The sequence below is a fragment of the Sinohyriopsis cumingii genome, chromosome 4, assembly GCF_028554795.1.
Source record: "Sinohyriopsis cumingii isolate HCF-2022 chromosome 4, ASM2855479v2, whole genome shotgun sequence".
Classification (NCBI taxonomy): domain Eukaryota; kingdom Metazoa; phylum Mollusca; class Bivalvia; order Unionida; family Unionidae; genus Sinohyriopsis; species Sinohyriopsis cumingii.
In genome coordinates this window covers 104,294,619-104,438,797 of record NC_142964.1, presented here as the reverse complement: position 1 = coordinate 104,438,797, position 144,179 = coordinate 104,294,619, and the positions used below count along the sequence as shown (strand labels likewise).

At 37.2% G+C, this 144,179-nt stretch overlaps 1 protein-coding gene across 8 annotated transcripts; it reads left to right on the top strand.

Moving 5' to 3' along the window:
• The first annotated feature begins 58,967 nt into the window (after positions 1-58,967).
• Positions 58,968-131,996, top strand: LOC149801823 (alpha-2B adrenergic receptor-like). 8 transcript variants are annotated; one of them, XM_089956189.1, is made up of 4 exons: positions 69,884-69,990; positions 123,293-123,399; positions 124,351-125,136; positions 131,807-131,996. In XM_089956189.1, the coding sequence occupies exons 3-4, from the start codon at positions 124,351-124,353 to the stop codon at positions 131,807-131,809; spliced, it is 789 nt and encodes a 262-aa protein (XP_089812315.1). In that variant the 5' UTR covers positions 69,884-69,990; positions 123,293-123,399; the 3' UTR covers positions 131,810-131,996. The 8 variants fall into 8 exon arrangements, with proteins under 8 accessions (XP_089812312.1, XP_089812315.1, XP_089812314.1 ...); XM_089956188.1 differs by having other exon boundaries at positions 124,351-125,158; XM_089956184.1 differs by lacking the exon at positions 131,807-131,996 and adding an exon at positions 75,270-75,504 and having other exon boundaries at positions 69,907-69,990; positions 124,351-127,114.
• The last annotated feature ends 12,183 nt before the right edge of the window (positions 131,997-144,179 follow it).

Below are 144,179 nucleotides of genomic sequence, written 5' to 3'. Positions count from 1 at the left end.
TTTCTGTTGAAGGCATATTGTACAATACATTGCTAACTTTCCTTCTTACGGTGCTCTGGACGCCATTTGCGTTGTGTCCAGATTTACGACAATTTCTTATCATCATTCACAACGTTGTTTCTAAACCTGACTTTAGGATCATCTTATTCAATGTTTAAGATGGAGCCTAAGGTAATTTCATGAAGCTATTGTATGAATTGTTTAGCAAAGATTCATCAAACAACCAAACCTTACATATTCACTGTGATAATTTACGCTGGGCAATCCATCCAAAGCTCAGACGTTTCATGACCATAGTGAGTTCAGGTTTTTAACGAAAAGTGATTCGGATAATTGGGAAAATGTGAATATCAAATCAATTACGAGTTAAACATTTCATTCATATCGCTATGATGTCTGCAGTGTGGTAGCGTATCAAAAGCGTATGTCTATCAAAAGAGCATCATGCCACAGACATGTAGCATCATGTCCCACGCAACCACATTATCCTAACTCCAGGCCGACCAGTCCTAACACTAACCTCTTAATGCTGAGCGCATAGCGAGGCAGCTGTTAGTACAATGTTTTAAAAGTCTTTAGTATGATTCGTTCGGGGTTCGAACTTACAACTTTTCCGCATCCGAGGAGGACGCTCTAACCACTAGGCAATAGAAGCTGTCATATAGGTTTTGCTTGACTGGTAACAACATAACTACAAATGAAAACAAACATGTATTATTATAATTTGAAGTGTATAATCTGAAGTAAAAAGAATAAAGTGGGACTTAATATATGCAGATAAATCCTGTTACTGTAAACCACTGATTGATAGAGGCAGACGGAGAGAGAGAGAGAGAGAGGCAGAGACAGAGAGTTACAGAGACAAAGAGATAGAGAGACAGAAAGATGACGATGTTGATGATGCTGCAGCTGCTGCTGATGATGATGATAGCAAACTTGTTTTATTCTTGGTTGCCTTTTAGCGATACTGGAAATCCCAGTCAAAAAGGTTGTGGGGCTATTTAGCGACAAGACTGTTTATCTACAAGAGTTTTACTAACTCCTCGAGAGCTGCCTGTGACGTCACATTCCCTATATAAATGCGCTAGCGTCTGTGCGCAGTGAATCCATACGATATAATTAGATCATGACGGAAACTACTAAGACGATGAATTTGAAAAGAGAAGCGATGGCATAGCAGGTGCTACCAAAATCAACGCAGTCCTACTTCCAGAAGAGACTGATTTTATTTGGGATTTAGTGGATTTTATCTCTTCTTGGCAAGAATTTTTTCCGGTACCAGCACCTTCGCCATTTTGTTCTTCTTACCAAACGTCGATGATTTTAGACAGAGACTGAAAGAAGAATTGGAGAAATTTCTACGGCAGCAGAAAGATGCGGCACAATAATTTTTCTGTCAACAGCAACAGCGAGAAAAAGAAGAGGCAATAAGAAGGAAACGACAGGAGGAAGAAACAGAGAAGAAATAAGGTTTAAGAGAGAAGGAGGACAGTGAAAGTCAACCGGTGACGGTACTCTTAGACATCTTGGCAGATTTAAGGAGTCTGAAACAAATGTATCATACTTTTATATTACGGTCCAAGGGAAACAGACCTTTCCGAGCCAAAAAGCCCAACCATGTTACTATTCCGTTCCTGAGTTCGTTTTCTTTTTAATAAAACAACCAACAGTCCTTTCCAGGGAAACTCATCACTCGAAAAGAGATAGCAATCAATTTGACAAACTCAATTAAAACCCAAAATCCCTTTTAACCCATAATGTAGGTACGTGAGTGAAAGCGTGAGTATAGGTCCATATTCTAAAAAATTAAAACCAACAGACACCTATTTTTTTTTGCCTGGTCTACTCTGCTACAAATTTTACAATCCAATTCACAACACAACACTTTAAAATGTTCATTGACTTCTTCTGTGTCCTTGTTCACTCTCTCTGTTTCTCTTTTAAATTTTTCACTTTCACAATCTTTTCCTCCTGTTCTTCCTCACTTTCACTTCGCCTTCTTTTCGTCTTCTTTTTCTCTTTCTGGACATGTCTGGGTTCTTCCTTTTGGGAGAGTACCATTTCTTTCTGTTTTTAAGCCCTCTCTTCCTGCTGCTCCTGTTGTTTTTTAGGGCCTTCTGAAGACTAATGTCATATCTCTTGACAATGATAACATATATCTTGACTTTTGTCTCTTCTGACACAAGTCTTGCTTTCTTGATGGTCTGGACACTCTGTACCCCAAAGTCCTTCCTTCTTACATATATAGCAAACATCGTGACTTTTTTCTCGAAATGAGGGGAAGTAGTCCGTCGGCTTAAAGAAAACTTTCGTATGAAACCTCGCAAAACTCAGAAGTTCAATCTGTATACGCTCTTCCATCGTTCTGTTCAGTTTGAGAGTGAAAAGAACACTGGGAGGGAAGAAACTGACCCTTTATGTAGGGAAGACACCGGTCTGATATGGATCTGGTGACCCATGGTGTTTTAAATGTAGTAAGTTGATTTTTTGCAGCCAAGATGAAATGATCGCATCATTTCATGAAGAAAGGAGAAGTACGTTAAAGACAGAAACGTGATTTATCTCCTCGCACAGTAGCTGAAGTCTTGGCTCAAATTCATGCCAGTGATTTTGAAGATGACAAGTACACGGTGAAGTTTAAAGATTTGAAGCCCGACGTACCGTTGGAGAATGCAATAGGGTTCATCACCGAGGTATGGGATTTTTTGTTAACCACACTGAAACGACAATGTGAAGCCAAAGAAGACGATCGCTTGAGACTTTGCATTCATTACGACAGTTTAAGTCCCCCGTTTGAATCGAGTTTAGCAATCCATCGGAATTGACACCTTCCTACGTCATTGACATGATTCAACACGTGCAACCATTCAACGACACATTTCACCTCACCCATCGAAAAGCAACACTGAAGAACACGAATTCCAATTGTTGATGGATCGCAACGATTTGTCTTAAACAGAAAACAACGCAAAGGTACGATCAACTGTTGTAACGATTGCAACTCTTTCACCAGAAAGCTTTAGACAAAGGATCTCTTCCAACTCTGAAAGATGTTAATACCTTGATGAAAATTTCATCACCACTACCACCACCACCGCTAGCGGTCAAGACAGACACAGTACCACGAATGCCTGATGAAGAAGAGATACGAGAAGTCTTCCAATCACCGTCAGAACTCTCATTCTTAGCAAAAATTCAGCGTCGTTGTTGACCCCTTCCACAACTTTCCAACGAGAAGAAATGAAACCTTGGGTTAAAATGATAATATCCACCCCTCCTTCGACAGAAGTCAGAAAGAAAGGGAAACCAGAAGTGGAAAAAGAAAAGAAGACCAAGGGCATAACATTACTACCACCACCGCCACCACTACCTCGACTTCAACAACCGTGGCACATCGGCCACGTAAAGCCTTTTCCAAACCACCATTTCGTCCCATCCAAAGCAGCATTAGTTAACAGTGGGTGACTTATTAAAAAACGGAGCAGGTGTTAACGAGCATTTACTACCACGCAGTCAATCCTGGTGGTTATGGAGGAGATCAGAAATGGTATCGTGGTGCCCAAACCCGTCTGAAAAGTCTCCGTTTGCCTCATTTGCAACGATGGTTACACGAATAAGTCATGTACACTTTACATAAATCCATTCGACGAAACTTTTCCAGAACTTGACTCGAGTGGAGGGCATAGATCATCAATGGCAAGCCGATTTAGCAGGTGTCTCTCATTTGGCGACATACAATCGTGGCTACAAATATTTGTTTTGTGTCATCGACGTCTTTTCCAAATTTAACTTTGCCGCGCCATTGACTTTCAAATCAAGTATTGAGTTAGTGAGAGCCCTCAAACTGGTCTTGAAACAAGCTGATCGTCACCCTTTTCGATGGCAAACCGACAACGGCACCGAATTTTTGAAACAAGCTTTCTAGAAATAATACAGGAAACGTGACATTTATTTGTTTACCACCGTGAATCCCGAAACAAAATCCAGCATCGTGGAACGTTCTCAACGTACCTTGAAAGCATGCATGTGGACTATTTTACGTATCAACACACCCTCAAGTGCATCGACGTCTTTCCGCAACCAATCGAAACATCGGATGTGCCCCCTCCCCCCCAAGAAGTGACTCTCGACAAAACCTGACTTTTTGAGCGCCTGCTTGCTACGTCTCCGACGGTGGCTGTCCCCAAGAAAGTTGCAGTGTTTTCAGCAGGTTGGGTGCGCACTGGGAAAACGAAACGCACTTTCGACAAAGGTTACTTACCCAAGTGAACCACCGAATAGTTCCGTGTCAGTGTACCAGTGCATGGCCGTCATCCTACCATCTATAAATTGATTGATATGAACGGGGAAATGTTAAAAGGAAAGTTTTACTTGCCCAAGTTGCAATGCGTAACCATCGCATAACCAAAAAAGAAGACGAAGCGTACGACATCGTACGACACCGAAAGTATTCTCTAACGACGAACCCGTAAAGCGGGAAAAGGCCGTATCAAAGAAGTCAAAGTATGTTGGAAAGGATATCCTCCCAGTTTTGATTCTTGGATCGACGCTTCAGAATTCATCGACTATAAAACGAAGTGACCATCATACCCTTTAACACATCCTCAGCTACACTACCACCGTGATGACTCCTTTAGTGCAAGATCTACAAAAGCAATCATTGAGGGTGTGATGTGGAGAACGTGTGAATGAAACGCAAATCGCCTTTTTCTGCCAAATCTTTTGTGATGTATTGTGTCATCGGTGCTGCCATTGCCAATCTGAGTTTCTTACAAGGAGACAACCAATTGTGGACCACTTTACTGGGCACTTGCGTCGGTTACCTTCTTCCCAATCCTTCCCTGAAACACTCCTCTAATGGGAACAACGGGTCTTGTGTCCTAAGTCAGTCACCCTCAACAACAACCATGCTCATTAAGGCAATCCTACCACTTCCAAATATCCCTTGAACACCAGAACTCTGGACTTATGAACAACGACAACCAATTTTACTTAACGTTACCCAGTGACAGTTCCATGGAGGTGTTTCCCAACAACACGTTGTGCTATTACACAGCCAAATTACCACAGGCTATTCGAATAGATCAATAAGCTAATTGGGAAGTCGCTTTGGCGGAAATTATTCACCCTAAACAAATTCAAAACATAACTGAAACGCACGCCAATTTCCGTGTCGAAATCCTGAACGTCCAATTGCAACAAAAGATGACTAAGATCGGGCTTTTTAGGTCACTCAGAACCAGTAAATATACAATCCCTCATTGAGCATCTACACTGTGAAAATTACGCCCCGCTATCATTTTAGCGATCAAAGTTTTGTGGACACGATTGAGGACAGGTTCGAAGAAGCTTTCGGAAAAGCCCTGTTCAGAGCCAAAAAAGTGTTAAGATTGAGAAACATAAAGTGGCTCGTCGCCTAATAATGAAATATTATGATACCGAAACGTTGGCCATTACTTGGTACTTTGATATTTCAGGTTGACATGCACATATGGCAACACAGAATTTGAGCCCAGAGATCAACATCAATATGGATTTGTACAGACCGTTTGTATCCCCGGTAGAACTAAACCATGTACACAATTTGATGATTCTGTATTCCGATGTGGTGCATGACCCACCTCCATACCGTTACTGCGTGTCATTCGTTTCAAAGTGAATTCTACCACGGCCACTGACGAGGAAGTTGGAAACACCTATCATGTTCACCGCGAATTTGTACATCCTCACTATCTTGTCCCCAGTAAGTCGTATCTTGACACTTTCAACATTGCTATAAACGGAGATCTGGGACAAAATAGTCCTTTCTCCAAAGGAAAAGTAATGGTGAAACTCAATTTCTGAAAACGATTGCCTAAAGACTCGTAAGTCATGTGTTTTGTGTACCAATGAGTCGCTCGACAGCGAGGACATGGTTTAGGAGATATGTTGAAACCGGCCTTTCGTTCGGTGGCTCCCGTCTTGAAAGCAAACAAAAACGGGTAAAGAGATTTTGGATCGTCGAGAAACTCCTATAAATGTCCTGAAAGCTGCTGAGTCAGGCATTCCACCACAGCAAGGACATGGCAGAAAGAGACGGCGAAGACACCCTTCTTGAGGACTTCACACCTATAGAGCTAGAAAGACTAAGAAAAGAAGAACCGTCCGATACTTTGCCGTTTTAGAGTATTAAAGAAACACACAGAGACGAAGCAAGAAACACATGTTGCACCGAGCATTGCGCCTGTTCCAAGTCGGAATTGGATCTGTTTGCCTGGCCGCCCACTATGACGAAGATGCGAAAATCCTAATGGGTAGTATTTAATTCCGTCTCCTCTTTGACAGCCTCAGATCCCATCGAATTTGAAATCAAAGGACATCCCAAAGATTACGTCTATCTGAATAACAGTTACTTGTACCTGAACGTCCAAGTGTCAGAAACGGACAACGATCCTCTAGGAGCCAATGACTGAGTAGCTCCCGTTAATAATTTCGTGCATTTCTTGTTCATCGAAGTGGATTTGTACTTGAATAAAAAATAAAAACTGGTCAACAGCAGCATGGATGCGTACCCTTACCGGGCTTACATGATAAAACTTTCGACGTTCGAACAAGAGGCCAAGAGCACCCATCTGGATTCCTGCGTGCTTTATGGAAACCTGACTAAGCGACCAAGTTCAACATCACTACGATTGCTGTGGACGATCAAACTTTAACGGGATGTTCGAGCGTCGAAAGAAAATTGCTAAAAGCAGAAGTTTAGAATTGATGGATCGTTTGCATTTGAACATGTAGTTGAAAGATAAGTATTTGCTGAACGGTGTGGATGTCCACCTCAGACTGAATCGTAGCAGTGCTGCATTCCATTTGATAGCTTAAACTGATCAGGCTAACACTTACAAAACCAAAATCTAAGAAACCAGACCCTACGTGCGACGCCTTATATGTGTTGCCTAAAGTAGGAAACAACATCAGTCACACTTTCGGCAGATAAGAATCGGATACGACTAGTAGAAGTGAAGTTTTGCACCATTTCTGCTGGACTGCAATCCATGATAAAATATCATCTGTTCCAATGACAGTTACCCAAGTGTTTGATTATTGGTATCGTCGAGAATTCAACCTTCAAAGAAACCTACAAGGGAAATCCTTTCGAGTATAAACAGTACAGCGTGTCCAAGATCGATGTCAGTCACGATGGCAAAATTTTGTGTGCCAGACCCTTCGAACCTAAGTTTGGTAACGAGAAGAATTACATGTGGTCGTACTTGTCCCGGACAGTTAGGAACCAACACCTGTGGCAGCATATCGTACGACAATTATGCAGGAGGTTACGCTTTGTGTGAATTTTTATTTCGCTCCAGACCAAGGCAGCGACGAGGGATAATCGCCTTAACAATAACAACATTTATTCTCCTTTTCAGTCAAACACCTGGCATAAAAAGTACGGAATTAATCATAAAAGACTGCTATGGATGTCGAAACGATCATCCCTGTCAACTTCAAAAAAAAAAATTTAAAAAAATTGGACGAGTATCTGGAGGACGCTTGGAGTCTCATCCCAGAAGATGCCGTGTTGCATCAGTGGTACAAAGAGTTGCGTGATTTGTATCAATTACCACCCTTGAAAGATATCGACTTTATGAGAAGAAATGCCCAGACGAGACGATTCAATAATGTGAAATAAAAAGGCACAGATTCTATGGAGTGGGGACAATATTATGTGCATTTTCTTCATCAACGCAGTCTTGTTTATTCTTTAGAACATTTAGTGACTTATTTTGATCTTGACAAAGTAGATCGAATGCTTTGTAACCATTATGGCTATGTTTTGTCTTTAGCTAGGAAACGTAGTGTTCATCAATGGCCCAATGACTTCCATCAAAGGATGTCTCACTTCACTTCACAACGTTGTCAACCTTGTAAACATTGTTTGTTTTATTGTTAATTGTTGTTTTTTAGTTGTTTTATTAAAAAATATTGTGTTTTGAAGAAAGAATAAATGTTTCTGTCTTTTATTTTCAATTTTTATCATTATACATGCTCGTTGACTTCGCTCTATCCTTCACCATAAAATTGTAGAGATGTTTTCTATCGCGTTCGCCCCTGAACCATATCAAACAAGGCAGTGTCCAGTCTGACCATCTATTGTTTATTCATCATCCTATGAAAATTTGTTCAAGACTAGCCAAGCTGAACGACACTTACATCAATTTCCATCGTGTCAGGCAAAGCCTGATACCGAAGCCGGAAGAGATAGAGAATGTCAGAATGTTGATAGTAACCGAATACCTGATAGAAGAGCTCTTTATGCGCAAACTCGGACCAACCATAAGGGTTAATCAAGCTGCTTCTCCAAACGCCCTAAATGTGTTTTAAAAATATTTTCTACACTTACTATACCACTTCCTTTATATTATTCTCTTCAACCCCTGACCCATTTTCTTCCTAAACCTAGCCAACAGCCATGCATGTACACTAAGACCAGAGATAATCAGGCCCAGAGGCACAAGGCTGAAAACAAAATTAAAATCACTCAAACATATAAGGTGGTCTACAAAGTCCAAGACCATTAGGACTAGCCACAGAAGATGGCAAACTAGACTAAAAAAGCTGTCACGCAATGTACCTCTCTTCAGCATAACTCTAAATAAAACACAGCACAGAGGTATTTTTCAGAATTGAGTAAGAAGACAAATTTAGACTATATACACTGGAGCCTAGGAGCACCGAATTGTGAACTGGGATCGTCCCTTGCCTCAGCCGGACATCACAATCAATCAGCGTGAGTGCACTCCTCCAGTGCTACTGAAATTTCAGTACAATTATATCATAAATATGAGTGTGTGATGGGTCTCTTCCCACTCATACACTTTGCGCTGCTCGGTGGACACAGACTGAAAAAGTGAGTGTGCGCTGGGTTTATTCCCATTTGCCATCCAGCCCTCCATTCGGGCAGCTAGGGACATCTATTAGTCTCACTGCCTGACGGCTTCAATTAAACAGTGCTCTGTGAGCACATAAACGCCTGGGGAAAGTGACTCGAATTCCTTTCCCTAGGAGTAATTAAACAAACTGCTGTGCAAGCATACAACAGTGGTACATGCACTGCTGTGCGAAAACCACTTTAATTCAACATATTTAAGTAAGTAGTTAGTGGTTGTAGGTAAACAGTGAGTTTTTCTTTCAGGTCCGCGTATTCCATGTCTTTTATGATAATATAGGTATTGTATGCTTTGGTGACAAGAGATGTTTGCCTTCACGTCCGCGCTTCACAAATATAAAGGGAAGTGCTCGTCAGTCTGGCTACAGCGGTGAACAGAGCAGCAAGAAAGTACTGTAAACATCAATGAAACTAGGGACGGAGATCATTCCCGCCAAAGCGCTGAGTGCACTAAGAGGCCTTGGCATTTTAGTAGCCACCGATTGGAGCTTAAGAGCACAGGAAAGTGAAATCAACGTTGCTCTTAATATATGACAAACAAGTTGAAATAAGGAAAAGACCCAGGAGTCGAAGAGGTGGAAGAAAGTAGCAACGACAGTTGGAGCAACATATGCCGACCCAGTCAGTGAGGCAGCCGGCCATTAACGACCCAACATGAAAACAAACCCCAGCAGTCGACAGAGCCACATAGAACAACCTCCCCAATTAAAGGAGTAGAAGTTCATTTAGAGGCCAGGCCAAATGTCTTGACTGCCCAGGAAAAGCCGGACAACGTTCCAGGAAAACAACTAGCATCATTACTACCAGCACCAATACTACAACAGCAACACCAATCAGTGGAGACGTTTGCGAGTATAGTAGCCAACCTCCAAAAAGCAAAACACCACCAAAAAGACAGAATACCGACCGTGAGGTTCAAACGGACATTATTATGGTTACCATCAGAGGACATAAACACCAACAAAGAACCGCAACAACAACTGAATCAACGGTTGAATCAGACTTTGAAATCTCGTCTTCCTCAAATGAAGAATATATTGAAGAGCAAAAGGACTAGGAGACAGAAGGCGCAAAGGAGAAAGAAATAGATCCGGAGATGTTAGAAGAGGAATTTGACCCAATGGCTCTAAGTCATGGAGTGTACAAAGAAGGTAGGCACATTCATCAAAGCTATCAAATACCTGGCATGGAGGACTCTAAAAACCAGGAAGCCAAGACCCCAGCAATGGCAGTATGGAGTCAGAATCATCGCCCAGTTCTATCATCAGGCGTGGCAACAACATCCCTTTTCCAGCCTGGTGGAGGCTGCTGACATTTATTTTTCAGAATTACACCGATACGAGGCGTTCCCTGTACAGACCAGCAAAGAAACACGAAGCGCGGCAGAATGCAGAAAAGAAGACCGCCGTTGAACCTTCAACTGCCTTTATAAAAACAGCCCTATTAAGGGTTATCAAAATGCCTCATTATTTCAGGAATTTTGGCTTTAAATCCCAATTCGATTAAATCACAAATACTTGTAAAATCCTTTATTCACCGTTCAAAATTAAAACTGATACCTGATATTGACGAAACTTTAATTTTGTCGCTAAGACAAATTATGTACGTAAGAGTAGGGTACTACATTTTGTACACTATGTACTAGTTAAGTCGGTTAGTTAGGCGATAGGTAAATTGTATTCTACTTAAGATTGCGTGATTCTAATTACAATTGTGGCTTACACAGAATTAGTTATAGGTGATCTCAACAATTATAAAACTGAAAAGAATTTGACATAAAGTAGGCCATGGCGTTTCAGGTACGTTCCGGCGACGTTTGTTCTTCCCTTCCAAGTTCCTCCCCTCCTTGCCTGCTTGAACATTTAAAGACGAGTGTGTGGACCGATTCCCACTCGTCCATAAATCAGATGCCCAAATGAGCATGTCTGCACGGAACCGGGGTGAGTCTTAATATCAGTGGCCAATCCTGCGAGACGTATTATCCTATAGTAATAGAGACATGCAGACATTTATTTACCTTGAGTGTGTTTTGGGTCCAATCCCACTCGAGATAGCCCTTCATACGAGTCGAAAGGGACATATTGTCCCACGAGATGTCGTCTAATCAAACAGCACTCAATGAGTGTTTTAATGCGTGGCACCATTCCTTCCCCCTCAAACAAAATCATTCAGCCCCAAATGGGGCATTAACCAGTCGTACATACCTGTTACCCGTATGGGCGAAAACGACTTAAATTTAAACGAGCGACCAACAGTCTGGCTACACCTCATTGATTCATCAATTGCAACAACATGAGCAGATTAACCAAGCCTCAGGAACTATAGATACACCTGCATTTGGAGTTCGACACAAAAAAAAACAACCTTTCTCACAACTATCCGGATCTCTAGAAAAGAGACTCTTCATGTTGTCAACTTGTATGAGTGTGGATTAGTGTGACTATAAACACTCACTCCTTTCCTGACGTGATTGTGTGTGTGTGTGTGTGTGTGTGTGTTTGTGAGTTTGTATGCGTTAGCGTACGTTTGTATATATGTGTGTGTATGTGTGTTTGTATGGGTGTGCGTACGTTTGTGTTGGTTGTAGATACTGTGTTTGTCTGCGTTCGCTTACGTTTGTATGGATAATAGATACTGTGTTTGTATGAGTTCGCGTGCTTTTGTGTTGATCGTATATTTAGGGTTTTTTTCTTCTCCTTTCTGTGTGTGGATAGTAGCTTTTGTTTTCTTCTTTCCGTTTGTGACTAGTAGATAATATGTGAAGTTAATGTAAGGGATTTTTTCCTTCACGTCCGTGCTTGAAATATATAAATCATAGTGGTCGTCGGTCTGGCTATCCAACTGCAAAATAATAAACTAGTGTGGGGAACACTTGTTCTTAATTATGCTCACTTAAACACAGCATTCCGCAAGGGAGCGAACTCAGCCCTACACTCTTCAACATCATGATCAATGACCTCAATCTAAATCTAAATTCTAACCGATGAAATCAAAAATAGTCTAGATAAAATAGGAAAAAGGGCAGACAAATGCTGGTTCAAGCCATCTCAGGAAGAAACCATTACATTCCTATTTCCTCCCAAACGTCAAATCAAATTAAAATACCCTAAACTTACGATACAAAATAAGACCATTAAATTTGTTAAAGTTGCTAGATTTCTGGGTTTGTACTATGACGAACATCTAAACTGGGGACATCAGATAGACCAACTAGTTAACAAGCTGTAATAAGGATCTAAACTTACTTAAAAACCTTAAAGGGATCACGTGGGGGTCCAACCAGGAAACTCTATTAGTAAGATCTAAATTAGACTACGGGTATCAAATATATACCTCGGCACCACATAAACAGCTTAAGAAATTAGACTCGATTCAAAGAAAAGCACTAATTATATGAACCGGCACTCTGCCGTTTGTATCCCTAAATGAGCTCCAAATTCTAACTAGTGAATTACCACTGTACTTAAGAAGGCAGGAGTTAACCTTAACATACGCAGCTAGATTATCAACCCATTCCCAATTCAAACCTCATTCGGGTAACCACCAATAAATGCAATTAACCATTCAGCAAAAAATTAGTACCCAACGTACCTGCAGGGAAAACCGTACATCAACTAATTGGAACATTACCAATAGCCAACTTCCAGGCTGAAATCACTAAAGACTATGACACAATGCCATGGACGAACAGCAAACAATCAATCAACATACAAGTAACGAAACCTGGCAACAAAAATGAACTGGAGTTTAAGATAAAATCAATATCCACAATATAAACAATGACTAAATATTCTAATAGAGTAAAAAATTACACTGATGGATCTAAAATAGCAGAACTCCCCAGAAGAGCAGCAGCAGTAGTAATCCCTGAATTGAACATTAAAATAGAAAATAGACTACCAGATCATTGCTCCATATACACAGCTGAATTCTGGGCTATCATGGCAGCCCTAAGATGGATTAAAGAAAATAATATAAAAAAGCAGCAATATTAAGTGACTCGCTAAGCGTCATTTCACCTATCCTCAACAATAACACCGACTCAATAGAAAATTTCCGTAAACAAACTTATCTGTCAATTAAAGAGCTTAAAAATAGCCATCAAATAGTTGACTTCATGTGGATACAATCCCACAGTGACATCAAAGGAAATGAATTAGCAGACCAAGTAGCGAAGCAAAAACTTCATGACCCAACTTATATTATCCTCCACTACAGTGTCAGTGAATTAACAAGTATAACCAAATATTGTATCAATAGGACATGGCAAGAGAACTGGAACTGAAATACTGCAGGCAGAAAACTATACTCCGTCATGAAAAACGTCACCAGATCTAGGAAACCACCAGAAATGAACAATAGCGATCGAAGGATCATAAACAGAATTTACACAGGAAAAACTAAATTGGCCAGCAGCTTTGGGCAATATATAGGACCCCAATACAACAACCCAAACTGCTACCACTGCCTGGTTCCAGAATACCTAACACGTATATTCAACACCTGCCACAAACTAAGGAAAGAGAAAGAACTAAACTAAAAATAGAGCTAAATAAGACTGGATCCCCTGAAGTATGCCTAGCATTTTTAATGAATAACAACTCTAACCTCAATCTCTCATATTAAATATAGTTAACTGTATACATGAATCTGAGTTACACAACAAAATATAAAACCAAAATTACATGATTCAATTGTTATCAACTAAGAAAAAGCTAACAACCAAATGTAAGCACCAATAAGATCTGATGCCTTTGACGTGTCTTAGTGACCCGAGTATTCGGCAAAGAAATCTGTTTTATCCAAATAGTTTTAGCCAGAAAATAACACCAGACAACTAATACAGGCTAACAAACTTAAACATAGGGAACAAATAAGATTAGATGTCTTTGACACGTTTTAGCGAACCGATTATTCGGCAAAGATACCTGTCTTATCCAAACAGATTTAGCCTGAAAATAAACCTCACATAGCTAGTAATCAGGCTAAGAAACTCAAATTAGAGGGGGAAAATAAGATCAGATGTCTTTGACATGTCTTAGCGACTCGAGTAATCGGCAAAGATATATGTCTTAATCAAATAGACATAGCCTGGAAATAAACCTCACATAACTAATATTCAGGCTAAGAAACTCAAATTTAGGGGGAAAATAAGATCAGATGTCTTTGACACGTCTTAGCGACCCGAGTAATCGGCAAAGATATATGTCTTAATCAAATAGACTTAGCCTGAAAATAAAAATAGCACCAAGCAAATATAACCACATAAAATAACACCTGACAATAAGGTAACTAGGAATAGAAATAGGAAGGGGGGAAAAGGGAAGAAAAATTACAAATAAAAAGGGAAATATTTTGTTTTCCACCCTTTTTCATCAGAGAAAGGGAGAAAAATGGAAGTTTTATATACAATAAATCTAACCTGTCCTTTTCCCCATTCTCTAAACAATATTTGACTAACCTAGTCTGCATGTAACACCACTAATACCTCTGAGAATACTCTAGCCGAAGGTGACAATAATATCTATACCACGAGAAATTATAGGCCCCCAAAATTAAAGCATATAAGGTGGTCAAACACCCAACACTTAGGACAGAAGGACCCCAAATTAACATCTATAAGGTGGTCTAAACACCAACGTCTATCAAGCCCAGCAGCACAAAGCTGCAAATAAAACAACGATAGTTTAGACAAGTAAGATCCTAAAAGCAGAATCCTTCATATAAGGTGGTCTCAAAAGTCCAAGAACATTAGGACCAGCCACACAAGGTGGCAAACTTTACTAAAAAAATGTCACCTAAGATACCTCTCCTAAGCTAAATTCTAAACTCAAAACAGGACAACTTTTTTTCAAAATTGTGTAGGACGACAATTTAGACCCGATACCCTGAAGTCTAGGAGCATCGACCTGTGATCTTGGAGCCACCGTTCCACCGTCTCCTCCCTTGCCTCGGCCAGACACCAAATAAATAGCATCCAGTGCACGCTCTTATTACTACTGAAAATTTAGTACCAACATATGAGTGTGTGATGGGTCCATTCCCGCTCATACATACCTAAATGCAGCTAAGTAGTAGCGACTGAATAGGTCGAGTGTGTGTTGGGTCTATTCCCACTCGCCATCAAGCCCTCCATTCAGACAGGTAGGGACTAATCTTAGTCCCACTGCCCGACGGCTTCAATCAAACAGTGCTCCATGAGCACGTAAAAGCCTGGGGGAAGTTGCTCGAATTTCTTCCCCTAGGAGTTATCAAACAGCCTACCGTGTAGGCATAAAACAGTGGTATATGCACGACTGTGCGAAAACCACTTAAATCTAAATTAACTAACTAAGGTCTGGCTACCTAGTGTTGACTAGTCAACACATAGGAAGATGAATTTGTTCATCGGTTTAAAATACAGCTGGTACTGGATGGTGAATGCAGCCTATGTAGTAGAAAGGCTTGCATTTGAATGGCAGCATCCAGGTAGCCTACACTTTGTGACAAGTCTGAACAGTCTAAACAGCCTCATTAACTACTAATGACCGTAAATAGTTCATGCTATCAACAAGTTTTTGCATGTTTAACTTATCGTTAAAGCAAGACACTAACTTTAATGTTCGCGTACGCAATCCAATAACATATAATAAAATTCTTGTATGCCACGAAGGTCTTAGTTTTAAACCTTTGCCTCTAGATCATTAATAGCGAAAATCATCTTGTTATTGTATCTTGTCCCAAAAAACCTTTCCTTTGCAGACGTATGACTATCAGAACAATGTAGGCGGCAAGGGACTGTTTCATCAATTGGCTCTTGTCACATTTATAAACTTTAAGGTTATGATGTAACTTTTTCAGCGATTACTGTTTAATGATAAAATATATAGATATATTTATGAATTAGGGTTGGTGTTGTTCTCGAAATTGATGTATGGCATGTACAACTCCCATGGTAACTTCACTGTATATAGAAAGTGAAATAGCATTAGTTGGCTAGGAAGCAGAGCCAGCCATCCTTAGCAGTTGACATAGAGGTTCAAAGATCAGACCAAAACCGAACTGCTAAATATTGCGAAATAGCAAACCCATATTGCAATAAGTATTGCAACCCCATATTGTAATAAGTAGTGCAAACCGATATTGCAATATGTATGGCAATACTGTAACACTTAATGCAAACAATACATTAATCTCCATAATATTTACTACTTGCAAAATACAACATTCCTAAGTAACATTATAAGACTTTAATTTGTAGTAAAATGAACATATATAATTATTATAAAAATAAAACATGTCTACAAACACCTGAAAGCAATAAAAAAGACCAGGAAATGAAAATCTCACTGCCATTTCTAGTCTGTGTTTTAAAATTCAGAACACTGCAATTTTTTGCCTTTTATGTTGGGAATAATTTCAAAATCCAGGATTTGAAGAAGAAAAATTTTTTAAAAAATTACATTTCAGGTCTACATAACGGTCAACTAATTTTAAAAATAGGTAGATATTAATCGATAATTGAAACAATAAAACGAAATTAACGCGACGTAAGCACTTTGATCTGACAGACCATGTATTTTACACGGAAAACATCAGATGCGGCTGTTTTTTGTTTAAACGTTTTGTTTATTTATTCTTTGAAGCGAAAATATCAGTCATAAAGGCAGATGTTGTATGCTTTGTTGTATGCACATTCCGGGCATTGGATACAAAAATAAAACTTTTCAGAGGATTTAATACAGTTAAAAACACGGATTCTTGAGTACTGTTCATCTAGTGTCATTACGAACATATCTGAAGCAACGTTTGGATTCTAAATTATTATTTATAACTGGAACATATCCCTTGGTCTTGACATGCTCCTCTCCCCAGTTAAACTTTTCCCCGAATGATGGCAAAGGGCATCTCGTTTTACATTCTCTAGCAAACTCGTGCTAAGTGTGCATCAAGGAAATAAGAAAATATTGTTCTCGAATTAAACTGAAAGAAATTGTGCGGTATAGAGATATTTGTTGTAAGAAAGCAAGACCACGAGAAGTTTGCGATTAAAAACCGTATTGCGCTATGTATTGCCAGAACAGCAAACCGCAATACTGGTATACCGGTAAATCGTTGCACCCCTAACGATAATTGTGAATTCAAGGCATGTATAATCTAAAACACAAAGAGTTTGAATGAAAACTATTTTGAAATGCATCAAGCGGCTTAGTACGCACTGTTTTTCAACATTATCACATAGGAAAAGGGCTCGCATTTGTACCATGAGCATCACCTTGTGTCAAAATGACCTTCGTACATAAAAATATGCATGTACCAATTTGTGCTAGGTGCATAAATGTATTTTCTATGAGCTTCCAATAAGTTGTCAGGTCAGGATGAACGATATTCTTAAGTTTTGTTAATTAGAGCTATTCAGATATGTAGAACCTTTTGATCTGGCAGGTGTATTTGTTTAATAATATTTATATTGGGCAGGATAATGTGCCATCAGATTTTACATGCAATCTGTTCCTTGTGCCCTGTAAAATACGGGGTTGGGAGGTAATATATATATACGATCACTGCCATCACAACCTCTGTCTACATGGATTTAAGCATCGGGCTCAGCCAATGTGGGTATGTTAAAAAGCTTGATGTTAGCTTCCCGAAGTCAGTAGTTCTTCTCAGGGCCATCCCCGGTTTTTTCTCCATCGGACACACTGACGTATTGCTTATCATGTACTGTAAAATGGCGTTAATCACTGACTTCAGACGACAAAAGTATGCTTTTCATTTCACTTCAAAGTTTACTTCAAAGTTTACTTTGATAATTCTCTGAGCATAATCAACCCAAATGTAACCATAATTCATGATTAATGGACACACGATATAAGACTATGAATATTAGTAATATTATTGAAGATACAAAACACATCCTTGAACATTGTTCACCATTTAAAACATATGTCTTAAAAGAACGAATTATATAACATATTAAGTATGGTTGTTTTTGGACATATATACTATTTAGCTACGATGTTCTATCGACAATATATAGATGACATATAGTATGATTTAAAAAAAAAAAAACATTGTTTAATGAGAAAGAAGTCGTTGCAAAGGGCTATTTTAATCTAGACAACTGCCAGGAAGATATTCAAACGGAGACAGTACTGCTGCTACCTTTAACATGGATATGAAGAATTGTAAGATGTTACTATGTTGTAGAAAAAGACTATTCTGAACCTACTAGCTATGAAATCGACCATTATTCCCCTCGATTAGGAGAGAATCAGTTTACCGTGCCGCATAACTTCCATTAAATAAGGGTCGAACCGGGCTTATAATCAATTGCTTGATCTTAATGGTTTCGCAAAAAAGTTTCCACGTAACGTCCTATTGTATTTTCCATCATTGTCTTGTTGCTCATCAACAAAAGCTACTATCAGTTCCATGATTCTTATTCGGTAAGTCAGTACATTGCAATTTATGTTCGATTGTTTAATGAAATTTGGACTGCAAACTACCAAAATATGTTACACATAATTCCTTCAGAAAGACGTTTTTGAACAGTAGTGGGAGAAATGCGACGGAATCATATAGTGTGTTAAGATCGTATTTTACGATTGAAAGTTCAGTTAAAAAGCAAATCGAGTGACTAATTGAAACAAACATTTTTAATGCAAGAATCAATGAGGCAATTATGTGTGTACTTTATGACAAATGATATGTGGAAATCCTCTAGCCCTACTAAGCAGTTGATGTATAACTAAGGCACACCGACAGCAAACCGAGTGAAATCTTGTACGCACAGACGAATAATATCTTCAATCATAACATATAGCTACATTTACCATTAATCAGGCTGTGCTTTGAGAATCAGGCTGTGCTTTGAGAATAACATGTAAAGACTAGTGAAAAAGCGATATGACCAGTATTTCTTTTCCCGATTACTTCCGAAGAAGAAAAAAATGAAGAAAAACATTCAAAAACTGCACATGTGTGAGCTAACGTGATAGCCTTCAGAAGAAGGTTTACAGCGTGTTTTGTTGACACCGTAATAAATAGTGATGATCTAAGTAGTTGAGGGAAGTGAAAAGGGATGAGCAATTACTACGTTTGCCCTGAAGACTGTGTATTTCATACAAGATTTGATATAATCCTGATTCTACCTGCGCCCTATCTGTCTTTTAAAGAACAACGATTACGAAACACTCGAATGCATTTGCCGTCACAGCACGCCAAATTTTGTAAGACAAAATCGGATAGGGTGATCAAATGACTGAAATATATTGACTTATTTGCACACAATAAGCACTTTTTATTTTTACGCCCTGTGTCAATAGACACCGTAGCTTCGCTTCAGCTTTTGTCCCCGTGAATTCTCTTGATACTAATTTCTTTTTAATATCTTCAGGAAATTTAAATGGAGAGAGTCTGGATCTATGGTTACCAAGCACAATTTATATATAGCCTCTGTTGATATGGCTTTCAATCACTATATATATATATATGTGTGAGAGAAGCTATCAATCATAATCTGAATATAACCTCGGGAGTTATGGCCATCAATCGCACATACATCTGGCAAGACGTTTCGAGATTATCTATCGTTCAGGAAATGTTTTAATGGAGTAAAGAACTGAATTGTTCAAAATGCTTGTATCGACCCGTTTCGTCCCCGTTTAAACCAGTGAGAATTAAAGAAGTATTTATATTGCAATACATATGACTCATTACAGGAGAGTATTGCCAATAGCATCACTCAGCGTGAAGTTCATTGCATAGCCAATTATTTGATTGAGGCGCTCGCTTAAGGTAGTTCATAGATCTATGGAGCTTATTCGGTGTAAAATAGTTCAATGACTTTAATTTTTCATCTTAGATTTTAAGTAATTACAAGAAAAGAAGTATTGATTTGAAAAGATCTATCCAGTTTTCAATGTTGTTATTGTTTTTATAATCCCTGAGCACGCAGTGTATTTATGTCTTTACACGAAATGATTTATCTTTTGATGCAATTATTTTTTAAGTTTGTAAGGCTTGAAACCAGACAGCTTTTTAGATGTGTAGTGTACTCTACTCTGTTGTTTATATTACGATGCCAACATCTAAGAATCGAAACGATTGAATGCTACTACTGGAGTGAAAAGAATAAAATAATTAAAACAAAAACTTATGAAGTTTCTATCAAAAAACAATTACTTTAATATGTTACTTCTATGTCATCAAATAAGAAAGAAAATAAACCAGTGTGTGCTCAGGCTTCTGTGTTTCAGAACTTCTCTTGATGTTTACACAGAGTAATTAAGGAAGTTATTTATTCCAAAAATCAACCTTCAAGTTCATTATATATTAACAAAATTGTCAAGATCCTTCTTCTAATTCTTGATTTTCGTATAAGCCGACTTGGTGCATGTTAAAGTGATCATGAATTGTGTTATCAAAACGTAATTTATCACATATTGGAAATATATTTTCAAAAATCCAGTTTCTATGCTATTCAATTCTTCCTCGAGTTTCTCATTTTCAGAAAAGCATAAAACGTGCTTCCTTCTAATAGTATGGACACATATGTTGACGAAATATTATATGTTAATAATGATTTATTATATTTAAATAGATGTCTCCTCAGAAGACAGGCAAATAAAACCATATAATACAGATATGAAAATATATTATGTAAGACCGCTCCGATGGCTTTGTAGCTAGAGCCTCCGGGTCGCGGGTTCGAACCCCGACCGAGTCATATATAGAAAATTATACTAACAGCTACCTTGCTCTGCGCTCAGCATTAAGAGGTTAGTGTTAGGACCGGTAAACTTGATGTCTAAATAACGTGGCCGGGTGGGAAATCATGCTACATGTCTGCGGCACGATACCAATTGCAGACATCATTATCATTGCAGACATCGTAGCGATATGACTGCAAAATTGTTAAAGCTACGTTAAAAATCCAAACCACCCAAACAAACACACACATACACAAACACACACACAGATTTTATGTAATTCTTTGAGAAATCCTGAAGAATAAGTGTGTTGGGATCGGAATATCGGCACCGTAAGGACGGACTATGTTTCAGCGTTTCTCACCGGCATTAGTGCCGATAATAAAGAGTTGCTAAGTTTGTTACTGTTGTTTTTCACTTAAGAAATTCTGTGAAGGTGAAATTGGAAATTTATCTAAGGCATTCCTCATTTCTTTCTTTGATAAAGTTATTTACGTCAAAGAATCTACCGAAAGCAAGGAAACATCAAATACACCTGTTCTTGATTAATCACAACTGGTAACGTTAAAATATAGTTTGTTAGTGATAATTACGCGAGGCTTAGTATTATATTCCAGTAGTGCGCATTAAATGTTGTCCTATCAAAACAATAATCAAAACATATATTCCATTATCATGTTTTCCTATCGCTGATAATCTTTGATCTGATGCAGAAAATGCAAGATCAACATAAATATCGGTATTAATCTATGTCTGATGCAAACTTGATAATGAGGGCACGTTAATGAAAGACGAAGTGATGCTGGAATGCTTTGAATTCATGCGATCTTTGCGTCAAATTTTAAATGTTCAGATGGTATTTGTTTTTGCAAGAACAAATTGTTAATGACTCTCAGTTTATCTGCATATTATTAAATTTAAAAACATCTATCTTGCGATGAAAAAACCACGATGCATCTGACAATAATATTATTACAACTGCTTTGTCTATTTGACTAACCAATGCAAAATGAATTAAGATATTCATTGATCACACGCGGTCAGACATTTGCGACTCAATGCTGGGGCTCACTCACCACTGAAATTGATCGTCGTAAACTTCTACAGACGTAAACTCTGCATCCTGGCCAATAACAGCATTGCCAAGCAAATATTCCTCCTTTGGCTTCATTTTAGTAGCACCCGATCTGTACAATATGGTTCTATTATAGATATATGGAATTTTCTTCAGAAGATCGAGTTTTTAGATGTCCATTAAAATGCCGCTAATCATCAATTTTCCCTAACAAAACTCAGTGGAAATAATTGGTCACAGTGACTATACTAGAAATGAAGAGACAGACTGGTGCAATATAAACAAGAGGCATCATGGTTTCTGTAGAGTTTGACACTTACCAGACCAAATTCGCCCCGCCACTCTGTAATACATTGCAAAGAATAATTATTAACGCAAATATCCAGGTTAAACAAAGTCATTATCTTTAATTGATCCGTCCTGCAATAATAAACTTTCTTCCTCTTTTTTCTTGCTTATTAAAATTATGTACAATGGTCAACATTTAAGTGTCTTCTTGAAAACACGTATGTATGTCATAATTATTGACATTCCATTTGTTCGTTCCTTATCTATATTAGTTTCATATGTGTCATTGGCTTTTTGAAAAGTTATAAAAGTGGGACATAATGCTACATGTGTGCGGCGTGATGCCGCAGTAACTGACACCACTATTAACCGCAATACCGCAGACATCGAAACAATATGACTCAAATTGTTAAAGCTACGTTAAAATTCCAAATCACACTCACACAAAATCGTCACTAAAAAAATTCAATTTCTGTTTTTCTGTCCTGTTCTCTGTGTTAATAATAAACTCTCCTTGTCGAGGAAAAAAAACAACAGATTGATTGATTGATCGATCGATCGATTGATTGATTAAATGATTCATTCATTCATTCATTCATTCATTCATTGATGTTCGTATGTATATTTATTTTATATTGTGTGCTTGATTTCTGTCCGTGATCGATTGTTGTCGAAAGAGTTTATGCATACCTGATCTTTGTCATATTGTGATTGAGGGTTATAAATAGAAGTTTTGCTTGCTTGACTTCTGCCACATTTTAAGTAGCAAACAGGATGTGTACTACAAACTAAGTTTAAGAGTTAGTTGATTTTCCATAGGAAAGTTTGGTTTTTCGGAACCATTTATTATGTCGTAGATCAAATGGGTATTTGGCTATATTGTCCTTGAGAATCCAAGATTAGTGTTTACAAGTATGTTTTGATACAATTGGAAAGGAATTATTTATTTAAATTATTCACTGGAATTATTCATTGGAATTTCAAAACTCTCACTAACGTTATGGAGTAAAGCACTACATTGGGATTTTCTCATTATGCTACATCGGGACATTCAAGACTATTTGAATTCATTTGGAACATGTTACACTTCTGTATTTGTGATAAGATATTTCAGTTTGGAATTTGATTAACAATATTGTAAGTGTTTCTGCAATTTTCACTTTGCAACAGAGAGAAATAAAGTATCGGTTGACTAAAAACATCGGAATCATACGGAATCTGCGCAACATAACGATTAATTGATATCTTTTGTACGGTCTTGTATGACAAAGAAGCCAGAAATACAAGGCTACGTTGCTATACGATAGTACTTTACTGAACCAAAAATATTTGTTAACACATTTTGTTACACAACATCTTAAACAGAATTCTTTAAAAATAAACTTGTTTAATGGCATTTTGTTGCCGCTGCACAGAATTCGCTTTCTAACCCCTTTGCAGAAAAGGGTTATCAGCAGCAATATTCACTCTCATCTACAAATTGTAAAAGAAAATCGTTTATGAACAACATTATTTTCATTTTTACTGAATAAATCATTCCTTCTCATTGGCGATTCTAGTCTATGGAAACACAAAGCATGAATTTTATACCTCATAAAATGCTAGTAGTAATAATTCGTTCCTTTGAAGTATTCAATTATATTTTCCTGGTTCTGACAGCGAAAGATTCATTATGTTTCGTGCCACGACGGATGCGAATAATTAGTACTCATACACAGACATTCCTTCCTATAAACGTATGATGCGTCTTAAGAAACACCAACACTCAACCATATGACGCCGTGAATTTTAAGTCAGATCGAAAATAGAAACATCTAGATACGTTGAAAAAACATTAAAACTTCTTAAGCCAGATAAAAAGCTACATCGGTTATGTCTTTTACATCAAAGAATTCATTTTTCGGTTCATGTGCTCATCTTACGCGTGTATTTCTTGCAAGTATGCATCGGGCGATATAAAGATTTTGCTTGGCGTTTGATGTTTTAAGGCAAATACTCAGAACGTTCCTTCGTCTCGAATAAGTTGTGTGTTAAGATATTAGCCAAATATTAAAGATCCTGTCTTCCGTATCGTAAACGGCTGGTAATTACCACTATGCATCTCTGCCATCATGGCACGTGTGTTTGACAGACATCCCCTTTGAACAAGGGGTCTTATTTTATGCTAGGCCATGAAATACAGGATTTTCTGAGAGAAAATATCTTGATGATATGATAAATAAAAGTTGACTGCTCGTCAAAAGGCAGTGATAAAATTGTGAGAAAGGAATTAAGAAATACTAAAAAGACGCTTTTGTTGCCTATATATGACCAATGTTCGAACTCAACCATTTCCAAATACATTTTTTAATTCCTTTTTAGGTGGTTTACCATGAATAGGGAATGTTAATTGTGTTACTGCTTATATTTTCTGTGCAAATGTAAACAAAACAGGGGACAATATAATCTTCTTCCTCAGTCTGTTAAACATTTTGTTATGTTTGAGCATAATATATATACATACATATACATATATATATATATATATATATATATATATATATATATATATATATATATATATATATATATATATATATATATATATGTATGTATGTATGTATATATATATATATATATATATATATATATATATATATATATATATATATATATATATATATATATATATATATGTATATGTATGTATGTATGTATGTATGTATGTATAAGACAAACTTTTAACTCGATACTTTGCCACTCTTTAAAAATACTGAACTTTCACCCACTGGATCCAATGTATCAGTTAATCACTCAGAGCAAGCAAATATCATTCGTGTATTTATTAATCTATTGTGAAATAATGAAAAAATGGATGTGATTATAACAATACTGATGATGATGGTTTCTGCAGCAACTGAATCCATACTTAATGAAAATGTGGAATTCTTAAATCGTGAATAGAACAACATTTCGAAAAGTATCTTTAAGGAACCAATACTGTAACAAAATCAACCAACCTTTTCTGGGATTTGGTGGAGGTCGGTGGTTTGGAGTTCTTTAGGGTCACGTCGTTTAGCAATTATGCACGTGATTCTACTCTGCGTGAAGATTACACTAAAGCTTTTAGGAGAAACACTTGGCTGGTGAAGACATGTAATATGTTATCTCGTCTTCTCTGGCGCGTTTGGGGAAATAAATAAACTTGATGTCATTTCATCTCTTGAAAGATTGGAAGGATTTAACGGACACTTTGTCAACCAAATTACTGATCATTGTAGATGAATATTGAGCTGGGGTTGTTTGTTCTTTTTTTTTTTTGGCCTTCTTTTTCTTAGATTGTCAACAATGAATATCTTGAGATCTTTAAATTTAGGACGAAACTTTCATTTCTTCTCCTAAATGGTTGGAAGTGTATGATTAACTTTATAATGGATAAGAAATGAAAAAAGTGTCTCTTATAGCGTTTTGTGGGACTGGTAGATCTTCTGAAACATTGGTCAAAAGGAATATTTTTCCAATATAAAATCACATGGAATATAGTCATAACGTCTACTGTACTTTATAAGGGTCTGAAGTCTAAGTTGTTGAAGTATGGGATATTAAACAGGCCTTAAATACATATAGTTGGCACTCTCCGGAATCTTAAGTAAAAATAGGCCTTAAAGTGATACATATAGCACATGTAGGAACATTAAATAAGCCTTATATGCATATGTGTGACTTAGTAAGGGATATTACATGGATATATGGGACTGAATTGCCATTTAACATTCATCTGTAGTATCAAGCCAGAACAATCATGCTGTGTCAGAATAGATACTGATCATTATTCAGAAATGAAAATGATTTTTGTTTTGCAATCTAGCTCTACTCCTATAAATTTACTATTTCAGCACAAAATGAGCGCCATCAACAGAATTAACTTTGCCGGTACATGCTATTATTATGTTAATGTGGTGGTAAAATAAGTAGAAGAAAAGAGTGAGACTCAACAAGCATTTGAAAATTCAACATATTATTTCTTTTCCTGGAACGCAAAGTGAAAAATATAAAACGAATGTACTAATTATTAAAGGTCTGAACAAACTTTAGTATTATTTTAAAATAAAGCCAACGCTGGAAGTGTTGATGTGCCTGTAATGGCCTGCGTCGTAGTGATGTACCAACAGTCATTTCTTGAATCACGATAATACAATGCAAGAATACATCCTTTTTTGCATTTCACTTGTTATGTATATTTGATTAATTTATATTTGATTTAATTTAATTGTTTGTAAGTTTTAAAATATTTTTATTTTAATTTTATCACAATTCATAGTAATGAAATTTTGTTTATCCTGAGTTGACATTTTTTTAGAAAATTCAGTTTGACCTGACTCTTTTCATAAACACAGAATAATAGAAACACTGTTTGTATTTTTGACTTAGTACCCAACCTTCATTCAGAAATTACTGAGACAAGTAATCAACTTTCTATTTTTATTTTATTCTCGGAGAAAAATGATAGGTTGTTATCATGGTCATACTAGGAGTACGTGATTTTAGATGTAAACAGCCTCTATTTCGCTATTCTGGGTTTTCCAAAATTGCGCAGTAGTTAGATTTAATAGTGATGTTTAGAGAGATATTTCTGTTTTAGGCTTTTACCTTATATGCTAGAAAGTGTTTTGTTGGGACCAGTTTGGAGTTACATTTCAATTTTTATTCAAATTATTTGGATTCTAAAAGATAAATTCTTTTTCCTGGAAATATTTGAGTGCTCATACGTAATTCTTTAACAAAGACATTTCTTTAAATTTGAATCGGAATTCAAACACCGGAATATTACTTTCTGTGGTTCACAAAAACTATAAACAGATCAGCGCTATACTGACAACAGCATAGGTCATCGAATTCCATTTTGGAATTTTCGTCTGGACTCAAACTTAAATTCATTAGAACATATCATTTCTAGGACTTCTAAAATTGAATTCGTGGAGTATTATAGATTATTTCTGGATTTGATTTCTTAACACCGTATGTTCTTATTTTTTTCACGTTTACAGTTATTTACCAGGAAAAGAATTATTTGTTAAATTTTTCAAAACTTGTTGTTTTCAATCTTTCTTTTGTTACTGTTTATTAGAGCCTAAAACATCAAAGACTCTATTTCCAGGAATTTTTTGGGAGCACTTTGAATTTCCAGAAATAACAACTTGGTTTAAATAATTTGAAGAAATAAATTACGGTTCAAATGAAATACTGGACACAACAGTAATATAACTGATTCTGCTCAGATGTTGTACCACGAGTGAATAATTTATAGAAAAAGAGGAGTAAATAGTCCTCTACCTGATTTCAGGTTACATTTAGCATTTTCTAACAAGAAAAAATGCCTAATGGAAAAAATTCATTCTCGAAAGTTCCAAATGTTTACAAGATAAAATCTTAATTATAAATAGAAGGTGTGTTTATTAAACTTATAATATAAAATGTGGTATACAGCAGGTCGACACTGCACTTCATGTGGAATTTCCAACGTTTTGAACTTAGATTTTGATAAGCATGTTTACAAAACCAAAATAAATGATTCTGGTCAGGCAGAAGAAGAGCTTGGTTTTGGACAAGGTCAAGTCCAAAATAAAATTATCCATAGTATATAATGAAAAAAAAATATGAAACCATGCAAATTATATATACATATCACCGTATAGCAGGTTAATTATGCAGACATAAAACTGCAATTGTTTACGCAAAAAGTGGTGTTTTACATTTTGGCAACTTATATCATCGCGACTGTAGATTGGGGAAGGTTTTGTTAGCCAGGAAAACTTGCAGAATGTTCTACCCTTGCAACGAGTTTCTTTTATGAGCAAGATGATTTACTCTTGACAACAGGAATGATATAACGAAAACACGGACATGTCTGTAACAATGATAAACATAATTATGAAATAGTAATTTAGAAAGAAAAGTATCGGTTACTTGCATAAAGTATGCCAATACATATGCTAATTGTATACTAATTGTACACTATTTGGAGTACGCTTTACAAGATTCATTCTTATATATTTTATTATGCGAGAGCCTGGAACATTATCGCATTCAAGTTATTTTGTTGATGGGATTCGATTTCTGGTGGAACTCTCAAGAAAAAGATGGGGAAAAAATAATAGTGCTGTACATATCGTTTCTACCTAACGAACCCATGAATGACGATCTCCTCTCAGCGAATAAAATACGAGTTTTTACCTTCTTTATAATCAGACTTTCAACGCGTTTAAAATGAATGGGAATTTGCAGCCGTGACAGTTGTGGATAAATGCAAAGCAGATGTTTGATAGATAATCACTAAATGCCACCAGCTGCGTTAATCACTCGGTCTGAGAACCAACAAAAACAAATATTATGATCAAATACTGCTTTTGACTACAGATGCTCGTGTGTTTTCCGCTAAAACATGATTTTTTTATGTGGATAGGTACTTAGTTTGATTCTGAATGGTAACTTATTGCTACTCGATTTTATAAATCAACTTGGCGACGTTACCGTTTAAGAAAGTATGTAAAGATCTCTGATTGGTATGAAAGCATGTACGGTGAAAGAGAATAGAGCCTTCGGTTTTTCAGCCTTTTTTATTACTTATATTTATAGAAAAGTGTAGTCTTGACAAAGATCAGCACAACTCTACAACTAAAATGACATTAATATTTGAAGAATTTAATCATTACAAAATTTTAGTTTAAACAATCATGTCATGATAGGATTGTATCAATATGTAAATTAAGTATTTATTATGACACATTTGCTCACACTTTATTTCTTTTTCTAGCTTTCCTTTATATTATTTATTATCAGTTGAAAATTATATCCATTCTCTCATTCCTCTGACGAAGGTACAGTTATTATCATTGAATCTGGATGGCAGTCAAATACAAATTGAGCCGTGTGGATTGGTAACACTGCAATAATATATATCTGGCGGAAACATAAACATATGTTGCAGACGTTTTACGATTTCATGTCCATCCTCTAAGTGATGGGCCTAATCGCTACGACTTTTCGAATACACCGTGCAGCACCCTAGATGTCGACTAGAGTGTTCGCAAGGTTCCGAAAAATGTATCACAACATATTTGCGCTGCTAAAGTATGTTAAGAATGTGACAAATGAAAACAAAATCATTTTCCTTCAACGTCACAGTGTTTGTTTTTATTTTAATGGAATTCATGTTATGAAAATGAGCAATTACAATAATGGACGTCATCTTTCTTACAAATGTTAACCAACAGTTATTTGATTTGTTTTAAGCAAACATGATTTAATTATTCAATTAAGGCTGATGTTAGTTATTTTCGTCGTATTCAGGCCAACATATTATCAATAAATCGACAAACATCGGCAGTGATCGACACTTTCTAATGTCATGTTCAAGGTGTGATTAATTCTTTCATATTCTTTAGTAACTAGTGACTTCGACACAAGGGTGTGGAAAATGAGCGTAAGTTTAGAATAGCATAATGCTACTAACATTGTTGAGATGTGCTTAGAATAGCATAATGCTACTAACATTGTTGAGATGTGCCATTCGAGGTTTTGAGACAAAAAGAAGATTTATAGTACTAGACCTCGGGCTTCAGTAGAAAGTTTTGTTGTGCTGGTATGTGTTTGTGGTGTTCTGAAGTTGCACTTGATTTTACAATGTTAAGCTGTAATACAGATTATGCCACATTGATGAGTGTCATGCGAAGATATTGGAGTGCGAGAATGCATTCTTCAGATCTGTTCATGTTTGAATTTATGTGCTGTCCAACTAATCCCATGTAACGTAATAGTTATATATGGTTACTTATTTAAACGACTGCCGTTCATCCTTAAGAAACATTTTCTGGGCAGGAAATATATCAATCCTCTGGCAGCGTCTTTATATCTTGTATCTATTTGTAAAAAATAATTAAATACAATTATTTCAGTAATTTAATATATTACCAAGACCATCTCTTTCATTTTAATAAAAAAAGAAAACAAGAAAAAATATCATTTTACAATATAACATAACTTAGCTTGCCAGCTCACTTTGCACCTCTGCGTTACAGGTTTGATGTCCAGCTCCGCCATGTGCGAGGGTAGGTGACTGCAAATATGTTACCTGTAATTTGGGTAGTTTCCTACACTTTGTTTACATTTTTAGCGCGGTCAAGCAGTTCTTCTTCAGATATATTTTTAAATATCATTACAAGATACACTATTATCTATCGAATCATATAAATATCACCAACTGTTTAAACAGAGAAGAATTGTACACATCCAGAACCAAACAAGTACCATTACTGCTGATTTTCTTTAATTTGTTTTTGTTAATTGGGACTTTTGAACACTCGTTTGAAAGATTGATCATCGATAGGACGTGCCGTTTGATATGGTTAAGCTTTCACGTCAGACGTCATTCACAGCACGCAAATTTTTAATCAACAGTTATTAACAAATTTTATCTAATTAATGATGCCGACGACCATAAAAAATAATGATCATCAGCATCATTAATTAGATAAAATTTGTTAATAACTGTTGATAAATCTCTTCTACATTTTGGTAGTTTTATCAAACCACCTATCCGATACGTGAAATGCAGCTAGTTCATTATGATTGAAATTGCAACTGTGGTCTCTCTCATACACACAATAAACACACACACACGATTTGGGCGAGTGCAGTGGATTTGACAGCGCTTACAGGGCAGTAGCAAGAAGTGCTGCTTATACGTCACAAATGCTGTGCCACCTACAAGAACATGTTAACCTCGATTGTCTGGAATTTACAAAAATTAACGGCTGATATATTCAAACTCATGTGCCAAACTTTTCAAAAGTAATAAATAAATTGAATTTGATTGAGCATATAGTATACCTTGACCCAGACCAGTGATAACAGACTGATTTGTTTCACTGAATGTAATATGCATATGGATATATGGGAACCATTTAATAGTTCACTGTAGGGGTCATTCACACATAAAGACTAAGTAGGTATTAATTTCGCGTTTGGTTGTTAGTAATAGGTATGTACTCATTTGAATTTATTCAAGAAGTGTAAACTTGTAGATGGTATCCTAATATATATATCAAGGATACAGCATCATAACTTAATTATCCATTTATCCGATGATTCACAATGATTATAGTAACACTAATAGTGTTGATAAAGTCTAAAATAATGCATTTTAGGGAGAAAAAAGAAATTAACCAGTCACGACGATAAAACAATTTATTTATTCATTGGTTGGTTAAGTTTATAATCTTTTGGGCTGATTATACGGTCTGAATCAAATTGTGTTTTTATTTAAAATTGTATTGTATTGAGACTTGAGCAAATCTCAACTCGGCAACAGAGCATTTATTCATTACACTCAAATTCAATGTAAGCGAAATGGAGGACACGAAATTTAATGACACTGAAACGAGCGGTGACGTGGGTGGGTGGGGGTAATGATAACATAATGAACAGACTGATTATCTGCTAGCGAATGAAATCTATCTATTACTAACAACCAAACGCGAACCTGTAATTAAAGGGTCCGTACTCTCCTTGTCAATCAGGTTGAAATCAACGACAAAAGTAATACAATCCTGAATGCTGTGATTTGTTTTAAGATAGGCGCCCTGCTTCTTATTCGGAAGTTTCATGCACTTTTGTGCATTTTAATAGTCGACTTTAAGCACACTGATATTATATTTGTTGTTGTTGTTGTTGTAGGGTTTAACGCCATTTGTCAGCATATTATAGGCTATACGTGGCGACCAGTATTAATGGTGGAGGAAGAACCCGGGAAATCCCCGGAAACAACCACCGACCCTCGAGAAGCTACTGGCAAGCTTTCTCACATACCCATATTGGCCGAATCCGAGACTCGAACCCACGCAGACAGAGGTGAGAAGGCAGTGATCCGTAACGGAGAGCGCTTTAGACCACTCGGCCACTCGGGGCCCCGATATTATATTTGAGGTTCTAATTAAACATACAGGAAACTGTGACAGACTAATACACATCCTTTACATTCCAAAAGATTTATGTATCATAAACAAGTTTGTCAGTAACTGTCAGTTTGACTGCAAACAAAGTTTTGTAACATGTTTTCTTATTTTAAAGAAAATCGAAACTATCTTGTGAAAACCAAATAAATATTTGATAACGAAATGTTGTTTTAAAGATCATAGTAAATATTTGGCCTCTCAAAGTCTTTTATTTCAGAACCCAATAGGCGTCCTTAATGTTAAACGATTGTAAATCTTGCCCCATGTTCTAAATCAGTTTTTAATGCCTCGATATCTTTATATTTGCGTCTGAAATTAAACGAAATTAAACTGATGGAAATGCAGAGTCTTATGATATATGACTCAATTTAATCTAACGAATTTATAGTTTCTGCAGCTGTTTAAAATATTGTAAATTACTCCAAAAGTATATGAAGCATTTGGAAGTGAAAGCTTAATACAAGTTGTGCACGCGTTACACCTGTCTTTCAGTATAGTGCTGTTTTGAAATAATTACCCGTAAGTAAAGTGTACAATATATATCCTAAACTAAAGACAAATATGAACAACAATAAGGACGAAAATTAGTTTTCATTCTTCGAATTATATACAGATTTATGAATGTAATGTTTTGCAAATGCAAAAACCATTGCAGCCATTACTGAACATGTCAGTAAGAAATGTACCACATGACTTGTTTGTACGCTGCATATCTTTAAGCACGTGACACATTCTCTAGTTCGTAAGGTACATACTTTTCTTTTTTAGGATCTAAATACATCAACTTTATAAAAAGTGTGTAAAATGCCCCTCAAAAGTAGCAATAAGACCAAACATATTATAGTGAAAGAAGCGTACAGCGTCAATGTACCAATGCTCTTGTTCTTCAATACAAGCTCTAAACTTATAATTTGTTCTCCAAACTATGTCTACGAAAATATGGCGACACCAGCATCATTCCATACACCTGCATGTCGACGACTTTCTTTGGCTGTTAACTGGATTGTATTTAATATCAAGTCTAGCATTTTTCATTATTCCAATTTCAGTTGCCAATCCTCAGAGTGTCAAAAACTGTCACGCTGGCGTGATCAATGTCGTTATTAAATGGTTTATAAAACATTTTTCTCTCTCTCTGGTATCGCTGCATTAACTCGATATTGCTCGTCCTATAAAAAGTCCTATAGCCATGAATTGATAATTTCAAGCGCGAGGCGATCTCACACATACAGCATGTAATTGCTGGAGACTGGCAAATAGCATAAAAGTGGGCTTTAAGTTGCCAGTGCAACATCTACAAGATTTTCGGTTGAAACGTGCATATGCCTATTCTAATGGGTAGAATTGTTTGAATGATTTTGAAACCATATTAGATAGAAATGGTTATATTAGATTGCCCTCGTCTATATGGCATTAGTTACAGGACGAAAGAATCAGTATGTCGTAAATAATTTGTAAAACTGAAACACATACTCAAACACACTCGGTAATGATATATATAATTACGAAGGTATGGTCTTAAAATAGGTAGTAGAAAAAAGTGAGAAGCAGAAATCTTTATAAAATATCGGAAATTATTTTTTCCAGAATACAAAATGAAAAAGTAAAGCAAGAGCTAACTGTATTAAGAATTAATTCCCAAATAATCCGAGAATTACAGACGCAAGTACCAATAAAAGTTCTGAATAAACTTTAGTGGAAATTAAATTCAACGTTGAATGTGTTGATGTGCCTGTAGTGGCCCGCACAATGATGATGTGCCAACGGTCTTTTGTTGAATCACAATAATACAATCCAAGAATAAAATTTTATTTGAAATGACATTTAAATTCAAGTCTCTATTTCCCAGAATGTACGTTTTGAAGAGTTATTTGTACTTCCAGAGAAGGGTCATTTGAATTAGATAATTTGAATTAATGAACTTCCATCCCAAATGAATATCTGGACACAGTAATAGTACAATTGATTCCACTAAGATCTTAGAACATGAATGAATAATTGCTCATTAATACGGAAACGATACAAAGATATTTCGAATGAAGGTTCTAATGTTTTTGTATGTTAACTTGCTGGCACCACTGAAGAATCACAGTTCTAAGTCCAAAAGGTTTTACATGAAGGTAAATTCTACGAAAGTAAAACATGAAAAACCCTTGAATGTTTCACGTGTTCAAGTCCTTGAAAGAGTGTTTTAGAGCCTTGGTGATAAAGTTTCGGTTATCTTTCCCTTACCTCAAAATCCTTTCACGCTAAGTATTATGGTCCTTGTACACATGAAAAGAAGGTATGTGACTTAACTTATATCATGAACACTCCTGGAAGGCGAAAACATAAATAATTTTGCCGTATAAATATGTTAAGGAAATATATTGATAGATATTTTTCCGTTAATTAGTCAGTCATTTTAGTGGTACTTGTCCCACATGGTGGGGATTTAAGCGATGATGTGCAATCGAGCATGTGAAGACTTTGGTTTAACCAGTCTTACGAATTCTGAAATATTTATCAATCTGAATCAGACCCATGCGCATTTTCAGCCACAAGAACAGTCAATGTGTGAACATGAACACTTGTTTGTGGATATTCCAACGCGAACAAATACAATCTACCATGATATCGAAATTGTATGGCCTACACCTAAAATGAAGACTCATCACAAGATGAACACTCTCAAGCAGGAATGTGTTAAAATGGAAATTCAGTATGTGTTGGAGAATGTTTTCATTGAACTAAATAAATGTAACTGAAGTTAACTATGTATTCTTGTGCCAAAAGCCAACAATACTTTCTGCATGTGTACTGACTTCGAAAAGTCAACAGAATTCCAATACTAAGAATCGAAAACAAATGAAAATGCAAGAGGTGTCAGCATATTTGATCTTTTAAAAAGATTTTGACAAATTCGGCGCTCGGAAAGAGCAATAGAACTTTCGGCATTTACAATATCAAATGAACCGTACAAATACAAAGTGATGCTAGTTAGTATGAAAATTCACCCTCAACATTGTAAAGTGTAATGGACATGTTAAGATCTAATATAGATAGCTGTGATGCGTACACAGATGAAGTCATGATATACAACGACACTTGGAAAGATCACCTTGAGACCATTCGGATGTTTTGATTGACTTGGTGTGTCAAATACGATAATTAAAGTAAAAAATAGTTTTGCCTGAGTAACATTTTTTTAGACATATAGTGGGACATGGTCAAGTTAAACCCGTTGAAGTTATGGTTATGGAAATGTATAAATTCCGAGTGCCTATTTGTACAAAGATGATGCGATGTTTGGGTTATTCTGGATATCATCAACACTTTCGCTCAGATGTTTCCATGATTACTAAACCCCTGACCAATTTATTGAGAATGAAAGCCAAGTTGTATTGATTTTACAAATGGCAAGAGGCTTTCGAGACATTAAAGACCATACTGAGGAGTAAACCACGTTATCGCGTCACAAAACAACGTACGACCAAGATTTTCATACGATTTTACAGACGACATCCGTACTAATAAGAAATTGTTTTCCTAAGTTTACCTTTAAATTTTACGTAACTTTCTGGCAAGTACTATTGTAGCCTAAGTGGCAGGCTTTTTCGTAAGTATCTTTGTGGAGAGCGAGAATCACTGAGAGAGGGTAATTTGAATATGCGCCCTAGTATTTGCCGTGTAGTGGCTCTTTCTCTAACAACGGTATTTGCCGTGTAGTGGGTCTTTCTCTAACAACGGTATTTGCCGTGTAGTGGGTCTTTCTCTAACAACGGTATTTTAAAACACAGTTTAAACGTTCTCTGTAAAAACAATGTAAACATTAATTTGTTTATGTTACACTTTACCTTGTTAATCAGCCAGAGATATACAAACGAGAGAGACATTAACTCATCATTTTATTGAAATTCTGTTAAATGTACCCTTGTATATATGGACTGCCAGGGTCAGGTAATGATGGTACTGGGAGCGGTGTTCCATCCAGTGTGATACAGATTATAATGATGTTAGCACGTGAATAAATTAAGATGCGGAAAGACCTAAACCAGTAGCCTAAGTTCTTTTCCAAAACATCTATTCATTAGGTATACAATGTTCTCTTCTGCGTTTGTACCCGTGACAATGTTAACAATTCCACTCCGAATGGTAATATCAGCTGTCTTTTCATGTCTTTGCTGTTTTGGGTTTAACGACAGAATAACTGGTAAAAGAAGAAAATCGGGTAAGAATCACCGACCCACGGGAAGCTATAATATGATCTTCGCATCCTTAAGAAACTGGAGTAACTAAATGTTTAATAAGGCTAATAATATGAATTCTTTCATACAAATTATGTGGTCCTTAGAAGAAATAATTACGTGTGAATTAAAACCAGAAGCTAACATTTACAAAGGGGACATCTGCTTTATCGAAGAATATTTAAAATGGTAGGTTTAATTTTTTTATCTTGTTCGGTGTTAACCACAACATTCATATAGTATTTAGATCCAGATGGATATTACACTAAATTTAATTTCGAGACAACGATTATATAGAGAGACTAATATACTTTTTACACTGGTTTGTTATGATTGGACGGTGAGATTAATATGCTACTCACAGTTTTATGTTCCGATTGACATTGCAATTTGAAATTTTGGTCCACTCAAAGCTAACAAACTGATTAAGAAACAATACTGCATCTACGTAAACTTGAGGAAACTATTACTATAGCAAATTATAAGCTATCCATATATGAATCAGTTAAATGTTGACCAGAGGACGCATAGTGTCTGATATCAAAGTTCGATTGAATGATTTAAATGGGATGGCTGCTGACTCGAGTATACAGAATTCAGTTAATACTGATTATCAAACAGTCGGTGTATTCACTGACACGGAGAATTATTGTACCAAATCAAAATAATTAAGATGTTAAAAAAAGAAAACTCTAATTATATTGGTAGCTTACTAACATTCACTTCAGGCTTCAGACTCATTTTTCGAGTTTGCAGTATTATGTCAGTTGTTTAGGCTCGAATAAACAGTAACACAAGAAAGAGTGAAAACAACGAGCTTTGAAAAAATACAATAATTTATTTCCCTGGAAATATGCTGTAAAAATGAAAAAAAAACATGAACTTACTATTTTATAGAATCAAATCCAAAAATTATCCAAGAATAATACACGAATACAATTTTTGAAGTCCTAAAAACAAAATGTTCTACTGATTTCAAGTTCGAATCCCGACGAAGAATCCAAGATGGAAGACAATGCCATTATGCTGTAACCTGTAGTTTTGAAGTCTACAGTTCTTTGTAGAAACAAGGATTATCACTCCGGTTTTGGAAATCAAAATAAATTTCCTATATGACTGAAACCCAGTCCTTACATAATTTTATAATTATATAGTACTTAGATACAGTTTACTCTCTCTCTCTCTCTCTCTCTCTCTCTCTCTCTCTCTCTCTCCAACAAACACACGCATATACAGTTATTGGTTATTGTTTTCCCATTAGTCAGACAAGACAACTGTCTGGGGTGGATGAAATTCAGCCGGAGGCGGAATTTAGAGTAGAAAAATCTGGTTTTGTTAAAAACAATGTAAAAAACATTGTTGAAATTTGCATGTTAATTAAAGGCTTAAACGACCATTAAGAATCCAGTTTTAAGGGGTTTATTTGGGCAGAGGGAGGGATCCTACGCCTTTGACAGTGCCTAGGTACGTAGAAATCGTTAATCCGACACTCTCTCTCTCTCTCTCTCTCTCTCTCTCTCTCTCTCTCACACACACACACACACACACACACACACACACACACACACACACACACACACACTCAAAAGATGTTGAACCCTATCATTAATAGAAAACAATACTTATATTTATTTCATTAGAGCCAATAGAGCAAGGCATGTTTTGCCTGATATATGTGGCGGTCATTGTTTTGTTATTGTAGTTCTTGTCTTATTCGTCGCAATCCTTTAAGTATCTTGCAGGTGCCCTATTATATTTTATCGATTTATTATCTACCTCCCATACAAAAGTGTATGTTACGCAATATTATTTTTTTAGACCAAATAGCATAATATTATCTTACGTGTAATACTTAGAAAGATTGCATGAATATATTTACGTAGTGAAATGGGACCCAGTTCTTTCAGCTCCTGATTTCAACCAATAATGTAAGTAGTTAAGTGGGGCACATTAGGGACAATGGGACTTAGCATTAAAAAGACCCCTGCGTCAGATTAGGGACAATGGAAATTTAACATGGAGAGAAATCGTGGGTCACTTTAGGGACAATGGGAATTTAACATAGAGTTTGGGTCTGTCTAGGGACAAGGGAAATTAACATGGGGAATAGAGTTTGGGCTTTTGGGATTTTTTTTTTTTTAAATTTTTTAAAATTTAAATTTAAATTTAAATTTAAATTTTAAAAAAGGGGTAGGCAATGGAAAGGCTATCTCTTTTCGAGAAATATGGCTGGCCCTGAAAAGGGCCTTTGGGTTTTCTTCTTCTTCTGCTTCTAATTTCTTCTTTTTCTCCACCAAGTTCTTATTTTATCTCCAACACTCTTTCTCTTCTTCTCTTTCTTTTTCTCCTGCTCTTCTTTCTTCTTCTTCTCTTCCTCCTCTTCTTTCTTCCTCTTCTCATTTTCTTCTTCTTTTTCAATCTTTTCGTTCCATTTGCTTATTCTTATTCTTTCCTCTTCATCCTCCTTCTCCTCCTTTATCTCTTTCATGACACCACTAATCTTGTCCTTTACCTTTTTTAAGTTATTAATTTCCATCTTTACACGATGGGGACTATAGGAATAATGGTCTTCAACCAGTCTTATTAACATCTGCTCCATCATTCCTAAGTTGTCTAAAACGTCTTGTAATGTTTGTATTTTGTCCATTTGGTTAGAAGCCATCTTCTTTTTTTATTCTTTGCAGAATGGTTTGAACGACGAATACTGTGGGTTCTTATACTTAAAGCGCGTACGTGAAGGAAAACATCCCCCTAAAACGTAAAATTGATCTTACCTAGATCATGACCAAACAACGCGCGAACGTGAAGGAAAACATCCCCCTACTTTTTCATTTCATATAATAAAACCCAAACTATACTTTCTCATTTCATATAATAAAAACCCAAACTATACTCTCCACATACGCTAAGAAACAATAAACAAAATCCATAATCTACTATCCACACAATCTTACGTGAGCGCTTACAAAACCCAAACTATACTCTTCACATACGCTAAGAACAATAAACAAATCCATAATCTACTATTCACACAATCGTACGTGAGCGGGTACAAACACAAACACACAAACACAAACACACAAACACAAACACACAAACACAAACACACAAACACATACGCTAAGAAACAATAAACAAATCCATAATCTACTATCCACACAATCGTACGTGAGCGGGTACAAACACAAACACACAAACACAAACACATACGCTAAGAAACAATAAACAAATCCATAATCTACTATTCACACAATCGTACGTGAGCGGGTACAAACACAAACACACAAACACAAACACATACGCTAAGAAACAATAAACAAATCCATAATCTACTATCCACACAATCGTACGTGAGCGGGTACAAACACAAACACACAAACACATACCCTCACACTATCTTAAAAAAGAGCTAGTGTTTATATTCACACTACTCTACCTACACATTGGCAAATTGATGGTTATTTCTTTTCTAGAGTATTGGGTAGCCCTGAAAAGGGCTGTTTTTTTGGAACTTCATGGACACCTGGTTAATGGTGGCACCTTCCAGGCCTGGCGCCACATACACATCTTATCCCCCAGTTACTTTTTACTTTTTTGGGGGAGACAGCAGAGGCAGGATATGTCGCTTCAGAATCCCAATTTTCGCTCTCTGGGATTCTGAAATTTATTCTTCTTCTCTTCTTTTCCTTCTCCTCCTCCTCTTCTTTGTTTCTTCTCTCCTCCTCTTTGTATCTTCTTTCCTCTTCTTCTTTATATCTTCTCTCCTCCTCTTCTTTTTTTCTTCTTTCCTCCTCCTCTCTTATCCTTCCCTCCTCCACAATGGCTTCCGCGGCCAGTTCATTCAACAGGCGCCTGGCATATTCCAGATGCACATGAAGTTCCAACAGTTTAGACAGTCTCGTGTTCATTTTTGGTGTTGATCAATCAACAAGGGTAGCTAGACTGCCCAGCGAGTTTCAATTTATAGTGAAAGCGCGGACGTGAAGGAAAACATCCCCCTAAAAAAACATAAAATTGATGTTACCTACATCATGACCAAAAACAACAACGCGCGGACCTAAAAGAAACACTCACTCACTTTTTTATGCTACCCATCACTATTTTAAAATTTTTTATAAATCACTTCATTAGACTATCCACATACGCAAAGCAATCCAATCTAACTCCAAATATACACCTCAAACACCAAAAAAACATAATTTTAATCTACTATTCATACCAACTTACTTAAGCACTTACTAACACACAAACACATACCCTCACATTTTTTAAAAAAGAGTTAGTGTTTATTTTCACACTACTCTACCTACACACATTGCCAAATCGATCGTTATTTCTTTTCTAGAGTATTGGGGTAGCCCTGAAAAGGGCTGTTTTTTTGTTTGCTATGGCATTCTTTTTTTAGTTTCTAAGAATGCGATGTCCTCTGAGGATAGACTTTCTGGCGATAGGTCTGCTTCTTCGGAAAGAAAAGAAGAACTCTTTGGTGTCGATACGGCAATCGACAAAGCCTCTGTCAGGTTCAGGTTGCTGCTGCTGCTGCTCTTGTTGTTGTTGCTGCTGTCTCTGAAGTCTGTACTTCTCTGTCCATTCTTCTTTTTCCCTGTTCATTTCTTCTCTGAAGAGCTCTTCTATCAGGTCTTCAGTGATTTTTAACATTCTCACATTCTCTATTTCTTCTGGCTTCGGTATCAGACTGTGTCTGACCCTATGCAAATTCACGTAGGCTTCGTTGAGTTTAGCTAGTTTGGAGCACATCTTCTTAGGAGGATGAGTCGACAATGGATGGTTAGACTGGAAACAACCCGGTTCTTAAAGTTAAAGCGCGGACGTGAAGGAAAACATCCCCCACACGGTTTTTGAGTCGCAACGTTTAGTGAGTGTCATGAGAGGAATAGTAAGAAATGAAAGAGCATCAATCCAACATTCTTATAGCTAAACAAAAGACAAAGGCATTTTTTTCAAAACACAACATTTTTTATTCAAAAATCACTTAACACTAAACAACAACTCTAACATTTTTAACAATAATCCAACAATATAACATCAAACAATTTTTTTCAAAACACAACATTTTTTATTCAAAAATCACTTAACACTAAACAACAACTCTAACATTTTTAACAATAATCCAACAATATATCATCAAACAATTTTTTCAAAACACAACATTTTTTATTCAAAAATCACTTAACACTAAACAACAACAACTCTAACATTTTTTAACAACAATGCAACACTAAAAGTTTCTCCACTAGGTAAAGAGGGATAACAGTCTTCCATGGTTTCTAGTAATCTATGATGACTTCTCTCAAACTGTTGATTTCTATGGTATTATCGAATTCTGCATACAGGATGACGTTCACCGTTTCATCAGGGTCTCGGTCTTTAAACTGAATTTCCACACGAATCTGGCCGGATTTTATAGGGTGGAAATGTCCCTCGTCGCTGCCTTGGTCTGGAGTGAAATCGAAAGCCCACAAAGCGTAGCCTCCTGCATAATCCTCGTACGTAATACCGTGACTGGTATTGGTTCCTAACTGTCCGGTGGCTTCGTACAAGGACAAGTACGATCTCAAGTAATTCTTCTTTTTAAAGTCAGGTTCGAAAGGTCGGGTACACAAGGTCTTGCCATCGCGACTGACTTCGATTTTGGACACGCCAAAGTGTTGAAAGTAGAAAGGATTTTTTTCGGCAGCTCCGTTGAAGGCTGTATTCTCGACGATACCAACGATCAAACGTTTGGGTAACTGTCCTTGGAACAGATGATCTTCGATCATGGATCGCTGTCCCTTGGGAATGGTGAAGGTTTTCACTTCCACGCGTCGTATGGGATACTTGGCGGTCGTTCTGCTCAACGTCTGACTGATGTCGTTTCCCACTTTAGGTAACACTTCCACACGGCGTACGTAGAGTCTGGCTTCTAGGATTTTGGTTTTGTAACCGTCACTATCAGCCATCAAATGGAAAGCGGCACTGCTACGATTCAGTCTCAGGCGGACATCCACCTCGTTCAGCAAATACTTTTCTTGCAACCACATGTCCAAATGCAAACGATCCATCAGTTCTAAACTTGTGTCGGCTCCCGTGATTCTCTTTCTTCGTTCTACAAATCCATCATTGTTGTCTTTCTTTTCATCAGTTTCCAATATTTCAAACTTGGTAGGTTCGTCAGCTTCCCATACCACACAGGCATTGAGATGAGTGTTCTTGGCATCTATTCCGTACGTCAAGAGATTTTCCAGGTAGGCACGATAAGGGTAAGTATCCATGCTGCTACTGACCAGTTTGTTATTCAAATACAAGTCCACTCCACTGAACAAGGAATGCATGAGATTGTTGACGGGAGCTACTGCTTCATCGTCTATAGCACCTCCAGTCTTATCTAGAATTTTGACTTTCAGGTACAAGTAACTGCTATTCAGATCGATGTAATCTTCGGGCTGTCCTTTGATTTCAAACTCGATGGGAGCGGAATCGGTCAGTGAGGAGACGGGGTGAAATTCCACCCACTGGGATTCTTGCATCGTCATCATCGTGGGGGGCATGGCAAACAGATCCAGTTCCATCTTGGAACAAGCGCAAGATTCTCGGTGCATCATTTTTTTGTCTCTTTTCTCAATAATCGAAAACGTCTAAGTCTCGAACGGTTCTTCTTTTCTTGGCCTTTCTCGCTTGAAGTCTGGTGAAAGGGTGTTTTCTTCGTCGTCTCTTTCTGCCTTGTCCTTGCTGAATGCCTGACTCGGTAGCGTGCAGGGCATTTATAGGTGTTTCTCGTTGGCCTAAAATGTCTTTGCCCGTTTGCAGCAAGACATTTTTGCCTGCCCTCATGAAGGCTTCTTTAGGGTTTTGTTTGTCGATGATGACATTTTGGAGAAATTCTTTGCCTTGCGTCAGTGCCAAATCTTTCAAGGCGTGCAATCCGCGTGTCACCATCGGTTTCAACACCGGGGCCACCGAACGAAAGGCCGATTTTAACATATCTCCTAAGCCGTGTCCTCGCTGTCGAGCAACCCCTCGGTACACTGGATACATGACTTAAGAGTCGTGAGAGAACCGTTTTCGAAAATGGAGTTTCACCGTGACTTTTCCTTTGGTGAATGGAATATTTTGTCCCAGATCTCCTTTTATAGCAATGTTGACCGTGTCCAAATACGACTTACTGACAGGCAAATAGTGAGGATGGACAAATTCGCGGTGGACGTGGTAAGTGTTTCCACCTTCCTCGTCAGTGTTCGTGGCAGAATCCACTTTGAAAGGAATGACACGCAGTAACGGTACGGAGGTGTGTCCCACCACGTTGTACTCCACCACATCGGAATACACGAACATCAAATTCAGTCCTTGGTTCAGTTCTACCGGGGCACGAAATAACTTGCTAAAAGACTCGTTGTCGTAAACGATGGGTAATTCGTTTTTCTTGATCATGGTCTTTCTCATGTCCATGTCTCCGCCCAACATGTCAAACAATTCAGGACAAAATAAAATGGACAGGATTTTACTCCGTTCAAATTTCATCAAGAAGCGACGAGCTGCTTTGTGGTACTCCATGGTGACATTTTTGTTGACATGCTCCAAAGCTTTCAGAAACACGACATTAAACCTGGAGGTTATGGTGCTGACCAAATGTTGACCACTAAAATAATAGCCTGGGGGAATGAACAAGTGATAGGTGGTGTACTTTTGTGTACGGGTTTTCTTGTCATATTTGACATTGCTATCCATCCACTGTTGCATTTGTTCGTCATGAACTTCCACATCAAAAAAATTTTGATTGGGAAGGACATTGAGGACTTGGGTCGGGAGAATCATTTCTACTAAAGCCACTTCCCAATGGGCTTCGTGATCTAACTGGATGGCTTGAGGTAATTTGGCCGTGTAACAGCACAACGTGTTCTTGGGAAACACCTCCATGGAACTGTCACTGGGTAAGGTTAAGTAAAATTGGTTTTGGTGACTCATAATTCCAGAGTTCTGTGGCTGTCCGAGGGGTTACTGGACGTCAGAGGCATGTCTCCGTCTAAAATGGGGTTCTGGTTGTGATTGAAGTGGTGACTGGCACTGGCACTGGACACAAGGTTCCCGGGGTTCCCGTTCGAGGTGAATTTCAGGGAGGGATGAGGAAGCAGGTAACCGATGCAACTGCTCAATAAAATGGTCCACAATTGTTTGTCTCCTTGTTGCAAACTCAAATTGGCGATGGCTGCCCCGATGACACAATACACCACGAAGATTTGGCAGAAAAAGACGATTTGCGTTTTAGGCACACGTTCTCCACACCACACCCACAAGGGTTGTTTTTGCAAATCTTGCACAGAAGAACTAGGTGAAGGAGGAGTGGTCGACGTAGCTGCGTCTGCTGTGTGAAAGGGCATGATGGTCACTTCTTTTTATAGTCGATGACTTGCGAAGCGTCGATCCAAGAATCGAAACTGGGTGGATATCCTTTCCAACGTACTTTGACTTCTTTGATACGTCGTTTGCCCACTTTACGGGTTCTGCGTTCGAGAATGCTTTCGATGTCGTACACGTCGTCTTCTTTTTTGGTGACACGTTGTAACTCGGGCAAATAAAACGTTCCTTTGAGCACTTCTCCGTTCATGTCTTCCAATTTATAGACGGCAGGATGACGGCCATGCACTCGTCCAGTGACGCGAAACAATTCGGTCGTCCAGTTAGGTAAGTAACCTTTGTCGAAAGTGCGTTTGGTTTTGCCAATGCGCACCCAATCTCCTATGGCCAACACTCCACTTTTCTTGGGGACAGCCCTCGTCGGGGACGTACCAAACAGGCGCTCAAACACCAGCACTTCGTTGTCGGGAGTCACGTCTTGCGGGGCACGTCCGATGCTTCGATGGTAAGATTGGTTGTACGCTTGCACCAGGTGCGGTAAGATGTCGATGTACTTCAGAGTGTGGTGATGCGTAAAATATTTCCACATGCGTTCTTTCAAAGTGCGTTGAAAACGTTCCACGATGCTGGCTTTGGTTTCGGGATTCTCGGTGGTAAAAAAATGAATGTCACGTTTCTTTAATTCTTTTTGGAAAGCTTGGTTCAGAAATTCGGTGCCTTTGTCCGTTTGCCATCGAAGAGGGTGACGACCGCTTTGTTTCAACACCCGTTGCAGGGCTCGCACTAACTCGCTGCTCGATTTGGAAGTCAAGGGTACGACCCAAGCAAATTTGGAAAAGACGTCGATGACACAAAACAAATATTTGTAGCCACGATTGTAGCTGACCAAATGAGAGACATCGGCTAAATCGGCTTGCCATTGATGATCGATGCCTTCCACTCGGGTGCGACTTCTGGCAAACTTGCGTCGAATGGGTTTGTGTAAAGTGTAGGTAGCTTGTTCTTGTAACCATCTTTGCACTTGAGGTAAACGGAGACTTTTCAGTCGCGTTTTGGCAGCACGATACAATTTTTGAACTCCTGCGTAACCTGCAGGATGGGAGGGATCGTAGTAAATGCTGGCTAAGACTTTTTCCATTTTTTTTGTGTTGGTTGGTGTGTTAATAAGACACCCACTCTTGGAGGATGCTACTCTTTTTCTCTTGGGGTACTTTCTTGGATTGCAATGCTTTGCGTGTGCGGCCAGCAATAGGTGTCGAAGAGGAGAAGGATGTCTGAGCGGGGGATATCGGTTCTTGTTTCACTTCTGTCTTCACTTCTGTCTTCACTTTCTTTTCCTCTTGTGAGGAAGAAGGGGTGGCCATCATCTTTTTAATCCATCCAATTCTGGAGGTAGGTGGTGTTGTTAACTTGCGTACTTTTTCTGGTGGAGTTTGAAACCCTTCCTCTTCTTCTCCTTTTTCTGTCTTGGTCACGGGTACTGGTGGTACTGGTACTGGTACTGGTGCTGGACTTTTCATCAAGGTCTTAAAATCTTTCAGAGTGGGTAGAGCTGTTTCGTCTAAAGCTTTCTGGTGAAAGAGTTGCAGTCGTTGCAAGAGTTGACCGTACTTTTGTGATTTTTCTGTTTCGGACAAATCTTGGCGATCCATCAAGGACTGCAATTCGTGTTGTAACTGGGACATCTCGCTCAAATGGGGATTGGGAGGTAAATGCGGGGTGTGTTGTTCTTGCCACCGATGGTATTCCATCCATCGTTTGTAAGGCACTAAAGCTAGTTTTCGTCCTTCCATGGGGTTGTCAGGGGTCGATTCTGAGATCTTGGAACTTCCGAGGCCTTTTTATCTTGCTCCCACCAGTCCTCCCAACATGGTTCCCAAGACTCCTTTCAGTATGGGGCCTAACAAGAGAGGTAAAATACCTCCACGTTGCACTAACATCTTCTTTTTTTGACGAATGGGAATTTTCTTTTGAACCATTTGGCGAAGAACGTGACGATGTTTGCCTAAGTATTGTTTCTGGTGTTTGGACAAAGGGATCGTGCCTTTCAAAACGTTCAAACAACATTCGCACACGGTATCGATGACCTCTTTGGAGGCTGTTTGAATGAGTTTTTTTCGTAGGGGTGGAGAAGCTTTGGACAGGACAGATAACATGTCCCCATGTTTGGCTAAACGTGGTGGCAGTCCTTTCCTTTTCTTTCCTTGGGGTTTTCTGGAGGGTGACATCTTTGAGTCTTCAGGAGCACCAAAAAACACTGATACCCGACTTGGTCACAGGCCTTTTTTATACTGGAACGCGTCGCCACTGATTGTCTTGACGTCGTATTAGTTTGAGGACAGGCATGACACGTCGTGCAGGGGTACGTAACGGACTAAATCGAGCCAGTTCTTGCTTGGACAAATTCAGTAAACTTTGTAACATGCCCGATCTATCTTGAACTTTGATTTTGGGAGAAGGTACTTTGTGAGCAGCATCCACTGCCACTAAATTGGAAGGTCCTGCCACTGGGGAAGTTCCTTTGGGGGTCATCAACGGAGAAGTTCTTGGTGTGATCAACGTCTCCAAGTACTCTTCAGTTCTGGGTGTCATTAACGGAGAAGTGGACAAACGTGAAGCTGCCGGAGACGCAGTCACTGCCGTGGCAGGTCGTGGTTTGCGAGTGTAAGGTCGCGTCCTGGCCGAAGTGCCTCTCTTGCGGCTAGTTTTCTGTGGACTTTTCTTTTTCTGGGGGCTTCTTTTCTTTTTCCGGGGTGGTGGTGGTGTCTGGTCAGAGGAGGGTCCTGCCACTGGAGAAGTTCTCCTTGGGGACCTGGTCTTTTTCTTCTTGGGGATTCGTTGGACTTTTGTCTTGGGTATAACTTTGGGGGCATTAGGATCCCATCTTAAGAGTGAGCGAATGATGACCCCTCCTAGAGTACCGCTCCCTCCAGGTTTCAAAATGATTTGTTTTTTGGTTTGAGTGTCGATGCGGGGATCGGACAGTTGGACCAAAGCGACTTTGTTTCGATCGAAAAAGCGTTGGGTTTGATGAGGAATCTGAATGATTCCTTGGAGTAATTGACGTGCCGTCACCGTGAACCATCGTAAGACTTCTTTGAGACTAGCTTCTAAGACACGAGCTCGTGTTTGTGGATCTTTTTCTCGACTGATGCCATACAAGGCACGAATCAATTTGACGGGAAGATGCGACTGAAGGGACGTCATGTTCGCACTGAGAGTGAGACAGACGAAAAAGGGTCTGAGGTTTTTATAGATTTTTTTTATGGGGAGTGAAATGAAGTCGAGGACGGAGACGTGTACAGGACAGGCCCTCCGTCTTGGCACCAGTGGTGAAACAAGTGGGTACGAAATCGCAAATCCTCGGGAGTCGTAGGTTTCAAATCGACGAGTAAATAGGCGTGTGGAGTTTGAGTGGCATCGTCGTACGCCTGAGTCAGCCAAGGCGTTCCTAACTGTTTGGCTAAGACTTGCACTTGCGATTTATCTCGAGGGCTTTTAAACAAGACCACGTAATGCGCATTGAGACTGATGGTGCGATGGGCTTTACTTTGTTGAAACAAATTTTGGGTGATGTAAACGACACTGGCATTACGGTGATGCCCTTTGCGCGTGAACCACAGTTTAATTTCTTCTTCGTCTTCTCCTAACATGTCGTCGAAAATGACCAAATGGGTTAGACGGGAGTCAGAGACGATGCCGTCGTCTTCTTTAGGAATGCCTTCCACAAACACGATGGAATCGCCTTGACTTTCTCGCAAGAGGCTGTACGCCGATTGCCACTCTTTGTAACACCACACGATTCGTTGAGGGGGTCGATCGATCAAATGATGTTTATGTTCGATCAAACGTTTGACGAATTCGGTTTTGCCTGAACCGCTAGGTCCAGCAATGAGCATGTTAAAGGGATGGCGAAGATACAAAGCCTCCCAACTGGCACGATCTAAGTGTTCGTCGATGACTTTGACAGTAGAGGAAGAGGGAGCAGAGACAGCAGAGGTAGCCATGGTGTGAGAAATGTCACTTGTGACACGAAAAACAAACAAGACAAGAGTTTATATACTTTTTCAGAACACGTTTATTGAATGTTTCAAACATGAATACGAAAGACAAAAATGCATAAAAGCCAAAGGCTTAAGTACAAGAATAAAAGGCACATGATAACCATGAACGTGGAATAAACACAAGTGTCTGTACAACATGTTTTGGGTAAAGTTCTAACCAGTTCTATAGTAGGGGTAAGGTCACACAAGTGTCCTCCCGAAAGGGTCTTTCAGGCCTGTCCACGACAGTCCTGTCCTGGGTGACGGGTTCTTCTGGCACCGTCACTAACACAGGTTGAAAAGTAACTTTTTTCCTTGAATAACTCTCGTGCATACTGGGCCACCTCTTGTGTCCAAGCCTCAAAACCCTGGTCTCGGTGATGTCCAACATTTGACTCCTAACCAATCTGGTTTCTTCTTCGTCAACGACATGGTATGTTACTTCAATGAACAATGAACTATCGATGTTGCCTAGGGTTCCTTTTCATATACAGACCAATACCGACGTGACCGTACGGTAAGGTGAAGTGATTGGGAAGTCGCACTCGCTTCTGGTATACAATTTGATAGACTTTTTCCAAGGGTCGACTGACGATGTGGTGAGTGGGTAAACGTACAATCTTGTTCGGTTGATAGGTGGTCACTTTAAAGTTTCCATCCTCTCCCGATTGCAAGGCTTCTTTCAATACCCCAAAGTTGACCACTCGACTGGTACGATGATTCAGAGTCAGTCCTTTCACTTTGCACGTCGTGTGCACTTCTCCTTGTTTGTCCCCGTATTCGTAGCCGTAATTTTTGGGACCACCACTGACGAAACTTAGAATCTTGTCGTCGGGATGCTCGTCTGTCCAGGCTCCTAAACGGTCTCCTTTGATGTCAGGGTGCTGTTGAATCGGGTGATGGATGTAAATGCAACTGTCCGTGTCAAAGTACAGGACGCGTTCTTCTAACAGTTCTAAAGCTTCGTACAATTTTAAGCGAGCATGAGCTGTCACGTAAGCCGCAATGATGACATTTCCAAAAGGGTCGTCTTGTACAAAGTCCAGATCTTCTTCGTAATTGACCAAGATCAAATCCTCTCGAACGACGTCCACGTGTTTCATGTATTTGGTTTTGTCGTGAATCATCTGGAAGTAGCGGGAAGGTTCTGTCAAATATTCCGTCTTGGGTAAACACGGTCGTTGTGCCATTTTATCCCACAAGCAATTTAACATCACTTTGGCAAACGATCGCCTGCCTTCGTTTTTTTCGATGTGGTCTAAAGAGATGCCTTCTTGTGCGTAGTATTTCTCCTTGAATTGTATTTGGTCTTCGGGAGTGTGACACCAGGAAGGATAGCCGCTGGCTTCTTGTTTCAGTTTCAAAAAGGCATCCACGTAGTCGGCGAAAATGCCTTTCTGAGTAGGGTCACCCTTGTGGTACTGTTGTGTCTTGGGAAAGTGGCAAATTTCGTACACTTCTAACAGTTGGTATCCCATGTCCAGAGCTTTGAACAATTCCACGCTGACCCAGGTTCCCGTCAAGGCACGTTCTTCCTGGCTGTGATGGCAAGGTTGGTCCTGGTTGCACGTTTCGGCACAAGTACGGCACAAGGGAAACATCAGTTTGCCTTGACAATGGTGAGGTAAGACGGGATGGTATAGGTTCGTGGGAGGCAAAACTTTACACTTGATCAAGCCTTCGTATTGTCGAATGTTTTTCAGGTCGATGTGTTCCGTGAACAATTGCGGGTGCCCTACAGGAAGGCGACAATATTTGCACACGTAGGGATACAGCGAACACACGTCCAAGTATTTGATTTCTTCTCCTTTCTCTTCGTCGGCTTGGTACAGCAAACAGGTGGCATTGGTCCTTCCTCCGTACAAACTATCCCTCGGGTTCAGCGGGTCCATGAACTGGTAACTTTCCACGAGGCGTTTAAACTCGGGATCGGTTTTCAAACGGTGATCGTACTCGTGTTCCCACATTTCCACCACTTGGTATCCTTGCTGTTCTAACTTTAGGCGTCGCTGACAAGTGTCCTGGTACAAGTCTTCCATGGTTCGTTGCAAAAACTGATTTTTAGTGTCACGGTCAGGGTAACAGACGGGACATCCGTGAAATAAGCAACCGTTAAACTCGTACACGATCTTGGGGTTTTCTAAGTCCCAGCCATCTACCGAATACGTTCCGATGGTCTTTTCGCCTCCTCCGTTGCGGGCATGCTGAATCCACTTGTCTTCCTTGTCGCACAAGTAATGTAACCAACGTAGGGCTTTGACCGAGTATTGACGCTTGACATAGTGGGTCGTTTGAGGACTGATGACAGCCACGGTGTTTTCAGGCATGAATCGTTGTCGATACACTAAGGAACACGCTTTGGCAATGGTGCAAGCTTCTTTCAAAGGATGGACCCCTCCGTGTTCCATGAACAGTTCTCGAAATTTTCCACAGCAACGTCGTAAAATGTCCACGTCGGAACGACAATACTTTAACATTTCTTCCTGAAAGTCGAAGGGGTCAGAGGCATGAGCCTGGTACCAAGCGTAGAAAGCTTCTCGTTGTTCGGTACGCATGTTGTCGGGGTCGTAATAGTGAGCCTCAGGCAAATGGGGTAGAACGGCGTGTTGATTGGCTTCCGTATTGAAAAAGTGTGGAAAGTACCCTTTAGCCATTTCTGTCATTCCAAACGTTTTAGGCATTCGACTCAAAGGAATGGCCAAGTAACTCATTGAATCTTTAAACTGCACTTGTCCCACTTGCATGAAAATGATTTTGGCTCCGTTCAAAATCACTTTAGGACGTTCGGTGCCATGTTCCGTATAGTACCTCAAAAGAAACTGTCCATCGTATCCGGAGAAATTGTGAGCCATCACCGTGGCATGACGATGACAATCTCCGTAACGTTCGATGTCCTCTTGGCTCCACGTCTTGTCGATGGGGTTTAAGACCCATTGGGCAAAATCGGCTAACGTGTTCGGTCCCCGAAAGATTTTTTCACGCCCTCCAGGAATCTTGCTGCAGTGAGGGCAATGACTGAAGATAGGTTCTTGAATGCACTTCTCGCACGCTCGATGAGCCACGCAGAAATTAGGAATGTGAATGCCAGTCTCTTGCATGCATTCGAAATCGAAAAAGATGAAATTGCCTTTCTTCTAGTGACCGTCCTCTTTCTCTGGTGGGGGTTGGTATTTTTGCACGTAACATTCGTGTTCCAAGTCCACGATGTGGTGACAAATGTGACATTTTTTCTTTCCTCGACATACGTGTGCCTTGGCATTGTTGGTAAGTATGCCTTGTCCACACGTAGGGCACAATCTCAGGAGTTGACAAGCACATTTCTTCTGTGAACCTTGTGTTTTCAAATGTTGCTGGTAACAGGCAGGGCTGACAAACGTGCGCAGACAAGTCGAACAAGGCACTGGTTCTTCGCTCAGACAGGGTGGAGAGGCCAAACATCCTGGGCATTTCAATCCACAATTCTTGTGTTGCTCTCGATTGTTATAACCATAATCACATTTCTCACAATAATAACTGTATCCCAGGAATCCGGTGATACTGGTAATGGTATCGAAATGGTCATCGTGATAATAAAGGTGAATGTATTTTCCGTCCTTAAAATCCTGGCCTCGAAACAACAGTGACCCGCGCATTTCTTGAGGGTGCACTTTCAAGGTGTAGCGTGGAGCTAGGGCATCTTGCAATTTTTGCATCTCAGGAATGCCACAGGGTGTGTCTTTGGACAGGCCAGCTTGTTGCAACAGGAGTTCTGCTTCGTTTCGTTGTTTGGTTCGGTTCGATTTTCGAATGTTCTCCCAGGTTCTTTTCCATTCTACCGTGTCGTTCTTGTTGGCATAGGTTCGTCCCACCACGATGGCACGGGCTAAGCACATCTGGTCTTGAGGGTTGTTAATTCGGACGAGACTCTTTTTGGTGTTGCGAAGGTCGTTCACCAGTAGGACCTTTTTGCGTCCTGTCCCTTGAGGAAGAGAGACGTGAGCCATTTTCAGTGTGGCTTTACCATCGGTGATGTCAAACTGGTCATTAGATTGTTGTACGTGTTGAATCTTGTCCATGACTTTGGAAGGGGTTAGTTCTGCGGGTCTGCTAAACTCGATCCAAACAGGGGATTTCAAACCGTCGTGATCTATGGATAGTGTCAAGCGATCGTCTTCTTTGGGTTGACATTGTCGCTTGAGTGCGGTGAGCAAAGAATCCCACATCTCGGTGATAAACACTTCTGCTTTCTCCAAGGGTACGTCGGCCTTGAAATCTTTAAACTTCACCGTGTAGGTGTAAGCCGTGGTTCTAAATTTTCTAGAGGAGCGCTTTTCCGTCTCTCGAATGGAATAGTACTTTTCAGGGTTGACTAAGGGTGGTGAACTTGGTTTAGAGGGTTCGGATTCTGGTTCACTCATGTCCTCTTCAAAATCACTGGCATGAATTTGTGCCAAGATTTCGGCCCTGGTACGAGGCGATAGATCACGTTTCTGCCTCTTACTTTCTTCTTCTTCTTTCTTCTCGAATGAATGGGATCGTTTCATCTTGAGTGCAAAACGTCAAATGACTCAAGTTCAAACACCATAGACTAATTTATAGTCATGGCAAACCAGCGTATATAAAAAGTTTGTGTCTTGTCCTTTCACTATTCATTTCACTCTCAAACCGGGGAGAACGATGGAAGAGACTACCCAGATGGAACGTTTCGTCAGAGCTTTGCGAGGGGTCATTAGAAAATTCTCTTCAGACCAGCCGACGGACTACTATCCTTCCTTTCGAGATAAGAGTCAGGATACTTGCTATATCTGTCAGAAGAAAGGGCATTGGTCTTCAGAGTGTCCAGACCGTCAAAAAAGAAAAAAAAACAGGGGCTAAAAAAGACAAAAGTCAAGATACCTGTTATTATTGTAAAGAAAAAGGACATTGGTCTCCAGATTGCCCAAAAAAGAAACAAGAGGAGTCAGAAGAAAAGAAGGATTCTTCAGAAGAAGAGAGGGATTCTTCGGAAGAAGAGAGGGATTCTTCGAAAGAAGAGAGGGATTCTTCAGAGGAAGAAGAGGAAGAAAGAAGACAATTCTATTTAAAAGAAGCAAAGAAACAGGAGAAGAAAAGAAGAAGGGAAGAAAATGAGGAGAAAACGGTGAAGAAATTCAAAAAACAGAGAGACTAAACAAGGAGAAAGAAGAAGTCAATGAACTTTTAATTAAAGTGTTCTGTGGTGAATTGTGAATTGGATTGTAAAAAATGGATAAAAGAATACATGAATGATATAAGGTAAGTGTCTTTGAGTTTTGATTTTAAAATAAGAAGCTACACTCACGCACTCATACACAGACACGTACTATAAGGGTAAAATGGGTGGGGTTTATTTTTGAGTTATTGGCAAATTGAAATTGTATTTCTTTTCGAGAAATGTGGGTGGCCCTGAAAAGGGCCTTTTTATTTTGGTGTAGGGGTGAGTTTAACCAATCAACTTTAACTGCCTTAAGCCTTTGCCACGGCCAAGGCCTACTTCTGATGATTGGGTTGAAATCACTAAGGGTGGTACGACAGGCTTAGTCACAGGGTTGGCGTGTTTAGCTCGGGAAGGTCGTATTCTCTTCGGTCGTGATAAAGAAGTCTGATACATTTGTTTCAGACTTCTTAACTCCGCTAAAATGTCCAACAGTACCGTAGCCGTTTGATTTTCACCCTCTTGTTTCTTTGCTGCTACTTCTTCTTGCTGTTGTTGCTGTTGTTTTTTTCTTACCTCTTCTTGTTGCTGTTGCTGTTGCTGTAGGAGAAAAGCTTGTTCCGCTTCCTTTTGTCGTTGCATAAATTTCTCCAATTCTTCTTTCTGTCTCTGTCTAAAATTCTCCACTTGCGGTAATGAAGAAGGTAACGAAGGTTCCAGAACAAATTCTTGCGAGGTAAGAAAATCCACAAAATCCCAATGTACCTCTTCTGAAAGTAAGTCCGGGTTCCCTTGGGCAGTCTCCCCTGCTGGTGCACCCCAATGGATCGTTTTCTGAGTTTCCGTCATGTTGAATCACTGTCTCATAGATTGACTGCACACAAGCGCTAGCGAATCTATATAGACCAACTGACGTCACAGACTACTCTCTTCGGATTGGATGCGGGCTGACTGAATTTTGTAACGCGTGTTTGGATTGGTGAATGAACTCAATCCGTTTCAATCCTGCCTCTACCTATAAATAAGCGCAGTTCAGTGCATTGATTCACTTGTTCTCGTTGCTTCAAGATGTGGACCGATGTGCAATCTTCTACGCTTGTGTCTTCCATGATGTTCCGGACGGACATACCCATGTATGTCCGATCCAAGTGGACCGTTGTCCACAGGACAAACACCAGCCTGTGGATACGTAGGATCTACGTAGAAAGACAAGGATGCCTGAAAAGAGTGCTGATTTACGGACCAACAGTGAGACGTAGCCTAAGGACAAGAAGAAGACCAATGCGGTGCCATTTATGTTAATGAATACATTAACATAAACCCAAAGGCCCTTTTCAGGGCCAGCCATATTTCTCGAAAAGAGATAGCCTTTCCATTGCCTACCCCTTTTTTAAAATTTAAATTTAAATTTAAATTTAAATTTAAAAAAATTTAAAAAAAAAAAAAAATCCCAAAAGCCCAAACTCTATTCCCCATGTTAATTTCCTTTGTCCCTAGACAGACCCAAACTCTATGTTAAATTCCCATTGTCCCTAAAGTGACCCACGATTTCTCTCCATGTTAAATTTCCATTGTCCCTAATCTGACCCAGGGGTCTTTTTAATGCTAAGTCCCATTGTCCCTAATGTGCCCCACTTAACTACTAATGTAAAATGTATGTGGATTCAAGTGATGGAGGGGTTGGTGGATTATTAATTCAAGAAAACAAAAATTGTGTGGAATATCCAGTGTGCTGTTTCTCTAGGAACGTAAATCAGCACCATATAAATTATTACACTATCGAAAAGGAGTGCTTTAATGTTGGCTTTACAACACTTTGAAGTGTACATTAATTCATCTCATTTTCTGATTACTGTATTCAGTGATCACTACCCCCTTACTTTTCATAGATATATTAATTGAAGTACTATATTGCTTTATTTGTATCTTCCTATTATTCCTATGCAAATTTTATTATTGTCTTTCGTATGTATGTTTGACTATATGTAAATGAAAACATTACTATATAAAACTTTCTTTTTCGTTATGAGGTGAGGTGTTATGCATATCTATATTTTGTGTGTTTATGTTTTGATCCCTGACAGTAGATTTAAATGTTTGGATATAGCTACAGATGATTTTATTTGCTAGTTTATGTTCGTCCGATATAATGATTATGAGTACAGGATGGAGTACTTTTAAGATTGGACGATTAAGTCATGTGGTTGAGTATTGTAACATAAGCTATGTGGCACAATATGTGAGACTTGTCCCGTGGATGTCTCTATGTAAGGCTATTGGTACATCGGAACATTTAGGATCTGATATTCATTTAGAACACGCTATTGATTTGGAACTTGTGATAGAACGTTTATAATAATTTTGTATTTAGTTCACAGTACTGTATGTTCTTATTAAGGATTACTTTTGTAACTTAGATAATTAAATTATTTGCTAAGTTTCTGCAGACTTGTTGGTTTTGCTGTTTCTTTTACTTTGTTTAAAACCAAGGTGTTATAAGAGTATGGAGGATTCGACTTAAAAGTTTTACAATACAAAAGTTCGATTTTGTTTTTAAAATTAAATTGCCTAGATCTGATTTGGTTGTGTATATCATCTTATGACTGAGTATATACGTTTTGAAGACACACATCGAAAAGAATAGAACAGTTTTGAACTCTAAACCATATGGAGGATGAATATGTTTGTATGACCTGCTCTAAATCAATACAGACATTCCTTACTAAATTACGACGATATTAATCCAACATTAAAAACACTTAAAATTTATTTACAAATGCTTGCATGTTTGCAAGACTTGCATGCATTCATATGGAAGTAATAAAAATATAATCCATATATTGTTGATAGATTTTTATTGTCTTTTCATAAACATATCTTATTGCTACTTTTATTTCAAATATAAGTTGATATCGCTGTTGCATTTCAAAACCTATGATATTTGTAATCCTTTTTTCAGTTAAAAGTCTTTGCTTTTGTTTGCTCTTCTGCATGTATATATGCTGTAAGTATGTTAGGTTATGGTAAAAAGCCTATTTTCTGCTTTGCCAATAAAAAAAAACATTATACGTGCTCTTGGAATACAGAAATCTTAAAAGACAAGTGCACTTAACGTTGCATGTTCTCACTCGTCATGGAATTAAAGGGATCGAGTACGATAAATAAAGTATCAATTTGGATGATTGAAGATTTAAGCATTGTCGTGAAGATGTAGAAATATTTAATTCTTACGTGTTCAGCATATAATTCATATTGGTATCTTAATGGTAGTGAGACTGAAGTAATAAACAACCTCAAAGCAGATCTTAGAAGGACTAGATTGTTTACATCCAGGTCTAGTGCAATGTTTCTAACTTGATTTCAAAATAAAGTACAAAACCTGTTTATTGCGCATTAAATTCAACTACAAAACACCATTAAGGATTTTAAATCATGAATTAATGCAAGCAATCCCTCTTGTTATCGTCTTTCGTTTCAATAATCATATTATGTACATAAAAAAATTCCAATATTAATTGAGCCTATTGTCTGCAATCAGATTGGATATAAGCGGTCACGTGATATTGATCTTGAAGTGTTTACACATCGATAAATACTGCGGACTACGTTTGGTTCGCAGCTTCCAGGTCATGTCATGTGAAGCTTTATCTATACCAATGCCTTGCACTACACAAATGCCATCAATAATATACACCCCCACCCCAGTTATTTACAATAAAAGGTTCCGATCCCATCATAAATTAAAACAGTACAATCACACAACCCTCCATGCACTCCAACAATCACCCCGTTTGTTAAAGAAATCATACTGCAAGCTTTATAAGCCAGTCCTTAAATAATATTGCATTTTGATTTGACAGAATGTTCCACCATCTTTTAGTAAAGGTCAGGGTCAAAATGGACACGACTTTGCTTTGAAAGATCGAAATGAATAGAAAGTAAAAATAACCAATGCTTATGCAACACGTGCCTTTAGCAGGAGTAACGTTGAAAAAGGAATAGTTTGGTATAAATAGCAACAATCAATTTTTAAAAAAGTGACCATGCCAAGTTCCTTTGATCACTGGCATGACCCGCTCAAACAAGTTACCGTATAAATACTACATGACATTTGAATAGTCTTGGCCAACGAAGACGAGGCCAATTATTTCTGGTGCATTAAAGAGAATAATAACAAAAACCACGAAATACCTAAAAGTTATTTTTTGGGTGAAGAAATCTGCAGATATGATGACAGAAAGAACTAAAATTAGAATTACACGTAATAATGATCATAGCTGGTTATTTATCGAAGTGCAATTTGTCACCTAATCACTCAAAAAGTTAATATAAAGTCGCTTGGAATGATTTTACTTTGTGAGTGATTATGTACAGTTTATACATCAATAAATACCCAATCGTGATCGGTGAATCCTATAATGATAACGATGTTTATATGTTTCTATCATTAATTTTTATTTTGAAGTTTCAATCATTTATTTCATTATTCTCAAATAGTCTTCGTCATGAAAAAAGAACATATGTTGTATCCTGGAAGGGAATTCAATTGAGAAGTGCATGAATTTTGTGTAAGTTTTCTGTTACTGGCCTGAGGTATTAGGAACATGGTTAAACATGGTGAAATTTATTGCACGTGATCGGTCTTTAGTTTCGATGCACTTTCAATGAGTAAAGTAGTTTGCCATTTTTTTTCTCCCAATAAATAGGTGATGTCACTGGAGGGCTTTGTAATATATTAAATATTTCATATGGTTGTATGCGTCAAATAATTGTACGGTGCTCTATATCCTGGACTATTTTTACTTCTTTACTCCCATAGAGAGCTTTCGGAAGAAACCAATTCATATTATGTGTTATGACGTTTTGAACAAGAACTTGATGATGGGAAACAGACTATGCTGTATCATTTTTCTAGCGGAAGTTTCTATCGAAACATCATTGAGATTACAGTATTTATTCAACTATTATACATGCATGGATCTTGCTTGTTGTTGATAAGGAACATAGTTATATTATTAAATGGTTTAAATACCATTATATATATATATATATATATATATATATATATATATATATATATATATATATATATATATATATATATATATATATATATATATATATATATATATATATATATATATATATATATATATGTATGCAAGATAAAATAAAATAGAGAAGAACAATCTGGCATCGAAATGATGATGATGGGCATTAGGAATTTAAACAAAGACACGACACTGCGTACGAGTATAAAAAGTAGTGCTCCTTCGATACCTGTTTCGAACTTGGACTTCGTGGAAGTATTAAATAAAATTCAGCATACAGAATTATAGCATTCAAGAGCACCTAGATACGGTACGTTCTCTCTCTCTCTCTCTCTCTCTCTCTCTCCATGACACACAATCTTTCTAAGGAATAAGGCAAAAATGGAAATAGATAGTATGCTGTTCGCACTTGTTAGATGGAAATGTGAATTTACTTTAATATTATGTTCTACACTGACAACAAATCATTAATCTCATTGTGTAGAGAAAGATCAAAACGCCGTGTCCTATATTGGAAGACCACTGATGAGTACTCGAATATTGCATAGATTGTTTTCTTGCTGGATAATTGTTTACAATACACAACCCAGACATGAACTAATTGATTCGTTAATAGGATATATTTTATACTTAATTGCATCCTTAAATTCGGAGAAACTACTTGCACGCGAGTACCCTGTAATGTGTCTTAGTTTCATACCAGTCTCAAAGAGGAAATACACTAACTATTCTTCACATTTTGTCCATAATTTTTGTCTTGATGTTATAGAAGGTTTTTCTTCCAGTGGAAACATTATCTAAATTATTGTCTGCAAAATACAGTGAGAGAACTAGATCACCGATTATATTGATTTCTGCCGTCTCATACAGAATAATGCGAAGAAAGCAATTACGAATCTGAGAATGAACACACTGTAAATTCGAAGTGTTGTTTCGACACTGTTTCAGAAGTTGGAATGTCTGGAAGCATTCCAAATGAAACACAGTCCTTACATAATTTTATAATTATATAGTACTTAGATACAGTCTCTCTCTCTCTCTCTCTCTCTCTCTCTCTCTCTCTCTCTCTCTCTCTCTCTCTAACACACACACACGGAAACAATGTATTTAATGAAAATCATGGAAAGAGGGCATGATACTGCTGCATATTGCGATGCCAATATGAATTTATATCAGAATCAATCACTCCATTTACAAAAAAAGTATTTACAACAATCGGAGCAGAGAGGATACATTTCGAGCATTATTATTAAGGCTTGGTGTGTCTGTTGGTGAAGTTAACTTTAAAAAAATCGTTCCACAAAAATCGAGATTCAGTTTCAATTATTGATTCGACTTATAACTAAAACAGCAATAACAAGCTAATACAAAGTTTTCCACTGCTTTATTCTTGTTTCAGTTGACAATTTTCAACGGTGTGTTAGAGCTACGAAGCCAAATTACATGCATGAGAAAGAAACTAAGCATTTCTAGAAAATATGAGAACCTTTTATGATAGGGAAGCAGCAAAATAAACTATGTTTACTCAAATCAATATGCAAACTATAGGTGTGGTATTCAACATTAATCAATATGCCAATATGAGAATGATTGGTGGGAATCTTCCTTTTCTAATATCTCTTCCAAAACCCTTAATGTAAAAAGTTCCGAAATCCAAGAAGCCATTATTTATTACGTAGTTCAATCTTTTTCCCTAACGCTATTTTAGAATCCTCTGTACCTGAAAATTCCATATCTGTGTAATATATGCATACTGTATCATTTACAACTAATTGCAGTTAAAGTATTACCCTAAAAGAAACGATATTACATGTATACCTCTGACATGTATACATAAGTAAGGTATCACTAGATAAATGATATATGGGGTAACCGCCCCCTTTTAAATGTGACCCCTTACGTCCTAATGTATCTGTGTTCTAATTGATATATATATTATCTTAATGCAGGCATCATAAATCTGCAGTTCAAATAGATTTACCCCATGAGAGGGAACGACTTAATGATTATTAGTGTAGCCAATGCAGTCTAAGAGGAGCTCACGTGTTCTTTTCCATTTAAGCTGTTCTTTTCATTATTCAATACACCATTACCATGTTTTTACCGGTCAGACAACTTCAGCAATGTCCCGCATCTTCAGAAGACAAAGTTTCATAAGAATGACTGTATATATTTTTTCCGTTGAAAACAGAAATTCCACTTTGTTTGCCTTTAAAGGATATAATTAGAGTATAATGCTTCGGGAATCTGATGTGTGTTCGTGCTTCACAACCTTTGTCTACTATATTTTAAAAATCTGTGGGCTAAGTAAGGATATGATACGGTAAGCTTTCCACAACATCGAAAAACTTCCTTTTGACATAAATTAATCATCGTCAATAAAACTGCTGCCCAGCGGGAATGTTATTTATTGAAACCGTAGCAGTGCTACGCGTCTCTTCCTTAATTATTTATGATAAAGAGACATATGGTGGGTTCAGATTGTTGAGTGGAGAATAATATCTCCGCAGTTCTTGGAGTTGGATAGTTGCGATGCATTACCGTGTCTGGATAGCTGAGTGTACAAGTTGCATTTGGTGTCACACATAGTTCTAATATCCTTAGCAGGGTCAAATAGTGGCTGTCTGGACACTTCTCAAGCACCTGCTTGGTATTGAAATATTTCTTATCACAGCCCCTGTGGTCTAAGTGTTAGAGCGTCCGCCTCGGATGCGGAAGGTCGCGGGTTCGATCCCTGGCCGAGTCATACCAAAAATGTTAATTGCAGATGCCTCGTTTGGCGTTCAGCATTAAGAGGATAGTGCTAGGACTGGTCGGCCTGGTGTCAGGATAACGTGACTGGGCGGGACATCATGCAACATGGCTGCGGCATGACGTCCAGTGCTAAACATCACTATAAACTGCGACACTGCAGACATCATAGTGATATGGCTGGAAAACACACACACACACACACACACACACACACATTTTTCGTACCTACCGTTTTGTCACTTTTAATCATGATGAGAAAATGATAATAAATGACCTTATAACATGAAAAAAATAATCCATGTAAGATAAGCACAGTTTAATCCTTTCTAATCAAATATTTTTAGCACTCATATTTAATTAATTTCGGAGTACATTATTATTTGTGTAGAATCTAATGACAATCGTAAATGCAAACCAAAAGTGCACACAATGTTCTATCATCTCAAGCATATAATTTAATCATCAATAGGTATCAATAGGTATCAACAGGTATCATAAAACCTTCTGGCGTTCTTTTTTCTTTTCTTTTCTTCATATACCAGACGTAAACGTGCATTTCAGAAATGACATGTATGTTTCAAATAAGGATTTCCTCTTAGCAATTTAAAGTATTTAATGTGTCTATCGCAATGGAACGCAAAACGTTCCTTTATTATTGGTATATGTTGCATCATACACTTGTAATGATGCCACACATATTCGAAGCTAGGAATTATCGAACAGTAATATAAAAAGGAACTAATTTATATACAATTTACCATCGGAGATCGAAATGGGAACAAAACGAACAACTTTATATGTTAGGAACGGGAAACATTATTTTTTGGTTCGATTTATTAAATTTTAAAATAGTTCGGCGGATTATCTCCAAATTAAAATGAATACACACCCATATTTATATTCAAGAAAATCCTTGATTTGATTGGTTGATTTATTGTTCTTAGCATACGCAGAAAGTCGTTCTATTATGATTTTTTGTCAACCTTTATACTTTCTTTCTTCGTTTCATCCTTCATGTTCCTCTAATTGTTTTCTGTTGTGTTTCGAAACTATCCTTTCAGTACTTTGATATATTTTTATACGGTGTTTGTTATCATTGCATCTGTTGCCTCTTGTACTGAGATGTATATGAAAATAAATTGTTCAGGAGAGGTCCAATCTAATTGCTCTTCCATACGAAGAAAAACAATAAAACTGGTGCAATCCAATTGATCTTCCGTACTTAAAGGCAAATCAATTGCTGTAATGAAATTACTCTTCGGTACATAAAAGAAAAAAAAATTCTTGTAATGCGATTGTTCTTCAAAACGTAAAGTCGATAATATTGCTGTAATGCAATTTTACGTCAGCGATTTTGAGTGATTTTGAATACAAAGATAAATGTATAAGCAAACAGAATTACCAGGTCAATACGTGTTATTTATTAGTGCATTTGTAGTGAAAAGATGACATTGACAGGCTGGTACTACATCCGGATCTGAAGATAACTACGATCGCTTTCAACAGGCCCCTTCCTCGGATGTGCGAGGCCCAAGGCAGCAAGCAATGAGCAGGGTCATTAGCAAACAAACTGCATTGCGGAGTTTATTTCCTGAAAGCGCGGAGACCAAGGCGGTTGCCCTAGGGCAGGGCCTGACTTTCAATTATATCAGTCGGGATGATTGTTTCTTTTTACTTTAAATCTCTTTAGTTTTCACACCAAGATGTAAAGATTATTTTGCAGCGATCCAGGAAAGACGGAAAACTTATATAGAAGATATTTTTACTTGAAACGAGGGAATAACGGATAAATTTAATCGAGTGAGTGAAATGTTTTAGTATTTTCACTCCAGGCTTCGACACTCGTGAAAATACTGATTTTGTTTTCTTTTCATTTCATGATCGAAAGTATTAGAGATTTGCTTTTGTTCTGATGTGTTTTGTGACAGTTCACACAGATAATAAAAACAGTTACATAATTCTCCGCCCCCCCCCCCCCCGTTCAACCAGGTAAGCATCTAAAAATAAGTTCGAATTTGACGGTTATCTTGTTATCGACGATGTTGCAAAATTATTTATCGTATTTCTCTCCAGTGAATTGTTACAATTATTTTACTTGGATAATCAAGTAATTCACGTCCTAGTATACAATAAAGGTTATTCATGTCATGACTTAACATTTCCGAACCCTAATCTCCCCTTGCATTCATTTGTTCTAACATTTACACAGTTGACTAAAACTTCTTATGATGTACTAAAACACGTGATCATTTTTAGACGTAATAAGTTAAGCCATTAATAGTGCCGCTTTCTCACAGACGTATACCCTGGTTATAGTTTGACGTCGCTCTCAGTTAAATATATGTCGAATTATGATGGCAACTAGTATGTCACGTTTACCGTGTTAATAGGAGGAAACTAAAACAGCAGCCGTGGTATTTTCATGGTCCTATAAATATACCATTTTCAGTACTAGTGTCAACTACAAATGATATTGCAATACTCCGAAAGAATGAGTCATTATCAATATGCACATTGCTTTCTCTGTCTGCCTCTGGATGGTGATTTTGATTTATTGACTTGCATCAGGGGTTAGCACATAATTGGTTACATAACACGGAGAACAATGTCAATATCTTAGAAGTAAGAGAGGGAGGCTAATTTGAACCTTTTTCATAAAGATATCGATTCCGTGTACTCATGAAAAATTCCCGAAGTATTTCATATTTAGAAAACGTTTCTATATATTAAATAGAATCCCGCCTTTTTTCCCCTGTCTCTCTCTCTACCTCTCTCTCTCTCTCTGTGCATATATATATATATATATATATATATATATATATATATATATATATATATATATATATATATATATATATATATATATATATATATATATATATATATATATATATAATACCAATCATCCAGGTCATCCAGGAAGGGTTCACGTGTGTCGGGGATTTATTAAGATAAATGCAATAAACTGACAAAGAACAGTGCAAAACTAGTCTCTAACGAGCCTGCGCGCTTTCGACTCTTAGACTCATTTGTGTGTGTATATATCTATATAACATCACTGCTGCTCGAGTGCTTAGATCCAGTATTGCCTTCACTAACAGATGTTATTAATACATCTCTCTCATCCGGGGAATTCCATCATTTTTCAAAAGTGCCATTGTAGGGCCCCTGCTGGCGGGGAGGAGAATGGGTGCGCTCAAGTGGCATAGATTATCATCTAGTATCTCACCAATTGTACGCTGATAATGCCCAAATATACAAATCTAGCAACCCAACTTAAGTTGAGGCTGCCATCCAGGGTGTAGAGAGGTGCATTTCTGGTGTGAAATCATGGATGACATGTAACAAGCTGCAAGTGAATGATGATAAAACTGAGGTCATTCTGATCGCAACACAAAGACTTTCTCATTCACATCCTATACCTCAAACAATAAATATCAGCAACACCATCATTAAATTCACAAAGTTGGTGAGAAACCTAGGTGTTACTCTGGACAGTACTCTGAAATTACACCAACATGTCATGAACATATACAAGGCTGCATATCTTAAGCTGAGACGCATCAGCTCCACTTCATGTCATTACAACACTTTTGTGTTCCTTAGTACTTTCAAGACTGGACTATTGTAATTCAGTTCTGTCTGGTTGATCTCGATGTCTGCTCCGGAGACTTCGAAGAGTTCAGGACACAGCTGCTCGGGTCGTATTTTTGGTACCACGACCAAAGCACACCTCCCCGCTGCTCTGTACCCTGTGCTGGCTAACGGTTCGATCCAGAATCAAACACAAAATTTGTTCCCTGTGCTACGTTTCACTGATGGACTCCAGTCCAACATGCCGATCTGACTTCACCCATGTGTGCACGCCAGCGGGATGCTGCGCTCCTCTTCTGACAATCGTGTGCTCGTTGTTTCCACTGTGAGAACGGGGTCATATGGACAACGTTCTTTTGCATGCCGGGGCCCAGCGGCGCGGAATGAATTGCCCACTGAACTTGGACACAAAGACACAGTGATCCCATTCGAGAGTGCTCTTAGGGCTCATTTGTTTCGACTGCAGGGACATACTTGGGGGCCTAATAGTGTTTCCTGCCTTGAATGTTTTCGGCGTGTCTTTTTGTGTTTTCATGGTTTTTTATTTGTGTGGTCATATCATTTTATATATATTTTTATTTTTTTATATTTTTGGTTGTTATAGGTGTGTAATGTTGTAAAGCTCTTAGAGCTTCTAAAGATTAGGCGCTATACAAAGTCCCCAAATGTTTTGTGAAATACAAGCAATTTATTTCCCTAGAATATAAAAGTGAAAATGTATATATAACTTAGATATTTTGAATTAAATCCACATAAGCACATCATTTCTAACACAAATATTAATGAATAAAGTGTGTATTCGACTTTAGTGGCATTTCAAATAGTTTTCAACACTGAAGGTGTCGATGTTCATGCAGTCTCTAATGTACTGATGTACCAGTGGCGTGATTCGTAATGATGTGCCAACAGTCTTTTGTTGAATCACAATAATCTAATCCAAAAAGACCTTGAATTCTCGATAATCCATATTAATGTCTCGGTCCAAGAATGCTTTTATGTATGAACACTTTTTAATCCAAATAAATAACACAACAAACGATTCTGCTTATGGATCTTACAGCACAAATTAATAACTATTCCAGTAAACAATCTTATATAAAAATACTAAGACACAAAAGAATAACATGGACTAGGGCCAAAGTTCGTTTATAGATCAATCTAAGTTATAAGTAGAAGATTTCTTACTAGAATTATGCTAAAGGACATCATACATATATGTCCATGACTCAGACAAAGACAGTAATCTTAATATGTAAACTACATTAACAGAGAAATAAATAAATAAATGTCACATAAAATGGAGTGGGCGATTAGAGCCAAACTGGACCTGCGGGCCTGCAGTTGGACCACTATACTCCAAGGCATCCAGGATCCGATATTACACTAACCTTTAAATCATCAAGCTGTGTTACGAAACTTTCGTCATGGAAGCATGTCTAATTTTTCTAAAGTCTTGGAGGTGTATTGACTCGCCCAATTACTCTAAGGCTACAGTGAAATTACTGATGACAGGACTGGATCCCGGAAGGGGTGGGGTGGTGTGTGCCGGCACGACGAAAGCGCAAGAACAATATTTCCAAAAATAAATGTTGTTCACAGATCGACGGTTCGATTTATGGTTTAGTCCACATACTCATCACAATGTGATTTTCCACACGTATTCACACACACACACACACACACACACACACACACACACACACACACACACTATATTTATGGATCCCTTTTAGGTCTCATTCGGCCATGCGCGAGTGCTCAACTCACTTTTATATTCTGATGTCTGAAGAACCAAATGTTATAAAAGGATTGTCCGGCAGCACCTCGCAGCACCGGAATCATATCATGGAACGTCAAAGTTATACTCTCTTAGGTAAATTCTGCTTATTTATCTAAGTAATGTATTCCTTATGTTTCTAGTTATGTGTTGACCACCTATTTTAATTGTAACAGTTGTGTCCAATTGCTCTTTGTGTGTTTCATTTAAATTTAAAACTTAGTGTATACTCATTGTTTACTTTAAACGGGTCAGTCAGGACATTAAAGAGCAGGAAGCACGTGTACTGTCTTTTAATAGAGCTTTGTTGTGTTTTGTTTAAATGCTAGTTTCGAACTGTCTACAAAATCTATATACCATTTCTGCAAGATGTTTTCTTCTTCTGTCTCTTCTTTGGTTACCAAGCTTCTTTCATATAAGAATATATCTGTTATTTATGACGCATAATGAAACACTGGTTATATTACATTTGATTGGGATGATCTACGTGAGAAGGATGACAGTGTTCTATACTCAGGAGTGTTAATCTTTTCTCCAAGTGGTGAGTAAAAAGGACTAATATCATCCTGATAATACTGTTTATATCGTCTTTATCTACTGATCCTACACTTTGACTTGGTAAGTATGTCTGCGTGGTTCCTGCTCATGATCGCTTACGTCCATGGATACATTTTCCATGAATATTTTTTAATAGACCAGGATTACTTCTTTGAGACTGTTACTTCTAAGGGCATTGTCAACTTCGGCAAACAAAATCACGATCACTGTGTTGTCGAGTGGTTGAGCAAACTGAATTTACGCAAGCAGGTTTTCCTCATTTTATAAGAGATACACGGGTTGCAGCTCACTCAAGAATGACTTGCAATATTCAAGCTTCGCCATAATTTTTCTTTCGTAGAACATAATGTTTTCTCAAACATTTCGTTTTAATGATGTTATTAGCATAGCGACGAAAAACAAATTCTGTGTGTTTCGTCCATCATTATCGTCACTGTTGAGTGTAGCAGAATGAGTATACAAGCCTGAGTCCTGTCTTCAATTCGATGGGGTATCGAAAATACCTGAAAAGTGTATTGTTGTTGATGTCTTTCGATTAAGGATCTATGATTGTATTTTATCCATACACCCAAACAGCTTAATGAAATGTTTATAAAGTTTAGCCTGTCGGAGAAATCCATTTTTGTTTTTTACTTTGGGTGGTCTAGTATTTCTACAACAAAAGTCGTTTGTGTCACACTGATTTTCAGGACTGGAGTATGAACAATGATTTCTACAAAAGCGAATTCCAAATGGACTTCTTTGTCCTTTTGTATGGCTTGGAGTATTTTTGTCGTGATGGAAAGCACATCCAGAGAACTCTCAAAAGGTAAAGTGAATTAAAATTTGTGATTCATAACTCATTGGTTATCATGACCAATGATTCCCCCATGTTTGAAAGGACTACTTTCCAACTGCTCCCAGAGAGTGCTGAGATTATTGTTCCTGTGGTTGTTTCAATGGCTTAAGTTTTGCTACTGTTGGCATGTTTAATCTATATTTCATTGATGGTTTTGACGAAGATCTGCTTTAGTCGAATGATCCACGGTTGCTTTTAGACTTTCTGTATGATCAATTTTCCAACAGCAACTTTAATCACGTTGAGAAAGAGAGTGCCGTTGTTAAAAGTACGTAAAGTAATTGTGGCTGTTTTGTCCTCCAATTACTGGTATTTGAGGACTCTGTAATAATTGTCCGTACCGTTGTGATCTATCCTTTTCTGTTCAATAGATCAGCAATTGCTAAAGCATACAGCGATATAAACAGAAAAGAAAGCCAATTTGATTTTTCTGGAGAGGTCTCCACCCCAGCCATACCGTCATTTGTTTTTGTTTCTATGGTTCAAGAAGGGATGATATTAATGACGGTGACACGAAGTTTAGCTGTATTTTCATAAATCTTCCTTTCGTAATTGATGACTTATAACAGAAGTTTGCTTACTAATTGATACATGCTTAATGACACGTAGTCCAGGTATGACCTTGACTCAACTTACTGATTCTTACTCTGAAAAAGATAATACAATTTTTTTAAAAATATAAAAAATTGTTTACCAAAACTACCATTGATTTGGAACAAGGTCAGAAGCTAGACAAAATGTTTCAATGCTAGACAATGTCAAATCCAGTAAACAATGTTACATTACAATAGCAGATAATGGAATATAATTTTTTTAAACAAACAAACAGTTAAATTAAATATGCTTAGCAGTTTAAAAACACACTCCTCAAAAGTTGTCAATATTCCTTAACATTCCGCTTTCGCTCTTCTAATAGTTTATTAATTTGGCCATCCATAAATCTTACCCAAATTTGTAAACATGTGCATTATATGATGAGTGCATCTTGACCAAACGTTTTCGATTTTCATTTCACTCATTGTTTCTTTTTACATTTCAACATTTATAATATTCTCTTCGTTTATTTTTATATTCAACATCTAACGAAGATAGACTTCAAATTGAGTGTTTATAGGTCTGAATGTGCTCAGACATTTGCAGATTTCGAAAAAGACCATTTTGCTACCGAAATAATTGCAAACTGAGAATTTCGTAACAGTCTCATTTTTATGATTGGCATTAAGATTAAACATATGCTTCATCATTTCATAAAAATGGGATTTATCAATAAATGCATCATTTGCATCAGGCTTCAAAGTATATTTTGAATCAAAAGTATTAATGCATTTCTCAGAAGGATCAATAATACAAAATAATTTTAAACAAACGATAAAACTGTAAAACTATTGCTGTACAGCATGATGCTCCAGCGCTAGACATCTCTAAAATCTGCCACACTGCAGACATCTTATCGATATGACTGAAAAATTGGTTAATTTATGTTTAATAAAAAACATCCAGACCCAAATTCTTTCTAGAACCTATCACGCTAATAAAATATGACACACACAAATAAGAAGTGTCAGTACGTGTAGTCTCACATTCTGCTATGTATAATACATGCTGCTGGAGGCATGATTTGTTTCACGAATAGCGACAGTGATTTTAGGATATAATTCGTGGTCGGAATATCACGTAAGTATATACTATCCTCTGTATATCGGGTCTCTGAAGTTGTCAAGGGTTTTGGGGCGGAGAAGGAGGGATTTGTTTTGTAGATCATCTGAGATATGGCTGTGAAGAATCGGTAGAAAATATTGTCTTGCATATTCCATATCTCTTTAAACGTTTCCTTATTGCCATCAAGGCTTACTACTCATTCAGTTAGCACAAACCTTTATCATTATGTTTAGACCAAGACTATATAAAATATATTTTGTAGTCCATTTATTGCCTTCATGTTTGTTTCAAATTTATATCACTTTCTTCATTTTCGATGACATTCTCAATTTATGTTACAGCTAAAGCTACCAATTCGGCATCAGGTTATATGTAAGGTTTCGAATTGAGTTAAGGTTATTTCCACTGGATTTTACAGCGACATATATTATAAGCTTGTGTTGTGCGCTCTAAGTTTAGTACAATCCGTCAGTCTGATGAGGAGGACCCCGATCAAGCGACGGTGCTTAAGTCAACCTGGTCTTTTAGATTCATAACTTAATTTAATTTCTTTTTGAAAGAAAGGGTCTGAATTGATATACTATAGGTATGTAAACATAATTAAGTTTGTAAGGTTCACGAGCGGGTTGCAATATTCTATAAAATATAATTGTAGTTTTTATGCCTTCGTGCCAGAATGGAGAATTTGGAAACATTGTACAAAAGCAGGATTAAAATGGATGACTTCACAATACCAATTCTTAATGCATTTTGCAGCCGCATAGTGATTTATTTGGGCATATATAAATCATGAACGAGGAATGTTTCTATATCATTTCGTTTTTCTAAATTACATTGCTTGACATTTCAGAATGATTCTCTTCTTGACTGTATATGATGCATGTGTAGAGCTTGAAATCTTTGCATGATTCTTAACATGCTTTTTCCTTTGTTTCAGATCTACAACCAGATCAATTATTTTATATACCACTTGATATTTGTTGAATGCAGTAAATATATAGAATTGTGTCCCCTAGTATTCCATGAAATAAAGCCAGTAAGATGTCAAAGTTTGGCAAAGAATAGTTTTTATACAGAAATAAAAACACTGTCCTCAGTGGCGTAACTTTATTATATACTGACAATGGCATAGCAATATATTCAGCCCCCCCCCCCCCCGGCAAAACTTCATTTTGGGACCCCCTCCGAATATGAAAGTTTTTTTTATGGGTCTTTCTGGTTACCCACTGGGCCTCCTCCGAAAACAGTTGCGGGGCTTTCTAGGGCATTGGCTACGCCACTCTATAAAAACGATCATATACATAGACCTAACAGTATGTTATATCTTCTTTGTCTCCCCAAGTGTTACGATTTCCCCTGCTAGCAATTTCTAGCATGTATATTTATACATGTTTGCATTGTAACGTTTTTTAAAGTTTCTTCTTATCGTAAAGCTATATACAGAATCACTAGTCATTTAATTTCATGTTTTTTTTAGGAATGTATATACCTTTTGTAAAGACATCCTTCCAGCGCCGCATGATCTTGATGATTTTTGTTCCCGCAATGTCCTTGGATAATAGTCTTTTCATTCACCGAATTATTATTATTATTATTATTATTATTATTATTATTATTATTATTATTATTATTATTTCCGTATCAATTAAGCAATGCTTCTACTCTGATATTTTAACGGTGGTTTCCCCAGTATTCATTTGCGTCGTTAAAATATTAAGTAAAATTAATTATTTTTTTAGCTTGATTTCCTATATATAATTTAATGACACTAATTGCATTGAATATTACATAAACATATTTATTAGCAAGTTTAGTTATTTGTTACATTGCTCATACATACTGTCTATGGGGGAGCTTTTGTTTTAGTCTGGCAAAATATTTTCTTTTTCTACTGAAAACTTCCACCGCCAGACACTAATATACCGATAAAATCTTCAGCTATCAATTCTGATTTTTTTAAATCTCACTTTTACTATCATCTTGGAACTTTTCTGAGAGAAGAAATGAAAGTCAGTTCTAGATAATGTATGTATATCCCTCTAGAGGTACCTTTATGTATTTCAATTACTTGTTCTTAAAAAATAAACAAGCTCAATAAACTGTCTTGTTAAGCGTGTCTCTAGAGTTGTTAATAAAAATGAACATTCTTAACGCCTGAACCATTAAAACATAACACACGTGTAAATGTACACATTAAGCATTGAATGGTTTCATTTCTGTTTTTCTCATGAGTTTTACCTTTCTAACGAATGACACATTATTGCCACGGATAGGAAGATGCGAAGAAGCCTCAGTCTCAACAGGAAATTCGGAAGCATTGTTTTAGAGATTGATTCATTATCATACAAAGTACGTTATTCTCCATCACGCTGCTTATTAAGCCCGAAGCGGATTACCGCCGTGACTTAACTTTATAAATTCGCACTAGGAACTGGTGTTCTCAGCGCCTCTGATGAAGATCGTGTGAAAAATGTTAAGTCTCATTAAGTACAATTTCTGTCATAAGCCCTGTCAGGTTCGTGTCAAAGTGATTATATGCGGATTGGCCAAGCTTACACGAAGCGTCGATATGCTTATGTATGTGTTCAACCTAGACCTAGTTACTTCTATTCATAAAAACTATTTGAATCAAACAAATAGATTGATCTTAATACATTGTAGACAGAAAAAAAAAACGCATAGGATGTCATTAGACAGATCTCATGCAATAGTGCACCTGGAAAAAGGATTGGCAAGGCGAGAGCAGCTTTCATGCAGCTTAAGAACATCTGGAGCTCCAAAGAAATATCCTTGACTACCAAGATCAGACTGTTCAACTCCAATGTGAAGTCAGTCCTACTGTACGGAGCAGAGACCTGGAGAACCACCAAGTCGACGTAGAGTTCAGACCTTCATCAACAGCTGCCGAAGAAGAATTCTCCAGATCCGCTGGTCAGACACCAGCAACACCAACCTGTGGCAGCGAACCTCCAGCTTCAGGTAGAGGACGAGATCAAGAAGAGAAGATGGGGTTGGATAGGACACACCCTATGTAAGCCGCCAACCAACATTACCAGACAGGCATTGAGATGGAACCCTCAAGGCAAGCGAGAAGGGGCCGACCAAGAAACACCTGGCGACGCGACCTTGAGGCGGACATCACTAAGATGGATCACACGTGGAGTCAGCTCGAGGGGATGGCACAGGATAGAAGCCTCTGGCGATCTTTTGTTTGCGGCCTATACCTCGACAGGGGTGACAGGCAAAATTGACTGAACTGAATCTTTGATACTATATTAGTATGGTCTCGCATTATTAGAAACCCAGTTTTGGGTTATGTTGCTGTAGGATTTAATGCCATTTTCCAGCACAAGATAGGCTATACATGGCGGCCTGTATTAATGGTGGAGGAAGAAACCGGGAAAACCCCAGAAAGAACCACCGACCCACGATAAGCTAACGGCAAGCTTTCTCACATATCCACATTGGCCGAACCCGAGACTCGAACCCACGCAGACAGAGGTGAGATGGCAGCGCTTTAGACTAATCGGCCACTCGGGGCCCCCCAGTTTTGGGTTATAGAGAGGAAAGTTACAATGTTGTGACTTGTATCGTGGTTATAAAATGCAATTGCATATAAAATGAGCATATTGAAAAAGCAAATTCTCATGCAGATGTCCACAACAACCTATCAATCAATCAATCAAGTAATATATCGATTAATTTGTCAGGTAAATTAACATACTTTCATCGCCATTCTCCATATTTTATTATTCCCTTTATCAAAAAAGCAAGGCAAAGAGATATTAATGTGGTCGTTGTCAACGACGGCTGCGTTAGCGCAGTGTGAAAGATTTTATGTAAACCGTATCTGTGTCTCTTCCTGTAGACAGGGAAACTAGCTATACTTAATGTTTCAGTGTGGAGAGCGGTTTTTGTCATCAGAATCATTTCAGTCCCACAGAGTTGATAGATGATGGAGGTCAAAGTTAGCCCCTTCTTTCTCAAATAGTTGGATCTTGCGATATAATTCAATGACCATTTACGATAAAGTGTGCTTTTGTCTTTGCAACCAACTTTTTCAGCATGGAAACGATATTTATGTAATCGGCATTGAGAAATGTGTCCATCTAAACAGGATGACTGTTCCTTGGTATAGATTAAAAACTGATCATAGCCTCATCCTTAATTGCAGGTTCTAAAAATTTTAATTATATTCTTTTAGTGAATATAATTTTGAAATTTTGTCAAGGTCATGATGACGCTTTATGGATGCTTTAAAAATAAGTTTAAAATGAGCATGCGCATCTAAGTTAATATGTGGGTTAATGCTGTAGTAAGACTATTTATTGTGCTGATGTGCCTGGAGTCTTAAATGTGCTAACCTGCCAATGGCATGGAATGTGGCGATGCGTTAACAGTTTTTTTTTATGTATAACAATAATATAATTAAAAATGTCCATGACTGAATTTATTATAATTCCATCCTAATGATTTTGTCCAAGGAGTAGTCATTAGCACTTTGCAATTACATTGAATTGTTTAAATAAATAAGACCACCCAAATTAAAAACTAAATACATCAATAAGACTGATTCCACTTAGGATCTTAAGGTATGAATGAGTAATGTTTTAATTGAACAACATTCATATATAAAGCTAAGTCACAATAATAGAGCCAGGATGTAGGTCACTTTCCTTTCAAAAACATTCAAAGTTGTCAACATATTTATGAATTCCCAACTGACACTTTATTTCATATACTCAGATACAAGTAAATATGTTTGCCTCTATTAATAATCTATATTCATATGGAATATAACTATGTAGTATGTTGTTTACAAAATAAATTTCACCAGTCCGGTGAACCATTATCCTTGATTTTTATATATATTCGTCGAATGCTCTGTCTCTGTTGTTGCTTTCAAGGAATTTTCTGATGAATATATATATATATATATATATATATATATATATATATATATATATATATATATATATATATATATATATATATATATATATATATATATATATATATATATATATATATATATAATATGAAGTAATATAAATTAAATTAACAAGGTAACATCAATTTGCTCACTGTTACTTTACAGAGTTATATTTTCCAGATTAACAAGAACGTTATCACAATAGAATGACGCGTAATGCATATTGGAAATGAAATAACGTGATTGTTATGCAAATTCTGGGGTGAAAGATGTTTCCGACCGATCTTCCGGTCATAAATCTTTGTCTCTCTGAGCCCTGCCTAATGACAGAATAGTCTCATTAATACTGATTCAATTGCAGACGTTGTGGCGAAACATGAATAAAGTTTGGTTACCTCTCTGAAAGTCATTAATAACAGGAAGATGTTTCAGACTCAAACAGGAAAAATTACATCTCCAAGGAGTATCAAAACGGGTAAAATATAGACTGTTCGGCTCCACAAACGTGAAACTATTAATGTAAATAACAAAGAGCAATCACCCTCAAAATTTACTGCATTCGAGAGAATCCGGAAATACTAGTTGATTCATTGAAGGTTAGTGTAGTCTGCCTGTCTGTCTGTCTTTCTTTCTTTCATTCTCTCTCGATACATACATACATACATGCATACATGAATGCCTGCATACATGCATGCATCCATCCATCCATCCATCCATACATGCATGCATCTATGCATGCATACATGCATCCATCCATCCATCCATCCATCCATCCATCCATCCATCCATACATACATACATACATACATACATACATACATACATACATACATACATAAATACATACATTGAAAGAATGAAAGGAAAACAGAATACGATACTCAAAGACAGTTACGTAAGATTAGGCACTACAAATTTATATCCAGTTTTCATGAAATACACTAACAAAAAAAGTTTGTCTTCTGCTTTTGTGTTTATTTCGTTTAATTTGGACACCTGCATATGGCTAATAACAGCCTAGAGCGTTGGAGCCTTCAACAGCGCACTTGTGACAGGGATTGATTAAGCTAAATGCATCAAACTGGCAACGAACAGCTCACAACGAGTTTTTATCTAGCCTAAGAGCTATCGACTCTTATTGAATCCTTGTCAAAGACAATTACAAAAGAGAGACAAACAAGACAAAAAATAAACACAAAATACAACGTTTACTAAACAAAGGTTTACATGGCTATATATAAAATAAGTATTGTATGAAATGTGTTCTATCATCGAAGTTCGATCCAAGTCAGTTGTTATTTGTATTGTTCTAAATTGACCTTATGATTGTTTAATACTTCTAATTCTCAATGACAGTATCGAATGCTATAAAATAAATAGGCAGCAAGTTGCCTTAGGAACGTAGATATGTCCCGTGATAAGGTTTCAACTTAGTCTTCACCATTGTATTATTGGTTGTTGTTGTAATTCCTTTTTCATCAACTGTCTCTGTCGAATCTCATACTGAATGTTTGTATTTCAATCACAACTAACTACGTTGAAGTTTAGTTGTCCGTATTACCTTTTTCAGTTGAAAAGAAAGTTTCTTGTAAAGAGCTGACCGATGGTTACTTTCTCTCTTTAATGAATGTCCTCATATTTTCCGTCTAATCTCTGTTAAATTTGATTCACCTGATATCGGACAATAATAACTTCTTCCCTCAAAGAAGTACAGTTGTGGCTTATACAGTCTTACTAACTAATTTTTCTGATTGCATATTTCTCTTTTAATTTTGTAATTATTTTTATTATATTATTCTGCCCTGAGTTTGGTTTAGTTGTTATTGCTTAGTTCACAAATATGTACCGTGCCTAATTTTAACTATGTAAAAACTTATAATATGGAATAGTAGGTGATTATTATACAAATCCATGAGACTGCTTCCGTCGCCTAATGGAAAGAGTATCCGCCCCGGATGCGGGAGATCGTGGGTTCGAACCCCAGTCATACCAAAGACTTCTGAAAATGGTACTAACAGCTGCCTCGCTAAGCGCTCAGCATAAAGTGGTTCGTGTTAGGACTGGTCGGCCTAGTGTTAGGATAATGAGTCTGGGTGAGACATCATACTACATGTCTGAGGCATGATACCCCAGTGCTAGACATCACTTTAAACTGCCGCACTGCAGACATCGTAGCGATATGACTGGAAAATTGTTAAAGCTACGTTAAAAATCTAAATCACTCACACACATACAAATCCATGTATCATTATGTCTTACAAGTATCGTAATATTTCTAAAATCACGCAAAGCAAAACAATGTTATACAAATCATCGTATCATTATGTATCGCAATTCACTCTTCCTGTAAAAGGGAGAGTACTTGGTTGTTGTTGTTGTTGTGGGGTTTAACGCCATTTTTCAGCACACGATAGGCTATACATGGCGGCCAGTATTATTGGTGGAGGAAGAACCCGGGAAGACCCGAAAAGAACCACCGACCCACGAGAAGCTACTGGCAAGCGTTCTCACATACCCACATTGGCTGAATCCGAGACTCGAACCGGCGCAGACAGAGGTGAGAGAATACTTGGTAATCTTATCCACTGTATAATGCATACAGTCTTAATCTGAACAAGGGACTCGTTCGCCATTTTTCTTGTACTTATTTTTTAAATCTACCGCCGGAATTAGTAGCCAAGGAAAAAGTACCAATAATGTCATATTCTGTGTTTGTACGTCAAAAGTTAGCTGTTCTTACTGTCTCAAAACAATTACAACATATGTGCTTCTACATCCCTTTATTATATTTCCCAAAACTGGGAATCTTACACCCTGAATTTGTACTTCTGGACATTCAGTTACCTTTCCCTGCGCGACTTCTATGACACGATCTAACTGACTGGTAAAACAGATTGCCGAGTTCAACCAGTCTGTTGACTTGTATACAACTGCAATTGTTTTACAAATTAAATGTTTAAGTAAACTCGCAAGCAATATATACATGAACCAAACTAACAAATGTTTAGCTAGATGGTTTTCATTTCATGACACATCACAGACTTTCACATAAATCAGTTAATACATGTTGTCACTTTGAAGTACGATTTGCCTTTGCCAATTTACTGTCTACCGTTTAAAGGCCACTGAAGCAATGTTTTCAGGACAAAATACTCTGTACGGTTTTGTATATTATAATAGCGTGCGAATTGGCTGAGCTTAGATGCTTGTCTATGGCCGTTACAATTTTCATCATCGAAAGTATCTTGAAATTACGTGACCAACAAAATTTGATTGCTATAAAAACAGCGGGCAAAAGCTGATATTATCCTCTAATCCTTGTAGCCATTCATGTAATTTATTTATGGCTTATTCACGCCAGTTAGTTATGGCAATGTGGGAGATCACAATTTACATAATGTATATGGAATTTACACTAGAGTATACGATTTACTATTTCGACGCTATGCTCACTAGTATATATCGGTTGTGGCGCCGTATATTCATTCATGTCATGTGGCATCCTGTGTTTGAAAAAATTAAGCTCTTTGTCCAGGTTTGTCCTCTTTTGGTTATATTATGTAAATTTATATTTTTTAAAGTTTCTCCATGATTATAAGTTATAATTATATTTATTACCTGACATTGTCCAAAATCAAGGTCACTTTGTTTCTGACTAGAGGCATTGAAGATGTTTTTAGTTCGGTAAACAGATAACTGTATAGGAACATCAGTTTCATATTAGGGCCATGATCAAAAAAAGTAAACATCTTTATCATGGTCTGGATCATGGTCATTGGAATTACCCCATAAAATAACTTGCGTACCTGATGATCACCATATCTTTATTATAATTTTGGTAATAAGTTTATATTGTTGAGAAATCAGAATGCTCTAGAATGAAAAATTCCATTGTCATATTATTTCCAGAAAATAAAATGTTAATTGTGACCTAGGTCAAGTAGAGAACGTTATATTCGTGTTAACCTAGAAATTATTCATTTTTGCTGTACGATCTTGATGCAGAATCATTTTCATAGTTGTGTTCAGTTTATATTTGGATTTATTTATTCAACTGTATTCACTGGAAACAGGAAGTGCTCATCTATATTATTCTTGGACAGAAATATTATCTTGAAATTATAGTTAATTCAAACAAGGACATGGTGGATTATATTATTGGGACAAATGGGAAGACTGTTAATACATCTTCACACTGCAGGCTACCGGTACATTATCACATTCAAGACTACAGGCACATCGACGCCTTCCGCTCTAAATCCTAGGTCGAACTCCACTGACATTTATTTTGAGAATTTTTCATTAGGTCTGGTGATCGAATATTTTGGATTATTTGGGATAGTTCTTTTTAAATTTTCCCCTTGTGTATTATAGAGAAGTAACTAATAAGTTGAATTTTACAAAACGTGTTGATTTTCTCTCTTTTCTATTACTGAGTTTCAGACCATAGAGTCGTAAAATTTGGATAAATAGTTGTAAAAGGGAATCTCCTTTGCTGCTAAAAAACATAACGAAGACGACGAATGGGTCACTGTTACGCGTTATATAATGCTTTCTGTACTTGTATTTGTGCACAACTTGAATATGATCATGTACTCTCTCTCTCTCTCTCTCTCTCTCTCTCTCTCTCTCAATGTAATTACAACTAAAATAACAATTATACAATGATTGTTACGAAAACTGATCTGAAATGAGCTATATATTTCTTTGTCCTAGTTCATAATCTGACATAATATCATACAGGAAGATATTCAACACTAAATTTGCATTTATGATAATATGGGTTATCACCAGTACTTTTAAATATTCATAAGCTGCCTTATTGTTATTTCGTTGCCACTCTTATTGCAAAATATGAATAAAAGAAACATGCAAATTGATTCCGATAGTATTCCTAGAGCGTTAAAGGATATGACTTGAGAGGACCCAGTACGTGTTTTTTTTTATATGAAAAAGACCATATCAGACTATTTGGATCCAGTGTTTAGAAGACAAGAACACAGTTATATTTATTGACATCTGAAAACTAGTAACAGAAAGTTGTCATCTGCAACATTTAAGAAAGTTATGCTACCACTAATCGTGTGACAAACTCTCTCTCTCAGAGTTACTACATTTCACTTCTGGAATCATTATTAGAAATTATTGCATACCTCTCCAGGTACATTATGTATTGTGTCCCTCTATCATTTATAAGGAGCGGTTTGCACAATAATGACGCGACCGGCATATCAGTTTACATTGTCTGCCGATTTTTCTGCTTTGTTTTGTTTTTTGAATGGTGGGATCAAGGTGTTTTTTTATTCTCAAAGAGTGATCACTCAGTTCTTACTAATGAATCGATTTAACAAAGTGGCTTTTGATAAATAAATTTCAATTCATGGTGATGTAAATAAATTGCATGCTTCTTTTCTATCTATGAACATATTAAACTTTTTTAAAATTTTTTAATGCCTCATCCATCATTTATTCTGTTAGCTTGAGTTCCTACACCTATATGTAACTATGTAATCTGATCACGAATATGCCGATGCGGATCAAATAAAGTATGTGAATTTATCGTTATTTTCTCTCATTTTTACCCTTTTAATTTCACGGACATTTTATTCTACTGTTCGTATTCCACAATGGCTTTTAATTAATCATACGACTAGTCTGCACGAATGTTGCCAAAAAGAAGTCTTCCTTAAAACTGTTTGAGGTCTCTTTATCACCAATTACACATTAACGTACCCGTGTAATGAAGGTATTAAATACAGTAAAATCCATCCACGCCCAAGCTTGTAACTTATGTGAACTTATACTGCACATTTGAAGTAAATAGTGCATTAGAACCTCGAATGGCTGTCTATCAGATTTCCGTTTCATATTGCACAAACTGTTGCCTTAGCTACAGAAAGGAACTACTTTTAGACGCGAAACGTTTTCAGCGCTCAGTGGAGAAGATTATACCGCAAGCAAGTTATCCTTGGGATGATTTGATGAAAAGCACATCGATTCCAATATCAGTGAGCTTAATTCTATTATTCCTTGTCTCTTGAAATTACAGTATCAATATCAAATTTAATATAACCTCTCCATAGCTGGTAAACATTGGATTTCGCAATCACTCATATAAACAATAAAATTTATAACACTAATCACTATTTTGAGTTTTGGAAAATCGACAAATCGACAAACTGATTATGTCTGTCCTTTCCGTAGAGTAATTGACCGTAAATCCGAATACTAAGGTAGCTGAGTGTTCGTGAGTTTAGTAAAGAATAACAGCATAATAAGTTCTTCTTACAAATAACTTCTCCATGTTTTACGCTCTATAGAATAAACCAGAATCTACCTGTTCCTACAGGAATTCAACCTTTTAACTTTATTATGTTTCAGCTAGTTTATTTCAGCTTGTTTCTGATACTGAAAAATATTTGTATTGAGTTATAATTTGATGAGCCATAACGACATCTGTTATATTATGTTAATTTATGTAAGCGCAAATTATATCCCCGATATGTCATAGTTATAGTAATCATAGGCTATTAAGCCAATTTGGAGAATTATTTAAAAGAAAATAATTATTGTGCAAAAGATAATTTTAATATTTTTGCATGGTTGTCCTTTTCTAGTCTTCTTGGTTTAAATTCATGTAGAAACAGCCATGTAAAGTTTCGCAAACATAACCGTTTTTCTGTTTTATTTGTTTGTCTTGTCAATGTTTTGTATTTGCCTTTGAAATAGACTCATTAAAGAGTCGAAAGCGCTCATGCTTGCTAGATACTAGTTTCGCAATGTTCGTTGTCAGTTTATTGTATTTATGTTAATCACTCCCTGGCACACGTAATCCCTTGCAGGATCCAGTGCACGTGAAAGGATTGTTATTCGCCATATGATTTGTATTCTTTATATATATTATGATCAGGTTAACCCCATCAGTATCCCAGTAATACTAACTGCCATAAATACCAAATATTTCCCATAATGTTAAATCCCCATACGTCCCAACAGTTCCTACGTAACGTTAATTCCTATTAAAGCCAAAGCCACCCACCCCAAGTTAAATTGCCCTAAATCCACTGTGGCATGTTATGCTAATTTTCATTCATCTTTTTTTTTGTCTTGTGCTCTTGTATTTCCATACATATAGATACCAGCCCATTGCGACTACTTGCTTTATCTTCAAGCTGTTGCACACACATTACAAGTCAGGCATGCTGAAAGCACATTCAACTGTGTGAGAACATGTTAAGGGGGGAAAAAAAAATCTCGTCAAATTTAAGAACCATCCTAACGTTGTTAGCATACAAGTAATGGCATGCATAAAGTAAGTGTCAAAACAAGGCGCCTGAGCTCGTGATGTTTTCAGTCGTCTTTGATAATATAATTAACTTCTCCGTATAGTTTCTGATTGCCAGCGTATTAGGGGTTCGTGTAATTTTGAGTCCTGCATTACTTTGTCCATATGTATACTTGTTCGTGTGTTTAATATCCTTGATATTTCATTTAATGCCATGACTTTCCTTCCCTCAAACGATTGTACATTTTATGCCATTCTTATCCTATATATCCTTTTTTCTGGGTTTCATTGTATTCTCCATTGCTATCAAATTTTAGTAATGAAGTCCAAATATATTTCGTATGAAGGAGTGTCGTCGTCTAAGAAAACAATATGAGCTTTCTGCATAACACCACCAATTATTTTCTGTAGTCTTTTCATACAACGCAATCTTTGTTCACACCCTTTTCAGTTTAAAAAAGTTTCAATCGGCATTGTACAAAGCATAATACAACAGGGGATGATTCTCTGACCATTAATCTGCATTCACCATTTTCATATATGTGAAAGCATACACTTTGGTCAGTGCGTTGAGCATCGCAGTTTAAAACTAATGGTAATACACACATCCATTCAGACACAACTGATACATATTCACAGAAAAGTTGAATTTCAACAATTTAATTAATGTGCTTCTCCTAAATCCATCTTTGCTTTTGTCATTTGTAAAACTGATTTGTTAGGCAGAAGCAGTGATCTCATACTTCGGGCCGATCACTTAATTGTCAAGAATGGGAGACATGCTACGTTCTCTCAAACCTGGCATATTTTATTTTCGCTTACATCAAAATAATTTTTTCAACAAATATAATAGGTACAATAAGTGAACAAACGTTTTTATCTTTTAATCATTTGATGTTTTGGGCCATGAATTTGATTAATGGATGTCACGATGACTTTGCTAATTCTTAATTTGATTGCACAAATTCTTACTCAGTAATTTCATAAATTATTTTTCCTCGTCTTTTGTTCTCTGCATAGCTTAAATGTTGTCTTAGAACTCGTTCCTGTGGTACAATACACTGAATAGTCAAGTTACAAATGCAACTGTTAGGGATTTGCAAACTTATATCGTTGTCTGTGGCTATAATTGCTTTTGGACCGCTCCGGTGGTATAGTGATTAGAGCGTCCGCTTCGGATGCTGGAGGTCGTGGGTTGGAACTCCGACCGAATCATATCAAAGTACTCTGAAAATGGTACTAACAGCTGCTTCGCTATGCGCCCAGCATTAAGAGGTTAGTGTTAGGACTGGTCGACCTGGTGTCAGGATAATGTCTACAGCATGATGCCTCAGTGCTTGACGTCACTATAAACTGCCACACTGCAGCTATCGTAGCAATATGACTTCAAAATTGTTAAAGCTACGTTAAAATTCGAAAACACACACAAACACACACACACAGTCAAAGTTCGTTGCATATTTGCCGGTCAATGACAGTGGACCCAAACTGCTGTTTTCTTAAAAATATCACACAGATATGAATCTGGCAAGGTTATATTGCCCTTCGTGTTCAGATATGAATCTGGCAAGGTTATATTGCCCTTCGTGTTCAGATTTGAATCTGGCAAGGTTATATCGCCTTTCGTGTTGATCTCATTGAAAACATTCAAAGAAGAAATTTCATCCTTGTCGAATACCTTTTCGCATTGAAAATCTTGAAAAATCATAAATCCGAAAACCCTTTATTATCTTAAATATTATAGGAACATGCTAGTTCAATCTGGAAAAAGTATTATGTTCTTGTGGTTGCCTAGCTACATTTTTATTATGGGTAATGACAGGGCAAATAAAGCAGTCAACATTGCCATGCAGTCAACCCTATTCCCAACAGAAGATTACATAAACTAACTCAAGCTATTGTCTAAATCAGCATATTTGTCTTACTTTTAATGTTATGTCGCTTTAAAACTACAAAACAACGTAAGGACGTCAAACTTAGTACTGGAATGTGACATCCCTCGTAAAGAAGAAATTGTAGAGATGATATGATTTTGTAACGATCACGTGTCGGACCCATATACCTGACCCATACTTACCTCCCGATGGGCGAACATCTTAATTCATTCCCAGTGTACAGTGACACTGACAGACATTCTTTTCGAGTGTCTACTTTTACCAAGCGAGACGAATTATTTTGAGGTTAACTGCATGAAGAAACTGGATCATGATGTATCACTCTTTGATTGTATACGGTTTATATAACATTCTGTAACCCTGTTGTGACCTTGAGTTTTAAGGAATTTATATGTTACCGTATCTTTTATTTTATATACATGTACAGAGTTTCAATATCTTCACGATTTACATTTTATTTTGCTGTTCTTGATGTTTACATTTATTTTCTCAAGAGTTTATCTTTCTAATTTTTCTCTGCAATTAATTTTGACATTCATCGAACTTTACCTTTAGCTGGCCCCATATAGCCAGTATTCTGCTGAGATGCCGTATAACTCTAATGTATACGCCCATATTACATAAAAGAACTTTCATCATCCCCATTTTGTTTATGCTGTGGCAATGAAACTATCCGATATTTCTTTCTTACTATATCAATTATATATTTTGAAGCAGTTATTATGCTTCGGCATCTTGAAAAGAGGGATGATAATGTCATTCAGACAAAAGCTACAAAACACCTCGTTATTATGGATTACGACCAGTCATTCGATACTTTTTGAAGATTTGAAAGGATTTCCCTTCATACGAAAGCGATCATCAGAGACACAGAATTGGTCATGGATATCGTTTCTCGGCAGCGCGATAATGTCACTTGATTTGAAGTACGTGAATAGGATCACCGAAGCCAATCAATAGTTAACTTCAATTCATGTCTCAGTTGTATTTGTGTTCTGTAATATTTTGTAAACTACAGCTACCGCAGTTCAACGCAATTACGAAACTATTCTATTTGTAACAGCAAATCTTTAGCAAAAATGAATTACATCTCTCTTTTTAAATTAGTCTAATTTATCTCACAAAAGTTCATGCAATCAATATTTGTCTTGTCCCATTAATACACCTATCTACTTGTCTCTTTGCTTCATAATCTAATACACTTCTATCAAACACACACACACACACACACACACACACACACACACACACATTCTTGTAAAACCTACACGGAACATATGATTTTTACCATCAAAACGGGGACATTTTTATTTTAAATTATGAGCGATAAAGATCTATTTTAATATACATTTGATACATACATGTCATTTCTAATTGATTTGTGGTTGATTTCCAAGAAACACTGTATGAGAATCTTTACCATCAGAACGGGGACACACACAAATGCACAGTGCTAGAGATTATACAATCAAATAGGGGACATTCAATAAGTATGTATTTTGATTCTAAATAGAAATCAATTCAATCTAACTACTGCAGTAATCTCACCTGATACACATAGTTCCCGTCCATATTAATAAACTAAATTAAAATTGTCATGTTGAATCTTTATATAATGTTTTTTTGGATATATAAGTAAAAATGGTGTCCGGGAGTTTGAAGAAGTTGAATTGTCTGAATTGCGTGAAAATACCAAAAATGTGTCCCTTTTTCTAAAATGAAAAAAAAATATCAAAGATCTGCATACCAATATTCAGTTAAAATAATTTTATTGGCAAGACTACGGTTTAGAATTTAAAATGTCTCACACAATAACACATTGTTAACTTTGGTGTACAAAAGTTTGCCATCTTAGTGCAATCCCCTTCATTAATAAGCCAATGCATGATAAGATCTCTTCAATATGAAACACACCAAAATTTTATTTTGTATGATGGCATGGTTTAGTTTTAGTGAGCTCAGGTCAGAGCCGCATAAGTGTCCCTGTCGCCAAATAGTCTCTATTAAAATCTAATTGTGTAGATTGATTGTGTGACTCCATGTGCAGTATTCATTATAGACTGGTAAATCGTACAGTGGAATGATTGAGAAGGGACTGTCCATTTATCTGGAGACGCCTTTTGTTCTTACTCTGATGGTAAATATGGTGTAGAGTTACAGGCTTATAATCATGATTTGACTGACTTAAGGTAGCGTAGGAAAAATAGATCCCGGTATTTAGTGTTTGAGTTGTGATTTGCATTTTATGGTAGTTAAGTACCGGCGCTTCGTTACGGAAATGTATTAAAAAGAAACAATGCATTTATGATGTAAATGTGTAGTTGTGATATTGGTGGTCATGCATTAATTAGAAGAAAAGAAGTATAGTTTGCTTCATTCGTTCACTAAAGAGACCTCTTGTATGTAACATTATTAATGTTCTGCCTTTCGCTTAGTGAAGTCAGTTGTAACTTTAATGTTGCGTATTTGTGGTCATTGCTTGATTAGAGAAAACGCGACGACTGTTATCGTCATGTCCTTAGAAAAAGGGGAAAACAAGAAACGTACGGCCAGAAAGAAATGAAGCTAGCAAGAAGGAAGAACGATAGACAGAAGTAACGAAGCAGAGAGAGAGAGAGAGAGAGAGAGAGAGAGAGAGAGAGAGAGAATATACAAAAATGTACTGACTAAACGAGAACAGAATGTGACATATTTGATAATTTACTTCTGAGTCAAACAAAATTTATCTGATTGTTTTCTTTTACATTATTTATACTTCAGCCAGCATACACATTTATGATATATAGAGAAGCATTAAATTTGAGTATAAAAGCTTGTATTTTCAGCTTCGTGACTGGTGCCATGTACAAGCACTTAGAAAAAGTTATTTTTATTTCCTATTGGTTCAGTCTTAACTTGTCGGATTACCTCTAATGCGGTTAATTGTAGGAAAGATATGATATTATATTTTGGTTAGCATGTAGACTGTTTATTAATATGCTTCTAACTACATTTGAATGAACTAAAATCAATGTTGATATTTTCCAGTGTATTTCTTATGCAAATGTTCACGGCTCAGAGTTAAAATGGAAATAAAACATACAAGCGCAGATGAATTGCTAGAATCTCTTGTCCATTGTAAAAACCGTGCATAATATCTGCATGAAACATTTTATTCAGTTTTCGTGGTTCCCGATCTAATTTGTCGAAATGTGTTATGAACGTTAGACTACCCATTAATAAACATGTATATCGATATTGCTGTCTGTGTTAAAACAGAAAATATATCATATATATTTGTCTATGTTTATATAAATGATTTAAACCCTGTTAGCTCTTCTTGATGCCATCTTCGGTTAGTAATTCGGTAACGATATGCGCAAGCCAACAGCGCAACAATGTGAATTTGTACCGCGTAAACAAGGACGCAGTTTTCCTACTGATTCACTCTAGGTTTTGAGTCGAGTGGGACTGGTGTATTCTTGTGTATAACACGATGTGAAAAATACCAACAAAATGGGGACATGCTCAGATACGCTTATTTTAAGGTTTGTCTCATTAAATAAGGCCTTGGCATTCCATTAAAGCCGACATTACAAAACGGGACGTCACCGTTTCGAGGTGTGTTCCCGGTCGGTTGGTGTGTATTCACACTGATGTATCCGTTTCTCGCCTTTTACAAACGCGCGCGCGCGCGCACACACACACACACACACACACAGATATTATATATACATACCTGTCCTAAACGTCAACTGTTTTCAGGGGTGACCCAGATACGGAAGCCATTCTAATTTCCTCCTGCAAATTTCCTTTATATACATGCCATGTATTTAAGTCACCTGTCTTCTGCTGACCATGAGTTTTCTTACCAAACAATGATTTCGCAATGCCTTAAGCGGCTGCTGGAACGTATCAGCAGTTACCGTTCCAAGAATGTACACCATAACTTCACTAATTTGATGTGCAAGTCATTGTTTAGATAACGGTATAACATGAAAATATATGTTTATCGGTTTCATGTATTGATTGCGCCTACCATACTCCAGTCACAATTGTCAAACTTTAAGGTGTCAACATCTCAGATTCGAAAGCAGAGTCGCTTGTTATCTGTACAGGATACGATCGAATGAAGTCACTTGCTCGATGGTGGTTAAAATAAATAAGTTATAGCGTCAGAAATGAAGTCAACGTTTATGCCAGTGTGGCAGGTATAGCTATATATCTTCAACTTTTTACCTGTGAATTAAACGTGAAATGCGAAAGTTTGATGTTGGTACTAGAGCTGAAATAGAGCCACCGTTTAAAAGTACTGCCAGTGGTCTCATGAGCAGATCTGTATTATATGTGCAATTCGGTAAAAACGTTGCTTGTATTTAATTCTAACCCCTAGACTCTGTGGAAGATAGCATTTTTCATGAATCAATGCCTGCACTAGAGGTATCATACAGAACACAATGCATTTAATTATCCAACAGCACATTTCACTAATAGCTGTCTTATTGAAGGAAAGAGGAAAATCGATTACGAATGGATTTGGTTTTGAAGCAAACGCTGAATGCTGACCAATGAATGCATCGTGAAGCAAAAAATAGTATTACAAGTGAAAGGTATCTATCGCTTCTCGGGGATACTGGCTTTCAGAATGTCCTAAGGGCTTAGGAGTGTATGTGCAAGAAGACAATAACATTTTCAACTTGATGATATATCATTTCAGACTCTGTAAGTACTTTCTCTGTCTCTCTCTCTCTCTCTCTCTCTCTCTCTACAAAAAGGAAAAATATTTTTAACCTCTAGAGGACTCGAAATGCATTAGAAAGAATCTGATCGGACAAGTTTGTGATGCTTGGATTCAGCTGAAAATATTCACCATAGATAATTAAATGTTGTCTGTATATATATATATATATATATATATATATATATATATATATATATATATATATATATATATACAGACAGAGACAGAGACAGACAGACAGAGACAGAGACAGAGAGAAAACAAACTTCGAATGTGCTACAAATATGAGTTTGGAATGTTAGTACAGGAAAGTAATACTTTGATTGTAATGTCTGCGATGTCAGTCGTGTCATCATTGTAGATGATATAATTTTTATGGAATAAAACGAGGGCGTCTTATTTTGTACTAACATAATTGTATTTACACTAATACGTTCCATTCTATTATGCCATAGTTTTCTCAGCTTTGTGATTTTTTTATGACTTTGGAATAGTGTTTGCAAAAGTCCTTTGTTTGGTCGCTATAAGCACATCATTGTAAATTGTTTGGTGGCTATATACACATCATTGTAAAGTGTTGTATTGCACATAACTAATTAGGATGCATACTGGTTTCAAACTCGAGAGTTTAGTTTATTTGTGTCGAAGTGTTTGCAAGACAAGACTTTTTCTTTTGTCTCCTCTATATGTTCATTGCAAAGATAATGTGGTCCAGGTCTTCATCACTGTCCCCATATGTGCCTGAGTAGGAAATAACCTACATAATAATAATAATAATGATAATAATATTAAGGTTTGATGTATTGTTCTCATAATTGGCTATGCGCAGAATTCTAAAATAAATTTAATAAATTATATGTTGCCTTTAACTACAAAAGAACTTCAATTTTCAGAAAATCATATATACTTTTGGAATATTTTGATAATGACCATTTTCAATCGATATGCCACGGCATGTAGTACGCTTTTGACAAATAAGTATATTAAATACTGACTAAATGGACCTCATTACACTTACATTAGTGAGATATAGTTTCCAAAAAACATTTTTATGAAAAAGAGCACAAAAATTGTTTGTATTATGCAAACTTTGTCAATGAACTTTTGCCTAAGTTCGAACATTAGTTTTGCATTGTCAGCATATCGACTCGGGTTACAGAGCTTCATCAGCTCTAACAAACCAAGTGACAATATGGAGTCCAAAGGTCAAACGTCCTTAACATTTGCAGGTAATTGTGTACCAGACGTATTTCGCTTGTAGTCACGGAGTATATTCTTTATCAGATCTGTAAGTACTTAAAGTGGAAAGGTTACGGGCATGATGTGATGGCACCATATTGCTGTTTAAAACATTAAACTCGGTCTTGAACGCCAGTTGTGATGAACTAAAATTATAATGTTTCTATTTTAAAGAAATTTTTTAACATTTTGCAATTAACAATACACATAAATTCAGCATAGTTTGAATTATTGAATAAATCCTTCTTGAGAGTAATATGTGCAAAGCAAATTTAAGCATGGCTGCTAACATCAAACAAGCAAGGATTTGTTCTTATGCAGCTCCGTCAGTTTTTGCAATTTTAACGTATGAGCGTAATATTGATTTGAAGAAAAAAAAAAAACAACAGTAACATGATATCTTTTAGCCCTAACAATTTTCTTTGTATTTTGTACTGAAATGCGATTATAATCATTCAATTCATACTCATTATTTTCTTTTATTGAATATTAGGAGAGAAAACTTGGATCTTTGTCTACAAGAAGAGAATGAGAATCATAGCCATAACTTTATCTGTGTATTAATTTATTAACGCTTCAAGTCGTTATCCGAAGAAGATCGGATATTTCATTCCCATGCCCTCGAACTCCTATCTTTTTTATATTATGATTTCTGTACAAACGGTTGTAAATCGTCTTTGTCTCATATCATTCGTCTTTTTATATCTTTTAGACATTACTCACGTCTTCGCTCTGACCCAAATTGACCTCAAGTGCGACAATAGTAGTGAAGGGGGATATTATAGGGTCTATGGGACTTATCATTAAAAATACCCTTGGGAACATATAGGGTCTATGTAAATTTAACATGGAGAAAAATCGTGGGAACATATAGGGTCTATGGGAATTAACATGGCCAAAAATCGTGGGACAATATAGGGTCTATGTAAATTTAACATGGCCAAAAATCGTGGGACAATATAGGGTCTATGTAAAATTGAAACAGGGAGGGTCTCTATTTTTTTTGTATTTTTAAAAAAAAAAAATAAAAAAAAAAAATAAAAAGGGGTAGGCAATGGAAAGGCTATCTCTTTTCGAGAAATATGGGGGCCCTGAAAAGGGCCTTTGGTTTATGTTAATATGCCCTTAACATAAAGGGCATTTGCAACATCTTCTTTTCCTCAAACTTCGTCTTACAGCAGGGCCATACATCAGAGTCCTCTTGAGGCAACCTTGTCTCTCTATATAGACTCTTCTTATCCACAGGCTGCTGCTGGTCCTGTGGACAACGGTCCACTTGGATCGGACATACATGAGCATGTCCGTCCTGAACATCATTGTTGACACAAGGGTTGAAGATTCAACGTCGGTCCACATGTTGAGGCTCCGAGAATACGTGAATCAATGCAGTGAACTGCGCTTATTTATAGGGACAGAAAGGATTGAAACGGATTGAGTTCATTCACCAATCCGAACACGCGTTACAGAATTCAGTCAGCCCGCATCCAATCCGAAGAGAGCAGTCTGTGACGTCACGTAGTCTATATAGATTCGCTAGCGCTTGTGTGCAGTCAATCTATGCGACAGTGATTCAACATGACGGAAACTCAGAAAACGATCCAATGGGGTGCACCAGCAGGGGAGACCGCCCAAGGGAACCCGGACTTACTTTCAGAAGAGGTGAATTGGGATTTTGTGGATTTTCTTTCCTCGCAAGAATTTGTTCCGGAACCTTCGTTACCTTCTTCATTACCGCAAGTGGAGAATTTTAGACAGAGACAGAAAGAAGAATTGGAGAAATTTATACAACGACAAAAGGAAGCGGAACAGGCTTTTCTCCTACAGCAACAGCAACAAGAAGAAGAGGTAAGAAAAAAACAACAGCAACAACAGCAAGAAGAAGTAGCAGCAAAGAAACAAGAGGGTGAAAATCAAACGGTCACGGTACTGTTGGACATTTTAGCGGAGTTAAGAAGTCTGAAACAAATGTATCAGACTTCTTTATCACGACCGAAGAGAATGCGACCTTCCCGAGCTAAACACGTCAACCCTGTGACTAAGCCTACCGTACCACCCTTAGTGATTTCAACCCAATCATTATCATCATCATCAACATTACGCAGTCCAGAAGTAGGCCTTGGCCGTGGCAAAGGCATAAGGCAGTTAAAATTGATTGCTTAAACTCACCCCTACACCATAAAGAAAAAAGGCCCTTTTCAGGGCCACCCATATTTCTCGAAAAGAAATACAATTTCAATTTGCCAATAACTCAAAATAACTCACCCATTTTACCCTTATAGTACGTGTCTTTGTATGAGTGCGTGAGTGTAGCTTCTTATTTTAAAATCACAACTCAAAGACACTTACCTTATATCATTCATTTATTCTTTTCTCCATTTTTTTACAATCCAATTCACAATTCATAACACAACACTTTAATAAAAAGTTCATTGACTTCTTCTTTCTCCTTGTTTAGTCTCTCTGTTTTTTAAATTTCTTCACCGTCTTTTCCTCATTTTCTTCCCTTCTTCTTTTCTTCTTCTCCTGTTTCTTTGCCTCTTGTAAATAGAATTGTCTTTTTTCTTCCTCTTCTCCCTCTGAAGAATCCCTCTCTTCTTCCGAAGAATCCCTCTCTTCTTCTGAAGAATCCCTCTTTTCTTCTGACTCCTCTTGTTTCTTTTTTGGGCAATCTGGAGACCAATGTCCTTTTTCTTTACAATAATAACAACAGGTATCTTGACTTTTGTCTTTTTTATTCCCTGTTTTTGTTCTTTTTTGACGGTCTGGACACTCAGAAGACCAATACCCTTTCTTCTGACAGATATAGCAAGTATCTTGACTTTTATCTCGAAAGGAAGGAGAGTAGTCCGTAGGCTGGTCTGAAGAGAATTTTCTAATGACCCCTCGCAAAGCTCTGACGAAACGTTCCATCTGGTTAGTCTCTTCCATCGTTGTGCTCGGCTTGAGAGTGAAATGAATAGTGAAAGGACAAGACACACACCCTTTTATATACGCTGGTCTGTTATGACTATAAAGTAGCTCATGGTGTTTGAACTTGAGTCATTTGACGTTTTTCACTCAAGATGAAACGATCTAATTCATTCGAGAAGAAAGAAGAAAGTAAGAGGCAGAAACGTGATCTATCGCCTCGAACCAGGGCTGAAATCTTGGCACAAATTCATGTCAGTGATTTTGAAGAGGACATGAGTGAACCAGAATTTGAAACCTCTAAACCAAGTTCACCACCCTTAGTCAACCCTGAAAAGTACTATTCCATTCGAGAGACGGAAAAGCGCTCCTCTAGAAAATTTAGAACCACGGCTTACAAATACACAGTGAAGTTTAAAGATTTCAAGTCCGAAGTACCGTTAGAGAAAGCAGAAGGGTTCATCACCGGAGTGTGGGATTCTCTGCTCACTTCATTCAAGCAACAATGTCAACCCAAAGAAGACGATCGCTTGAGACTTTCCATACAACACGACGGTTTGAAATCCCCTGTTTGGATCGAGTTTAGCACCCCTGCAGAATTGACCGCTTCCAAAGTCATGGACAAGATTCAACACGTGCAACAATCTAATGACCAGTTTGACATCACCGATGGAAAAGCCACATTGGACATGACTCACGTCTCTCCTCCTCAAGGGACCGGATGCAAAAAGATGTTATTGGTGAACGACCTTCGCAGCATTAAGCGTAGCCTTGTCCAAATTCACAATCCTCATGACCAGATGTGTTTAGCCCGTGCCATCGTGGTGGGACGAACCTATGCCAACAAGAACGACACGGTAGAATGGAAAAGAGACTGGGAGAACATTCGACAATCGGACCGAGCCAAACAACGAAGTGAAGCAGAACTCCTGTTACGAAAAGCTGGCATGTCCAAAGACACACCCTGTGGCATTCCTGAGATGCAAAAATTGCAAGATGCCCTAGCTCCACGATACACTTTGAAAGTGCACCCTCAAGAAGTGCGCGGGTCTCTGTTGTTTCGAGGGCAAGATTTTAAGGACGGAAAATACATTCATGTTTATCATCACGATGACCATTTCGATACCATTACCAGTATCACCGGATTCCTGGGATACGGTTATTACTGTGAGAAATGTGACCATGGTTATAATAATCGAGAGCAACACAAGCATTGTGGATTGAAATGCTCAGGATGTTTGGCCTCTTCACCCTGTCTGAGCGAAGAACCAGTGCCTTGTTCAACTTGTCTGCGCACGTTTGTCAGCCCTACCTGTTACCAACAACATCTGAAAAAGCAAGGTTCACAGAAGAAATGTGCTTGTCAACTCCTGAGATTGTGCCCTACGTGTGAACAAGTCATACGTACCAATAATACCAAGGCACACGTATGTTCAGGAAAGAAAAAATGTCACATTTGTCACCACATCGTCGACTTGGAACACCAATGCTACGTGCAAAAATACCAACCCCCACCAGAGAAAGAGGACGGTCACAAGAAGAAAGGCAATTTCATCTTTTTCGATTTCGAATGCATGCAAGAAACCGGCATTCACATTCCTAATTTCTGCGTGGCTCATCGAGCGTGCGAGAAGTGCATTCAAGAACCTATCTTCAGTCATTGCCCTCACTGCAGCAAGATTCCTGGAGGGCGTGAAAAAATCTTTCGGGGGCCAAACACGTTAGCCGATTTTGCCCAATGGGTCTTAGACCCCATCGACAAGACGTGGAGCCAAGAGGACATCGAACTTTACGGAGATTGTCATCGTCATGCCACGGTGATGGCTCACAATTTCTCCGGATACGATGGACAGTTTCTTTTGAGGTACTATACGGAACAAGGCACCGAACGTCCTAAAGTGACTTTGAACGGAGCCAAAATCATTTTCATGCAAGTGGGACAAGTACAGTTTAAAGATTCGATGAGCTATTTGGCCATACCTTTGAGTCGAATGCCTAAAACGTTTGGAATGACAGAAATGGCTAAAGGGTACTTTCCACACTTTTTCAATACGGAAGCCAATCAACACGCCGTTCTACCCCATTTGCCCGAGGCTCACTATTACGACCCCGACAACATGCGTACCGAACAACGAGAAGCTTTCTACGCTTGGTACCAGGCTCACGCCTCGGACCCTTTCGACTTTCAGGAAGAAATGTTAAAGTATTGTCGTTCCGACGTGGACATTTTACGGCGTTGCTGTGGAAAATTTCGAGAACTGTTCATGGAACACGGAGGGGTCGATCCTTTGAAAGAAGCTTGCACCATTGCCAAAGCGTGTTCCCTAGTGTATCGACAACGATTCATGCCTGAAAACACCGTGGCTGTCATCAGCCCTCAAACGACCCACTTTGTCAAACGTCAATACTCGGTCAAAGCCCTACGTTGGTTACATTACTTGTGCGACAAGGAAGACAAATGGATTCAGCATGCCCGCAACGGAGGAGGCGAAAAGACCATCGGAACGTATTCGGTCGATGGCTGGGACTTAGAAAACCCCAAGATCGTGTACGAGTTTAACGGCTGCTTATTTCACGGATGTCCCGTTTGTTACCCTGACCGTGGCACTAAAAATCAGTTTTTGCAACGAACCATGGAAGACTTGTACCAGGAAACTTGTCAGCGGCGCCTAAAGTTAGAACAGCAAGGATACCAAGTGGTGGAAATGTGGGAACACGAGTACGATCACCGTATGAAAACCGATCCCGAGTTTAAACGCCTCGTGGAAAGTTACCAGTTCATGGACCCGCTGAACCCGAGGGATAGTTTGTACGGAGGAAGGACCAATGCCACCTGTTTGCTGTACCAAGCCGACGAAGAGAAAGGAGAAGAAATGAAATACTTGGATGTGTGTTCGCTGTATCCCTACGTGTGCAAATATTGTCGCTTTCCTGTAGGGCACCCGCAATTGCTGACGGAACACATCGACCTGAAAAACATTCGACAATACGAAGGCTTGATCAAGTGCAAAGTTTTGCCTCCCACGAACCTATACCATCCCGTCTTACCTCACCATTGTCAAGGCAAACTGATGTTTCCCTTGTGCCGTATTTGTGCCGAAACGTGCAACCAAGATCAGCCTTGTCAGCACACCCAGGAAGAACGGGCCTTGACGGGAACCTGGGTCTGCGTAGAATTGTTCAAAGCTATGGACATGGGATACCAACTGTTAGAAGTGTACGAAATTTGCCACTTTCCCAAGACACAACAATACCACAAGGGTAACCCTACTCAGAAAGGCATTTTCGCAGATTACGTGGATGCCTTTTTGAAACTGAAGCAAGAAGCCAGCGGCTATCCTTCCTGGTGTCACACTTCCGAAGACCAAATACAATTCAAAGAGAAATACTACGAACAAGAAGGCATCACTTTAGACCACATCGAGAAAAACGAAGGCAGGCGATCGTTTGCCAAAGTGATGTTAAATTGCTTGTGGGGTAAAATGGCACAACGACCGTGTTTACCCAAGACGGAATATTTGACAGAACCTTCCCGCTACTTCCAGATGATTCACGACAAAACCAAATACATGAAACACGTGGACGTCGTTCGAGAGAATTTGATCTTGGTCAATTACGAAGAAGATCTGGACTTTGTACAAGACGACCCTTTTGGACATGTCATCATTGCGGCTTACGTGACAGCCCATGCTCGCTTAAAATTGTACGAAGCTTTAGAACTGTTAGGGGAACGCGTCCTGTACTTTGACACGGACAGTTGCATTTACATCCATCACCCGATTCAACATCACCCTGACATCGAAGGAGACCGTTTAGGAGCCTGGACAGACGAGCATCCCGACGACAAGATTCTAAGTTTCGTCAGTGGCGGTCCCAAAAATTACGGCTACGAATACCGGGACAAACAAGGAGAAGTGCACACGACGTGCAAAGTGAAAGGACTGACTCTGAATTATCGTACCAGTCGAGTGGTCAACTTTGGGGTATTGAAAGAAGCCTTGCAATCGGGAGAGGATGGAAACTTTAAAGTGACCACCTACCAACCGAACAAAATTGTACGTTTACCCACTCACCACATCGTCAGTCGACCCTTGGAAAAAATCTATCAAATTGTGTACCAGAAGCGAGTTCGACTTCCCAGTCATTTCACCTTACCGTACGGTCACGTCGGTATTGGTCTGTATATAAAAAAGGAACCCTAGGCAAGATCGATAGTTCATTGTGACTACCAAGACCGAGCGAACAAGATGAATACTTTGAAAGAGACATCGTTCCAGTTTGGGGATTGTAAAAAAGTTGTATCTTCCTCTAGTGTGACTAATATTGGATGGATAAGACCCAGACATTGCGAAGGAAAATGTCCGGAAGGAAACTGCGATTGTCCATGTGGTTACCATTGTAATTGCGTAACGGAGTTTGCAGACGAGTGCGATTGTGAGCCTTGCGATGGATACGATGCTGTACCTTGTGACCTGAGCGATGCCGTAAAGCATCATGGGAACTTTAGTGCCCCTACCCCTATCATGGAAAGTGATGCTGTGCGTGTCAAACCTGTGGGATGCGAAAGCGATGCTGCTCGTCCTCTTGGACATTTTACTGGGTTTCGTTTTAAAGGGGAATGTTCACCTTCACGTCTACCCCCCTACGGATGTCATCCAGCCCTGAGCAAACTCCTACCCAAGTCACTCAACCCTCATCGAAACGAACCTGTGAAAGACGAATATTCGTTTCCTGTGCGTTTGTCGGAATACTGCGACTTTGAAAATCGTCTTCAATCGTTCAAAGGAAAATGGCCAAAGTATCTGGGAGGACCGACCCCTGAAGAATTAGCCAGAGCCGGATTTTTCGACTTGGGCGAAGGAGATAAAGTCAAGTGCTTCAGTTGCGGTGTGTCACTTCACCACTGGGAACCGCAAGATTCGGCCTACGTTGAACATGCTCGATGGTCACCGAATTGTCATTACTTACCTTTAGTGGGACCGAGACATTGAAGTAACTTCTTACCATAATAATCTGTTCATGGATACTTTACAAGAGAACATTCGTGCTTTGCCTGTGGAGTTGAGAGAACGCATTTATCAAGAGCTGGTCAAAATACAAGTGAAACGTAAAGAACAATTGCATCCGTTACGTCACCGGTGTTTGAACCACTGGTACCTGAAGGCTATACAAGGATTGATTCAATTGAAAGTGTTTCATCGGACAGACATTGATGAACGATCGTCTAGTTTTAAAAAGGATTGGTTTGGTATGGACGATTCTACCTACATCATTGTAAACGTACTGCATCGAATTCCAGAGGAAGAGTTAACGAATTACCAATATCTTGAACACAATGTCAACTTGGTGAAAGAGGAAACTTCTGAACGAATTGTAATGTGTAGATTAGTGACTCAACGATTTAAATTCGACACTGAAGTAAAACCATGTTTGTGCAAACAGTACATTTCTTGTGTCAGACCAAAGAAGATTTAGTATGACCTATTTATGGATACTTTGCTAGAGAACATTCGTGCTTTGCCTGTGGAGTTGAGAGAACGCATTTACCGAGAACTGATCAAAATACAAGTGAAACGCAAACTCAAAGTGATTCGTCCGGTTTTAAATTATGCTCTGTTCCAAAGTACAAGAAGACTGATTATGAGTGGATATTACATTAGGCACAAAGTTAAACGAGGCTATTGGTCACCACCCAACGATTCCAAAAACAGTGTATATACTTATGGATACTTTACAAGAGAACATTTTGTGCTTGCCTGTGGAGTTGAGAGAAAGGATTTACCGAGAGCTGGTGAAAATACAAGTGAAACGTAAAGAACAATTGCATCCGTTACGTCACCAGATCTTTAACCACTGGTACCTGAATGGTATAAGAGAACTGATTCGTCAGAAATTCTTTCAATGGTCAGACATTGTTCAACACTTTGAGGTCGCTAATGATCGATATGTTCATGATTATGGTTACTTCGAGATTCACCTACAGCAATACATTGAGGAAGACAAGGTAAAGGATTACCAACATTTGTTACGTGGAATCTACTTAGCGGAAGAGGAAACTTCTAAACGAACTCTGACGTTTCGGTTACAGTATGCAAGATTTAGATTCCCTACTGGAGAATGAAGATCTCTGGCTAGAAAGTACGTGTATTGCATCCAAAAAAAAGAGAATATAAAAACAGGCTGCCATGCCACGGTTTATGTCACATGTCATCCAACAGATTCCGTGGAAGGAACTCAATGACCATATTCAAACCGTGGATCATTACCATCAATTATTACAAGAACTGTATCCATTCAATTTGGGACGACAAGTGGTGTGTGTCTTAGTGACTTGTTTTCTGGGATTTCGTTTACCAGCCGATTCTTTGTGGACTCTTTACGATCAGTACTTACCACCTCCATGGCCTTAAATGGTCACGAAAAACTCCTTTTGCTCAAAGCCTTGCGGTTTCATCTGGATACTTCTCGACCTCAACAGGAAAAAAAGATTCGTCAACTTTTAGCTACCCAAGACGTGTATGACGATGTGTGTGTAGCTTGTGACTTACATCCCCATTGGACAGATGTCCGTGCCTGGAAAGAATGGGGTTTTGAGGCTTGGACCCAAGAAGTGGCCCAGTATGCACGAGAGTTGTTCAAGGAAAAAAGTTACTTTTCAACCTGTGTTAGTGACGGTGCCAGAAGAACCCGTCACCCAGGACAGGACTGTCGTGGACAGACCTGAAAGACCCTTTCGGGAGGACACTTGTGTGACCTTACCCCCTACTATAGAACTGGTTAGAACATTACCCAAAACATGTGGTTGTTGTACAGACACTTGTGTTTATTCCACGTTCATCGTTATCATGTGCCTTTTATCCTTGTACTTAAGCCTTTGGCTTTTATGTATTTTTGTCTTTCGTATTCATGTTTGAAAAAAAACATTCAATAAACGTGTTCTGAAAGAGTATATAAACTCTTGTCTTGTTTGTTTTTCGTGTCACAAGTGACATTTCTCACACCATGGCTACCTCTGCTGTCTCTGCTCCCTCTTCCTCTACTGTCAAAGTCATCGACGAACACTTAGATCGTGCCAGTTGGGAGGCTTTGTATCTTCGCCATCCCTTTAACATGCTCATTGCTGGACCTAGCGGTTCAGGCAAAACCGAATTCGTCAAACGTTTGATCGAACATAAACATCATTTGATCGATCGACCCCCTCAACGGATCGTGTGGTGTTACAAAGAGTGGCAATCGGCGTACAGCCTCTTGCGAGAAAGTCAAGGCGATTCCATCGTGTTTGTGGAAGTTATTCCTAAAGAAGACGACGGCATCGTCTCTGACTCCCGTCTAACCCATTTGGTCATTTTCGACGACATGTTAGGAGAAGACGAAGAAGAAATTAAACTGTGGTTCACGCGCAAAGGGCATCACCGTAATGCCAGTGTCGTTTACATCACCCAAAATTTGTTTCAACAAAGTAAAGCCCATCGCACCATCAGTCTCAATGCGCATTACGTGGTCTTGTTTAAAAGCCCTCGAGATAAATCGCAAGTGCAAGTCTTAGCCAAACAGTTAGGAACGCCTTGGCTGACTCAGGCGTACGACTTAGCCACTCAAACGCCACACGCCTATTTACTCGTCGATTTGAAACCTACGACTCCCGATGATTTGCGATTTCGTACCCACTTGTTTCACCACTGGTGCCAAGACGGAGGGCCTGTCCTGTACACGTCTCCGTCCTCGACTTCATTTCACTCCCCATAAAAAAAATCTATGAAAACCTCAGACCCTTTTTCGTCTGTCTCACTCTCAGTGCGAACATGACGTCCCTTCAGTCGCATCTTCCCGTCAAATTGATTCGTGCCTTGTATGGCATCAGTCGAGAAAAAGATCCACAAACACGAGCTCGTGTCTTAGAAGCTAGTCTCAAAGAAGTCTTACGATGGTTCACGGTGATGGCACGTCAATTACTCCAAGGAATCATTCAGATTCCTCATCAAACCAAACGCTTTTTCGATCGAAACAAAGTCGCTTTGGTCCAACTGGCCGATCCCCGCATCGACACTCAAACCAAAAAACAAATCATTTTGAAACCTGGAGGGAGCGGTACTCTAGGAGGGGTCATCATTCGCTCACTCTTAAGATGGGATCCTAATGCCCCCAAAGTTATCCCCAAGACAAAAGTCCAACGAAGCCCCAAGAAGAAAAAGAAAAAGACCAGGTCCCCAAGAAGAATAACCTCTCCAGTGCCGGGACCCTCCTCTTACCAGACACCACCCCGGAAAAAGAAAAGAAGCCCCCAGAAAAAGAAACAGAGAAAAAGTCCCCAGAAAAAGAAAAGTTCACAGAAGAAAACTAGTCGCAAGAGAGGCACTTCGGCCAGGACGCAACCTTACACTCGCAAACCACGACCTGCCACGGCGGTGACTGCGTCTCCGGCAGCCTCACGTTTATCCACTTCTCCGTTGATGTCACCAGGAACTGAAGAGTACTTGGAGACGTTGATCACACCAAGAACTTCTCCGTTGATGACCCCCAAAAGAACTTCCCCAGTGGCAGGACCTTCCAATTTAGTGGCAGTGGATGCTGCTCACAAAGTACCTTCTCCCAAAATCAAAGTCCATCAAAGATCGGGCATGTTACAAAGTTTACTGGATTTGTCCAAGCAAGAACTGGCTCGATTTAGTCCGTTACGTACCCCTGCACGACGTGTCATGCCTGTCTTCAAACTAATACGCCGTAAAGACAATCAGTGGCGACGCGTTCCAGTATAAAAAAGGCCTGTGACCGAGTAGGGTATCAGTGTTTTTAGGTGATCCTAAAGACTCAAAGATGTCACCCTCCAGAAAACCCCAAGGAAAGAAAAGGAAAGGACTACCACCACGTTTAGCCAAACATGGGGACATGTTATCTGTCCTGTCCAAAGCTTCTCCACCCCTACGAAAAAAACTCATTCAAACGGCCTCCAAAGAGGTCATCGATACCGTGTGCGAATGTTGTTTGAACGTTTTGAAAGGCACGATCCCTTTGTCCAAACACCAGAAACAATGCTTAGGCAAACATCGTCACGTTCTTCGGAAAATGGTTCAAAAGAAAATTCCCATTCGTCAAAAAAAGAAGATGTTGGTCCAACGTGGAGGCATTTTACCTCTCTTGTTAGGCCCCATACTGAAAGGAGTCTTGGGAACCATGTTGGGAGGACTGGTGGGAGCAAGATAAAAAGGCCTTCGGAAGTCCCAAGATCTCAGAATTCACCCCTGACAACCCCATGGAAGGACGAAAACTAGCTTTAGTGCCTTACAAACGATGGATGGAGTACCATCGGTGGCAAGAACAGCGCACCCCGCATTTACCTCCCAATCCCAATTTGAGCGAGATGTCCCAGTTACAACACGAATTGCAATCCTTGATGGATCGCCAAGATTTGTCCGAAACAGAAAAATCGCAAAAGTACGGTCAACTCTTGCAACGACTGCAACTCTTTCACCAGAAAGCTTTGGACGAAACAGCTTTACCCACTCTAAAAGATTTTAAGACCTTGATGAAAAGTCCAGCACCATCATCATCATTACCACCACCACCACCACTTCCATCCCCAAGGGTCACCAGAGATGCTACCCCACAAAGACCTGAGGAAGAAGAGATGCGCGAAGTGTTTCAAACACCGTCAGCAGCTCCCATTTCGAGTAAGATTGCAGCATCCTTGTTGACCCCGTCCCCCACACCCCAACGAGAAGAAATGAAAGCTTGGGTTAAAAATATGATGTCCACACCTCCTTCGACAGAAGTGAAAAAGAAAGAAGGGAAACCAGAAGCGAAAAAAGAAAAGACAACCAAAGCCATTCCATTCCCACCTCCACCACCGCCACCATCACTACCTTCGACTTCTACTCCCGTAGCCCATCGGACACGTAAATCCGTTTCCAAACCACCCTTTCGACCCACCCAAAGTAGCATCACCGAAGAGTGGGTGACTTATTAACACACCAACACAAAATAAAAAATGGAAAAAGTCTTAGCCAGCATTTACTACGATCCCTCGCATCCTGCAGGTTACGCAGGAGTTCAAAAATTGTATCGTGCTGCCAAAACGCGACTGAAAAGTCTCCGTTTACCTCAAGTGCAACGATGGTTACAAGAACAAGCTACCTACACTTTACACAAACCCATTCGACGCAAGTTTGCCAGAAGTCGCACCCGAGTGGAAGGCATCGATCATCAATGGCAAGCCGATTTAGCCGATGTCTCTCATTTGGCCAGCTACAATCGTGGCTACAAATATTTGTTTTGTGTCGTCGACGTCTTTTCCAAATTTGCCTGGGTCGTGCCCTTGACTTCCAAATCGAGCAGCGAGTTAGTGCGAGCCCTGCAACGGGTGTTGAAACAAAGCGGTCGTCACCCTCTTCGATGGCAAACGGACAAAGGCACCGAATTTCTGAACCAAGCTTTCCAAAAAGAATTAAAGAAACGTGACATTCATTTTTTTACCACCGAGAATCCCGAAACCAAAGCCAGCATCGTGGAACGTTTTCAACGCACTTTGAAAGAACGCATGTGGAAATATTTTACGCATCACCACACTCTGAAGTACATCGACATCTTACCGCACCTGGTGCAAGCGTACAACCAATCTTACCATCGAAGCATCGGACGTGCCCCGCAAGACGTGACTCCCGACAACGAAGTGTTGGTGTTTGAGCGCCTGTTTGGTACGTCCCCGACGAGGGCTGTCCCCAAGAAAAGTGGAGAGTTGGCCGTAGGAGATTGGGTGCGCATTGGCAAAACCAAACGCACTTTCGACAAAGGTTACTTTCCTAACTGGACGACCGAATTGTTTCGCGTCACTGGACGAGTGCATGGCCGTCATCCTGCCGTCTATAAATTGGAAGACATGAACGGAGATGTGCTCAAAGGAACGTTTTATTTGCCCGAGTTACAACGTGTCACCAAAAAAGAAGACGACGTGTACGACATCGAAAGCATTCTCGAACGCAGAACCCGTAAAGTGGGCAAACGACGTGTCAAAGAAGTCAAAGTACGTTGGAAAGGATATCCACCCAGTTTCGATTCTTGGATCGACGCTTCGCAAGTCATCGACTATAAAAAGAAGTGACCATCATGCCCTTTCACACAGCAGACGCAGCTACGTCGACCACTCCTTCTTCACCTAGTTCTTCTGTGCAAGATTTACAAAAACAACCCTTGTGGGTGTGGTGTGGAGAACGTGTGCCTAAAACGCAAATCGTCTTTTTCTGCCAAATCTTCGTGGTGTATTGTGTCATCGGGGCAGCCATCGCCAATTTGAGTTTGCAACAAGGAGACAAACAATTGTGGACCATTTTATTGAGCAGTTGCATCGGTTACCTGCTTCCCAATCCCTCCCTGAAATTCTCCTCGAACGGGAACGTTGTGTCCAGTGCCAGTGCCAGTCACCACTCCAACAACAACAACCACAACCAGAACCCCATTTTGGGCGGAGACACGCCTCTGACGTCCACTAACCCCTCGGACAGCCACAGAACTCTAGAATTATGAGTCACCAAAACCAATTTTACTTAACCTTACCCAGTGACAGTTCCATGGAGGTGTTTCCCAATAACACGTTGTGCTGTTACACGGCCAAATTACCTCAAGCCATCCCCTTAGATCACGAAGCCCATTGGGAAGTGGCTTTAGTGGAAATGATTCACCCAACCCAAGTCCGCAATGTCCTTCCCAATCAAAATTTTTTTTACGGTGGAAGTTCATGACAAACAATTGCAAGATGAGTTGGATAAGATTACATATAGCAATAAAACCTATGATGAGAAAACTAAAACGTGGACCTACAACTTGTCCATTCTCCCAGGCTATTATTTCAGTGGTCATCATTTGGTCAGCGCCATAGCCTCCAAGTTTAATGGTGTGTTTGGGGAAGCTTTTAGGAAGGACAATGTCAAGAACAAAAGTGTCACCATGGAGTACCACAAAGTAGCTCGTCGCTTCTTGATGAAATTTGAGCGAAGTAAAATCGTGTCCATTGTATTTTGTCCTGAATTGTTTGACATGTTGGGCGGAGACATGGAGATGAGGAAGAAATTAAAAGAAGAAAAAGGCGAATCACCAATCATTTACGACAACGCGACTTTTGGCCAGTATTTTCGTACCCCGGTAGAACTGAACCAAGGACTGAATTTGATCTTTGTGTACTCCGATGTGGTGGAATACAACGTGGTGGGACACACCTCCGTACCATTACTGCGTGTCATTCCTTTCAAAGTGGATTCTGCCACGAACGCTGACGAGGAAGGTGGAAACACTTACCACGTCCACCGCGAATTTGTCCATCCTCACTATTTGCCGGTCAGCAAGTCGTATTTGGACACGGTCAACATTACTATAAAAGGAGATTTGGGACAAAATATTCCATTCACCAAAGGAAAAGTCACGGTGAAACTCCATTTTCGAAAACGGTTCTCTCACGACTCGTAAGTAAGTCATGTATCCAGTGTACCGAGGGGTTGCACAACAGCGAGGACACGGTTTAGGAGACATGTTAAAATCGGCCTTTCGTTCGGTGGCCCCGGTGTTGAAACCGATGGTGACACGCGGATTGCACGCCTTGAAAGATGTGGCACTGACGCAAGGCAAAGAATTTCTCCAAAATGTCATCATCGACAAACAAAACCCTAAAGAAGCCTTCATGAGGGCAGGCAAAAATGTCTTGCTGCAAACGGGCAAAGACATTTTAGGCCGACGAGACACACCTATAAATGCCCTGCACGCTACTGAATCAGGCATTCAGCAAGGACAAGGCAGAAAGAGACGACGAAGAAAACACCCTTTCACCAGACTTCAAGCGAGAAAGGCCAAGAAAAGAAGAACCGTTCGAGACTTAGACGTTTTCGATTATTGAAACACAGCAACAAAATGATGCACCGAGAGTCTTGCGCTTGTTCCAAGACAGAACTGGATCTGTTTGCCATGCCCCCCACCATGATGACGATGCAAGAATCCCAGTGGGTGGAATTTCACCCCATCTCCTCATTGACCGATTCCGCTCCCATCGAGTTTGAAATCAAAGGACAGCCCGAAGATTACATCGATTTGAATAGCAGTTACTTGTACTTAAAAGTCCAAGTTCTAGAAAAAGATGATGGTCCAGTAGAAGAGGATGATAATATAGCTCCCGTCAACAATTTCATGCATTCCTTGTTCAGCTCAGTGGATTTGCACTTGAATAACAAACTAGTCAGCAGCAGCATGGATACTTACCCTTACCGTGCCTACCTGGAAAATCTCTTGACGTACGGAACAGATGCCAAGGATCTCAATGCCTGTGTGCTGTGGGTACCTGACGCAGCGGGCAAGTTCGACAAAATAGATACAACCAATCCCGGCTTTGAGGCAAGAGAAGACAAAATCTTAAAAAAGAAAAGTTTAGAACTGATGGATCGTTTGCATTTGGACATGTGGTTGCAAGAGAAATATTTGCTGAACGGGGTCAATGTTCGCTTGAGACTGAATCGCAGCAGTGCCGCTTTCCATTTGCAGGCTGCTGATCCTGCTAAGGGTCCTAAAAGCATAATCCATGAGGCCAAACTCTACGTACGACGCGTAGAAGTGTTACCCAAAGTAGGTAACGACATCAGTCAAACGTTGAGCAGAACGACCGCCAAGTATCCCATACGACGTGTGGAAGTGAAAACGTTCACCATTCCTGCTGGACATCATTCCATGATCGAAGATCATCTGTTTCAAGGACAGTTACCCAAGCGTTTAATCCTTGGTATGGTCTCGAATTCAGCCTTCAACGGAGCCTTCCCTGAAAATCCTTTTAACTTTCAACACTTCAACGTGAAGAAAATCGAAGTCAGTCGTGATGGCAAGACCTTGTGTACCCGACCTTTCGAACCTGACTTTACCAACAACAATTACTTGAGATCGTACTTGTCCCTGTACGAAGCCACCGGCCAGTTAGGAACCAACACCAGTCACGGCATTGAGTACGAGGATTATGCAGGAGGCTATGCTTTGTGGGCTTTCGATTTCACTCCAGACCAAGGCAGCGACGAGGGACATTTCCACCCTATAAAATCCGGCCAGATTCGTGTGGAACTTCAGTTTGCAGATAAACTGGACAAGACAGTGAACGTCATCCTGTATGCCGAATTCGATAATACCATAGAAATCAACAGTTTGAGAGAAGTCATTCTAGATTATTAGAAGCTATGGAAGACTGTTATCCCTCTTTACCTAGTGGAGAAACTTTGGACATGAAATGTGAGGAGACCGTGGAAAAAGAAGAAGTGATCATGATGAAGTCGAGATGGCCAGAACAAGAAGCCCATTTAGTCTCCTGTTTTGCCAAACACTTGGTCGACAAAATAACAGAATTGATCAAGAAAAATTGCTATGGATGTCAAAACGATCATCCCAGTCAAATTCAACACGATAAATGCCTGATGTTAAGTCATGAAGAAAAATTGGACGAGTTTCTGGACGAAGCTTGGAGCCTCATCTCGAACAAAGACGTGTTGCACCAGTGGTATAAAGACTTGCGTGAACATTCTTGTCCACCATTAACCACTCAAGAGATCCATCGTATCGAAGCTCTCCTGAATCAGAGTGAGGAAACAGAACGAATAACCGTTTATTCGTCAGACATTTTCAAGCAAAAAGTCAGGATCGAATTGACGACTTATTATTACCTGTGAAGAAGAAAACAAATCAATGGATACCTGGGAATTTTATTACCTTTTGAACCACAGTTCGTATACGGCTTCTTGGAATCCTGTCGTCTGTGCTAAAGATGAACTCCCTCATCGCAAACCTAAAGACCATCAAGCTTACGTGATCAACACGGACGACAGTCATCTCCCAGGAACCCACTGGGTAGCCGTCTACTTTCCTCAAGAAGGATGTGTGGAATATTTTGATTCGTACGGATTGCCCCCTTTGGAAGACGATATCATCGACTTTATGAGAAGAAATGCTCAAACCACCCGATTCAATAATGTGAAATTACAAGGCACAGATTCCTTGGTGTGTGGACAGTACTGTGTGTATTTTCTGCATCATCGCAGCCTGGGCTATTCCTTAGAACATTTAGTGACTCATTTCGATCCTCGTTCTTCTGCTAGAAACGATGTGAAAGTAGATCGATGGTTTTGTGACCATTATGCTTATCTTTTGTCTCAAGCTAGGAAACGTAGTGTCCATCAATGGCCTAATGATTTCCAACAGTGGAAATCACAATTTCATTCACAACGTTGTCAGCCCTGTTTAAAGTAGATTGTGCATTGAGAAAAAAATGTTTGTGATTTGAAAAAAATTGTTTGATGTTATATTGTTGGATTATTGTTAAAAATGTTAGAGTTGTTGTTTAGTGTTAAGTGATTTTTGAATAAAAAATGTTGTGTTTTGAAAAAATGCTTTTGTCTTTTGTTTAGCTATAAGAATGTTGGATTGATGCTCTTTCATTTCTTACTATCCCTCTCATGAACGTTGCGGCTCGAAAAAACGTGTGGGGGATGTTTTCCTTCACGTCCGCGCTTTGACTTTAAGAACCGGGGTTGTTCCCAGTCTAACCATCCATTGTCGACTCATCCTCCTAAGAAGATGTGCTCCAAACTAGCTAAGCTCAACGAAGCCTACGTGAATCTGCATAGGGTCAGACACAGTCTGATACCGAAGCCAGAAGAAATAGAGAATGTGAGAATGTTAAAAATCACTGAAGACCTGATAGAAGAGCTCTTCAGAGAAGAAATGAACAGGGAAAAAGAAGAATGGACAGAGAAGTACAGACTTCAGAGACAGCAGCAACAGCAGCAACAACAACAACAGCAACAACCTGAAGCTGACAGAGGCTTTGTCGATTGCCGTATCGACACCAAAGAGTTCTTCTTCTCTTTCCGAAGAAGCAGACCTATTGCCAGAAAGTCTATCCTCAGAGGACATCGCATTCTTAGAAACTAAAAAAGAATGCCATAGCAAACAAAAAAAAACAGCCCTTTTCAGGGCTACCCAATACTCTAGAAAAGAAATAACTATCGATTTGCCAATGTGTGTAGGTAGAGTAGTGTGAAAATAAACACTAACTCTTTATTAATAGTGGAAGTGTATGTGTTTGTGTGTTTGTGTTTGTAAGTGCTCAAGTAAGTTGGTATGGATAGTAGATTAAAATGATGTTTGTTTTTTTGGCTGTTAGAGGTGTATATTAAGGGTTAGATTGGATTGCTTTGCGTATGTGGATAGTCTATTGAAGTGATTTATAAAAATTTTTATAATAGTGATGGGTAGCATAAAAAGTGAGTGAGTGTTTCTTTTAGGTCCGCGCGTTGTTGTTGTTTTTTTTGGTCATGATCTAGGTAAGATGAATTTTATGTTTTTAGGGGGATGTTTTCCATCACGTCCGCGCTTTCAGTATAAATTGAAACTCGCTGGGCAGTCCAGCTACCCTTGTTGATTGATCAACACAAGAATGAATAGCAGAATAGTGGAACTGTTAGAACTCCAGATGCACCTGGAATATGCCAGGCGCATAGTAAACGAACTATCAGCGGAGGCTATCATAGAAGAAGCAAGAATGAAGAAAGAAGAGGAGGAGAGAAGAGAGAGGGAAGAAGAGGAAAAGAAAAGAGAAGAGAGGATGTCGTTCAATATTCCCGAGACAGAGGATTGGGGTGTTGAAGCGAATCATCCTCCCTCTGCGCTCCCCAGAAGAAAGGTGAAAGAAGACTGGGGAAGAAGATGCGTGTGTGGCGCCAGGCCAGGAAGGTGCAACCATTAGATAGGTGCATCAGGAGTTCAAAAAAAACAGCCCTTTTAAGGGCTACGAATACTCTAGAAAAGAAATAACTATCGATTTGCCAATGTGTGTAGGTAGAATAGTGTGAAAATAAACACTAACTCTTTATGAATAGTGCAAGTGTGTGTTTGTGTGTTTGTGTTTGTAAATGCTGAAGTAAGTTAGTGTGAATAGTAGATTAAGGGTTTATTTATTAATTCTTAGTGTATGTAGAGAGTATGGTTAGGGTTATATTATATGAAACGAGAAAGTAGGGGGATGTTTTCCTTCACGTCCGCGCGTTGTTGGGTCATGATCTAGGTAAGATCCATTTTATGTTTTAGGGGGATGTTTTCCTTCACGTACGCGCTTTCACTATAAGAACCCACAGTGTTCGTCGTTCAAACCATTCTGCAAAGAATAAAAAGAAGATGGCGTCAAACCAAATGGACAAAATACAAACCTTGCAAGACGTTTTAGACAACTTAGGAATAATGGAACAGATGCTAATAAGACTGGTTGAAGACCATTATTCCTATAGTCCCCATCGTGTAAAGATGGAAATTAATAACTTAAGAAAAGCAAAGGACAAGATTAGTGGTGTGATGAAAGAGATAAAGGAGGAGAAGGAGGATGAAGAGGAAAGGATAAGAATAAGCAAATGGAACGAAAAAATTGAAAAAGAAGAAGAAAATGAAAAGAGGAAGAAAGAAGAGGAGGAAGAGAAGAAAGAAGAGGAGGAGAAGAAAAAAAGAAAGGGAAGAAGAGTGTAGGAGATAAAATAAGAACTTGGTGGAGAAAAAGAAGAAATTAGAAGAAAAAGAAGAAAACCCAAAGGCCCTTTTCAGGGCCCCATATTTCTCGAAAAGAGATAGCCTTTGAATTGCCTACCCCTTTTTTTATTTTATTTTATTTTTTTTTTTTTTGTATTTTTTTTTTAAAAAATACAAAAAAAAAATAGAGACCCTCCCTGTTTCAATTTTACATAGACCCTATATTGTCCCACGATTTTTGGCCATGTTAAATTTACATAGACCCTCTATTGTCCCACGATTTTTGGCCATGTTAATTCCCATAGACCCTATATGTTCCCACGATTTTTCTCCATGTTAAATTTACATAGACTCTATATGTTCCCAAGGGTATTTTTAATGATAAGTCCCATAGACCCTATAATATCCCCCTTCACTACTGACAATAAATCTTTAGTGCCTTCATTAGTTTGTCACCTTTTCCAAACCGTTTCCTCTCCTTTAATGTTATGCATGTTGCAGCAATGGGATGAAATTTATCAGATTTACGTTCCCAGGTTTGCACACACTTTTAACATCAATGGTGGCAACAGTCTGCATCGTTTCTTAAAACATTGCATCAGAATTTCTCCAGAATGTCCTTTTGTATTGATGTTTGTAAAACGCACTTTTACCAAATACTGAAGTAGAAGTTGAATCCTCTTCTTTCAGACTTTGTGCCAATGTAAATTCGGTTCCGCTAAACATGAAACTATACACTTCTGGTCGGTATTTCATGTCAGATAATTAATCATTTAATGTGTAGATCTGCCACATGTGTGAGTTGCAACCTGAACTCTCAGTAATTAATGCCAGTTACTGCCCAGCCGGATTCGACAACCTAATCTTGCTATACTGACGTTAGGTCACCTTGCTAATTGTTTAGAATGTTCGTCCGCAATCGCTACTTTTTTAAGCACATAATAAAGCTGAGATGTATCTCAATATTAGTTTCTCTATGCATACCATATACGTAGAGTCCTTATTAATTGTGTGCGTTATTTACGAAAGTCTTCAAAAGCAAATAACCATATGATTGCCTCTTTTTTCGTCAGTTTATGTTCCTATGTGAGCAGTAATATATGTATTGAACCTATAATAAAGTAATTCAATCTCAGATTAAGGAATAATTGTGTTATCTTTTCTTTGTGTCAGAGTACAAATTATAAACAAATGGTTAGGACCAGTCTTGAAATAAGTGGGCATAAAACAACTAGCGAAACGTTTCTGCTTACAACTGTCATTACTTGAAATGAGATGGAGAAATGTTTCTACTTATGGACAATTAGTTTATTTATTATTTACTGTCTTGCTTCAGTAACCCCAATAAAGAAAATAAATTACAGGCTGATTCCTGAGATGCCGAACAGCTGCCACACTTTTCAAGCACATTTCACTGAAAATCTTTTGGAAATATGGTTTTCTCAACAACGAAGCACACAGCTTGATTCTATACTGTGGTATATGTGTTTTTCGTGATGTGTGTTTTGAGTTGACAAGTTTAAATGCTATGGTGTTTACATGAAGTAAACTTAATAAAAGTGCTCTGATAAGGGTTGACCAAATTTATAATGCTGAACTACCTATCTGTTACGATAGAGGTTGATATACCTGTGAAAGACAACTCCTGAAAGTAAGACTGCAAGTTGTACATGTGTAAGAGGCACAGTTAAGCTATCTGCTCGTAGGCGTGAGGAACAATATTGGTATACATGTAAACGATCATGCAACCTGTTCCATTTCAATGACATATATCTCCATTTCTGTTGTCAGAGCTTTTAGTAAGATTTGTATGGTCATTTCTTTTCAAGTATGGATGATTTTCACATCGGATGTGGCTTCCCCAGTCACAAGCAGAAATTGACAGAACTAGTACACCGAATTTTGTACATTGCAGATTTGGTTGATTGACTGATCTTGCAAACAAAACACTTTTCAGTAAAACTGAATTTTTGTTCACTACTGAACTAAGTTAACATAGCAACTCACAAGCAAAGATTTATTTTAAAGAACTGATATATCAAGTTGGTAAGCAACCAAGCTATCCTTAGTCCTTGTAGATCATACAAAGCGTCGTATTATCATGTCCAAACAGTACTTTAGCTTGCATTCACCATTTTCTTCATCGTGTAAAAATATATTGCATTATTCTATGGACATTTACCTAAATTATCAGATATATTCATGAAGGACACGTGTTATGAACCCAGTCCTGTCATAATAAGAGATGTACATTAATGAAACTATTACCAACCAAACTATTAACTTTATGCAAATATTAAATATTTTAAATATATATGGCTGTAAATTGTGCGGAGCAGAGGAAACGTTGAATGTCGAATCCTTGTGACTAACGGTGTCGTTTCGTTTATTGTATACCTTGTACACGTTTATAAATTGTTGATTAAAGTTGTAGACTTACCTGAAAGAAGGTAATTGATTTCGTTGTAGAACTGATTTCAGCATTTCAGTCGGGCACTATAGAGAATTATGTAATCCAGGCGATATTATTTGATTCATTCACGAACTAGCTGCTTGCTTATTCTATCCTTATAAATTTGTTTTTACATGTTCCGAGCCAAACATTAATGGCATCAAACGTATCCAGTTTAAGCTCTAGAAGAGTTAAAACTGTATCACTTTATGTTGCTAACAGTGTAACACTGATTGATGGCTTAACCCTATTGAACTCGGGCATAACGAGGAATATGAACGTAGTTGCTCGAATATATATATATATATATATATATATATATATATATATATATATATATATATATATATATATATATATATATATATATATATATATATATATATATATATATATATATATATATATATATATACATATATATATATATATGGAGCGAGAGAAAAAGAGAGAGAAAGAGAGGGGGAAATTATAATGTACAGCAACGATTCTTGCAAGAATGATAAATTTGGAATACAGGAAAGATTGAGAGAGTCATAACGTCTTACGAATGCGAAATGATTACATTATGAAACCAGACATTGTTCTCTCAAAATAAACTATAACCACCATGGTTATGTCATTAAACGGGTATGTTAATTTTCTCAAGATCTAGAGAAGTCGATTTGTCGGACTTTCACCATTATGTGCATATGCTATTATCAGTTGCATTACGACATCGATAAAAAAAGTTCCTAAATTTTACCTTTATTTTGGTATAGCGAAGGTTTACAAATTTTGCTTCTACGTGTAATACTTCATATTATCAAAATGATGATTGTATTTGTAGGAAAATAAAATAAATTGCGCGGATTGCTACTGTTGGAGTTGGGTAATTAGAAATACCACTTAGCTGTCATATTATAAATATGTCAGAGCATTTCGTCTTTTAACTAAGATTTGGTGGATTGTGAGTTCTATTGTGGACATTTTCGTTCTATATTTTCTTTATTTCTGCATTCCAACGTGATTTTTTGAGCTCCTAACATGCGCCGCATCCAGATTTCGACTGTCACCTAATTTCAGCTTGCAGTCAACACAAATCAACGCCTGATTTATCGTTTTTAAGCATTTTTGTGATATAAGTTAAAATCTTTTCATTATATTCAATCAGAGGTTGTTCTTAAAAATACGTACAATATTACAGGTATACTTTAACTTATAATACTGTATGTGTGACATTTAGCAATAAATCATGTAGTTGAGTCACTGATTCCGTAATTCATATAGAAAACTAACTGTACAAAAGTACAATTTCAAGTCTACGTTTGGAGCTTGGTTTATTGCATGGAGAAAGAGGAAGAGAGCGAGATGGTGAGGAGCACCAGAATAAGAAAAACGAAAAGGCCTATAAATAGAAATACAGGTTTGAATAACATGCAAAAAAGATTATACACACACACACACACACACACACACACACACACACACACACACACACATATATATATATATATATATATATATATATATATATATATATATATATATATATATATATATATATATATATATATATATGTATGTATGTATGTATCTATATATATATATATATATATATATATATATATATATATATATATATATATATATATATATATATATATATATATATATATATATATATATATATATACACATATATATGGGGAAAAGTTCTCACAATGTCGTCACTTCTGTGGCTGATACATTACAATATCCCATATGAAACAAATAATAAATATATCTCACACACTATGTATGTGTTAATTAATTCTCTCTCACATTCTCTAATTTACAAAAAAAAAAATGCATATATCCCATTTCAGAAGTATTTAATAAAACGCTCTAGGAGAAAAATTATAGTGGACATTATATAGTAAAAATTAATCTGTATTATTAATTAGCATGGAAGTAACCAAATCATGACGATGATGTGCTTCCTGCAGAGGTCTTGGAAACAAAATCTTGAAGTTGTTTTCTTGTTCTCATTTTACAGTAAAATTAGTCAAACTGTCGTTGCAAAACCCAGTGTAACATTTATATTCGTACGTATCACAGGGAACGTGTGACTGTTTTCAAAGTCGTTAAGTTAACTGATGGTTTTGCAAGTGGAGCCGAATATGCGCATGTCATACTTTAGTTTGACATAAGCCCACATATCGAATCATGTACAGAGTGTATTCGTTTCACTTGAGCATAAACAATATTTTGTCTCCCTCATTATGTACATCCAGTGACATTCAGAACATCACACATCTGGAGCTCAAGAGCAACTATATATTCGATTTTTAGAAAATCAAAATCTTCTCATATCATGGAAGAACTGTGCATCACTGCTTCGTACGTATAACCCAGAGTATTACATGCAATGAACTGATTTACCAGCATATACAGGACGAGACTCTGAAGTGTTAAGTTCACAAACGTACTATCGCAGTCAAAGTTAGAGCAAACACAACACATGAAGTTCAAGCACTTCCTGTTTGTAGCATTGGTTCCCTGTTCTGGAGTGAACATTTTAAGAAATATATACAATTCGTAAATTTGAAGAGACAGTGAATGCTGTCTATTTCCGCTATTCGTTTTGTTTATAAATGCATCTGATAATTTCCAGAGAGTGTCATCAGCAAAAAATGTTATTGCAACACACCCACCCCTGTTTCCGAAACAGTTCTGGTCTCCTTTAGAACCGATTAGTGGGTTCAAGAATGTTGACTGATTTTATCAGGTCCTGTATTTATTATTCAGCTAGTATCATAAGACAGCCAAATGTTCATAGAATTACATTTCCATCATTTTCAAAATTTCTGATAATAGTAACATCATATTTTTTGCAACAAATACTTGAGAAATCTATGCACTGAAAAAACACGAATAAAATTTGCTGATGATATATAATTCCTTGTTTCCTCTACATCTTTATAATGCAAACAGACGCATTGAATGGCATGAACATATATGTGTGTGTGTCTGTGTGTGTGTTATTGCAACTTATTTTAACTTAACTTGATCTCAAGGTCTAGAAATATAAACCACATGGTCTACAGCTGACACACTAATTAAATACGTATTCATACGCCATTCTAATTACAATTTGATATACACATAGTACTGCTTTTCAAACAAATTATTGTAATGATTTATTACTATTGCAATCAACCTTGACATGCGAAAAATCTCTGCATGATTTCATTGCCAGTGTTTACAATGAATATACGCAACCACTTTCTTTGTTTGTCGCTAGGCGACGAGGGGAATGCTCTCGTCTTTGTATACCTGCGTATGACTAAAAATGGTCTAGTTACGCTCTGTACTGGTATGGCAAGTGTCTTTATGACAACACTTCCAAGGTTGTTTATCTTAATGTATAGTATATACGCTGTATGTTTGATAGATCAGGAGATGCGTATTGTTTTATTTGTTAATAAGAAATGAGTAGTATAATACTTATGCAGCATAGGTACGGTTCATAAATTTTATTTAAACCACATATAAATGCTCACATGTTTCCAATGGAGTTATGATGGATTTCTGAAAACTATGTAATAACGGAATGAGTTATTTTTTTTTTATTTTTTTTTTGGCATTTCTGCCCAGTGTATCCGCTACAAAATGTAATTCTACAGCTATGTCAGCTATTTGCAGTCCTGTTTGAAAATTTCTTTTGTGCTTCTTTCTTTTATTTTTATTTTTATGTTTTGAGCTTCTATTTTCATTCATAATGAATAATTAAATAAAAGACACATTTCTGATTTTAATACGAAAGCTAGATTAAATTAAGAAACTAGAGCACTACAAACAGTACATGGTTAGCTTCTTGAACGCTTAACGCGAAGCCATTCGGTCACCAGCGAGTATATTAAAATCCGTGAGAAATATAGACTAAACGAAATAACGGAATAATAAAATGATATTCAAACATTTAAATGAGACGGAATGGCTGAGAAAATATAATATTCAGAATGTTCTATTTTTAGATCCCTATTACATGTCGAAAATCAGGGCTACATATTAAAAATATGATAGTATGTATGTGTCTCTTAACCAAAAATGTTACCCTACTGTCTTGACAGGACATTTCAACCTTGCATCATTGACATTGTGAATGATATAGATAAATGGCATGGAAAGTAAACACAGAGCAATACGATGACCCAATGTTTTGTAAATTTCTTAATGTAAGCTCAAGTTCAAAGGTTTCATGCAGCTCAGATTCTTTTTCTCTCAGTCCAGATTTCCACGGTGTTTTTATATTGTTCTTTATGCATCAGAGAGAGAGAGAGAGAGAGATTAAAGGAAACCCAGACTGGATTTCGATGACATATTGTATCTACTTCGATTCATGTAGAATTAGGGGAGTAATACTCATTTTCACTTTATTGTCTTATGTCATACATGATTAATACGTGTCAATTCATTACTGATAAATATATGTAGGTCTCTCTTTCACTTTCTCTCTCTTATAAAACCGAAATCTTCGGACACAGCTTTTAATAGTTAATAGAGTCAGCAGATGTACTTTAACCCGGTAAATTGCTAACATTGAGACCAAGGCGACAACCACACAGTTAATACCGTAATTTGTCTGAAGAAAATGAAAAATATAATTTATTTCAGCATACCATTTTTAGATAACATTTTCCCTCAGTTACCTTAACTACTCACACTGGAATATATGTACTTTTGTGTTCTCTACCAAATATATAATTGACCTGTGTCGCCAAGTCCTTTTATGACATTCTGCACCCATTTACTAAAATATTTATCTTTTCATTCCTTAAGACGTTCCAAGTAGAGATTTTGGAAAGTGTATAAGCGAATTTTAATTCAACTTTTTGAAATTTGCTTTTTGTTTTCCTTAAAATATTTTACACATGGATATAACATCGATATGGTATTTGAATATCAAAATCTAAAGCCATGTTAATAAATAAAAATACTCTATTAATAAAACTTCTGTCCAGTAGCTATGAATGTCAGTCTCTTATTATTTCAAATATATAATCCACAGACGATTGCTTTCTCTTAAAATAACTGGAATTTTTTTAAGATAAAATTATTATGATTGCATATTTAATTATATTTTCAAAATTAGAAATACTTTGTCTGGCGTATACTTAATTAACATAGTTTTAATTTGAAAAACAATGAACAAAAATATCAGATTTTCCATGATCATTGTATAAAATATGATTATTTTTACATTTTAAAATGCAATGTTTGTTTGGTTGTTTATGAATCAACTATATATCAATATTCCTTATATTAATATAAAGGATGCACGATATATAATGTGGAAATCTGAGAGAGAAGAAGCTGTTGAGCCCAGCCATATTTGACCCATCAACAAATGTGAATAATATTGTTCTTAATAGACAATCTATTGCTGACCACTTTAAACTTCGTCAATTGACATTTATTGCACACTTACCTTTGCATCGCTTGTTTAACTCAGTGTTGAGCAAACTTTGTCAGCTGGTCAATGTCATCTTGCTATGCATTTTATATTTTGGTTTAATTTCAATAAAAAATGTTTTTAAGTAGTACCTTAGCAGTCCCTTATGCAATACTATGTTTGATATATCATGCACAATATAACTGCATTGAAAGAGAGTTGCAACGAAACTGTGTTTTTATGTTGTCACTTTAATTATCAAGACCATACCTACGGTATACAAATATGATTTTAAATATCACCAATAATCCATTCACCAGTGCATTGACCAATATGGTATTAGCTTTCTTGAATTAAATTAAGTTTATATCTATTCTTTTTTAAACAAATAATTTAAAAAAATTAAAACCAAAAACATGTAGTGACTGTAAGAGCAGTTTCTTACCCTAAAAGACCCCTTGGAGATATGGAAAATTGTTATTTTCATTATTTTAAAAAACAATACAGGAAATTATGATGAGAAAATGACAAATGTTGCGAGAATTATCTATGCCATTATTTTCTAGACATGCTATAATGTACATAGTGGATTTTTTTAAATTATACGCAGCTTATTCAAAATTTAGTTGATATGAATAAAAAAAAGGTTTGTGAATACTACCACCACCCCATATGGTATATATTTTAAAATAATAAAGTCAAATTGTATTACCCTCAACGTTAATATATTTATGACGATTGATTTTTGTACTAGTATTTCGCATGATTCCATAATGAACTCTTAATTTTATTAGCCTGTACTAATTATAGAACGATTCACTGGCGATTTAACTATTCGGCCTTTTAGTCAATAAAAGCACAACTAATGTGTCATTGAACAAGCAAATAAACAAGCTCTGGAAAGGGTTAGAAATAGGTGAGAGAGCGATAAAGAGAGACAACGAAAGCATTACGAAGCTAGGCACATTGGAAAATTACCATATCAGAAACGAAGGAAAATAATACATTTAAGTTGTTTATGAACAATTTTAGATCAATGGGACAAAGATATAAATATTGGTTCATTTAGTATCATATGCAGACGCCTAACGTTTAAGAAATCAGGAGGTGACATACGTCTGATCAGAGTAAAACAAAATGATAGAGGAAGTTCCGTTTCAATAGAGATTTTACTGTGCTTATTTGACCCAATAATAACGTATTTTCCTTTTCAATGGAGTTTGTAATGTTCTTATTTGCCCCAATCATAGCGGATGTTCCTTTTCAATACGGTTTGTAGTTTTCGTATTTGACCTACCAATAAAACTATTTTCTGATCCGGTCGCCTTCTGACGCACGCAGTAGACGTTTAAACTTTTCGACAAGTCATAAATTCTCATAAACAAAGGACTCGAGAATGAATCTCCAGGTCATTATTTGCGTCATGTGCTATTTATGTTATGAGTAATACCCTTAAGTCTGAACATAGCAGCATACATGCTTAATGCTAAAAACTGCCTTGCTTGAAATGTATCATTGCTGGAATTAAACTTGATATTTATGATATATCGTCATATATCTCTTGTTATGATTTGTCCTGTAGGTCACACAATTACTAATAAATACAATAACAGTTGAAAATGTTACTACATTTGCTTACTTTTTACTAATTATTTATCAGTGGTATCAAATAAGCTCGCCAGTAATACATTACTTCCACGTATAATCGTGTTCATGATCGTGATAATACTATGAGATAATGTTATAATATTGTGAACATGAGAAAGCTTTTGGCCTAATTTAGCATCGCACTAATTTCATGTTTATTTCAAACGATATACATACATTTCCACGGAATCTTGTGTCATCTAATTCACAAGCGCAAACTTTATCTAGTTTCTGCTTTTGAGGCCTGACTTTCTTTATTCCCGAATATTTGAGCTGATATTCAATATTACACATACAACACTACGTCCGTGTCGCTTCTTAATTTTTCGGTGTTATCTGCCTGCTTAATTCGCTGCTAAGAAATTTCAAGAAGAAAGGAGGCTGTCTATTTGAAGAGAAATGATGAAATCTAGGGACGAATGCGAGATGGCCTGTTAGAATCGGTAATCGTTGAAACCGAAGCTGTTAAGTATGTCTATTATAAAAAGAATTGCATTTGAGAAAATAATTGCACTGGAAATCTAGTAATTTGGCCCTAAATTTGACTTTGACTGTATGACTTCACCGTCGTTTACCTGCTAGAAAATAGAAGTGGTGACATTTGGCATAATTAACACTCATATGCTTATTCTTGTAGGTGACACGTTACTGAGTTGATGAAAAATAGTATTGTTCTGTATAATAAAACAACGTTTCAATTACACAAATATCAATGACATAGGGCACCAAGATGCCAATTTTCCATGATATTTATGTGGATGTTTGTATCATTAGCCACCGTAGATGATTCCATACGGTGGTGATTTGACAGACTGATTAGTATAGGATTCCAGATATGCGCCTTAATCTTGAGCTGACGATGATCATTGAAAGGTGTACGTATTAGTACAGGCACTGATATAAATTCACAATTAAACTAATTACTCGTAGATGTAAACAGCAATAAAAGTTTAAAATTCTCTCCGGCAATGGTTGAAGGCAAAATTGCCAAACTGCCTGAAATTGTTTTATGGCTACATTTTATACGAAGATTTATATGCTTTTAGACGTTTCTGACGCTTACTTTGTGTACTTTTGTTTTATTATTGTGTCACAAAATATACAATAAAGAGTTCATTTAATATAGCATATCTCTCTTTTGTTGGCTTCGTTAGCTGGTGTCCCTCTTTGTTGAACATGTTTGTCGACCTTCTAGTTACTGAACCATGTTTGTCACGTTCTTCCGTTGAGAAGTATCATTTTTACTATTTATTTATACAATTTGTACAATAACTAGATGTAATCAGGTCGCGTATTCTCATACACATATAAGAAAGAAACTTAAGTTCAATCTCCAAGCACAAACTTTAACTTACTGCAAAGCCAGAATCGCACAAATGTCAGCGTTTGCATTATGTGATACAACTCTTTTAGGTTACGTTATTCAATTAATCTAGAGGTACTCCAAATACGTTACTATAATTGGACTTTCGGGCTCCAAATGTTTTTAAAATATGGGACAAAGTGATGTAAATTATTTAAATCTTTGCATAGTACACCATGCTAATTTGCTTAAAATCACTAAATAATGATACTCTTGACACTTTCCTTAGTAAAAGGAGATTCTGTTTTAATTTCATCCTTTGCTTCTAATGTTTTACTTACAATATGCATAGAGAGTAATACATTACCTTTTTCATACTAAAAAAGCAATAAGACTTAGTACTGCGTAATACATTACTAAAGTTAGATGTCACCAAAGTGTTGGTTCGCTAACTATAGGACGCGACATTCAGTTCATTTCCTCTTCTGTTTTATTCCCCAATAATCTTAATTTTCACCGTATACAATCTATAAAGTCTATGAATTTACATTCCTTATTTATGATTTAAACTGGGCAAATCGTGCTGAATGTGTGTAATTAAACATATTTATACGACTCTCACAGCAACTTTATTTAGCTTCAAGTATTGCCTTAGATTTGGGAGACACGGCATGTTTTCGGAAAGTTTTTACAATATATTGATCAATAATGAAAGGATCACTACAACTGAAAAACGTGATCTTTTGTTCAATCAGAAGCTCTCGTTTTGGAGCGTAATGTGCCTGCAGTTGAATAAATTCTTTGCATTTATCTTGAATCCTCCAAGTTTTGGAAGAACATATTCAGATTATTTTGCATAAATAGTGTTCATACTAAGTTTCTATCTTCACGTGCCCAAAACATGGAGCTACATCAGTGTAGTTTCATATCTTTTTTAAGTACATAAGCTGAACAAATTTTATAAAAATTAAGACCTAGTGGTGTTCGTCTTGTTAGATATATATATATATATATATATATATATATATATATATATATATATATATATATATATATATATATATTCTTCATTTCTTAAGAAATTTAATCAACTACAGTGTCCAATATCTAGTTAAACGTCATGACTATGATTAACAGTCCAAAGACATTAAGCAAAACCTGCATTGTTATATCAGTAAACTAATTACAATTATATGTCTATATTATAGGAGCTGTCTCTCCGACAAGTAAATGGCAACAAGAATATATAGTCTTCAAACAGAGATCTAAATTTCGTGATCAAATTGAATAAGGATTGCGTGTGGAATAACAAGTGCTGTTAAGGTTTTGTTTTCAGCTCTCGACCTAGACATTCTTCTTTCAGTTCGAGGATAGTGGGCGTAGCTGACGGTAACATATGCGATGTTATAAAATCCAAAGCCACTGCGTATATTGCTAGATCATGCCCCAAGGTCAAGTGCCGTTTTTGTTTGTCCCAACCTTCACTAACTGATATTTAAAGTAGCGTCTATCACAATTTGAAAAGCACTTATAGAACATAAACAGGAATAGAGAAATGTTGTCTGTGTTAAATATTAACTCTCATAACTTTAAACTTCTTTAGGTTTGCGTCTTGGTTTCACTAGTTTGCTTTAAGAACGAGATTTTGTAAAACTAGTGAAGATAATCGCCTGTGCAGTTAAACAAAATTTATTAAACCAGAAACTAACAGGAAATTTAGGATGCATATAGGTTGTTGACAAGTTCTGACGACAACATTTTAATATGACTTGTTCCCAAAACTGCCTTTTGCAGTATTTTTTGTTGTTTTCAATAGTTCTTCGTCCCCACCTAACATAATAATTTCAATTCCGATAACAGGTATTATCTGGAAGAAGAGATGACCATATAGTAGTACCAACAGCATGGGCGATACAGAGCCTATACGCATTTGACAGCTGTACAAATAATTGTGACGGAAGTATTTAACTATACACTTCTATTCTTTTCTTCTTCAGGAAATCGTCTCGGCTTCGTGCTTCGTGCTTCTTGGGCGCTGTGTATCAGTCTGTGCCAAGTATCATCCGAATAGAATATATCACCTTTAATCTGCGGTACCACAATCGTAAGCATTTATAGTATGCTCATTTTTCAATAATCATGTTATTTAAAACGGAATAAATCATGATACGTTTTATGTAAAGTTGTAGTTAATATTGTGTCCTCAGCGAATATACTAACTTAATACCAGGTAATCCAACTAGTCAATGGGTATAATGGTGTGTTCCTTCAAGGAAGCAGGCTAAGTGTTCATATTCTAAACAAACTGTAATACTGTGAGCCAGCAACAACGATTTTACTGTTCTAAAGTATGGTCGTTCAAAACTGCGTTTAGTGCAGATTCGAATCCTCTAGATAGCGAATCATATGACTGGTCCATTATATCCAGTAGTGATTAAGATAAAGTTGAGACACGGTAACTATCTAGTGGAATTGCACTTTATTCCCCTTCTTTTATTCATTAGAAGACACAGAGTTATGCAGTGTTTGGTTTATTAGTTTATTCAAAATGATAAGAGTATTACTGTTTGTATTTCTGGATGGACTATAGCTTTCTCACCCAAAATTTCATCATTTTGCAATATCACTAAATATATTTGTGTGTGTGCGTGTATAATTTGTTATGTATATCAATGCATGTTGAATAGCAAACGTTCTAGTCAATAAAATGACTGTGTTAGCAGGGTCTTCGTGAATGGTTGTAATGTAATTAATTTTCATCCGCTTGTTGGCCAAATGCAAAAATATTTGCAATATTATAATATTCTCTTCAAATAACAGGTTATTACAAAAGCTTCTAGTTTATTCCAAGTTCTTGACATTATGTTCTGTTTCATTTCGTTCGTGTTGATTAAATCTAGTTTAGATATCTAAGCTTTCCTGAAGCGAATCTATTTTTATTGCATTTCTGCTAAGGACACGAATAATTGAGACATTAAATGGTTAAAATAATTTAGATATATAGCGTTCGACTTGTTTTGCCATGTCAATCAAACGTATTTCGTACTTATTGCAGATGGAAGGTAAAGAATTTGAAAACATCAGCATGGAAGAACTTCTAGCATTGTCCCAGAATTGGACAGTGACCAATCCAAGTAAAGACTCAATCATGCACACTGATATTTGGATGCAAAGTGCAACATACGGAATCATTCTTATTATCTGGTCGATCTTGTTCAATTCTCTAGTAATATTCCTATGCCTCTACTCTAGGACAACCAGACATGACTCATTTTACATTCAGGTTGTCAATATATCTGCATCTAATTTGATGCTAAGCATTCTTGTTACGACATTTGTGATTCATTTCGATCTTTATTATTGGAATCTTGGAGACATATTCTGCAAAGTTTGGATCGTGATGGATATCCTGTTACCTTTTGTGACCACATGCATCATCTGCCAAATGAACCTAGAGAAGTTTGTAAAATTATCTCGCTACCAAATTTCCCACATCCCCTTCAAACGCTGCATGATTCCAGCCATTGTTCTAACGCCCTGGTTGTTGAGCATCATTGCGGTGGTACCAATATGGATTGAAGAAGCGGCGACCATGCCAACGCCGCCTGGACAATGCGTCATTACCATGTCGACTTTTGGAGCAATCTCAACAGCCGTTATCACCTATTTTATTCCATTACTTATAATTATAACTCTAACACTTGCTAACCTCATCAATACTATGAAGGCACACGAAGAGAGTGTGCGTAACGGCCACATCCTTAAAACTTCCGATGGAAATACTCCATCAACGTTTACATCGTACACAGATTCTGGTAGTTTTCCATCCTCGACGTCCAAGGTTGGAGGAATTGCTACCCTGTGTATAGTGAATTTTTTGTTTGTTGCTTTGTGGTTTCCATATCATTGCATAGGTCTAGTCTTGCCGCTTTGTTCTGCAGTCTGTATTACTGACCCATTCGTCGTCAATGTTGTAGCATGGCTTGGCTCATCGACAACTGGAGTTACTCCCCTTGTGTGGCTCATGGATTCTTCACTTAAAAGAAACTTGAAAAAATGCATATTTCGCATTTTTCGTCAAGGTAGTAGGCATGCCTATTCAATGACAGAGAATATTGCACTGTGATAAAACATCACATTGGCGTTAGCAGAAAGATGGCATAAAGTTACATACCCTACCTGTCAGGAAACTACGCACAGGTACAAAACCGTCGCAGCCATATGGAAAACGCGAAATGCCACTTTACGCAATGCTTGCAATACATATATTTCCTTTAGGAATTAAAACAAGCAAACATGACGGAAACTATCCAAAACTTTACTGGAACCAGATTAATTTACTAGCACCGAGATGAAAAGATTTTTGATGTATAAAAATGGAGCAAAGTGCGTAGGTGGGTGGGCTGTGGGTTTTTTCATATACAACAGAACTTGAATTCATACTTTTGACAGCGGTTCGGAAAATTTAAAAATAATCAGTTAGTGTACTTTGAAGGTCAATTTTATTTTCCCGAATGCATATGGAGCAAATACGGATGCATCAACATTTACATTCATCTGACGTCGCCATATAAGTATGATAGTTTCGGTCCAAACGAATAAATTTGGTAATGTTCTCAATGCCACATCATTGCTATCATACACTTTGCAATTATGTAATTAACGGAACGTTCATAATTTTATCAGACATAAATAATCTTTCTCTTTAGAATCTTTTTTGTCACATTTCTATTAAAAAGAAAAGTAATTAATTCTTTAAATGAGTGTGTGCGCCAGGCGTTTTCAGGTTACTCGAAAATCAGCTTTATTGGTTCTAGTTGGTATGTATGTTGAAACCTTTTGCAACGGTTATTATTTTCTTGTTTATTTGTTTATTGTTAACAATGAATATAATATGCACAAAATGGAGTTGACAAAGTTTCAAATTTTATGGTAATTTTGCACCCGAGTTGCTATTTTTAATAACTGTATCCATATTGTCTGTGGTATTATTTACTATGGTTGATTGGTCGTTTCAAAGACACTTTTAACGCATTATGTCGATTGGAAATAACAGATACGAGCTCTTAGAAACGATGCACAGAGGCAGCCGACAAAGACTACCCTGTGCTGGTATCGAAAACTTGTATCTTGAATTACATATACGATATCCTATCAACTGGAATTCGGCGGTTGTGTGGGTGTTAACATATTTGTCTAAGGCTGTATAGCTCTGCCTACAGATTGTTAAACAGTGACTTATACTATACAATAAGAATAATGAAGACAAGATATGTAGATGTGACGTATGGGCTACTCTATCGAGTAAGTCCGAGCTAACACCACATGGCAGTTTGTGAAGAGTCCATTTATTTAGGTAAAACACTGAAAGTGGACGCAATTTTCTAAAGTACCTTGATGAATATCCGCTGGACGGAAGGATAAAACCTACGAACGATTGTGTCATCTATACATATGGAAAATGGCTTACTATAAAGGAGTATTCCATACAATTTCTGCAAAGTATAAACCCTTACATTCTAGTCCGACGTAGAACTATTTTGATACAGTTCATCTGTTGTTATATGGAATAAAGGCCATATGTACTTTGCGACCTATCAGAAACATATTTCGCGTTGTGGTTTGCGTTCAACGATGCAAATTTAAACTGGGACAAAGACAGACAAGGAAGTATAATTCAAACTATATCTTTAAAATATATAGACGTTGTAATGGACAGCAAATAGTGCAACTTAGTTCTGTTGTTTGTCTTGGGAATTTCTTCTCTTTCACCAATTACAAAAAAAACTGTCGTAGCAGAATAAAAACAGTTCAATTCATGGAAAGTCTTCTTTTGTCAGTGCAATTCATGACAAATATAATAACCACGATTTAAACATCTGACCAGACAGTTTCTCCAGAAATATTAGACAGAATCTAAAATAATCCACCTGATGCATAGAATCATCATAAATGTTATTATATTTTTACGACAGAAATGCTCACCATTACGAAATAATATTATATAACTGGCGAACATTAACTGCGATTTTTGAACAGGTCAACCATACATGCCTCCATGTTCTAACAATGTTAATCTCAAAACATTTCATGGCTGCATTTTTCTGGTTTACTTCACCTTAAAAATAACCCTATACATCTATCTAGTATGCACAGTGAGCAATAAAAATATTCAGACTTATGACCAATCAGAGTTCAAAGAATATTAACATTCGATTTGCGCTTCTTTTTGCCAGTGTCCAATCAAAATGATTAACAGTTTCGGGCTGGAAATTTCATCCAGGATATGCATTGTTATAACTCTTTCAGTTCTTTAGCAACAAATGCTGAAAAAGTATTGGGTAAAGTGAGTATCGTTCACTATATAAGCATTTGTAAACGCGAGTTGCATGTTATGAGCGAATGATGTGGTACTCTCTCTCTCTCTCTCTCTCTCTCTCTCTCTCTCTCTCTCTCTCTCTATATATATATATATATATATATATATATATATATATATATATATATATATATATATATATATATATAAGGAATTAATGAACTGCCTGTCGAAAAATAATTTCATAAAAAAAAATGAACTGCCTGTCGAAAAATAATTTCATAAAAATATTTTGACAGATGGAGAATTTAAAGAGTAGATTCGATGCGGTACTATGATGCGATGGACGAACTTTACAGTAAAAAAAATCGTGAGGGACACCTCTCTCTTTAAATGCAGTTGAAGTACCTTGAAGAAGGTCATAAACATGCCACAAACAATTATCTTTTACAAGAAAGTAAATTGAATTAAATCGCAAGCAGAACAAGAATAAATGATTTAGACTACAAGTCATGAATGAAATTTCATTATCTTAGCAGATATTTGACAGCTTAATACGTGATAGCAAATACACTACAGGACAGTATTTAGCTCCAAAACACCATTGCAATTACATTCACTGTCGTACTTTATTTTTCTTCGAGATCGCAGGAAGGTAGACAAATTTATGCGGGACGTTTTGCTTACATTAGATTCAAGGCAGATATGTTCAATGTAAAGTCCAGTTGGATCAACATGCCCAGATTAGTAACATATTTTCATATCAAGCTTAAACAAAGAATGTCAGTTATTTATTTGAGAAAACCATCTTTGAGCAATACAATTAAATAGCAACTCATACGTCATTTACACAAAGGGTTTTATATTTTGGGTTCTATGAAATCTCCCTTGACGGCATAGGAAGCGACAAAGAAAGGACTCTTTCAAAATAGTTTTTCTATGATGACTTTCATAGCGTTATATGCATGAAAGCATTTTGTTCCTCTTTTGTTTCTTCAGCACTTCATGAACAAAATTTAGGAGAATTATATATTCATATATATATATATATATATATATATATATATATATATATATATATATATATATATATATATATATATATATATATATATAGTAAAATTGTTTCCTTTTGCTCCTTTTCCGATGAGGTACGTTCGTTACTTGTTCTTTACTTTATTGCAACTAATGTCTCATTTTGCATAGGTAGTTTCTAAGGGAAGAAAATCAAAGAAAATTACATATTGTCTCCTGAATGACGTCAGTAAAACACTGTATAATATTGATTGATACACTCATATTATAGTTAATCCTTTCATGACAAATAATGCAAACACATATTATCAAATAGCAAGGTCACAAATACATTTAATTAAACTGGGACTTGTTGTTTCTTTTGACGGCAATATCTGTCTTCAAATACCTTTACATCTACTTCATAAATTTTCACTTCTGTGAACACATTTACAGCTGGTTAAACTCACACGCTTTCTGAAACATTGAGAGAAGACATTTTGACAATATTTAATCACTACTTATTTTCACGAAATTTGTATATATAGAACTTCCTCTGCAGATACAAAATGAAATAACAACACTTCGAACAAAATCAGAAATTTACAAAGTCTTTCAAAGATGCATTTTAATGAAGTAGCTCATTATCAATATTGTACTATTGTTATTCAAACACGACCAATACTAGAGCCAGAAGGCAGTAACAAATTACAACAATACATATTATGATTCCATTCAAGACTGACTAAAATTTATTTTAATACGATGTTAGACAGAATTAAAATTTGAACTGAAAAGATGGTGTCAACTCTGTATCAAGGGCATATAGTAATTGACTTCCTTACGTCCCAGCCTGTCCTTAAAATAAACAAACTAGTTCTTATCCAACCGGACCAAGTCGCCGAAGCTGAAATAGGAATCACCTTCCACGAAAGCATTGCGTATGACCTTTTTCTCTTTTTGATGTCCATGTAGCCCTTATACAACTTGAAATTCTGCATAGCCTGAGGAATGCCGGTGATGAGGAGACCAGGTCCTCCTGTCGTAAAAATTAGTTAACTTTCTAATAAGCCCAATTCATTGATAATTTAAAATTACAGTATAGGCTAAAAGTAGATTTGATTATTGCATATATTTTACTGCATGGGTGTTACAAGAACGATATCTACTATTACAATCAGTATTTGATTTCACTAAAGGTCAAATTATACACCTTTAATATGGTAGATGGCTTTTTAGAAAGATTAATGGTATTACAATAACATGCTGTATATTCGAATGACATAAGCAACTTATCCTACACAGTACTTGCATATTATGAAATACATACATAGATACATAATACATACATCCGCGTGGGTTTTTCTGACTCGACCATTGTGGCATGTGAGAAAGCTTGACAGTGGCTTCCCTTTGGGCGGTATTTCTTACCTAGGGTTTCTGGGGTTCTTCCTCCACTATTTTTACTGAACGTCACGTATAACCTATCCTGCGTTGAAAAATGGCATTAATCCCACTAAACAAACTTCCGTATATAAACAAGAGAAAGAATAAAAATAACAAATCAAAACGCCTAAATTCAGGGCAGTTATATTAGTAAGAAATTTGTCTTAGCTTTGTTCTAAAAATACCATTGTAATAATCTTACCCGTCTTGACTTGCTTGCAGTGGCCATCCTTATCCCTTACTGGGTTTCCAGTGTCCACTTGGATAATGTATTTTGATAGAACTTATTCTGTTACAAATGGAGTATATAATGGATAAAACACACACACACACACACATACACACACACACACACACACACACACACACACACACACACACACACGCCATATTTCCCCAATTCAGTATAATATTTAAATTTTTAAAAATTTCAAAATCGTTTAAATGAAATTATAACATTTTTTCCCCTTTATCTCAATTTTATATTAGTGTAGAATATTAATAGGACTAGTTTATAAAGTCTATATGAACAAGTTATCAATAATTTATATTTAAATGCATGTGTTACAAAGTTATATTTTAGTTTGTAAAATATGATTTTAGTCGGAAAAAATCCTTACCAAAATAATTGAATTATGTACCGGTTACAAACCAACACGTCAATGATGCAGTGGAGCTTAACGCATATTTCACGAGAAGCTATATGCATTGTATTCGTGAATCCGTATGATCTATATATTGCTTTCTCACCGTATAAACTATACAAGATTTGTTTGTAATATGTGCTTATGTGTCTGTGCGCTCACTGAATAAATATCAGCACGTGCTATTTTAAGAAATTTGAATATGTAAGCTATGAGGCTGTACCAATTATAGTTGTAATCATTTGCTATGTTTGTTGTTTTGGTAATTGTCATTGTAGTTGTAATCATTGATACGTTTGTTGTGGTCATTGTCATTGTAGTTGTAATCATTGCTACGTTTGTTGTTATGGTAGTTGTCGCTATCATTGTACCTGCAATTATTGCTACTATTGCTGTTGTCATTGTCTTAGTAGTTGTAACTATTACTACTGTTGTTTTTGTAGTCATTGTCATTGTCAATATAGTTGTTATTATAGTTACTTTTGTGCTTGTGGTCATTATCTTTGTACTTATAATTGTTGTTGTTGTGGTTGTAATCAATGCCACGTTTGTTGTTGTGGTCATTGTCATTGTCATTGTACTTGCAATTATTGTTGTGGTCATTGTCATCGTACTTGTAATTATTGCTACGGTTGTTGTTGTGGTCATTGTCATTGTAGTTGTAATTATTGTTATAGTTGTTGTTGTGGCATTTGTTATTGTAGTTGTATTTGCTGCTAATGTTGTTACATTGGTCTTCAGTGTCCCAGGAAAAGCAGAAAACAGTTTTTGAGAGTTCATATGGAAAAGCAGAAGGACGATCTGCAGTGAAGAAATTCAAAAACGCGAAACAGAGTGAAGAAACAAGAACACATACCAGTGACAAAATTTGAAAGAGAAAGAAATAAGAAAATGGATTTTTATGATGTATTTTGGAATTTCATTGTGATTTCTATTAAAAAGAACATAATTCCATCCCCACTCCATAAATGTAGGTTTGTTTTTATTTATTTTGGTATGGATAAGAAAACACACACACGCATATTATAACAGAGGAATCTGAGTTTTATTTGATTTAGCAATCATTGAAAAGAATTTTTTTATTTCAGTGAAGTAGTTGGCCCTGGAAAGAGCCATTTATGGTTTTGATGGACTTTTCGACATCAACAACAACTGTCATCAACCATTTCCACGTTCATGTTCTGCTCTTGCCGATGTGTTAGTGGTAGTAGTGACTGTTGATGCAGCAGTATCATCGATATAATTTTGAATAAGTGAATAAAAGGTTTACTACTCGAATGCTCTTAGTCTAATTAATTTTAAGAAGACGTGAAGTGTTTGTCCCCCTTTCTTCCGAAGTCGACGTTTTCGTAACGGTGGCCATCATTGAATCACGTTTTGAGGGACTGTAGGGGGCAGGGGCCAGCTTTTATTTACAAATTTAATGCCGCAAGCAGTGACCTGGTATTTAAAAAAATCATAAAAATCAAATACACAAGTGAGGTCACAAAGGTCCATAATTTTGGATAGCTATATTAAAACAAAGCATAACAATATTATCCACTTGACCAGAGAAGTCAATGGCAGTTCATACAAGAAGTTGATGCACCCAGACCCCAAATTTATACCTGCAATTTTCATGTCCGAAGGTAATTTTTGACACCATGTGATGTTCACAGTGCGAACATAAGCCCTTTTCCTAGATGACAATTCTGCAAAACAGTGTGTACTAAACAGGCTGATGCAATTGGAAAGAGTTGTTATCCAAGCCGTTTTTGAAATATTCTACTTGCCCCAAACCCATGTGGTTACTGCTATGGGAGGCTAGCTCTTCTTCCTAGCCGACTAAATGACGAAGAAACCAATCCCCATTTTAAAAAAATCGTGGAAAAATTTAGTTAAGAAATCTTTGTCCTGTTACAAGCTCATCCATACACTTTTTATATTTTTACAGGGCTTGCCCTAATGGGTTTATAATGGGAGAAATACGGTTACTTGAATATATAATTTATTATTACAATAAAACTCTGAATAATCTTTACACACATAGTTTCATGTTGAAGTATACACTAACGTTTTTCTTATTAAAATTTGAATTTTTGTGAAAACATTTTACCACTGTTTTAACTCTTTCTGGCTGTCACTTTGTGGGGAAAATTTGCTGATGCTTCATGCTTCATGCTTACACATATCTTCCTATAGTTAATGCGTAGTTAAGAGCACCTGTGATAATGTCAATACGTATTATGTAAGATTACGACTATAGGCCAGATTCTGAACTAGAGAAACTGCCTGTCTGTTGTTTAACCATTACGCAACGACTTGTCCGCTGTAAGTTCAAATGGATTTTACCACCAAGCTGACCAAGTAGAGCCTCCTATGTTTGTTTGTTTTTTGCAATCAGTCAGTGATGTCAAGACTGGCTTGGTAGTAATTCTCGGGCCTGGGGGACCGGAAACCCGAGAGCAACAAGTAAGTGATAAATTACCCCAGGGCAGTTTCCGAAGAGACCAGACCACATCCAATCAAAACTGAGAATTCAGATCTAGGGCGGAATCTCAATAAGCAACCACTTATGTTCTGACTAAATCCATTTTTCAGTGCTTAGATGTGTGAACCTTGTCAGGGGTGGATGGTAGAGAAGTTGAGAGGCATTAGACTGAACTCGTAGTAGCCGAAACTGTGCGCTCTTTAAAATGAATTCTAGTGAAATTCTAGGTTTGGATTTGCGAACAAAGGCTTCTTGAGAAAGCTTTCCAGATAGATGTTAGAGTCGACATCCAATGAGCGGAGACGAGGGAAGAGACGTGGAGAGCACATGGTATGCTTGTAGTGTGGCGTCAGCAGTTTGAGTAGAGGCGCTGTGCCAGAATGGGCACTGATAGAGAGTATCGGAAGTGACAAAAGAGCACAGAGTCAAGGGTACGGGAAGTACCAAGGAGAAACGAGAAGCGAACAGTGACTGACAGATGAGTAGCAGGCACAACACTGAAAGGAAACACTCTCATTTAAGACTATTAATTTCGCATGATGAAACAGTAATTGTCAACTGTGAGTAGATCATTGATTGTATTAGTTAGAAAGAAAATGCTACTGAGAAATTTTTGGGTGAAATTATTGAGTAAATTTTATGTATTTTATTAAATTGTTATACCTTCCACATAGACCGTCGGGATGGCTGACTTGGGGCTCGGAGCTTTTGAAAGCTTCATTGTCCACCTTCTTCGGTATTAATGCGTTTCTGTATTTTCTAAAAGATAAGTCTGACGCATCTCATATGTCATGCTTGTTTGGTTCTGTAGCACCGAAAATTAAACATTGATTACTGGGTATAAAAGTGTTTTCTGTAATTTAAAGAAATACATATTAACTGCAGTTCAGTTAAAGGATGTCAAATATAATAAATTTTAAGTCGTAATGAGAAAAAAACCTAAACATTTCTGGCTGGCTACCTGTTAAAGTCACTTTAAAAACATAAATAATGAATCACCCAATAAGTATTAAGTAGAGAGTTTTCGTTATCACCAGTATACAAGTTTGGTTTAAATATTTTTGTTGATTTGTTTCTTGATTTGTTTCCATCAAGACGTTTGGTAATTATTTGTTTGTAAGATTAACTTGCATTTCCATAGTGGAAATGAAATCAATTTTACCAGCAATATTCAAACAGATGGGGTTAGGGAATTATTTATGACGTACAAATTTCTTAACCTGCTTGGTGCAAGGAGACAGAACTGCATGGATTAGTAGTCAATCTGCTGTTTGGATTTAGTTCCCTTGTTGGGAATTTCGCACTGAAGTTAGCGATTATATCATGTCCATCCTCAAATAAAGATGTTTCCATTCAGTACAAAGTGACTTTTCATACGAAAATGCGACATGTTCCCAGTTTTAGTCATCTCCCGCCTCCATCAGTTTTAAATTGGGTGTTAATTACATTTGTATGGTACTTTTGCAAGATTTAATGCTTGCATACATATAATTGATACACAAATCAAAGGTACAACCACTGACCATCTTGTTGCAAATGGTTGCACTAAAACTAAAAAGGTGCAAAAGATATTTTACTTTTTAAAATATTTGATGCCTTATTTTGGCATCATCGTTTCATCCTGTGGAATGTAACATAAGTCCAAGAACTACATCATGGGCTTTATATACCGATGCATAATCCTCAGCTATATGTTAGCATCATAGACTAATATCTACTGTCATTATGTGCCAGCATGTCAGGATCTCTGCTGATAACTTGAGACTGGGCAACATAGACCTGGTCTGATGGACATTCTGTAATAGCAGATCTCTTTTTGCAATGTTCACTTGAGATCATATCTGCACTGATCTGATGGACATTCTGTGATGATAGATCTAGGTTTTTAATGATCACTTGAGATCATATGTTGATTGAGTAGCATAGACACTGATCTGATGGACATTCTGTGATGACAGATGTAGGTTTGTAATGATCACTTGAGATCATATGTATATTAAGTAGCATATACACTGATCTGCTGGACATTCTGTGATGACATATCTAGGTTTGTAATGATTACGTGAGATTATATGTAGATTGAGTTGCATATACACTGATCTGATAGACATGCTGTGATGTTAGATCTAGGTTTGTAATGATTACTTGAGATTCTACCTTGACTGAGTAGTATTAACACTGATCTAATGGACACTCTGTGATGATAGATCTAGGTTTGTAATGATCGCTTGAGATCATATGTAGATTGAGTTGCATAGGCACTGATCTGATGGACATTCTGTGATGACAGATCTATGTTTTAATGATCATTTGTGATCATGTGTAGATTCAGTAGTATAGACACTGATATGATGGACATTCTGTGATGACATATTTGGGTTTATTCTGATCACCCGAGATCATATAGAGATTGAGCAGCATATACCCTGATATGCCAGGGATATTTTAACTTCATTCCACTGAACTCAACAGTCCTAATTTTGTAACTTATCTGTGACCAAAATTTTAAGACAATTTAGAAGAGAATCAGTTCATTTGGTGAGCAGGCAATTCGACCCAATTAAAGAAATAAATTGTGTGGATGAAAGAAATCCAAGTCTTTTATTGTCAGGATTTGTCACCCTTTTGACTTTGAACTGTCGTCCAGTTTTTCAGCTCATTTCATACCTGCCAAATCATGACTTGTCACATTCGAAACACGATTTTTATCGCCAAAATCCCAGGACATGGTTGTGTTGCTACGACTTTGTAATTTACGGTAAATCTCATTCTATTTCAAGATACAGAAAGTGTTTTCTCGACAACGCGATATATGCCCATAACCTCAGACACGTATTAACAGTAAACACTCGTCAGTAGCATAGGCTTACACTGAATTCACTTGAAATGGGTACTAAGCTAAAGGTGGCCAGTGACAAAGAGCCACCACTCTGCAGATGTCTTAACTGACTGACAATGATTAAGGGGATATTGTGTTTGGTATCCCTTGAACACTACTGTGGGATATACCTTAAGGCTAATTTACATAGATCAAGTACACAAAATGGAACAATCCAATTTGTTTGAATCTTGATAAATCGGATATATCTATTGGAGAAGCAAAGATTATTACAGCTGTTTGCCTCAGATGAAATTTTTTATTAAAGACAGTAGCAAGGAACACTTGGAAATGGCCATTCAGTTTTCAGGGGAAAGGCAGGAAACCAGGATTTTTATTTACTTATGCCTGAAGATAATTTTGAATCTGCTACTGTGATTTATAAAACTACTTTTCCCTACAAATCAAAGGTAAACTATCTGCATGATTTCCACACACGCATTCATCTCCTGGTCTAGTTGGTTCTATACGAAAATGGTGTTGCTCGGATAATTATTATGGCCAACACTGTGGCCGTCTAGTAAATCTTGATATCACTTATCCTCGTACTTGGATGGTAATATCAACATGAGGTTTTCACTGAAAGACTTCTTATGTTGTATATTTGGTGTGAAATTAAAATGGTGCTATATTGATGTCCAATATGGCCACCAGAGCAGCCATCTTGAAAATTTTGCTATTGTTATTCCTCCTAATGGTTTTGCACTAAAAGACTTCTTATGAAATCTGATTGGTCTGAAATAACAATTGTACTGATCTAGCATTTAATAAGCAAATACGGCAGGTGGGATTGTGATAGATTAAGATAAGATAGACTGTTTTAAAATCAATAAAGATATTTAATTTTCAGCTGTTTTATTCTTTTTTATTTTGCTTCATAGATATATGATTTTAATGAACATAAACAGATAATATATGTAAGACCTGCACCACTTACTCTGTTTATTTAAATCTTATCTTACTAAAACAAACAACCAACATAAACGCTCATCAAGAGATGACCGTCCAGGAAGGTTTCATTCTTAAAAAGCATAGAGATACACAACCAATTTTCATATAGAACCTTTGGATATAACCCCCAACCCCCCAACCCCCCGCTACATCAAACACATTTTGGGAAACACATTTTAACAACTTTTTAAAGATTTACCTTAAACATTTACCATATGTAAAGCATACTCAAAGAACAAAATTGTATATCTTATTCCAAAAATAATAATTTCTGATAAAGTTTCAAATCATGAAGTTTATTTAAAACAATTTTTTCATTATTAATTGGATAGCCACACAATATTGACCTATGTCTAAGAGAACAAAATAGACAAATTTAAATTGACATTAACAAGTTTTGATGTATGGTCCTTACTAATATAAGCCTATACGTCAAATAAAGACACTACTAAGCAGTTAGAATTATGTAGTGCATTTCCAATTACCGAACCATTATGTGACATCCCAGTTCTATTTAAACAATTTACAAGAAACGAAACTACAATAGATGAACATGCAGTATTAGCAAATACACAGCATCACTGTGGAATATACTAATACAGCACACACACTCACACTCCCACACAAGTTATTTTCATTTTTGTATTTACAGTTTTTTGGTCTAACCCATCCACCCCACCCCCAACACTCTGGGAATATCGCAAGTATGATGATGCAATGTGCGTGCTTAGCATCTGAGTAGGAATTGTCATTACATAATGGCGAAAAGAGTACAAAAAAAGTCGCGAATAGATTACCTTACTGTTTGTAAATTGGAGATATTAAGACCAAAGGCAGGATTTTATTTACTTGTTATAAGTACTAACGTGATGAAAGATAGTTCATGACAGCTTTTCAGTCTTTGATATATAAAAAATTAGACGACCGTTGACAGAGTGTAAACATAAAGAAGAGACCAACCAAAAACCATTTTGGCAGAAACACTTAAGTGTTTGTGTCTCTTGTTTAATTCTGGTTGTGGTTTTCAAGATATTTTATTTGGAATATATAGAGAAAGCTATTGTTTTTCCTTGGCAAATTCATGCCAAAATGCTGAAACACATTATTTTTCTCCCAAAGCTATTAAATTATCGGCTAAAATATCAGTTCAACAATGATTGGAAGTCATTTCAGTCAGGTTTGGCAGAATATGAAAGGTCACAAGTTTATGATGTGTTTCATACAAGGTGGATTTTAAGTAACAAATTATATCATGTGACATATATGCCATCACAAAGGGGTAATCTAAACAAGAAAACTTTTGATAACCTTCATAAAGTGTGAAACTTTATAATCATAATAAATGTCATTAGAGGACATCGGTCGGCAAACTGGGGATGAAACTTAAAATACTTCTGGATTTTATATAAATCGTTGATTTGAACTATGAGGTATACAGCTTTTCCTTTTTCATTTAATTGACAGTACCCCGACTCATGTTAATTAATTACTAGTGTCACATTACAATCAGAATCTGATTCATGTGCAAAGCTCATTTTATTATAATACTAAGAGAACACTTATTGTGAAAAATACATTATTTTCAATAACTTAGAGTTCGTAAAGGTTATGCCGATAAGTAATCTTACTGACGCAAAAACCAATCCGTTATAATGTCCTTGTTCTGTTACATGTATGCTTCCGGTTGATGAAGAGAGTTCTAAATCATACATTTATTGATAAGCCTATCATATTAGTTTGTTATAAAATCCCCCAAATTACAACGTATTGCTTGTTCATGAGGCGGAAAAAAATCGTATCCAAATTCTAAAATGATGTGTATAAAAAACACCCATTGAAGATACTTGTGACTGATTTCTAGTGACGATGAGCCACAGTTCTGGTTTCTGGCATTAACATATTTGCACAATCATCCTGTTTAATAATATAGGAATGATATATTGTATGCTTATCGATGTATCTATCTACCCATTCATCCATCCATCCATTCTTCAGTCCATCCATTCATCCATCCATCCATCCATCAGTTTTTGTATTTTAATAAATAAAGAAAACTGTTAAACCAATATCAACTGTCTCAACGACGGAAGGAATTGAAATGACTGTCATTTTATAAATCGTTTACACAATCAAAAGGTATTTTCTATTAAATCTCATATTTATATCGTAATCTGATATCTGGTCTCTTGGTTGGAAGACCTTCTGGACCAATCTTTAATAACAGTGTTACGCCTTACTTTTGGACATGACCAGTCCTATACCTTCCTTGTATCCTGCAGGCAGGATCAGCATACAGGTATGACAGATCCAGTTGCTTCCCCGTTATATATACAACGGATGTTTTCTAACCAGAAGCCAGCAGATGTGAGCATAGAAAAAATCCGGATAGCCTTATGAGGATCAGCATCTGTCTCGGTGTATGTACACGATGATCATGGGAACGTAAAGATGGAAAAACAAATATGTTTTGAGAAGTATTTGATAAGTGCATGGCTTATTTTTATAAAAAGGTCGACACTTAGTCTGAATATGGATTTCCAGAATTACTGTTTACATACAGTAGTAACTTCAGCGAGTTACATTTTACGCAATATAAACTAAAACTTTTAAAATTTCTCATACACAATCAAATATTTCATTGCTTCGCAAAAACGCTCCTAAAATGGTTCAAAGAATTAAGCTGAAAGTCATTTTTAAACGTCGTTTTAGTGACTTCAAAGCTATGGACCAGTTAAGATTTACCGCTGGGGAGGGACGTGATTGAAACGCCTACTCAGGGCTCAAAATTGGCCCTAGCAAGCTAGCAGTTTGATAGTTACAACTCTGATATTGCTAGCTGAATAAACAAATGAACTAGAAATATCTTGCTAGTGGTATTTTGAAAGTGTTAAATGCGAGCCCTGCCTATTACATATAATTCATAATCCATCCACTTCACGCTGTCACAAAATATATCATACTCTATAATGAGACATAAAATTGTACCCACTACTTACATCCCTGGCTCCACGCAAATACTGATCAGCCTTGTATCTTCCTCTTAGAAAATGTAACTGTGTAATATTCAACATGACCCTTATTGTAACTTCTTAGCAGTGATACATGAAATCAGTCTAAAATTGATAGCACTAGTGTTAAATAGCCTTGCTCTAGAACGACTTCATGCAATGTTCAAATGAGTACACGTCATATAGACATCTATTGGAGGTTCATATAAACGCAAACAGAGGCTGCTACGCAAAGTATAAAGCATAATTGCACTTTTTCTCTTATATTTTAGTAAGTAAATATGATATTAGCTTTTACTTTGAATATTTAATCTGCACTGCCGAGGTCTGCATGAAATCTAGCAGAATGCGCATTGAGTGTTTAGCCTTGTACGATCGATGTGCCATCAGTCTGTATGAACTTACTGTGATGCCCACATCAGACAAAGAGTACATACAGAGGGCTGTAAAGAAGTTACACGAGTTTGACATAAAACTCAAATCACCAATAAACAAACTAACCAACCTATCAATCACCTAACTACCCACGAATATTTATCCTTTCACACACTCATTACAGAATAAATTCAATAAATTTTATTTTACAAACAATTACGGTTTGCAAGACATTGGCAAATGCTTTGCACACATGACGTGCAAACAGTTTGCAAAGATCCGTATTTGACACCAATGTGATTAAAAGTAGTTACTTAATAATGTAAAGCTTATTAACTAATTTTGCTTTTGCAAAATATATATTTTAAGAAAATCCAATTCCAGTCAAGCTTGTTAGGATTTGCTACAATACACAAGCAAAGGTTAAAAACAAGGACTTTTACATTTTTTCACACTGTTTTTCAAACAGTAACTTTCATGTTTGGGATATTCGTGTGTTTGATGGTATGATCTTCTGACACTCAGACCCTCGAAGAGAAATCTTAATTGTCTGACACTCAGACCCTAGAGGAGAAATCTTCATTGTCTGACACTCAGACCCTGGAAGAGAAATCTTAATTGTCTGACACTCAGACCCTGGAGGAGAAATCATAATTGTCTGACACTCAGACCCAGGAGGAGAAATCTTAATTGTCTGACACTCAGATCCTGGAGGAAAAATCTTAATTTTCTGACACTCAGAGCCTAGAAGAGAAATCTTAATTGTCTAACATAAAGACCCTGGAGGAGAAATCTTAATTGTCTGACACCAAGAGCCTAGACGAGAAATCTTAATTGTCTGACACTCAGACTATAGAGTAGAAATCTTAATTGTCTGACACTTAGAGCCTAGATGAGAAATCTTAATTGTCTGACACTTAGAGCCTAGATGAGAAATCTTAATTGTCTGACACTCAGACCCTGGAGGAGAAATCGTCATTGTCTGACACTCAGACGCTGCAGGAGAAATCATAAGTATCTGACACTCAGACCCTAGAGGAGAAATTTTAATTGTCTGACACTCAGACCCTGGAGGAAACATCTTAATTGTCTGACACGCAGAGCCTAGAGGAGAAATCTCAGTTGTTAGCAAGACATTGTAAGGCACGATACCAAGTTCAAAATACCCACCAGTAATTTCCTTAGATGATACATTTATTCGGGTTACCAGAAAAATTGACTTACAGTTAGCAAAATAAAATGGAAAAAAAAACTTATTCCTCAGAAAATTTAACTGCAGCCAGTTATCTTACAATTTTCTTTCCTTCGGAGGAATATTTTTCCTTCAACATTCTTTGACATACGATTAAGATTTTTCCATTCAACCTATTGCACCCTCATTTTAATCAAAGTTTTCTTTTTATACCTTATTTAATCTAAACATTTTCTTTTGTAAACTTATTTAATCCATACATTTTTAGTTTCCTTCATGTAATGTACACGTTTCCTTTTGTAACCTTTATTTAATACACGTTTCCTTTTGAAGGCTTGATTTAATCTGCACGTTTTCTTTAAATCTATAAGGACTAGTATTAGTAACCTAACTGATACATAGATGCATTAAGATCTAGGGATTAAAATTAGAAAATACACATGATGCTTTCTCATTTAAAGTAAAGAAACACCTTTTATCAATATGCGAATAATATCTTTAGAATGTTCAAACTTTTATATATATTTAATTTGCATTGTTTGTTAGGTTTTTCGCATTCATTTCTATAATAAGGGATAAGCAAAATTGCATGTCATAACTGACCTTGTCCAAAATCAAATTCATTTTCTACCAGACCAGACTCTTTGAATAATACGACACCAGGATTTCAAATAAAATTTGAACATAATTGACTTAGAATTATTCTTAATCATTTTGGATTTTTCCGTAGTAGGCATAAATCGATTCGTTGAGAAAGAAATATTAACATGCCAGTTGTAAATCAAATAATCAAATATTAATAAGAATACAATAGTTTGCTACAGTGTTAGATAATTTGATAATTTATATGTAATACGTGTGATTCAACCCCTTACTATTTAGAAATATAAACAGTGACTAAAATGTTTTGCTGATATGTTATTTATTTAAGGGTACTTTTCGATGAGAGAACAGAAGTTCTGGTAAGCAAAAGAGAGAAGAAAGAAAGAAGAAAAAAACAAATAAAAAGATATTTCGGTGTTTGACGAAAATTAGTGATACTTCGGATGACTAGGACGAAAATATAACGTGAGGTCAAAATATAATTTGTTACAAGTTTGCGAGGAAAAACGTGAGCTTTTATTGTCTTATGACCTTTACATTCGTCATTCCTTACAAAGTTGGTCGTTAAGTTAGCGATCCATGATTGCAACTCCAATTATTACCATCTTAGATTGAATTGTTTTTCTCACATGACAAGCCTGCGTGATAAGCTAACGATAGCTGGGTAAGCAAGAATGATCAAGGGCTTCTTTTAGAGACATCGGTCCTAACCAGCACGAGGGGCATGTAATACATAGAAATATTGAATTCTCTGCCCTGAGTTCTTTTCCATTTTTTTTGTTTCATATATTTTTTTTTAATTTATTGACAGCTTGAAATTTATATGCAGACCAGTTTATATGTCACACTACGTAGGAAAACACCTGTCTTTACGTTATATTACAAATGCAGACAGATCTTATAACCTGTACCGTAGTGTATGTTTATGTAGTTGTTCTTTCTTAGCCCACCCATGCCACTAAAATGGCTTTATAAACAATCCTGCTCAGTTATTTCATACCACTGTGTAGCATTTACCCCATTGATAAAATTAGTTACAGAAGTGACTTTGCGTGGAACATATAAATATACTTTTCCAGTAATATAATATATCTATTTGTCCGTCTATCCGTCCATTCATCTATCTCTCCATTGTTTTTTGTGCAGTTTATAGTAGACTTGAATATATTCCATACATTCCCAGGAAATACCTTGCATTTTTAAAGCACCATGCGTACTTATTTTTATAAGCTGATAAACATTTATTCTAGGAGAGAACAAACATATAAACAAATATCCAAATCAACTAAAAGTCTGGAACATCTCTTCTGATGAGAAATCGTTGAATGTATGTACACATGAAAATGTAGTAGTCGAAGTATTGGCGGGAGTAATTGAGCAGGTAAAAGCACCAGTAGTAGCAGTAGACGTAGTGGTGATATCACTTGTGTAGATGGCTGTGTCGTCAGTCTTGGCACAGCCTATAATTTAAACTTTTGTTTATTTATTTCTGTGTTATTTGTTTTCTTTAGTAGCTTAGCTCAGCTCGGTTGTCCCAATTTCTTTTTTTCAAGACTTTCCACTGTTCTCTAGCAGGGTTAGTATTTATTATTGCTGATACTATGTACATCAGTGTTGCTATGTCTGTCGGGTTACTCTCCTACTCTGTTTCTCTTTTATGCATTTTGATAAGTCTCCATACTGAAGCTACACACAGTTTTGCTTACTTACCATTCCCTTTGTCTCTAATTACACAACTTGGTATTGCACGTCATTCTTTGTTTATGTAACACATTCTTTTCATCGATCTTCTGAATATTTCGTTCCTCACATCTCAAGCACATACTAAATATCGGCGAAACATTGCGTTTCAGAGTGTGCCGACATGAGTGATCATTAGTGTCTTTTTCTCCATCACCACCGGATGAAGTCATCCACAGGTGCCTTTACGATCTTCTGCTATTTTTTGTGGGGAACTGTCACTGCCTGTATATCTACCCTTATA

What these genes read in the sequence shown, in the direction of transcription:
- LOC149801823 (XM_089956186.1), top strand. Translation starts at nt 124,351, where the DNA reads ATGGAAGGTAAAGAATTTGAAAACATCAGCATGGAAGAACTTCTAGCA.